General features: G+C 42.9%; 1 protein-coding gene across 7 annotated transcripts; it reads right to left on the bottom strand.

Moving 5' to 3' along the window:
• Nucleotides 1-51884: 51884 nt before the first annotated feature.
• Nucleotides 51885-143919, bottom strand: LCA5 (lebercilin LCA5). 7 transcript variants are annotated; one of them, XM_033939854.1, is made up of 8 exons: nt 143831-143919; nt 134863-135237; nt 124365-124894; nt 106969-107106; nt 100800-100896; nt 85276-85415; nt 76666-76819; nt 51885-52929 (listed from the first exon to the last, which is right to left on the bottom strand). In XM_033939854.1, exons 2-8 carry the CDS (start codon nt 135074-135076, stop codon nt 52115-52117), a joined length of 2088 nt encoding a protein of 695 aa, XP_033795745.1. In that variant the 5' UTR covers nt 135077-135237; nt 143831-143919; the 3' UTR covers nt 51885-52114. The 7 variants fall into 7 exon arrangements, with proteins under 7 accessions (XP_033795745.1, XP_033795739.1, XP_033795742.1 ...); XM_033939848.1 differs by lacking the exon at nt 143831-143919 and adding an exon at nt 143201-143677; XM_033939851.1 differs by lacking the exon at nt 143831-143919 and adding an exon at nt 143209-143677 and having other exon boundaries at nt 134863-135272.
• Nucleotides 143920-144179: the final 260 nt, after the last annotated feature.

Raw genomic sequence — 144179 nt, 5'->3', positions numbered from 1 at the left:
TTCTTATTGAATAGAATAACCTCCCCTTCCCTCCCTACTCAATAATACATAGAAGTATCATTACTATGAAACTCTGTTATATTTTTAAAATGGAACATTTCATGGCCATACAGCAGGGACGTTACAGGAATTTTATGGATGTTTTGGAGCCATTGGCTAAATTTTGTAAGGAATGATAACTGATTTTATTTCATTGACCTGAAAACATACACATCCAGGGTGGGCGGGGGGAGGGGGAAGGCAGTTGCATTGGAATTTGATTCAGGGAATTTATGGATAGTTTCTTGAAGGTTTTTATTTTATTTGAATATTAGGTGGGAGGGTGGGGGGTAAATATAATTGTACATTAATGTATGAAAAGTTTATTGTGCTTTTCTTGTAATATTATATGTATATGAATTACTTGTTGCACAACTGTAGTTTGAAAATTCAATAAAGATATAAAAAAAAAAGACCTAATTTCTCCTTAAGAGCCTAGCATGGTTTAGTAAAAGGGTCCCCAAGTCCTGTTACATTAAATTTTCTGAGATGCCTCCAGTCAGAGATATTTGCTACTCCTTTCTATCCAACGTTCAGCTGGGCTGGAAAGATTAAAAAGGTATCACAAGAACATTTGCTCCTAATAGAAAACAATTCCATATTCAGACCAGGACAACTGTATTTATCAGTTTACATTAGCAAACTGAATCTAAAGGTAACTTGCTAATTTTATTAGTTCCAGTGCTTGATTTACCACATAGGGTCTGTTAAGGCAACTATGCGGTTTAGAATAAAACAAAAAGAATAGGGTGGGGAAGACAGTTAGGTGGAGGTTGTTGAATCAAAGACTTCAGAGAACAGGCAAGTGTTGAGCAGTGACTTGAATTTTATACAGGAAGGCTCCATACGATGTGAGGAGGAAGGACATTTCAGAGAGCAGGGCCAAGGTGTTAACAGTGTTTTACGAGAAATGGCCATCTGAAAGGAAAGGGAACTGTGAGCAGGTTTGCAGCAGAAGAACGGAGAGCCCATGTGGGAATGTAGGGGATAATAACATAGGGGCAGCACCACAAAATCTGTTAAAAGAGCCCAAACGACCTTAAGTTGCCACAAATAATTTTCTTTCAATTACTTTAGCCCCAAGTACAAAAGCACCCTAGTTACTGCCATAGCAAAAAAATACATGAGAAAAGCGTCAGGTATGTAACCTATACACTACACTACATTTTTAAAGCAAAAATTTACAGAATTATTTCAAACCACACCTAAAGGCAAGCTGATATATATAACTTGAAAAAGGAGAACTAGGAGCAATAAATGTTCATGTACATAATATATACAATATGTAAAAGTTAACTACCATAGTCCTAAAAAAATTAGCATTTATAAAATACTTGATAAAAATATTTGTTTTGTTGGTTTTTTTTGTTATTTAAGTTCTTCAAGAGGTACATAAAATCAACTTATACGTTTCACGATCATTTCATTCTCTCATGTGACCCACTCAGTCAGTTTTCTGCACCTGTACATTAAAAAGAGCACAAAAGCCACTTAGAATCGTTCTTATTAAAAACAGTCACCATAGAAACCTGCTCAAAATACTAGTTTTCATTTTCCTAGGTATACAATTTTTGTAGCAGTTCAGTATATGAGGCCTGTTTTTGCATTATGTGAGACAGCTGTTAACATTAAGCACTCTCCGTTTTTCAGAATCCCAACGAACCCTTACCTGCAAACGCCCATTGTTCAAAGTGAAAAAGTGCCACACTACTAAGATTTTATCTTATTTTTTTCCTATTCACTGCACACAAGAAAGCTCTGCCGTACCCTTAACTTTTCACTGTTTCAATGTGCCCTTTTACTTATTGTGTGCTGGGCTGGGCACCTCTGGATGTGGAAACATTAACAGATGAACGAGAAATGTGAATCTGCAATATTATCACTATTAATAAAACCCTAAGCGCGCATGCGCACTCCTACCTGCGTGATCCCTGCCTCCGTGATCAGTAGCTCCGTGGCTGGCAGAGAAATGTTAGTGCAGGTTCGGTGCATTCAGCAGTTTACAATGAGTGCGTGTGTAGTGGTTTACTATATCCAGCAGTGGTTACTGTGTGCCAGTTGCCTGTGATTTAAAAAAAAAAAAAAAAAGGTAGGTGGGAGAAGAGGCACAATAAACAGACAAGCAGTGGGCAGGGACATTGATAGACAGACAGAAATATAGACACACACATTGAAAGACAGGTAGGTGGGAGTGAAAAATACCCACAGAAGGGCTATTGCTGGACAGGGGGAGCAGGGAAGGGGTGCTGCTGGACAGTGGAGAAGTAAAAGGAAGGGAGAAGGGCTGCTGCTGGACAGGAGGAGCAGGCAAGGGGTGGTGGTGGACAGCCGAGGAGAGAGACAGACAGAAAGAAAGAAAGAAAGAAAGACAGACAGAAAGCGGCCAAGGAGAGAGATAGAAAGAAAGACAGATAGACACATCTATTCTAGCACCCGTTAATGTAACTTAAAGACTTAAAGGCTTAAAGACTAGTGGGCAATAAAAGGAAGCATTATGAAAATGCAATCAAAGGTGGTCAGGCTGACGTAACTTTTTAAATGCAAAATAAAACAAAACACCGCTAATTTGACATGTTAGAAAATACCTCTTTGGCTCTAGTTTTATCATTTTCAGATGGTGCAGGACCTTCCTTTCCAGTTTCCTGGCTTTTTTCTTTTTTTCCTTTCACCCCCTTGGTGCCCTTTGCTCCACGTTCTTTCTGAAACACAGGAACATAACAACAAGATACTTTAAAGCTCTGCAAATGGAGCTTGCCAATTTGAATAAAACCAAAGATAAAATATATATTTGAGAATATACTGGACTGCAGGGAGGATATTGTAAACAAAAAAATTTAACAAAATTTAAAAAAATTAAGGATTTCTTTTACTAAGAAACACTAACAGATTAGCATGCATTATGTGCATTTTATTCCTACGGGTTTATTAGCATTTAAATCGTGCTAAATCTGTTAGCACAATTTAGTAAAAGGAGCCCTAAGACTCTAACACAAGTTTTGTATTTTTTAAATTTTATTTTAAAATATTTAATTTTCTGCTGCAATCACAATTAGGGCAGACCATAAGTTAAAGCAGTATAAAACGCTTGTTGCAGGTTTCAGGGTCTCACTGCATCTTGTCAGATAGAAACCAATGTTTCAGCCATCATGCTGTGGCTTTCTTCAGGGTATGCTGTGAGGTCTGCAGTTTGTCTTTATATACTGTGTTTCCCCGAAAATAAGACAATGTCTTATATTAATTTTGGGACCAAAAACACACTAGGGCTTATTTTCGGAGGATGTCTTTTTTTTTCATGCACAATGATCATCTCTCTTCCTCTCCTCCACCCCAATTCTTCCTCTTTCCTTTCTCTCCCCCATATGTGCAGCATCTTTCCTCCCCTCCCACCTATCCCCTTGTGCCTTCCCTCTGCAGCAACTTTCTATCTCTCCCTCCCTCCGCCACTTTGCAAGCAGAACCCTTGCATAGCATCTTTCTATCCCTCCCTCCCCCCCCGCGCAGAACCATGCTGACCTTCCCACCACAAGACCAACATACCTCACTCCAAACAGCAATGTCGGCAGTACTTTAAACAGGCTGGCTTTGCAGCCTTCTCCCGCCGGGGCCTTCCCTGTGCCGCGTCACCAATGACATCATTAGTTATGCAGCAGAGGGTAAGACCCGGCGGGAGAAGACCATGAAGCAGCCTGTTTAAAGTGCTGCCGATGCTGCTGTTTGGAGGGAGGTATGTCGGTCTCATGGTGAGAGGGTTGGCGGGGTTCGGATGGGAGGAAAATATGGAAAGATGCTGTGCAGGATGGGTAGGAGGGTCAATGGGGTTCGACTGCACGGTGTGGGGTCAGCGCTGCTGCCGGTGAATCCAAGGATGGAGTCAGGGAGTGTTGGGGACATTCAGGAGGGGGCTTCGGGGGCGATCTAACTAGGGCTTATTTTTGGGGTAGGGCTTATTTTCGGGGAAACACGGTAGTAGGTCCTCAAACCTGACTGGTTGGCGCATGAGGTGAATAAGGCACGAAAGTTTGTTGTTCACCAATTTGAATTCTGGTGGGAAAATCAGTTGGTCTCTTTTTCCCTTAGAATGGAAAAGTCTCTGGTGAGTTTAAATATGTTCTCCCTTGAGAGAACATATAACCCAGCTTCAAGCGGAGAATATTTTTAAACTCACCAGAGACTTTTAGAGACCAACTGATTTTCCCACCAGAATTCAAACTGGTAACCAACGGATGTTCCTGCCACATTCACCTCACTTTGGGAAAAACTTCCGATCACTCTGTTTTAAACTTATTTCCTAATGCAGTGTGGTATTTGTAGTCTCTGAGATCAGTGCTGTGGGACCCATATTGTACAGGGTTGTCATAAACCCAGTTCTAGAAGGCCAGTCCTGGATAAGTTGGCAACCCTGTCAGACGCCTTATTTGGCAACAGTACTAGATCTGACATTGATGGCTTTTTTTGTCAATTGGCCCACACTTGAAAAATAAGGAAGATCCGTGATCTAGCATCTCAGCCTCTGCCCAGAATAAAACAGTCGCATTTTTAAAGAGTTGCTCCAACATTTGGAAGTCTTTGGCACATCACCACAAACTCTTTTACTTCAAGTTCACTCTTTAGGCTCTTTTACATTCACAGCCCTTGTATATGAAAAAGGTTTGTGCAGTTTATTTTACTCCACAACCTAATACAATCTCTGGTTCAACAGAAGTAGCCATTCCTTAAGCTCTAATTTTGGTTCTTTGAAAAGACAGTACAACTTTAATTATTATTCAAAAGACAACCTCTTCATATAGTCTTCCCTCCACTTTTGCTCTATTAAATCTCTCCTCGGATACCTCTTCAATCTCCTAATTTGTACTTTCCTTCCTGCCATTATCCACCTGTTCAAATCACTTGCCCCAGACCTTTATATCAGAAGTTCCCAAACTAAAGCCCCTGGGCCAATTCCCATTCATGGAGCTTATCTTTCTAGTTCTCCAACCTTTTCCTATTTGTAGCCGAGTCAGCCCTACTATTACTGCGCTACCAGATGCACGCAGCACTGTACATTAAAGATGCATGAGATGGTCCCTGCTCAAAAGAGCTTTCAATCTAATGATGACAGACACACTGGCAAAAATGGTTAATATGCTGCTCAAATAGGGAAATACAAAGGTATGAAAAGATGGAGAAGGTAGAGGACTACTGAGGGAACGACAAACAAATATGGTGGTTTACAAGTTGGTAGGGTTAGGACTTAAACACAGCTTTGAAAAGTGGGCTTTCAGCATGGATTTGGATACAGCCAGATGTGTGCACAGTGTAGCTATGGAATCAATCTCTAATGGTGCTCCCAGAAGCAAGCATATACATTTTACAAAAGCATATTTACCAAGTCAGAGAGGAATGGGTACACTGATTAGTCCCCTTGTGAGGAGCCTTAGGCATCTGAGCCAATCAGGGTCTTAGGCCTGTCCCTGTGCATCACATGATGCACCAAGGAGGGGAAGGCCCACCATTTGGGTTGGCGGGCCTCAGAGCTGGAGGGACTGAGCCTCCCTCCTGCTTTCTTCACACAAAGATACAGGTGGAGCATCCAGTGGCAGGAGGGAGTGGGCATAACTCCTTAAAGTTGATTCCATCAAATACAAATTAGACATCCATCCCCTTCTGCTCCCAATCTTTTTCAACTTTAATTTCCTAGTCCCCTTCATAATGTTTTTTCCTTTTTTTGTTTTCTATCCTATTGAAAATTGTATTTCACCCCTTCTTACCTATTGGTTCTGTTTGTCTGTCTGTATTTAGTTTATGATTTTTAATCAAAATATGTTTGTTTGTCCCTACTTTTGTAACTATTTTAATTTTGTACATCGCTTAGAAGCTCGATAAGCGATTTAATCAAATTTTAAATAAACTTGAAACTTGTGCATCAATAGCTTTTTTTAGAATCGGTCAAAATCTGAGTGGAGCGGATCCAGGCGGTCTTACCGAATCCATTTAGTGCATCTGGCTCTGAATGACAGCAAATGTTCTGAACAGAATACCTGGTCCAAAGGGATGGTTTGTTTTCTACTCATGTGAAAAGTTTCTGAAGAACTGAAGAAAATCAGTTACCAGTACACTTCTATAAAGAGTGAATTAACTTCCCCAAAAGCAGCACCAACACTGGTTTCCAAAAGATTTTGTTTTCCATTTTTAAATTTATAGATTTTGCACCTAAAAAGAAAAGCCCAATGTATATATATCTTTTAAAAAAAATGAAGCTTTTCTGCTTTAGTGATCTCCTACCTCCTCTGTTCTGCTGCTTCTGAGGCCTCCGCTTTCATGCCTCACTATATTCCTTCCACATATCTAGGGTTAACCAAGAAAACACTGCAAAGACTTCACCTGGTTCAAAATGCTGCTGTACGTTTGATCTTTGGACTAGAAAAAGTTTGACCATATAAGCCCTTTTTACATGCAACTCATTCAAGTTTCAAGTTTATTCATAGCTTGCTATACCGGCCATCACAGGTATCTGTTCGGTTTACAATAATAGGAATAATTAAAAAAAAAAAAAAAAGAAGAAAATATTTAAAATTACTTAAAAAGAATAAAAATTAAAATAAGAGTAGGGGGAATATGGCCAAAACAAGGATGTAATTTGGACGGGTGGGAGAACAAGAGGAGAGAGAGGGAAGGGAGGATTTTAATTGCATTGTATAAAATAAAAATAAAAGAAAGGAGAGAGGGGAGGAATAAAACAAGAAGGGAAGGGGGGTGTCGCTTCTTAAAAGCGATTCTCCATTTATTGTTTTTTTTCATTTTTCCTTATTTTGGGTTCTCAATTGGAATTTTGATAGGCGTCTTTAAATAGAAATGTTTTAAGGTGCGTTTTGAGCTTGTTTAGGGAATTTTCAGAGCGGAGATGTGGTGGCATTGCGTTCCAAAGCGAAGGCACAACTGCAGAAAAAATGGTATTTCTAGTATAGTATAAATCTTTGATTGAGGGGACTGTCAATAAGTTCTGATTAGTGGATCTAAGGGCCCCAGCAGGGATATGTGGGATGAGATATTTGTCTAGAAAGGTAGGCAGATGGGAGGTTCTAATTTTGAAGACAAGAAGGAGGATCTTATAAGTTGTTCTATGAGAGACTGGTAGCCAGTGAGACTCTCGAAGAAGTGGGGTAACATAGTCATTCAGCTGCATTTGTTATAAAGCACTCTTTGGATTAATACCATCATACTTATCCTCCCAATTAAAACTACAGTGCTCCCCCGTGAATTCGTGGTCCACGGTCCCGGTCATTCACGGTATTTTCTGAGGAGGCAGGAGAGGGCAGCCAAAGAGGCAGGAGAGGGCAGCTGGAGAGGCAGGAGAGGGCAACTGGAGCACTGGCAAGTAAAGGAAATCACTTGCGGTATGCTCCAACCACCTCTTCCTGTACCCCTGAGCGGAGTTCCACAGGGGTCAGTGCTGGGACCGCTGGGACCGCTCCTGTTCAATATATTTATTAACGACCTGGAGACGGGGACAAAATGTGAGGTTATTAAATTTGCTGATGACACCAAACTCTGCAACAGGGTTAGAACCACGGAAGACTGTGAAGACCTGCAAAGGGACCTAACGAGACTGGAAGAGTGGGCAAAAAAGTGGCAAATGAGTTTCAACATAGAGAAATGCAAGGTCATGCATGTAGGGAAAAAGAACCGGATGTTCAGCTACAAAATGGGGGGGATCATTGCTAGGGGTGAGCAACCTTGAAAGAGACCTGGGGGTGATGGTGGACACAACATTGAAAGCATCAGCACAGTGTGCGACAGCCTCAAAGAAAGCGAACAGAATGTTGGGTATTATTAAAAAGGGTATCACAACCAGGACAAGGGAAGTCATCATGCCGCTGTATCGTGCAATGGTGCGCCCACATCTGGAATACTGTGTCCTGTACTAGTCGCCGTACCTCAATAAGGACATGGCAGTACTTGAGGGGGTCCAGAGAAGAGCGACTAAACTGATAAAAGGTATGGAAAACTTTTCATACGCTGACAAGTTGAAAATGCTGGGGCTGTTCTCCCTAGAGAAGAGGAGACCTAGAGGAGACATGATAGAAACCTTCAAAATCCTGAAGGGCATAGAGAAGGTAGACAGGGACAGATTCTTCAGACTGTGGGGAACCACAAGTACAAGGGGGCACTTGGAGAAATTGAAAGGGGACAGGTTTAGAACAAATGTTAGGAAGTTCTTTTTTACCCAGAGGGTGGTGGACACATGGAATGCGCTTCCGGAGGCTGTGATAGGCCAGAGCACAGTACAGGGGTTCAAAGAAGGTTTAGATAGGTTCCTAAAGGATAAGGGGATTGAGGGGTACGGATAGAAACAGAGGTAGGTTAGAGAAATGGTCAGGAGCCACTTCACAGGTCATAGACATGATGGGCCGCCGCGGGAGTGGACCGCTGGGCGTGATGGACCTCTGGTCTGACCCAGTGGAGGCAACTTCTTATGTTCTTAAAGTCAGGCCTCACCAATCAGGAGCTGCGTGTTAAAGCAGCTCCTGATTGGTGAGGCCCGACTTTAATACAAGAAGAGGTGGTCGGAGCATACAGTGAGTGATTTCCTTCACTCGCCGGCACTCCGGCTGCCCTCTCCTGCCTCCCTCTCCTGTCTCCCCTGCCAACAAACTGTATTCGCAGTTTTTCAACATTCACGGGAACATTCCTGGAATGGAACCCCCGCGAATATCGGGGGAGTACAAGCAAGAGCACAAGAAACTCGGGCATGTTCATGTACCCTACTCTGAAAGACAAAACTCTACCCTTTCAAGTGGGGAGAATTAACTCTTGGATGTGTACTCTGATTGCCCACTCCCAATCTTACTATGAGTTTAGAAAATCACTGAAAACCTATCTGTTTGGCAAATTTGTGCGTTGATTTTGCTTTGAATCATTCCGCATTGTATCATGTTGTGTTGTGTTCTGTTGTATTGTATTGTATTCTACTGAATTCTACTGTATTCTGCATCTTCACCGATATGCCTCAGTTCTCTTGTTGTGAACCGCCCGGAACTTCTGGTTGCGTGGTATATAAGAAAATAAATTATTATTATTATTCCTGTGAGAAAACATTCTTCCTCCTCCCCCATGTTCTTTTTTTTAACTCTGTAAATTCTTGGTAGTAGCACATTCCCCTCATGCACTGCTTCTCTGTCACTCTATACTGTTCACACATCGTACCATGCATTGCTCTATTTATAAGGTGTATGATTTTTCATCATGTACATGCACTATCTGAGCTGGGTAAAAAGCAATGACTTACCTTTACAAAGCAGGCTTCTTTGGTTTGGCTTCCGGTTTTGGTGGAGCTGGTTTCTGTAAAAACGTTTTCACAAACAAATCATGTTTTTAAGAGTTCTTTACCAGAATTAACAGAGAGAAATTTGCTTCACTGATCCACTCCAAGGTAATAAAATAAACTGACCCTATGCAAAATGCAGTCATCAAAACACTTCCAATAGTACAAGTACTTGAAGTTCATAAAAGGATACTTTAACCCCCTCAAAAGAATAAAAAAAAATGTATAATTCTTCTGGCTTTAACTTAGGCCACAGATTAGTAAAACAAGCTATTCATTTGGAGACTAATTTGTCCAGGGCATCTAGTTCAAGAAAACAGATGCTGAAGTCATTATGTTCAAACAAAACAAAACACTCCAAGTATTTTTAATTTCTTTGAATCTACCATTGACATGGCTAATAATTATATGAGGTTAATAGCAATACTTACTGCTGTTGCGATCCAAACTATTTTGAAAACATGGAAAGATGCATCTTTATTACTGTATTTTTCGATCCACAAGACGTACTTTTCTTCAAATCAAAAGTGGGTAGAAATGTTGGTGCATCTTATGCAGCGAAGATACCTTTTTTTAAAATGCCTCACCTCCACCCCGCTGTACCTTTTTAAATGCCCGCGCCCGATACGGCTCTCCCTAGCGTCGGTGGGCGCCTGGCTGTCTTCCTCAGCGTCCTCTGGATTCCCCCTTTAAAGCTAATTACAGCTGTCCAGATCCAGCGTCCTGCTGGGCCCTCTCGATAGGTGGGGCCTTACCTCCAAGCTTCTTCCTACACCCAGCGAGATAGGTCGTTTTCTGCGTTGTGACCACCGCTGAGCTAATTACGGCAGCCTGCAGAGTGAACCCAGCAGGTTGCCATCAGTCTCTGAAGCACGTTCCCTCTGCCGTGGTCCTACCCCTGACATCAGAGGCCTAATGCTGTTCTGCTGAAGACACATTCTGTCACACATGAAAGTTACCCCCCCTCTTTTGCCAACCCGTGATAGTGGTTTTTAGCGCTAGCCGGTGTGCTTAATGCTCTGCGCTGCACCTGATACTCAATGAGTGTTGGGAGCAGTGCAGAGCATTCAGCGTGCCAGTTGGCCATAAAAACCGCTATCACGGTTCAGTAAAAGTGTGCGACAAGAGTGCGTCTACAGTGTATGTGCGCTAATTTTTTTAGCGCACCTTAGTAAAAGGAGCCTATAGGCTTTACAAAATCTATAAATGGCATTTACAGTTTCGATGAGGATCACTTAAATATAAGCTAGCTGCTCGTTTTGACCTGGGATCTGTAGATCTGATTTGAGGGAGAATTATGCCACTTTTAAAATCCAAAATGTTAGAGTTGTTGTTTGTTTTTTTTAGCTTTGCTCTAATTGGGCATCCAGATTTGTAAAACTGGACATTTAAACACTTAGGTCTCCTTTTACAAAACTGCGATAGCAGTTTCTAGCGCAGGGAGCCACGCTGAATGGCCTGCGCTGCTCCCGATGCACATTGAGTTCCTATGAGTGTTGGGAGCAGCGCGGCTCCCCGCACTAGAAACTGCTATCGCAGTTTTGTAAAAGAGGGGGTTAGATATTTATGATTTTCTGGTATATCAAAAATAAAATACCTTTGACCTGTTTAAATTCGGGCACTACCACGTCAAACCCCAGACTGATGGTGCTTATCTATCGAATGTGTTTGAGCTGCTAAAACACATGTATTTCCTACACGCTTATAAATATTTTACAAAAGCATTCAGAGTCTGCAAGCCTTGGATGAAATACTTGGGGAAACTATTCATATTCAAAGTTGGACATAGATCATCTGGGCAAAAAAAAAAAAAATGGGTTTTTGCCCTCCCATATGGCATTAAGTAGAACTTGCTTGTGGAATGTTTGAAGTGCTATATTAAGACCTAGCCTAATCAGGTGGCAATTTGTGAGCAAAATCATTAAGAAATAGATGAAACAGTCACAACCAAAGTTTCAACAGTCAGATAAAATTGAATTACTGAACTATTGCCGCCTATCTTCTTTCCCAAAGGACCCTCGGTCACAAGGGGGCACCCGCTCAAACTCAGAGGAGGGAAATTTAATGGTGACACCAGGAAGTATTTCTTCACAGAAAGAGTAGTAGAGGTTTTTATTTTATTATAAAATTTATAATGAGGGAATGAATGGATATGAATTTTAAAGGTTAGGAAGATTTGGAATTTTTATTATTTTAATGTTCATTTATATTCTGGATATCTAGTAATAATCATTTTATTTAATCATTTAGTCTACATTTTTAATATTTATTAATTTTTCTAAATTTGTTACATGTTTTGGTTGAATAGGATGATAATTTTATATAATAATTTCTACTGTCTCTAATTTTAGATAATATAAATTATATAATTTAATATATTAATTTTAACATTTCATATTTCAATATTTATTATTTTAATATTTTATTGGGTATCTATTAATCATAAACATTAATTTATTTATTCATTTAGTTTTTTATATTTGGTATTTATTAATTTTTGTGATTTTTGTTTTGTTTGGATAAGTTGGAAATTTTATATAATAAGTTTTAATGTCTATAATGAAAAATGATATTAGTTATATAATATAATTTATTATTTTCAAGATTTCATTTTATGGTAATTTTAAGTAATGATTTTAATTTAATTCATTATTTTAAGATTTTATTATAGTATGAATTGATAGTTTGTTGGTTGGGGATTTCTTTCGATTTCCTGGTCTTTATGTGTGCTGTCATTCACTTATATTTGTTATGGGGGATAGGTGTGGGAGGGTATATAGGGGTTTTAAGGGAGGGTAATTGGATGTGTAATTGGGATAATTTATATATAAGAATTAAAATCTTTTCAGGTCATTTTCTTTGGTTCCTTAAAATAAATATAAATATAAATGTATTTTATAATGTATTCGTTGAATGTTAATGGACTCAATCACCCTATAAAGAAAAAGAAAGCCTTATCTTTTCTTAAAAGACAGGGGGCAGATATTTATTTCCTGCAAGAAACTCATTTATCTGCATTAGAATCAAGTAAGCTGGAAGGGGGTTGGGTTAAACAGTGTTTTTTTGCACCTGCTGTAGGCAAAAAAGCTGGTGTGGCTATCTTGATACATAAAAAATGTATGGCTACTTTTACTATGTTATTTATGGATCCTTTCGGAAGATGGGTCCAAGTAAAAATGAGCTCAGGGAAAGATACCTTGATATTGTTCAATATCTATGCACCTAATTTGAATCAATCTGAGTTTTTTAAAAACCTTCAACAAATAATTTTACTATCATCTTCCTCCAATTTAATTTTGGCAGGGGACTTTAATGCAGTAATGGACCCTATTTTAGATAAAAAGCCTAGTAAAATTTTAAAATCTTTAGGATTAGATAATTTGATAAATTCTTGTGGTTTAAAAGATATTTGGAGGATTTTTCATTTCAATGATCAGGAATTTTCATTTTATTCCCATGTTCACAAATCATTTTCTAGAATTGATTATTTCTTCGTTTCAGATAATTTAGTACAGAAAGTTAAGAAGGCGAATATAGATTCAATTATACTTTCAGATCATGGGGGTATTTGGATTGATTTTGAGATAGATGAACAAGAAAATAATAGACCTGTTTGGAGGTTTAATAATACATTGCTAGCAGATTCCAATTTTATAGAAAAATTTAAGTTAAAAATAAGTGAATTTTTTCAGTTTAATGAATCAGAAGAAATGTCTCAGGAAATTTTATGGGATGCCTTTAAAGCTACCTTGAGAGGACACATAATTTCGTACTCAGCATATGTTAGAAAACAACTAAATAAAGATTTTTTAATTTTAGAACAAAATATTAGAGAATTGGAAATTAAATTAAAGGAAAAATGGGAACAAAGTATTTATCAGAATTTACTAAAAGTAAAATTTAGATACAATGAGATATCATCACAATTGGCTAGAAAGGAGTTTGTGTCCTATAAGGCATTGTATTATGGAACCTCAAATAAGGTGGGAAGATTACTAGCTAACTATTTAAAAGCAAAAAAAAGGAAAGCTAATATAATGGCTATTTCAGATGATAATAGAATAATTCATTCTCAAATTAAAAATATTTTACAACAATTTTTGAAATTTTATGAAAGCTTGTATTCTTCTGAGCATTATTTTAATAAAGAGAAAGATGGTTTTGAATTTTTAAAGTTGATTAATGGGCCTAAAGTTCCTGATCATATGAAAGAAAATCTCGAAGCACCTATAACACAAAAAGAAATTCAGAGGGCTTTAAAGTCCCTTAGAGTTGGATCCACTCCAGGAAGTGATGGATATACGGTAGAATTTTTTAACTCTTTTCAAACTATTTTGTTACCCCATCTTTTCAAATTATATCAGTTTCAACTAAATAAAGGTTGTATTTCAGGTACTATGGCAGAAGCTTTAACAATAGTTTTGCCTAAGCCAAACAGAGATCCCATGTTGGTTTCAAACTATAGGCCTATTTCTTTGATTAATGTTGATGGGAAATTGTTAGCTAAAATATTGGCTTTGCGTTTGAATAAGGCTCTCCCTTATATTATTGGTATGCATCAAACAGGTTTTGTTGCTCAAAGACATTCTTCAAATAACACCAGATTAGCTTTTCATATTTTACATTTAACAAAGGATATGAAAGATCTGTCTTTCTCTGTTTCTTTAGATGCAGAGAAAGCATTTGATCGGGTAGAATGGACTTTTATGTATCAAGCAATGGATTGGTTTGGTATTGGTTCTCGATTTATACAAATGATTCAATCCCTGTATAGCTCCCCATCTGCTAGATTATATATAAATAATACTTTTTCAGAAAGGTTCTTTTTAGAAAGGGGAGTTAGACAGGGTTGTCCATTATCTCCTTTGTTATTTGATATTGTTTTGGAACCTCTACTTTTAGCTATTCAACAATTGAGGGAGATAGAAGGTATTCCTTATGCAGGTCGGGAATATAAAATTTCTGCTTATGCAGATGATATTTTGATTCATTTGAGAAATCCGGAGTCAACCATTCCACATTTATTGGATTTGATTGATAAATTTGGAAAATTTTCAGGTTATAAAATAAATTAGAATAAATCAGAAATTCTTCCACTAAATGTACATTGTATAAAAGGCTTATTTGATTCGTTTCAGTTTAGTTGGAAGAAAAATGGAATAAAATATTTAGGAATTTGGATAAAAAGTACATTGGAAGAAACAATGAAGGTAAATGAAAAATCCTTATTACTAAAAGTTACAGAATTGTGTGAGCAATGGAATCCTTTGCATATTTCTTGGTGGGGGAGAGTGCAAAAAGTAAAGATGATGATTTTGCCTATAGTTTGTTACCAAATGAGTATGTTACCAGTTTATTTTCAAGAGTCCTTTTACAAAAAATTAAATAATATTTTGACAAAATTTGTTTGGCTTGGGAAAAAAACCAAGAATTGCTTTAGTATCGTTGCAAAAATCAATTGTGGAGGGTGGGGTAAATTTTCCAAACTTTTATAGGTACCATCAAGCCTATATATTGCGTCAAGGTATGTATTGGATCCTCCCTGAGCTTATTGATCATCAACCAGATTGGTTATATTTGGAACGGAATTTGGTGTCCCCTATGAGACTTCCACATGTATTAAGTATCAGATTTCATAAATATGCTAAGGACAATATAATTTTATTGGATACTTGGAAAACTATTAAATTTATTGATAAATTAACAGAGGTACCAATAATGAAATCTACTTTACAGTCCTTATGGTTAAAAACTCCAAGATTCAAATAGGCGGTGCTGGAATCGCTTGGAAGAATTGGATGCAGGCAAATATTAGGACATTAGATGATCTTATTTCTAATGGTAATCTGCTTGAGTTTTCACAACTGTAGCATTCATTTGGTATTTCAAACACTCAACAATATAGGTGCTTGCAGTTGAAGCAGGCTATTCAGATGGGGTTCCCTGAATGGAAAAATTTGAAAACTTATTTTAGCTTGCAAATCCTTTGCTACCAAACAGATTTACTAGGACATCAGGCTGCCCAGTGGTATAAATTGATTTCTGGATTTTTAAATAAAAAACCAAAAAATAGTCTTAGAGATATTTGGAGTATCGAGTTAAAACAGCATATTTCTGTTTCTCGTTGGCCACGAATCTGGACTTGGAGATTAAGATGTACAATGTCAGCATCTATGAGACAAACATGGTTGTTTTTATTACATATAATTTTTTGGACTCCAGTTCGGTTGAATAAAGTAGATAGTTCTAAATCTAATAGATGTTGGCATTGTCATATTGATATTGGGACTTTGGATCATCTTTTATTTTTTTGTCCATTGATACTTGGCTTTTGGAAGTCGATTTGGGGGCAAATTAATAATATTCTTCAATCCTCTATTCCTTTGACATATGAAGCAATAATTTTTGGAACGATTCTGCATGATAAACCCACTTTGGATAGAAATAATAGTCGCCTTTTCATGATCTTATCAGGAATAGGGGTTCAAATGATCACATCTAATTGGAAAAATCATGATAGGATTAATTTTAGTTTTTGGTGGGCAACTGTATGTTGTGACAAACCCAGCACCAGTACTAGTTCAGTCCCTAATAGGATTGGGTGCAGAAGAGCTGGTCAGATTGATTCTGGCGCACAACTTGAGGCTGACCTCCCTTGCCCCTATGATCAGAGCAGTAGTGATCTGGAGCAGAGGCAGGCAGACTATCAACAGCAGCCTCCGGGCTTTAGGGCAGCTAGAGAAGCCACAAGGAATATAGCTGCATTAGATAAACCCAGGCAGAGAAAAGCTGCTTTAGAGCCAAAGCCCATCCCCCGCTACAGGCTGAAGGGGATTGGCTCTGAGCTGTTTAAACGCAAGCTGAGACAAACAGGAGGAGGAGGAGCGAGTGACCAGGGCGAGTCACTCCCACAGCCTAAGGCAGGTGAGGAGCTGTGGAGCAGAGCAGGAGAGACAACCGTGCCAGATTGGCCCATGCAGGATTTGGAAGAAATCCTTCCCACTTCAAACTTCCAGATTCCAGACCATGTGGAAAGCATGGAGGTACAAGTAGCTGGCCCTATGCTAGCGAGCCAGACAGAATGTATGGAAACTGAATGAAGAAAGTGAGTAACTGGGAAACCATTAGTGGTTTGTGGTTTTTTTTCCCTTTTGCCTATGTTTTTCTGCTGTGCAAACAAGCCTGAAGAATGTGAGATAGGTTTGGACTTTATGAGTATTTTTGAGTTTAAGAATAATACTTACCGGAATCCTAAACTATGGAAGTGATTTAAAGTCAAGTTTGGGAACAAGAAGCTCAAGAGAGAATATTTAAGTTTGTGGTTTTGAACTTTGGAAATCCTGCTGTGACTCCCGTTCCTGAAGCTAATTAGCTTATCTCTCTCAGCTGTGTGTTTTGCCTGCACGAGGGAGCTGAGGGAAAAGCTGAACTGTTGCAAGAGTGTGCTGTAGCTATATTGCCTAAAGAGTTTGGTTTAATTTGGATTTACAGCAAAGGTTTATTTCAAACTTTATTTGGCTGCTGAAATCTGCTGTTACATGCCTTTGATATTAATGCTGAGAGAAAGTTTGAATTATGAGTGAGCACCAGTGTAAAGCAATCCTGAGTCAGAGCACATGATTCCAGGAATAACCAACTACAGGAGTTTGCTGTTTTGTGATATCTTTATTTTACAATTGACTTTATTTTTGAATGAAATGCAAAAGTGATTTTTGTTTTATGCTGCATCTTTTTGACCTCTGGGTCAGAATAAACATCTTATTCTTTCTTAAAGAACTTGGTTTGGACTGGTGATATTTTGAAGCCCTTTGCTTGCCTTGTCTCTCCCAAGCCTGGGCAGTTGCCTAGTGCTACCTTGAAAAGTCCTGAAGGTACCCCTGGTTAGAGGGGACACGCCAGAATCCTTGTGTTTGTCACACGACAGCCTGCCGCTGCAGAGGGTTTGTGACAATGTGCAACATATAAATATGAAAAGATTATGGCAGAGCGTTTAGGGTTTGTTAAATCCTTTAAGGGGATTTGGGGTCCATTAACTAATTTTGTCACATTATAATTAAAGTGATTCCTTTTTCTTTATGTTAGATTCCTTTGCACATCCGGGGTGGGGGGGTGTATTATTTATTTAGAGGTATAAATTTCATAATATTCTATAATATTGATGAGTATAATATAATATCATTACTGTTATAGGTTAAGAAGGGATTTAAAATTTTTATTGTAATATTTCTGATGTTAATAGTGTATTTTCATATAGTTTTTTTTTCTTGATTTTTCAAATGTAAACATTGTCAAGTTCAAAATATCAATAAAGAAATTAAAAAAAAAAAAAAAAAAAAAAAAGTAGTAGATCACTGGAACAAGCTTCCAGTGCAGGTGATCAAGGCCACCAGCGTGCTTGACTTTAAGAATAAATGGGACATCCACGTGGGATCCCTACGAGGGTAGAGTTAAGGAACTAGGTCATTAGCACTCAGACTTAATGGGGTGGGTCAGAAGAGTGGGGAGACTTGATGGGCTATAGCCCTTTTCTGCCGTCATCTTTCTGTTTCTATGTTTCTATCTCAAACCTATATTTTTAACCTTGAATTAAATGCATTAAGTGTAATTTAAGATGATCTTTACCTCTAAAAAAAAACCCCAAACAACTTAGGGACCCTTTTATCAAGCTGCACTAGAGGTTTTTAGCGTGAGCCGGCATGGTAAACTCTCCGACGCTCACAGAATTCCTATGCGCGTTGGAGCACATACCTCGCCAGCCCGCACTAAAAACCTCTAGCACAGCTTGATAAAAACAGGGTGGGTGGGTAAGAAAGAGACAGGGTTAAAGGAATTAAAAAAAAAATACATGAGTGGAATAAGAACATAAGAATTGCCATACTGGAACATACTGAAGCTCCATCAAGCCCAGTAGCCTGTTTCTAACAGTGGCCAACTCAGGTCCCAAGTACCTAGCTAGATCCCAAGTAGTAAAACAGATTTTATGCTGCTTATCCTAGAAATAAGCAGTGGATTTCCCGAAGTCATTTCAATAATGGCTTATGCACTTCTCTTTTATGAAATTATCCAAGCCTTTTTTAAACCTCGCTAAGCTAACTGATTTCACCACATTCTCCGGCATTGACTTCCAGAGTTTAATTACACATTGTGTGAAGAAATATTTTCTCCGGTTTGTTTTAAATCTACTACTCAGTAGCTTCATCGCATATCCCCTAGTACTAGTATTTTTGGAAACAGTGAACAAGAGATGCCCATCTACCCTTTCCACTCCATTCAGTATTTTATAGACCCCTATCATATCACCCCTGAATTGTCTCTTCTCCAAGCTGAAGAGCCCAAGCCACTTTAGCCTCTCCTGTCTTCAGCTCATTTTCTTGCCATTTCTCTCAAACACTCTGTATTAGGATCACTCCTTAAAGGTTGAAGAGAAGTTGGCTTTCACATGAGCATCCAACAATCATCCTTCCATAATATCAACTCTAATAAATTTCAGAGACAAGTGTGACCCACTTATGAAGTATACTGTAGATTATCTAATGAAGCTGCAAAGAAAGTCGCACCATATTTGGATTCAGATACCATAGAGGTTGCAATCCAGAATGTGGAGAGTGTGGCACAGGGGTTAAAGCTACAGCCTCAGCACCTTGAGGCTGTAGGTTGAAATCTACTCTGCTCCTTGTGACCCTGAGCAAGTCACTTAATTCCCCCATTGCCCTAGGTGCAGTATTGTGAGCCCACCGGGACAGACAGGGAAAAATGCTCAAGTACAGTGGTGCCTCGCATAACGGACGCCTCGTACAGCGAACGCTGCGCATAACGAACTTTTTGTCTTGCTCCCTATAACGAACTTCGTTTCACACAACGAAGTCGCCCGAGGGGCCCGGGGGGGGGGCGGAACTACTCTCGCCGAAGCTGGGAACAGCAGCACCCTCCTGTCTGAATGCAGTGTTCCATCATCTCCCTCCACCTTACCTTAGATGCCGAGTTTTCCGGCTTTCTTTTTCGGCCAGCCACACACTTTCAAAGAGCAGCACATGCGCACATGCTCTGTTGTTCAATCTTCTCCTCTGACGCAACCGGAAACCGGAAGTTGCAGGAGAAGAGAACATTGATCAACTTCAGCAGCTGCGCGTGCACAGCTTTTTGAAAGCGTGCGGCTGGGTGAAAAAGAAAGCTGGCAAACTCTGCATATAAGGTGAGGTGGAGGGAGGGAAATGTAGGGCTGCAGAACGAATTATTTTCTTTTATATGTATTCTTATGGGAAAACAGGGCTGCAGAACGAATTATTTTGTTTTACATGTATTCTTATGGGAAAACGCGTTTCACACAACGAACGTTTCACATAACAAACTTGCTCCTGGAACGGATTAAGTTCGTTGTGTGAGGCACCACTGTACTTGAATAAATTCATGTAAATCGTTCTGAGCTCCTTTGGGAGAATGGTATAGAAATTTGAGTAAATTGGTACAAGCAATATTTTTGAATATATTACATGTATGATATGTTTGATTAATAATATTTGTGGAAAGGGAGGGTGGGGGAGGGGCTTAATTTATGTATCGATATTGATAATAGGAAAGAATTTCAAGTGATGTATATGAGTCAATTGTTATAATATTGTACACTTGATGTAAGATGAAAAATGAATAAAGAATTTGGCAAAAAACCCCAAAACATTTGAATAAATACATTAATGGCAATAGCTTCTTAAGCATGTATAAGGACAATTTGTTTCTTCCTTTGATTCTTATCTGCCAGCCCTTAACACCCGATTGCTCTCTGTTTACCACGTGTAGTAAATGGGCAGAATGCTTAATTATTTGGGTCAGTCTCTCTCCCTTCATTTCCTTTTTGGGTCGGTCCATGTGAACTGTACAAATGGTCCTAACCTTAACATTTTCAATTTTTAATGAAACTTGGTATGTAGGTACCCTAACTTATGGCACTAAGCCATGCAAATTTTCAACCCCTAAAACCTGAAATTCATGTAGTCAGAGGTGCATAAGTAGAGGCCCTAAAATTTTTGCGCATGTCATCTGAAATAAATGGGCAACTTCAAGGACCTCCTGTACACAGAGTATTGCTAACATCAGCCTGAAATTTAATCTATATGTACAACTTTTTGTACTTAATAAGCTTTTAGAGTTTCAAAAGTCTAGGCTAAGTGCTCTTCTAATGCCTCAATGCCAAAGTTGGCCAAAAACTCAATTTGCTAATTTCTGACTTCATCCTTGAGGTGCGATAGATTTGCATCACATTTAAACGGTTTCTTCTCGCTTGGTTCACCTGCTCAACTACTGATTGTTATCCATCTGTGAAAATTTCAAGGCCTGCTTTCATTTATTTGCAAAGATATTGCAAGTCAAACAGAGCAGCAAAATATTAATAACAAATTACCCATTTTTGAAGCTTTGTATTTCAGTTTTGACACCAGCAATCACTTTGGTTCAAAAATCATTGGATAGAGCAACTTTTTCTCTACCAGATATCAAATTTTCAAGAGGGTGTTTTTTTTTGTATAGGGAAGAAATTTGCAATCGAATTCTGATAGTCATAGAGGTGTAACTAACTATTTAAAAGTATTAATTGTATTTGTCATTGGAGGGTTCTTCAAATATTCAAGTTAAACTATGAAAGAACTTTACACCAAACATAATTTACTGTTTATTGTTTGTTTTGAAACTTAATTGTGGCACAGGGCTAAAAATTGTGGATATCCTGAAAACCTGACTGTTGAACGTGTCCCAAGGACTAAGCTGAGAACACATGTTCTAATCTAAAACAATACAGAGCAAAGAACGACTTTGATGGACTTTGTTTAAATAAAGTACTAAGCTACGATCTTCCCCTTCAACATGGTTCTTCTGCACTTTGGCGGCAGCAAAAAAACTGCAATTATGCTTCTGTATGTAAAAATCAAGACCAGACCACAACCCAAAGACACTCGTGTCAACTTCATCCATATCACCACTAGTAGGTGACCTCAGATGAATACTGACAATGCCACATTTTGAAAAGGATCGCTCAGAGTCACAGTGTTCCTGGAATGCTCTCACTGCCCCTGCCTCCCTGAAAAGCACTGCCATCCAGTGAGCAGCGATACTCTACCTGCAAAGAGAAGGGAAGTCTTCTCCAGCTCCGCCAGGCTCCAGCATTGACGTTCTCACTGTGCTATCAGCTTGCATTTAGCTGCAGTGAACACTTTAACCTCCATAGTACCCAAATAACTAGTCACTTAAGTAGCCCTGGAGAAAAATACAGAAATACATTGGTAGGTTGAAGAATCTTTTATCAGACCAACATAAATATTTTCAAAGATGATGTGATATATAAGCTTTTGAGACCATGTAGATCACATCTCATGCGACCTATGTTCTCAAAAGCTCGTATATAATATGTTTGAAACTTATGCTAGTCCAATGAAAGTCATCAGAAAGTATAAAAATATCAAACATACAAAAGCAAATTCAAAAAATAAAATAACAACAGTTATATGTTTACCAATTTTAATTATCTCTCTCTTTTACAAAAGCATAGCGCGGGTTTTAACGCCGGCAGCGGTAACTGCTCCAATGCTCATAGGAATTCTATAAGCATCAGAGCAGTTACTGCCACTGCCGGAACTAAAACCCTCACTATGCGTTCGTAAAAGAGGGGGTATAGTTTTAATACTATTAAAATTTAATAAGCAGCACACGCAGCAAATTGCCACAAGTCCAAATTCAGTGACAAATCAGAAATGTAAAACTTCCTATTAATAATCCAATGCAATCCCTGAATCTAGAGAATGCCCAGCAGATTCATAGAGTTACTGCAATGCTCAGTAAAATATGAATGCTGTAGTCTGTTCTGTTGATTCTTTGTTCTGTGTTTGCTGCTGTTTGAGCAGGATTTCCACGCAGCAGTGGCTTAATTACTGATGTGATGTGGTAATTCTCCTGTCTTAACAGGTAAATATTCTGCCTGGATATATGACACCTGTGATTCCTATTTCTTTGCAACCCTGAAGCAGGCATCATGCCAAAACATGTTGGGTGTTCAGGGATCATATTGAATAGTTAGTGGACAGATTTACCTTTGATCTGGACTTTTGGCAATCCACCAAAACTGTTTGCTCTGCATGCTGTTTACTGAATGTTGTTAAAGATATTAGAAATTGTACACAAATATATTTGACTATCTTATTTTTTGTTGTTTCCCCCCCCCCACCCCCATCCCTTCCAATTGCTTTTATGCGTTTAATGTTGTTTGATTTTGCAACTGGATATCCCTTTCCTCTTTTTGTGGTTGATCAAAAAAGTATAAAAGAGAAATATATTTTTAAAAGTGAAAACCTTCACTATCTGGAAGAAATCTGGTACAGTGAATATGAAGGAACAAACCTGCTCTTCCATGAACACGGTTCCTTAGGTAGTTTTAAATTTCATCTACAGGAGCATCACCATTAATCAAGTTCATTAAACATTTGATTAATCGCCTATCATGGTTTCTAGGCGATGTACATTAAAATATGGGAACATAAAACCCCAAAACATATGGAACAAATTACATGGTCAAGTATAGACTCACTATAAAACAAAAGGGACGGGGTAGAACTACAATAAATTCAAGAAAAGTAAACATAAAAAGAGGTAAAACACAAGAGAAAGTGAAGAAGGGGAGGGACGTTCTTATTCATCACTCTGACTTACGAAATTGGAAAAGGGGAGACATCACAGCTCAAAGGCGTCTTTGAAAGGAAACATTTTAATGCCCTTTTAAATTTGTCTAAATTCTTTTTGTCCCTAAAGAATTCCAACGAGAGGGACTGTAAGTGGGAATAGTGTCCTGCGGCGAAGGAACAAATATTAAATGTTGGGTAGTAGATCTGAGAGCTCTGTGGGGCAACTTGGGGGATGAGAAATCTGTCAATAAAGGCAGTAACCTTAGGGCTCCTTTTACCAAGCTGCGATAGCGGTTATAGCGTGCGCTAAAACCGCGCTACGTGGCTAGAACTAACGCCAGCTCAATGCTGGCGTTAGCATCTAGCGCGCACGGCAATTCTGCGCACACTAAAACCACTACCGCAGCTTAGTAAAAGGAGCTCTTAGTTGTTGGTGTTTTGAAGGTTAAACAAAGCAATTTTATAAGTTATTCTGTGCGGGACGGGAAGCCAATGGGCTTTCTTCAACAGAGGGGTGACATGATCGAATTGCTTGGATTTGGTGATGATTTTGATAGCCGTATTTTGGATCAATTGAAGTCATCTAGTCTCTTGCTGCAATATCCCTTTGTATAAAGAGTTTCACCAAGTAAAAGCCACCACATTCACAATGTAACATCACCATTGCTGACTAAAAGAACCACCCAGTAGTTAATTTACACGCAGTCCCCATTAAAAAAAAGCAACCGTACTTGCAATACCAAAGCTTCCTCAAATATCAAGACAAGACTGAGCAGAACACACTATGGCACATGGTGGGGGCAGGCCTGAAGCTTTTGGAACGTTAATTATTGCCACATTTTGTAGCTCCTTGAACAGTAGTAAATCTGCAGGTCGGAATCACCAGGAAACATAACAGTGATGTGTTTTAGAGAATGACACGGTGGCGGTTTACCCGCGGCCACCGCATTTTAGCCGCGGGTCACCGCCGAAAACGGGGAAGAAAACTAGCAGTCGCTGCGGCGACGGGGACAAGGCCATTCACCGCCCGCGGGGCGGTGAATGGGTCTTGTCCCCGCAGTGAGGCATGAAGGATCGCACGGTCCCCGCAGCTCACACCCGCCTGCCCAATCGATTCTAGTGTTTAGCCAGCTCTCTCCCTTCTCCTCACCTTAGTTTGTAGATTTTCTTTTTCGGCGACCTGCACGCTATCAGAGAGCCGCGCACCCGCTGCTGCTCAGTTTCGATCTTCTGCTCTGACGCAACCGGAAACAGGAAGTTGCAGCAGAGCAGAAGATTGAACACTGAGCAGCCGCGCGTGTGCGGCTCTTTGGGGAAAGCGTGCAGGTCGCTGAAAAAGAAAGCCTGCAAATTAAGGTGAGGAGAAGGGAGAGAGCTGGCTAAACACTAGGATCGATTGGGCAGGCGGGTGGGGGCTGCGAGGACCGTGCGATCGCTAGTGTTCCCGGCTCAGACTGTAAGGAGGGAGTGAAAGGGAAAAGGATTCTGGGCCAAGGTGATGAAAACGGAAAGAAAAACCCACAGCAGGAAAGAAAGGGAAGGACAGGCAGGTGAGCCAGATGCTAGAAGCAGGGGGGGGGAAGAAAGAGGGAAAAAAGCTAGATGGGGTTGAAAAGAAGAGACACACTGGTATGGAAGAGGAAGATAGGGGAAATCTGGACACAGGAAGGTAACAGAAAGAGGGGAAATTATGTGCATTGGGGCATAGGGACAGAGACAAAAAGGGGACATGCCATGTGGATGGAATATGGACACAGGGGGGGGCAATGACAGATACATAGGGGAGATATTAGAAAAGTATATAAAATCGTACCCGTTTGAGGCTTTTATGTATGCAGCAGTGACGGTGACGGGGCGGTGAATGGGATGGCAGTGGCGGTGACGGGGCGGTGAAGAGGATGGTGAGACGGGGACGGGGCGGTGACGGGGACCAATTTTTTCACCGTGTCATTCTCTAATGTGTTTCAGTCATCTAACAAAGTCGTCTCTGGTGCCTCACGGGAATAGCCTAAGGATGAAGACAGGCAAAAGGACAGTGTACATGCAAGCTGCTGCACTTACTTCTTGTCTTTACTATCTGCACCCTCTGGAGACTGCAAAGAGAAAAATAAAATCCCTATAAACCACTTCTTCAAAATGAATATATATATATATATATATATATATATATATATATATATATATATATATAAATTTAAAAAAAAAAACCCCAAAAGCAAAAAACAGAATTGCACTTTATTTTTTTTTAGCAGATAGCTCATGTTTGCAAATGCAAAAGAAAAGCCATACAGTCTGAAGTATTTCAGCACTGAGATTCCTTCTGGAGACAGATTTATCAACTGTCAAGCCCACAGAGATAGACTAGAAGGAAAAATACCATTCTTAACCCACGAGGTAAACAAAAATTTTTTTAAAGGGATATAGGACATGAGAGCAACTGCTAGTTCCCATTTACTTCTCAGTGACATCAACAATTCTTCAGGAGAGATTTAAAATACAGTTATGATCTGATTCACGTATTATATCACAGATGTAGGATAAAAAAAATGCATAAATAAAGCTTCAGTGGACCAGGCCCTCAGTAGAAAATGTTTTCATTTCTATCTATGCTTCATTCCAGCATGGCTCTGCATAACTCTTTGTTAAGAAGAGCTGAATACACAGTACTTACTCCACCTCAAAATCATTCTAGTTTCTTTTCTGCAAAGTATTACGAAAAACAGTGAATGAAGACAAAAGCAGATGAACCCGTACCTCAATCAAATAAATGTTTTTGCAGCACATGAATAAAATACTGCTGGCCAATTATTCCCAATTTCAGTTATGGATATGGCTCAGAGATTCTGACTGAGGCCTGAATTTAATCAGCTATAACAAGAAGCCCGGACTCTCTTCATGTGCTCAGCTACACTGCAAGCTGCCAAATATAGACCATATGCTCATTGTAACTTAAACAATCCAGTCCATGCTGACCTAGGGCTGAAAGGATCCTTTTAGTACCCTTCAAGCACGCCCATAAAAACATGAGAAATGCTATTCTGATGCACAATATCAGGATTCACCTCGGACTACCGTATATACAGTACTTGAATATAAACCGACCCAAATATAAACAGAGGTAACCTTTTTCCCTCCAAAAAAGGAGGCAAAAAGGTTGACTCTAATATAAACTGGAGGAGGGGGGGGGGTTAATATTCAAGTGCAGTGCTTGCACCCTGTTCACCCCATCCCTCCCCTGCCCGTCTCTGCACCCAGCCCCCCTCCCTCCTTGTCAAGTTCTGTAACCTTTACCCCCTCCCTCCCAATGCCCTTCAGGCCTCCACCGGGCCTGCCATGAGACCTGATGGTCCAGAAGGTGGCCGGGACAAGAGGGATCTCTCCTGCCTCCTGTCTCAGCCTGATTTGAATTATTTTTCTCTCCTTCTCGCCTCTCTCGCGTATCTTAAGTCCCTGGTGGCAGCCAATTAGCTAGCAGTCCTGCACGGGCAGGAGCAAAGGAAGGTCGCTCCTGCCACGATTCACCGCTAGACCCCCCCCCAATCCCCAGGCACCTGTCACCCTCACTACGCTACTGGGTATGAGCATTTATATTAGCCACAGGACTGGTGCAAGGTGATCCATGATGAGCCATGCTGGAATGAAGTATAGATAGATATGAAAACATATTCTACTGAGGGCCTGGTTTATTTATATATTTTTTTAAGCCTACATCTTACATGCAGGCATATTTTCTGGCACTTCTGTTAGTGTTTTGTAAAGAAAATTAGGTGCCTACTTTTCTTTTAGAATAGGCACAAAATAGGCATTTGTTTACCCTCTTATGTTAGGCACTTTTTAATAGAATTAACCTAATGATTTAGAACAGGGTAGGGAACTCCGGTCCTCGAGAGCTGTATTCCAGTCAGGTTTTCAAGATTCCTCCAATGAATAGACATTGAAAGCAGTGCATGCACATAGATCTCATGCATATTCATTGGGGAAATCCTAAAAACCCGACAGGAATACGGCTCTCGAGGACCGGAGTTCCCTACCCCTAATTTAGAAGGATATGGGGCTGGGGAATTACTACAGCAATACTCTCTCATTCATGGTGTCCTGTGCAGCCACATAGATCCTGCGTGCCAAAAGCTAGCCTTGAGCTGGGAAAGGAGTTGATCAGCTTGGCAGCAGTAGGCACAAGAAAGGAAGTCGGGGTTTAGCAGCTTAACCAAGAGGGAAACCAAACCAAGAAACATTTATAGTTTGGAAACAAACAGTGTAACCTTTGCCCCCTTCCAAACTCCACCCATCTCTCCCATCACCTCTTTCTGCTGATGCCATGCTATATTAGGCAGATGCAACATAATGAGTCCATTTGGTCCATCCCCACGGCTTGTAAGCTGTTTTTTGTTAAAAAGAGAAATAATAGCTTGGGTGGGGATGGCTAGTATTTTTGCTCTTCTCCAGCCCTATGGTTACCAGAAAAAAAAAAAAAAAGTTATTTACATGGAGGAGCAGGAGGGAGTTGTAGCTCATGAGATGTCATGGTCACAAAAATCTTTAAAAACTTGCTCCTCTGTGGTAATTCTGCAATGGAGAGAGCCAATAGTTATGGCTCAAATTGTAAGAGGAATATTATTTCTCTTTTTTTCAGTTCAATAAAGATTTATTGCCAAAATTTTGCCAAAAACAAGAAATAAACACATACAAATCAAAATATGAGTACAAAGTGGTACAGAACAGGTTATTAGCATCTGAATGAGGTACTAAAAATGGTATTCAATGGTATTCAAATGCTGTTCTGTACCACTTTGTACTCATATTTTATACTGTATGTGTTTGTTTTTTGTTTTTAGCAAAATTCAATAAAACTTTATTGAACTAAAAAAAAAAAAAGAGAAAAATGTTCCTCTTACAATCTGAGCCTTGACGTCAGAGGAGGGGCAGGACCATGACAGAGGGAACGTGCTACCGAGGTTGACAGTGGCCTGCAAGGTTCGCTACAGCCGGCCGGCGATCCTCAGCAGGGTGCTTTGAAGAGGAAACCAGGTGAAGGTAGACATGAGTGAAGAGCAGCAGCAGAAGCAGTGGTTCGTGCCGGCGGGCCAGATGAGACCAGGAAGCCAGGATGGAGGGAGGGTAGGAATGGCGGGCCAAATCTGAAGGTGAGACCAGGAAGAAGGGGGAAAACATGCAGGCCTTCGGGACTGGGGCAGGCCCTGGTGTAAAAGTACCCGGAGGGAGAGATCCAGATGGGCAAGAAATAAAACAGAGGAGAGGGAGAGAGATGGTGGGCAATGGGAGGGAGGAAGGGAAGGAACAGAAAGAGAGAGAAGTTGGACACAATGGATGGTGTGGAGGGGGGGGAAGAGAAACTGGATAGGAGGGTAGTTAGGAAGAGAAACGGAGAGATGGAAGACCCTGGGGTAGTAAAACAAAAGGTAGAAAAAAATAATTTTATTTTCTGTTTTGTGATTACAATATTTATTTTGTTTACACCACAGAGCCGGTGTGGGGTTGGAGACGTTTTAATCCTATACTTCTACTAAGACTAAGCCTTAGTTACTTAGGGGTCCTTTTATTAAGGTGCGCATTTAGCGCACGCTAAATCGGTTAGCGTACCTTAATTAAAGGACCCCTAATTATCTTAATTAAAAATTCGGCCTGCAACTTAGCCTTTTTTTCAGATTTTGGCCCCTTATGTGATTGAGTTTGACACCCCTGTCCTAGAGGCACAGAAATTGCCTCTGCTGCCCCCTGCAGATAGATCAATGGCTCCTATTGTCCAGGAAGGATTTGGGGCCACATTGGCCATGAGGTCTTCCAGCCCTTTGCCAAACAACATCTGCTCCTTGAACAACATTCTGTTTTTGGAGGCCGAGTTGCCCACCCATCTGATCCAGAGCATCCAATGTGCAAAAATGGAAAAGGCTGAAACCTTACTCAGGACTCTTGATGTCATAAAGAGCATCTACCACATAATCCACTCCCTCAAACATGTGGGGACAGGAATCCCCAAGCTCTGAGGAACTAGTCCACAATCTGGTATGGCAGGCCTGTGCCACGAAGGAGGCAGCTGCTGCAGATTTAGAGAGCTGCATGGGGACAGAAATCAAACCCGTCCCTGCCCATCCCTGCTGGAAATCAAATCCGTCCCCACAAGGAATCTTTTCTATCCCAACCGTCCCCGTCTATCCCTGCTGGAATTGAATCCGTCCTCACCTGTCCCCATAAATTTCAGAATAGAGAATGACACAGGGACAAATTTTTCCCCATCCCTGCAGGAACACAATTTCCCTGTCCCGTCCATGCGAGTTTTATCGCTGTCCCTGTCCCATTCTGGTAAGCTCTGCATTAACTGCAAGCCTCGAACACTGATGATTTTAAAGTGTTTGAGGCTTTTGCAGATGAGGATAGAGCTTGCAGAAATGGGGCAAGGAAAGGAAAAGAACTCTCTGGGATGGGTCGGGAAAATGAGTTCCCGTGGGGATGGGGAAAAATTTGTCCCTGTGTCATTTTCTACTTCAGAAGTAGTTATTTAATTAAATTATTCTACTGAATTAAAGATTCTGGTAGAGTCCCATTTACAAATAAGCAAAGACACTATTAATTTGGAAATATTAATTGGGAAGAATACATAAGAACATAAGAAACGCCTTCACCGGATCAGACCCTTGGTCCATCTAGTCCGGCGACCCGCACATGCCGGAGGCCAAGCTAGGTGCTCCCTGTTGGAGACCCTGATTCCCGTATCCCTCGATGTGATTTGCAAGAAAGTGTACATCTAACTTGCGCTTGAATCCCAGAACGGTAGTCTCCGCCACAACCTTCTCCGGGAGAGCATTCCAAGCATCCACCACTCTCTATGCGAAACTTATTACTTAAGCGAAAGTACTTTGTAATAAGTCTCTAACAGCCTCTAATGCAAATAAAATAAAATAAAAATACTCCAACTGATGAGGACTTCCCCTGAGGGTGGCCGAGAGTCCTTTTAAATAAGTTTGGCAGGCAGCAGCGTCCCTGAGTCACAGATGCTGGCACCTCAATGGCTCAGGGATGCTGCCAGCGACTGCTACGCTTGGTGGAGGGAAGTTCTGGCCGCCTATGGAGAAGATCCTCAGCTGGCGGTGCTTGCGTTAAATAATTAGAGCTGGGGGGAAGTGATGTCACCGTCATGTCCGGACGTCTCTGAATACAGCTCCATTGGAGCCGCGATAAAAAGTGCTTCTACTGCCCTGAAATCGGCTTCCCGCTGCCCCTAAACAAGCGCGGCTGGTTGCAGGACCATCGGGATGACCACCCTACGGAAGTTAGAAAATTACGGCTTCGCTGGGAAAAAGCCGGGAGGACAGAAAGTGGCGGGTGCGAGTTCACCGCTGGCGCCCAAGATGGTGGAGGTAGCGGACGCAGTGTAGAATGAAGTTCCCATTGCGAGTCACACTCACCGGAGGTCTCCCACGAGGCCCTGTACTTGATCCGAGAGCTGCTCCTAGATATCAGGGCCGAAATGTAGACTCTGCGGCATGATGTAACAAAAGTAGTCAAGGACCTCAAACAGGAGTTGGTAGAATTAACTAAACGCCAAGATGAGGTGGAGGCCCATGTGAACACAATGACAGAGGATGGGATTGAGGTAAAGCAGGCCGTAGAGGGAGTGAGGACAGAAGAGCTGGCACTATGGGACAAGCTGGAGGATTTGGAAAACAGGACCTGGCGGTGTAATTTACGGATCAGGGGGATGCCTGAAGACAGTGCCCATCAAGATGCTAGACAAAATGCCCTGGACATTTGCACGGATATCCTCACCAGTACTTTGGCAGGTGAGGGGACACGTGCCGGAAATTGATACTGAAAGGGCCCACAGGGCACTGGGGCAACCCAAAGCTAATCTGCCCTGAGACATCATATTATGCCTAGGAAGCTAACGGGTGAAAGAGGAGATATTTCATGCTGCGAGAAGCTGCGGGATACAAGTGGAATGCTCTCAAGTTGGACATTTATCAGGATGTGCGGCTGCCACTTTGCAGAAGCATAAAGATATGCAACCTGTGACGACCTATCTCCGGAGGGAAGGTCTTCGCTATCAGTGGTTCTATCCTTTTGCCTTGGCCCTGACGGTGGGGAGCACTACTAAGCAAGTCCGAACAGTGGCCGAGGCATAGTCTGGGTGCCCTAACCTTCCAGAGGGGGGCCCACCAGCAGTGCGAGCAGGGGACGGAGCAGGACTATCTGGATGGCGGCGCCAGCTCTGAGGAGCGGTTGCAAGGAGTGCAGCGAGTAGTGTGCCTGCAGAACTGCCTACATGAGCAGAGCCAGGACTGTTGTTGGACTCAATTGCTGATTTTGGTTGTCCCCTAGGGGGACTTGGGGATCCTGGTGGGGAAGTTGGAAGTGGCTGAGTGGATGGTGGATGTTCAGGGGAGGAGTGGTGACTGTGCATGGAGTGTGTGAGAGGGGTGGCGGTTAGACTGGAGTGTAATGTCTTGTGTTAAGTTTATCATGGGGTGTTTTGTGTAATTAAGGAGCGGCTGGGTTGGGGGTGGTGTTACTTCTTCTCTCAAGGAATCTCGGGGTCGTGTTGGATGGTCTCGAGATGTAGAAGCGGGTGGGGGGATTGGTGGAGGGGGCCTTTAGAGGGTTGGGTTAGGTGCTGGGAAGGGGTTGGGGGATTGGGGAGGGGGTTGTTTGGGGGATTGTACTCTCTGCCCCTCTTTGGATCTGGGTAGTCAACTGATGCTGTGGTGGGGCCTGGTCAGGGGCTGGGATGGCTGGGCCGGCTATGTATCTGTGGAGGTGTATATAGAGTGGTTGATGTTTATTGACCCTGGTTAACTTGGTAACCTGGAATGTGGGGGGGATTAATTCCCCCGTTAAGCGCTCCAAAATTTTACAGCAGTTGCAGCGTCACAAAATGCATGTGGTGTTCCTTCAGGAGACTCATTTGAATGATGTTGAGCATGCAAAACTGAAACAGTGGTGGGTGGGGGATTGTGTGGCGGCCTCAGCGCAGGTGAAACGAAGGGGGATGGCGATTTTGTTTCAAAATGGCCTTGTAGATAATCTGCAACTTTTGGCCAGGGAAGGCCGCTATGTGCTCTGTCGGGGGATGCAAGAGCAGCGAGATATGGTGTTTTGTTGTGTATATGCCCCAAATGAATGTGATCTGGCATTTTATGCCAAACTGACGTGCTTGCTGTTGCCTTTCTTTCAGAGTTCTCTCATCGTCGGAGGGGATTTTAATGCTGTTAGAGATCCCTGCCTAGATTGTACTGGGTCATTAGGGACCGCGCGTCAGGCCGGGGAGAGGGAACTCCAAAAATTTAGTGACAACTTAGATTACGTGACACCTGGAGGGTGTTGCATGGGAATGAAAATGATTTTACACATTTATCCCGGGAGCATGGTACACAATCGTGCATTGATTATATTTGGGTGACGGAGCCCGTGTTTCATGGCATTGGGGGGGGTCTTTGGTTGAGGGGAATCTCCCTAGTACAGTGAAAACTCCCGTTTTTCATTCTTCGTGACTTTTCAGTGTATTAGAGGGCCCCTCCAATAGGAGTGTGAGTACTTTTAAGTTTAGTGGGGGGGTTCCCCCCCACACCTAAAACAGAAAGTCCTTAAAGCAGAGGAAACGGTGGTGTACATCTGTCCTGCGTGCAAATGTCGCCGCAGGAGGCGGTCCAGAGGAGGGCGACGAAAATGATAGGAGGCTTGCACCAGAAGACATATGAGGAGAGACTGGAAGCCCTGAATATGTATACCCTAGAGGAAAGGAGAGACAGGGGAGATATGATTCAGACGTTCAAATACTTAAAGGGTATTAACGTAGAACAAAATCTTTTCCAGAGAAAGGAAAATGGTAAAACCAGAGGACATAATTTGAGGTTGAGGGGTGGTAGATTCAGGGGCAATGTTAGGAAATTCTACTTTACGGAGAGGGTGGTGGATGCCTGGAATGCGCTCCCGAGAGAGGTGGTGGAGAGTAAAACTGTGACTGAGTTCAAAGAAGCGTGGGATGAACACAGAAGATTTAGAATCAGAAAATAATATTAAAGATTGAACTAGGCCAGTTACTGGGCAGACTTGTACGGTCTGTGTCTGTGTATGGCCGTTTGGAGGAGGATGGGCAGGGGAGGGCTTCAATGGCTGGGAGGGTGTAGATGGGCTGGAGTAAGTCTTAACAGAGATTTCGGCAGTTGGAACCCAAGCACAGTACCGGGTAAAGCTTTGGATTCTCGCCCAGAAATAGCTAAGAAGAAAAAAAAAAAAAAAAAAAATTTTTTTAAATTGAATCAGGTTGGGCAGACTGGATGGACCATTCGGGTCTTTATCTGCCGTCATCTACTATGTTACTATGTATATGTTAGGATTGTCAGTGCACCTTTGTCCAGCACGCTTTTGATGGGTCACCCTTATAAATAGGACTTGTCTATGCAGGAGAAAGAAAGTTCTTCACAAAAGATGCCAATAGTGACCAATTCAGTTTAATTTCTCTGGGAAAACTGAAACTGAAATCTAATTGGTCATTATATCACCTAAGTAAGGCCAACACACAATCTCCACTAAAAATCTCTATGAACTAAACTTATGCAAAAAAAATCAAAACAAAAAAAACTGTATCCTTACCATTCCAGATGACAAACTAATGGATGACATAGAGACCATCACACTACGTGGAGATACAGTGCTGGTGGGTGCCTAATGTGGACTGGAACAAACCTTGCGCTACAACCAGTAGCAGCAAGAGGCTACTTACCTTCATGCAAGGAGCACATCTCAAGCAGATGGTATTGGAACCCACCAGGGGCAATCCTGGACCTGTTGCTCACCAACGGAGATAGTGTCGCAGAGATATCAGTGGGGGACATCTTGGCATCCAGCGACCACAACATGGTCTGGTTCCATCTCAAGAAAGGATCCCCTAGGCCGAACACATCAACTAAGGTCCTAAATTTTAAAGGAACTAACTTCCAGGGCATGAGGGGACTACATCTACAAAGTGCTGCAAAACCAAAGCACAACAGACAAGGTAAAGGAAACTATGGTCGACTCTAAAATCTACCCTGCAAGGAGCAACCAACATATACATCAAAATCGAGAGCAAACGACGCAGAAAAAATAGACCACAGTGGTTCTCCGCGGAGATCTCAGAACTAATAAGGCAAAAGAAAAAAGCTTTCGTAAATTACAAGCAATCACAATGACCGGAAGCTAAAGAAACCTATCTGGCCAAATCCAGAAAAGTTAAAAAGACAGTCAGAGAGGCCAAACTCCGGATGGAAGAAAACATAGCTAGGCAGGTAAAGAAAGGGGAGAAATCCTTTTTTAAATATGTTAGCGATAGGAAGAAGAACACAAGCGGTACTGGGCGACTAAAGAAATCTGACGGCAACTTTATAGACTCGGACGCAGACAAAGCTGAAATACTCAACAACTACTTCTGTTCAGTCTTCACCTGCGAAGCACCATGATCCAGTCCTCAGCTACAGACAAAGGAGAATTTGGAGGACCCATTCCGGGACATGGAATTTACTGCGAGTGAAGTCTACCAAGAATTATTAAAACTAAAAGTAAACAAAGCTATGGGCCCGGACGATCTATACCCTAGAGTACTTCGAAAACTGAGGGATGTCTTGGCAGAGCCTTTAGCTGTGCTCTTCAATCTTTCCCTAAGCGAGGGAAAAGTTCCCCTGGACTGGAAAACTGCCAATGTTATTCCGCTCCACAAAAAGGGATGCAAGTCAGAGGCTGAAAATTATAGACAGGTGAGCCTCACATCAATATTGAGTAAAATCATGGAGAAGTTGATCAAGAACAGATTGGATGATGAAAGATTAAGGGATCTCCACCAGCATGGCTTTACAAATGGAAGGTCTTGTCAATCCAACCTGATAAGCTTCTTTGACTGGGTAACAAAAAAACTGGATGAGAGTGAGTCCCTGGATATTGTGTATTTAGACTTTAGCAAGGCTTTTGATAAGTGTTCCACACCGTAGGTTATTGAACAAGACAAACTCGTTAGGACTAGGAAAAACACTGACAGCATGGGTACAAGACTGGCTTAGCGGCAGACTTCAAAGAGTAATGGTGAATGGTATCCCCTCAAAAACGTCAAAAGTGACCAGTGGAGTGCCGCAAGGTTCGGTCTTGGGCCCGATGCTATTTAATATCTTTATTAGGGATCTAACTCAGGGACTTCGAGGCAAAATTACATTATTTGCTGATGATGCTAAACTATGCAACACTGTGGGCAAAGCAACAGAACCTGATGCCGTAACCGGGCCCAGAACTATGGAGAAGGATCTGCTTTTGTTGGAGCAATGGTCCAGTACTTGGCAACTAAAGTTTAATGCCAAAAAATGTAAAGTAATGCACCTTGGGAGTGGCAACCCATGCAGAACATACACCTTAAACGGTGAAAACTTAGCAAGAACCACTGCAGAAAGGGACTTGGGAGTACTCATCTGGGAAGATATGAAAGCTGCCAATCAGGTGGAAAAAGCTTCAGCAAAGGCAAGACAGATGCTGGGTTGCATCAGAAGGAGCTTTATCAGCCAAAAGCTTGAGGTCATACTGCTGTTATATAGATCCATGGTGAGACCTCACCTGGAGTACTGTGTCCAGTTTTGGAAGCCACATTATCAAAAGGATGTGAAGAGAATGGAGTCAATCCAGAGAATGGCCACTAGGATGGTCTCAGGACTTAAAGACATCCCTTATGAAGAACGTCTGACCAGACTGCGCTTATATTCTCTCAAGGAGAGCAGAGAAAGGGGGGACATGATAGAAACATTCAAATACATCACGGGTCGCATTGAAGTGGAGGAAGAAATATTTTTTCTTGCGGGTCCCATGGCAACAAGAGGGCATTTGCTAAAGCTTAAGGGGGGAAGATTTCATGGTGACACCAAGAAATACTTCTTCACTGAACGGGTGATTGATCGATGGAATAAACTTCCACAGCAGGTGGTCGAGGCTAGTAGCATGCTCGACTTCAAAAGTCGATGGGACAAACAGGTGGGGGCGCTACAATTATGCATAAAAGATGGGTACTCCAGGGAGGGGGGGTTCTTGAGTGGGCAGACTTGTTGGGCCGCCGGCCCTCTTCTACCGTCATACTCTATGTTTCTAACTCAAAGGACTCATACAGCAACAAACATTACGAATGAAAAATAGCAATGTAAATATTACACCAGGACTGCTACAAGATCTCTAAGCAGAAATTACACGCTAGCAGACCCTCAACAAATAGTTCCACCATTCTCAGCCTCTTCCTCCCACTGTCTTTCTAGATTAGCATCTGTTCCCTCTTTCTCCCCTCCCCACCCTCATAGCCTGCAACCTTCGTGTCCCTTCTCTTTTCCCTCCTGCCCCTTCTCTCCACCCTGGTCTTACTTTCCTCCTTCTCCTGCATCTCTCCCTCAATCTCTTCTATCCCTGGAGCCATCTCTCTCTCTTTCTCCACTCTCCCATGTTCATCTCTCCCTTTCTCTCATTGTCCCCTACTGCTCTCTCTCATACCCTGAATCTAACATTTCTCCCTCTTGTCCACCCCCCCATGCACGACTCCCTCCTTCCATGTCCAATATTTATCCCTATTTTGTTCTCCCTGCATCTCCCCCTCCTTCCCACAATCATGTCCCATTTCTCCCTCTCATGTATTCCTATGCAGCAGCTCTCCCTCCCACAAACATTTCCAAAGTTGCTTCATTGTGCAGCATCTCTCCTACCCGATTTCTTTTCTCTATTTCCCCCTCTCTTCCCCTACCCCCATGCAGCATCCCTCCCTTTTCCCTGCCTGTATAACAATTCTCTTTTTTTCTTTCCTTCCTCCCCTAGTCCAGTCTGGAAGAAGAAAGCCAGGCTCAGCAAAGGAGGCTCCCATGGTTCTGCAGTTCCCTCCCTCTCTCTCTTAGCAGCAGCAGTGATTTGCTACATGCTGCCTGCACCTGACTAAAAAGTCTTTCTGCTGCATTTTGCCTAGGCCGAATAGGAAGTTGCATCACAGAGGGGTGAAATGTGGAAGAGAAAGGCTTCCAGGTCAGCCAAAGGTAGCCTATTGGAAGTGCTGCTGCTGCTAAGGAAGAGGAGGAGATGAAGGATCGCCAATGCTATGAAGTGTGTAGTGTCTAGGAGAGAGAAGGCAGGCCACCACATATTATGACAGTGGTTCGCGTACCCCTTGGGGTTCATGTACCACACGTTGGAAACCTCTGCATTATGGTACTTGACATGCTGATTTCAAGTGGTGGTATCAGGTCTACAAACAGCAGACTGAATTGGAATGCAAGTTAAAAAAAACAGGACTAGTCAAAGTGTCTCTATTCTGGAACTAGGTAGCTCTGGAGCAATGGGCAAGCCATTTTCACTTTCCATTGCCTCTGGTACAAACCAGAAATGCCAAGGCTAGTCTGCCCCAGATTTAAGGGTTTGATAATTTTGGGCCTTTTAACAAAACCGTGGTAGCAAGTCCCAGTGTGGCAAATGCTGTGAAGTTTATAGAAATTTAATGGGCTTTGCTGCGCCGAGAATCATTACACACTTATGAGTCACACACTTCTGAGGAATAACCAATTGTTCCAGAAGAGAATGACCTTCAAATATCACCATGAGGCAAACAGAAAATAAGAAAAAGGTCCAACTTGACTGAATGAACAACATAAAATGAACATGAATAAATACAGTTGTGATCATAAGTTTACTTACTCCTCCTAGCAGAATTTGTAAAATGTGCACCATTTGTGAAAAATTTGAGTTGATCTTGCAAAACACCATTCTTTAATTTAGGAAAATTGGTCAGGTGAAGGTATTTATCATCAAATAATTTACTCCTGGGAAATTCTGCACAAGAAAATGTGAAAATTCTGCAACGTTTAACTGTAGTGATTTACATAGAATTCTCCTATCATGAAGGGGTGGAGCTTGGTAAAGATGGCGGCTTGAAGCTGCACTGGGATGCCGACGCAGTCTTCTTTTGAATATTACCTGATTTCGCCATGGTGAAAAGGAAATTCTAAAGCCTGGGTGTACCCGGAAGAAACTTGTTCCTCTGACCGGGCCGATGGATTCCCTTCGTGCAGCATGGCCCATGAACGCAGCTACCGGAGAACAAAGCCTCGGCAGGAGGGAACACGCGCTTGCCTGAGGCGCAGGAGCTCCTCCCTTGAGGATGCCAAGCTTGCCTCCGGAGGAACGGGAGTCCCTCCGGCTCATCCCAAGGCGTCAGGTAGCAGGAGCAGGGGAGGTGCATCCAACTCCAAATATGGCTCGGGACGTTACCATCTTGCCTGTCCAGCACGGGCGGGGAACCCAGCTCTGAGTGGAGACAGGAAGTAGTGTGCTATGCAACATGCAGTCGGATGGTAGAAAGGAGCAGATACAAGCAGTTTCCATGATTTCTCCTGCAAATGCAAGTACTATTCTTTAGCAGAGGGGGCCAGAACTAAGTATTTGCCTCTACAGAAGCCTGAAATCTTTAATATAGAGTCAATTCTGGAGGCTATTTCTAGTCTCCAAATTTCTCTGGGACTCAGGATACAGCAACTTTCCCAACGATGTACAGTTGTACTTTCAGAAAGTCTGGAATTGAAGAATAAAGTTTCAGTCTTGTAAAATAAATCAGATGACTATGACACCAGAATAAAAAACTTTGGAAATGCAAGAACTTGGGTTAAAGATAGTGCAAGCCTTCACTTTAAGCAAGGGCAAATCGATGGAGAACTCCATTAAGAGATGTAATACCCATCTATTAAATTTAAATCAGGATCAACTGAATAATGGTTGTATACAGGTACTATAGCGGAATCATTTAACTATTGTTTTTGCCAAAGCCAAATAAAGATCCCTTGTTGGTTTGCTAATTATAGGCCGATTTCCTTTCGATTAATGTAGATGGGAAATGATTAGCTTTACGCTTGGCCAAGGCCTCTTCCTTATATTATTGGTGTCCACCAAACAGGGTTCGTGCTAGTAGACATTCTTCAAATAATACTAGATTGACCTTTCATATGCTAAATTGACAAAAAAAAATGGAATGATCCAGCCTTTTCTGTTTCTTTAGATGCAGAGAAAGCTTTTGATCGAGTAGAATGGTCCTTTTATGTATCAGGCTATGGAATGGTTTGGTTAATGGTTCTGGATTTATACAAATGATTCAAACCTTGTATTGTTCCCCTTTTGCTAGATTGTACATTAATAATACTTTTTCAGAGCGGTTTCGCTTGGAAAGGGGAGTGAGACAGGCATGTCCGTTTATCTCCTTTGGCTGTTTGATATTTTTTTTGGAACCCTTAGTGTTGGCTATTAAACAAGCAGAGATTTGTGGTATTCCTTGGGCAGGTCGGGAATACAAAGTTTCTGCATATGCAGATGATATTTTGCTTCATTTGAGAAGTTCTGAAATTACCATACCATGTTTACTGGAACTGATTAATAAATTTGAAAAATTCTCAGGTTACAAAATAAACTGTAGTAAATCAGAAATTCTTCCATTGAATGTACATTGTACGAAAGGATTATTTGATGAATTTCCTTTTATTTGGAAGGAGGATGGTATTAAATACTTAGGTATATGGATTAAAAATACTATGGAAGGAACAATGAAAATAAATGAAAAATCATTATTATTAAAGGTCACAGAGATGTGTGAGCAATGGAACCCTTTACACTTGTCTTGGTGGGGGAGAGTTCAAACGGTCAAAATGATGATCTTGCCGGTAATTTGTTACCAACTTGGTATGTTACCAATTTATTTTCAAGGGTCCTTTTACAAAAAGTTAAATATTATATTGACAAAATTTATTTGGCTAGGGAAGAAAGCAAGAATTGCTTTAGTATCTCTACAAAAACCAATTGCGGAGGGTGGGGTAAATTTTCCCAATTTTTATAGAAACATAGAGTTTGACGGCAGAAAAGGGCCGGCGGCCCAAGTCTGCCCACACAATAACCCTCCCTCTCACAAGTCTACTCAATACAAAACCCCCCACCTTAAGTATCCATCTTTTAAGCAAAACTCTGTGGCACCCCCACCTGTTGGTCCCATTGATGCTTGAAGTCAAGCACGCTACTGGCTTCAACCACCTGGCGAGGAAGACTATTCCATCGATTGATCACCCGTTCGGTGAAGAAGTATTTCCTTGTGTTGCCATGGAATCTTCCCCCTTAAGTTTTAACGGATGCCCTCGTATCGATGTGGGACCCTTCAGAAAAAAGATTTCTTCCTCCACTTCAATGCGACGCGTGATGTATTTGAATGTTTCTATCATGTCCCCCCTTTCTCTGCGCTCCTCGAGAGAATATAAGCACAGTCTGGTTAGGCGTTCTTCGTATGGGATTTTTAAAATCCTGAAACCATCCTAGTGGCCTAGGTATCATCAAGCCTATATAATGCGTCAAGGTATGTATTGGATTTTCCTTGAGCTCTTAGAACATTACCCAGACTGGCTATATCTTGAGTGGAAAAATCATTGTTCCCCGATGAGACTGTCTCATATATTAAGTATTAAAATACCTAGGTACGCTAAGGATAATGTGATTTTATTGGACACATGGAAAACAATTAAATTTATTGATAAGTTAACAGATGTTCCCATAATAAAGTCTACTTTGCAGTCCTTATGGTTAAACTCCAAGATTCAAAGAGGCGGTGCTGGGATCGCTTGGAAGAACTGGATGCAGGCAGGTATTTGGACATTATATGACGTTATGTCTAATGGAAATCTGCTTGATTTTTCACAATTGCAACAGTCATTTGGAATTTTAAAATCTCAACAATATAGGTGGTTGCAGTTGAAGCAGGCTATTTAGAGTGGCAATTTATTTTTACTGTTACGGCGCCTCAGACCTGGAATTCACTCCTGCTATACTTAAGAGAGGAGAAGAATTTGGAAAAATTTAAGAGCCAACTTAAGAGCTTTCTTTTTAAAGATGTGTTCAATACTTAATTGAAATGTTAATTTGCTCTTTCGTTAATTGCTCTTTTGTCTACTTTTATTTTACCTATTTATTTGTCCTTCGATTCCTGTTGTGTTTTACCTTTAATTGTTGATTCTTTCCTATCTAAGAATGTATTTCTATCCCACCTGTCCTATTGTATTCTTGTCTTATCTTAATTAGTTTGTTTTGTGACTTATCCACTTGTTAATTATATGATCTATTTTATGTATATTTTAGACAATTTATTTTATCAATTTGTACATCGCTTAGAATTTGGAATAGGTGATTAATCAAATAATAAATAAACTTGAAACTTGAATGGAAAAATTTTAAAACATATTTTAGCCTGCAAACCCTTTGCTACCAAACTGATTTAGTAGGTCATCAGGCTGCTCAGTGGTACAAATTGATTTCTGGATTTTTGAATAAAAAGCCAAAAAATAGTCTTAGAGACATCTGGAGCATCGAGATAAAACAGTATATTTCTGTGTCTCGGATTTGGCCACGAATTTGGACTTGGAGATTGAAATGTACAGCGTCAGCATCTATGAGACAAACATGGTTATTTTTAGTTACATAGGATTTTCTGGACCCCAGTTCGATTAAATAAAATAGATAGTTCTAAGTCTAACAGATGCTGGCATTGTCATACTGGTGTAGGGACTTTGGATCATCTGTTGTATTTTTGTCCGTTTATATTAATATATTAGAAGTCAATTTGGGGACAAATAAATTTAGTACTAGATTCAAATGTTCCAATGTCATATGAGGCCTATAATTTTGTGGAACCAATTTTACCTGTGAAACCCACTCTAGATAAATATATAGAGTCGTCTATTTTACGATCCCAACAGGTATAGCCAATTCAATTGATTACAAGTTGGAAAAACCATGATAGAATTATACATTTTGGTGGGTGAATGTGTGTATTACATACAGATATGACCGAATCAACGCAGAATGTAGGGGTTTTGGTGAGGTATTTAATAAAATTTGGAGCCCATTGACTAAATTTGTAAAAACATAATAATTTATTTTCATTATATCTCTTCTTTTCTTTGGTTTATTTATCTTTACACATCCAGGGGGTGGGGGGTTGGAGGGAGGGGAATAAATATTGATAGTGATATTTGGGTAACTTTATTCTTTATTTGTATTGTATATTAGGATATATTATGATATGATATGCAGGAAAATGAAATTATTGAATGATATTTATGTTACCTGTACAGATAAGTGTAATATGTGGAATATCTTTTGTTCTTTCATTTGTATGAAACTGTTTTTGATTAAAAATCAATAAAGAATTAAAAAAAAAGAAGTAATTTGCGGATTATAAATTTTCCAAGTGTTTTCCACGCCTCCAAAAGTTACATTTAAGTGTTATCTAAACGAGATTCTGAAAGTACCTGAGTCTTCTTACCCACCTTTCTCTAAAATATATTATGTACCTAGGAGAACTAAGTCTCAAAATCCCAACCAGCAGAATTTATCTGCTGATAGTTTGGATTTGTCCAATTTCCTGGAGAGGTTGGAATCTGAGACTCAAGCTTCTGCTACTTTATTGGTGCAATTTGCTCTTGATTCTGATAGGGAATGGATGCTAAAATTGTTTTTTTTAAATATAAAGATGTTCTCTTTTTGTCTAATAGTATAAGAATGTATCTGGATGTTTCGCATCTGACCCAGAAAAGAAGAAAACAATTTCTTATTTTGAGACCTCAGGCGATACATATAGGAGCGACTTTTGTTCTGAGGTACCCCTCCCCTGTAAATACATTTTGGTATATAAAGAGAATAGATATGTTTTCTATGAGCCGCAGCAGTTATCTAAATTCATTTCATTTCATCTCAGAATAGTAGGTAATTACTTATTCAGCTTCTTTCTAATCCATTCAGAGAGGAATTGTTCAGTCAAGCCTCCTTCTGGTTTTTCTAGTTTTCAATTTCTGATAGTTAATTTCAGCAAATATTCAGCTCCGTCTTCATTAGATTGTGTACTAACTTATACTATGTAATGTAAACTGTACCTTTGTATTATGATTTACTATCCAAATATTGTCATATTTTGTTTTACATGGTATTTTTTCCCATTGTTTTGACCGCGATTGTAAAAATTTATAAATTAATAAATAATTATAAAAAAGAATTCCCCTATCATAAGGCCTGAAATTTCTATTTGCCTTTTCTCGCTCCAACTTCCTCAATTCCCTCCCTCACTCCAACTGCAGTTTTGTCTCCCTCTAAATCCCACCCCTCTCTCTTACACCCATAGTCTGACATCTCTCTCCCCACTAGCCTAGGGTTACCAGATGTCTGGATTTACCTGGACATGTCCTCTTTTCAGAGCAATTGGCTGGCCCCGGAACTTCCTCTCTGACGTCAGAATTGACGTCGGGTGGGGAAGGTTGGTTGGCCCGGCACTTCAGCGTCCTCTTTATGAGAAAGGGAAGAAGGTTGGGCACCCCTGCTCTAGTTAGCAGAGCTGCGAGCCGCACTCAAGTGGCTAAAGAGCCACATGCAGCTCGCGAGCCACGGTTTGCTGACCACTGACCTAAGTGTTAGATTTACTAATGTGCATTAACCTTTTCCTATTGTAATAAATCTTACATTACGCTGGTTCCAATTGTAATTATTTTAGCAAAGTTTTGTATTATTCACCGTTATCATTTACGGCTATTGTAAACACAATGGCCCAATAGATGGGACATACGATGGCAACGACATTTTTTGGAATGTCCCGTCATCTGGGACACACGATAGGAAAAGGTTAATGTAAACCCCATTCATGTCAATTATTAAACCTGGCAGTGAGCGTGTTTTTGCTAAATGCCTGTCTTGGCATTAAAAATGAGAAGATGAATGAGAGGTTCTGCTGGACTGGCATGCAAGTAGTGAAATAACACATGCCAGTTTAAATACCATAGAATATGTGCTTTTACAGGTAACCAATGAAGATTGTGAAAAAAAAAAAAATCTGAAAAATTATATATAATATTGCATTACTCTCTCCTAGTGATCTTGGGCACATCATATGTACCACCATAAAAGGATTATATTTAAATTAACTTTCCCCCTTAATTGTGAACATTTTGCTGTACTTTTTAGCTTGATAGGCATTAAAGCAAATACCCATAAACAAGTGCAACAAAAGTGTTGCAGGAGAATAAGAATACACACAAACACATACATATATACACAGTGACCTGTCAAAAGCGTGCCCCACTTCACTTACAACTCCTTGTGCTCTTGCACTACACACACTGAAAACAGGAAGGAGAACGGGGGTTCCTCCCAAACTACCCCCCAACAGGAACGTGAGGAGTTTTAAGTGTAGTCCCCCCTTCAGAACAGAAACTGAAAGGCCTCAAATTGGTGGCGCGCATTTGTCCTGCATGCAAAATTCAGGGCGGGATTGTTGGCATGCCAATGTCCTGTGCGCTTTCAACAGTGTACCTACATACATACAGGGTGCCCACAAAAACACTCCTTGATTTTAAATGGTTACAAAATCAAAACTTATTGGAATATGTTTATAAATAAGATGACAGCAAATACAAGTCCCAAAAAGTATGGTTAGCAAGATCTTACACAATCGCTTGCACTTTCACCCTTATAAGCTGCAATTGATGCAGAAGTTACAACCTTCAGACTACACAATGCGACAAAATGACCAGGTGTTCCTCAAGTGGCCCCCGAGATCAGACATTACTGTTTGTGACTTTTTCCTTTGGAGGTACATGAAAGACAGAGTGTATGTACCTCCACTACCCACATCTATGGATGATCTGCAGGAACACATCACTGAAGCTTGTGCATCGGAAAGTCTGGTCTGAGCTTGATTATCGTATCGATGTTTGCCAAGTAACAGGCGGGGTGCACATCGAGTGTATGTAATCAACAGATACCATATGAAACTTTATGAGTTGATGAAACTGTAGCCTCAAAGGTGAAAGAATATTCCATTCCAATAAAGTTTGGTTTTGTAACCATTTAAAATCAAGGAGTGTTTTTGTGGGCACCCGAGGAGTCAAAGGAGCCCAACTCCAATCCCTCCATCCAAGCCAGCACCCCAGAATCGCCACCGTGGAACCAGATGGCGGGAGCAGGTAGAAAGCCCTCCTGACCGTTAGACAGGAGCCTATGGTCAAAACGATCTTAATTTTTTGAGGATCTATTTAATCCAGGGCCAAAAGAAACGGATTAAAAATGAAATAGTTAACAAAACAGAATAAAATAAACATAAAATATTGAAAAATAATATAAAGCAAGGAAAAGAAAAAAATAAAATAAACGGGGAGAGGGAGACAGCATAGCATATATTTTGGGTGAATTTTCAAAAATAATCTATGCAGCTAAATGAAAATTGCCTCCTTAATGTCCACTAGTCTCTATTATGTTATACTGCTGATATACACCTATATAGTATGCAGCATGAGAAAGCACAGTTACTTACCGTAACAGTTGTTATCCAGGGACAGCAGGCAGATATTCTCAACAGAGGGTGATGTCACCGATGGAGTCCCGCAGCGGACAGCCTGGAAAGCAGACTTGCTTGAAGATCTTTGTAAGAGCTTCCGAGTGCTGCACTGCGCATGCGCGAGTACCTTCCTGCCCGAGTTAGGATACGCATCTCCTGTGAGGAACCTCAGTTCAGGTGCCTAGCTAAGAAGCCAACCAGGGGAGGAGGGTGGGTTGTCAGAATATCTGCCTGCTGTCCCTGGATAACAACTGTTACGGTAAGTAACTGTGCTTTATTCCAGGACAAGCAGGCAGCATATTCTCAACAGTGGGTGACCTCCAAGCTAAGCATAATGGGATGGAGGAAGAGTTGGCAAGTTTAAGAAAAAAGATTTTGCAAAACAGATTGGTCAAAATGGCCATCCCTTCTGGAGAAAGTATCCAGACAGTAATGAGAGGTGATTGTATGAACCGAGGACCAAGTGGCAGCTTTGCAGATTTCCTCAATAGGAGTTGATCTGAGGAAAGCTACAGACGCCGCCATAGCTCTAACTCTGTGGCTCGTGACTTGACCCTGCAGAGGGAGACCAGCCTGAGCATAGCAGAAAGAGCAGCCATCCAGTTGGAGATGGTTCGCTTCGAGACAGGGTGCCACAACTTATTTGGATCGAAGGAGATGAAAAGTTGTGGGGATGTTCTGTGAGGTTGAGTGCGTTGCAAATAGAAAGCCAAGGCACGCTTGCAGTCCAAAGTATGGAGAGCCACTTCTCCAGGGTGAGAATGAGGCTTTGGAAAAAATACTGGAAGAACAATAGATTGATTGATGTGAAATTCTGAAACAACTTTAGGTAAGAATTTTGGATGAGTACGGAGGACCACTTTGTCATGGTGGAAAACTGTGAAAGGTGGATCCGCAACTAAAGCTTGTAACTCACTGACTCTTTGAGCAGACGTGAGGGCAATCAGGAAAACTACTTTCCAAGTAAGGTACTCAAGATCAATTGGTTCAAATGGAGGCTTCATCAATTGAGCCAAGACAACATTGAGATCCCAGACCACTGGGGGTGGTTTAAGTGGTGGATGAACATTAAAAAGTCCTTTCATAAAGCGGGAAACCATAGAACGTGCAGACAGAGATTTCCCATCAAGAGGCTGATGAAAATCATCAATCACACTGAGATGGACTCGGATAGATGTAGACTGAAGTCTAGATTGTGATAAGTTAAGTAAATAATCCAAAACAGAAGCCAAGGAGGTAGACATTGGCTCCATATGGCGAGTGGAACACCAAGCAGAAAATCTAGTCCATTTCTGGCCGTAACACTGCCGAGTGGACGGCTTTCTGGAAGCTACCAAAATATCTTGTACAGACTGAGAGAACTGTATAGAGTCTGTTAGGTTGAAAGGTACCAAGCTGTTAAGTATAGAGACTGCAGGTTGGGATGTAGCAAGGATCCTTGACTCTGAATAAGCAGAGGGAAAAATTGGTAGAAGCAGAGGCTCCCTGGTGCTGAGTTGAAGTAGAAGGGAGTACCACGGTTGTCTGGCCCACCAAGGAACTGTCAGAATCATGGTGGCATGTTCTGTCTTGAGCTTGATAAGAGTTTTGAGAATCAGAGGGAATGGAGGGAAGGCATAGAGAAAGTGACCCGTCCAATCCAGGAGAAAAGCATCTGCCTCGAGGCGCTGGGGAGAGTATATTTGAGAGCAGAACTGAGGCAGATTGTTGTTGAGGGGAGACGCAAAGAAGTCTATCTGAGGGGTCCCCCACTGAGCAAACAGCTGTCGTAGTGGCGAGGAATTGAGTGTCCATTCGTGAGGTTGCAGAAGACGACTCAATTTGTCCGCCAGACAGTTGTGCTGACCTTGAATATATGCAGTTCTGAGAAAGATGTTCTGATGGATTCCCAATTCCACAGCTTCAGAGCTTCTTGACAAAGGGAGTGAGATCCCGTACCTCCCTGTTTGTTGACATAGTACATGGCGACTTGGTTGTCCGTCCGGACAAGGACTACGGTATTGTGAAGAAGGTGTTGAAAAGCTTTGAGAGCATTGAAAATCGCTCTGAGTTCCAACAGATTGATGTGACAAAGACGGTCCCGCAGGAGTCCAGTGACCTTGGGTACGGAGTCCGTCGAGATGGGCTTCCATGCATAGGTTAACGAGTCTGTTGTGAGAACTTTCTGATGAGGGAGATTGTGGAACAGCAAACTTCTGGAAAGATTGGAAGGGAGCATCCACCAGTGGAGAGACTTATTCAACAAAGGAGTTACTGTAATTTGTTGAGAAAGCGGGTCGGTAGCTTGTTGCCACTGAGATGCCAGGTTCCACTGAGGTATGCAAAGGTGAAGTCTGGCAAAAAGAGTCACATGAACTGTAGAAGCCATGTGACCAAGGAGAACCATAATTTGTCTTGCTGAAATTGATGTGAGATGAGACACTTGATGGCAAAGGCGAATGAGGGTATCCCGACGTGGTAGAGGTAGAAACGCTCTGAGCTGGACAGTGTCTAGAGTGGCCCAAATGAACTGGAGAGACTGAGATAGGGTCAGCTGGGATTTGGGAAAGTTGACTTCGAACCCCAGACTTTGGAGGAACATAATAGTCTGTTGGGTCGCTGCAATAACCCCTTGTTGAGAGGGGGCCTTGATAAGCCAGTCGTCCAGGTATGGAAAAACTTGAAGACCCTGGGCATGGAGGGCTGTAGCTACCACCACCAGATATTTCATGAAGACTCTGGGGGATGAGGCGAGTCCGAAAGGAAGAACTCTGTATTGTAGATGAAGATTCCCCACCCTGAATCGAAGATATTTGCAAGAGGCTGGATGAATCAGGATATGAGTGTAAGCCTCTTTGAGATCCAGAGAACATAGCAAATCTCCCTGATCCACCAGAAAATATAAGGTTGGTAAAGATAGCATCTGAAATTTCTCTTTGACTAGAAATTTGTTGAGGGCTCTGAGGTCCAGAATGGGTCGCAAATCCCCCGTCTTCTTTGGGACTAGAAAATAACGGGAATAAAAGCCCATGTCCCGTTGGTTTAGAGGAATCTCCTCGACAGCTCGAAGGCGAAGAAGAGCCTGAGCTTCCTGCAGAAGGGGAAGTGGCGACAAATTGGAAGGACACTCTCTTGGAGGGCGATCTGGAGGCACCTGAAGAAAATGAAGTGAGTATCCCTCCCGAAGGATGGTGAGAACCCAGAGATCTGAGGTGATCATCTCCCACTGGTGATAAAATTGGTGAAGATGACCTCCTATGGGCAGAAGAGAACTTTGATGCAGGGAGGTTGGTATGCTTAGACTGGGAATGTCAAAAAGACTGAGCTGGTTTAGTCGCAGCAGGAGTCTGACCCTTCTGCTGTCGTTGTTGCTGTGGAGGCCTTCTAGGCGGAGGCCTGGAGAAAGCTGGTATCCCCAAAAACGACAACGACGTGGTGGTTGCTTGTATGGCCGAGCAGGAGGAGTCTTAGGCTTCGGCCGAATCAAGGAAGCAAAATAGCGCTCATGTTCAGAGGCACTTTGTAGCAGCTTCAATAGAATCATCAAAGAGTTCATTTCCCTGGCAAGGCAAGTTTGCTAGACGGTCCTGCAGATTTGGATCCATATCAACAATGCGGAGCCAGGCGAGACGGCGCATGGCTACTGCAAAGGCCAAAACTCTAGAATAGAGCTCAAAAGCATCGTATGTGGCTTGCAACATGAAGAGGCAAAGTTGAGACAGAGTTCTGATGATCTGTTTGAATTCTGGAAGACTTTGTTTCTCAAGAGCCGGGTAGAATTTAGGCCATAATTTGAGGAAATGGTTAAAATAAGCCGTGAAAATGTAGTTATAATTGAGAATTCTGTTAACCATCATGGAATTCTGGTATAATCTGCAGCCAAACTTGTCCATGGTACGGCCCTCCCTGCCTGCGTAAAGCTTGGATGGATGAGCTTTCTTTAAAGAAGATTCCACCACCAAAGACTGATGGGATAATTGACATTTCTCGAAGCCTTTGCAAGGTACTGTGCGATACCTGGATTCCAGCTTGGATGGAATGGCTGTGATGGAATAAGGAGTTTCCATATTCCTTAAGAAAGTTTGCTTCAAGACTGGAGTCATAGGAAGCCTCAAAGTCTCCTTGGGTGGATGAGGCAACTCCATGTTGGCCAAGTATTCAGGTGTATACTTGGAATCAGAGTGGAGATCAAGTTGAAGAGCTTTTCCCATTTCGAAGACGAACCTGGCAAAAGAGGCAGACTTCGAGGTCGAGGCACCTTCCAGAAATGGAGTGCGAGACCGAGGAACTACTGAGTAGGAGGGAGAAGCCTCTCTGGAATACTGAGACAGAGGCTCAGAGTCCAGGCGCACAGTTTCTATGTTTCTATGAAGCTGCACTACCTGCATGAGGAGGAGTCAGTGAGTATTTGCGCTTCAAAACCCTCGATGGTGAAGTTCCCGGGGTTCGAGGAACAGATTGGGTCGAGGCAGGAGGAGAAGGCTCCCTCGGAGGCGGTCTCGATGGAGGAGTCCTCGACCTGAATGGACTTCGAAGAGAAGCAGCCGGTGTAATAGCTTTGCGAGACTTATGTTTAGATTTGGAAGAAGTCTCAGTAGCCTTGGATAAACGAGGCATAGAAGTCTCAGTATCCAGAGAAGGCGAGGGTTTCTGTTGTAGAGCTGTCTCCTGAGGAAGCTTGGAAGCGAGATGCCTCGAGCGATGCTTCGGTCATGGTGGAGGAGACTGTGTCCGAGGAGTAGGGTGAAGAGTCACTGGATGAGAAACGGCGAGACTTCCGAGGCTTGCCTCTAGGTGCTTCCACCGGGGTCTCAGACTGCCGCTCAGGCTGGCTCACAGGAAGCAGGGTCGAGGACAGGAGGAGTTGAGCCATGACCGAGGAAATTTGTGTGGTCAGAATGGCTTTTAACATGTCCTCGAACATGGGCACCGAGACAAAGGATCAGGTCTCGAAGGTGCAGCAGTGCGCTCCAAGGAGGGTGACCTCGAGGTTGAGTATTCCCGATGCTTGGAGGCACGCTTAGCTGGAGGTCTAGTTGAGGCAGGTAGGCCGGCAGATATGGCCTGGGATGCCTGTGACTCTGGAGGCTTTTTAGGAGTAGTACCTGAAGGAGAGACAGGAGACTTACCCGTCGAGGTCTTCAGAGGAGCTGCCGCCGAGGCCTTCGAGACCGAAGGAGTCAAGGTCTTGGTGGAGGCAGAAGCTGGAGTCGAGGTTGAGGCCGTCCCCGAAGCTGAGGTCGAGACCTTGTCAGTTGGCTGGTCCATCGTGCCAAAATTTGGAGCAGCTTGGCATGGCGCCGATGAAGGGCCCGAGGTTGGAGGGTAGCACAGCGCGAACAAGCGTCGAGACAATGTTCAGGACTCAGGCAAACAATATACCGACTATAAGGATCGGTGATTGAAAGGGTCTTGTTGCACTGGCTACACTTTTTAAACCCGGTTAGAGGCTGGAACATAGAAAAAACGAAGACCGACGTACCGAAAGAGGTAAGCGGCCAGGCCTAGGCTGGAAGGCCGCTGCCGGAAGAAAAAATAAAAAAATGAAAGGTTTAAAAAAAAAAAAATTGAATAAGAAAAAAGGAACAATGAAACGCAAGCACAGCGACTAATAAAATAACAAAAGCTGCAGTGAGAGAAGGCAACGAAGGCTGCAGAGCTAAAAGAACAGGACTTCTCGGCTCCGTGGAAAACGTTGAACTAAGGTTTCTCATAGGAGACGCGCACCCTAACTCGGGCGGGAAGGCACTTGCGCATGCGCAGTGCAGCACTCAGAAGCTCTTATAAAGATCTTCAAGCAAGTCTGCTTTCGAGGTTGTCCGCTGCGGGGCTCTGTCGGTGACGTCACCCACTGTTGAGAATATGCTGCCTGCTTGTCCTGGAATAAAAGATAGATACCAAAGTATTTCCAGGTATTTAATCATTTCTGCAGCTCAGGAACTTTACGGAATAAAAGCCATGTACTAATATTAATCCAAATGTACTGCAGTAATAATGAATGTTTCCCCTCTCTTTCCTTTGAAACTTCTTTGGAATTCAGAAGAGAGGAAATATGGCATCAAATATGCTACAGTGAATTAGGAATCGTTGCTAGTTTTCCAATTACAAATTCCAGAATCTCAATCATCAATGCAGAAACTTTATCACATAGCTAAAAGGGCAGCTCCATCAGTTGAAACCATAGGGGAACACTGAATCCAGATGCTCATTGTCTTACCCATATAAATTCTATCCTTTTATGTCACACATCTATCCCAGTAATTTTTTGTGGCATCTACTGGAACGTACAATACAAATTTAAGCTGTTAAAATAGTTATTGTCCTGCTTGATCTCACCTAGTTGTATTCAAAGGAACTGTGATGCCAATTATTACAGTATAAAGATAAAAAGTAGGGAGAAATATCAAGACCAAAATAACAAATGAGGAAATAAATATCCAAGCTCATAGCTCAGAAATATCTACAAAATGTTTAAGGCAATTTCTGCATTTAACCATTATCTTAGACGGTACTTTAAAAAAGCATTTATTAAAATGATCCTTTACAAAAATCAGTACTGTACGATCAGGAGGATTCTGAAGACTATGCATTATACAAATATATATATATACTGCTACTTTTCAAAATCACTCTTTTAAAAGGGCTTTTTTTTTAATTATGAGAATTTAAACAGATGAAGTAATAAATACTGTAGTGAAACATTTCTATATATATTTGGGAAAATGAATTGTACAATTCTCACACCACCACTTCTTCTATTTCATCATCTAAAGAATTCACAACTTTTACTGATGGTCTGCTTGCATGTGGTACACGGTGCATGGAGTTTATATTTTTCCCTTCACTTGAAAAGACAGGATCATCTTTTGCTCTGACTTTGCTCCCTTTATTCCAAGGGAGGGAATGGCTAGCTTCAAAGTCAACCTTGCCTGAAGCAGAATCATTGAGTTTTGAAGAATTTGTAGTGCTGGCACTAGCACCACCTCCAAACAGTTGCTCCATTAGATTGGACTTTTTTTCTTTCTGGATATTAGCATCTATATTGCTAGCAGGTTTTTCTTCTAAAATATCACTTTTTTGATTAAAATTACTGGATCTCCCTGAACGTTTTCCAAAAGAAGGTGCATAACTGCCAAATGCCAAATCACTACTGGACTCCATGGCCATTAAGCTTCTGCGTCCCTGTCCTTCTGCCTTTGTGCTGGTTTCACTGTTGCCATATACAGGAAGACCATTAAACAGTTTTTGTGTGGACTCGGAGAACTTGTAGGTTTTATTTTTTTTTTCTGACACTGAATCTGAGAGTTGCACTTGAGAAGAAGATTTTTCATTAAACATGTCAGAGTAAGTGCCTTGATTTTCTTTGTCAATTTCATTCATCCTTGAAAGCAACATCTCTTTCATGCGCCTTTCTTCTAATTTGTCAAAGTCTAGCCTTTCATTTTCCATCTTATACACCTCTGTCTCCAACTTAACCTTTTCTTCTTTTTCCACATTTCCCAGGAAGGAAGTGTTTTCTTTTTGTATTCTTTCAAATTCTTCTTTTTCCCATTCTGAAAAAAAAGTGTGGTTTTAGTATGCACATTGACAAGAAGCAAAATAAACAAGAATTCATGTCCTTATCACTCTCCCAATTCCTACTACCATGGTTTTTTTTCCCTTATCTTCATGCCCTTCTCTCTCTGTTGGGCCACAGAATTTAAAAAATGAATGTATATAGTGTCATATAGAGCCTACACCCCTTGTTCCACTCCAGATCCATGTGTTCACTCTCCTTCTGTTCTATCATTTTACTGGAGCTTTGAGTCTTTTGATCTGAGGTAGAAAGAAACAGAGGACCACACAGGTCTTTTATCTGCTGTCATTTACTATGTTACTATGACCCTGTCTTGCTGTGCATCTCTGCACATGGTCTTTCCTTATGTGCTGAAGGCTATTACAAAATCAAATTATACAACAAAATGTGAACTTTTATATAGATTTTAACATTTACAAACAGAATTGAAAACAGCAGTTTGTAGTGTGTGGCGCAGTGGTTAGAGCTATAACCTCAGTACTTAGGATATAAGCGGTATATAAATAAATTAAAATTTAAAAAACCCTCTTCCCTACCTTTTATTCCAGCATGCTGGGACAACGACTCTGGAATCTCGCAACTTTTGCCTTGTGCCACTAGCAACATCAGAGGGCCAAAATGATTTATAGAATAGGCCCCAAGAGAGAAACATAGAAACATTATGGCAGAACAGGACAAATGGCCCATCTAGTCTGCCCATCTGCAGTAACCATTATCTCTTCCTCTCTCTCTCTAAAAGATCCCACGTGCCCATCCCATGAATTCAGACACAGTCTCTGTCTCCACTTCCTCCTCTGGAAGACCATTCCACGCATCCATCACCCTTTCTATAAAAAAGTATTTCCTTAGATTACTCCGAAGCCTATCACGTCTCAATTCATCCTATGTCCTCTCATTCCAGAGCTTCATTTCAAATGAAAAAGACTCAACTTGTGCACATTTAAGCCACGTAGGCATTTAAACGTCTATCATATCTCCCCTTTCCCGCCTTTCCTCCAACACATTGAGTCTGTCTCCATATGCCTTATGATGAAGACCATGCACCCCTTTAGTAGCCTTCCTCTGGACCAACTCCATCCTTTTTATAGCTTTTTGAAGGCGCGGTCTCCAGAATTGTCCATAATATTCTAAATGAGATCTCACCAGAGACATGGGGGAAGCCACTGCTTGCCCTGGATCGGAAGCATGGCATATTGCTATTCCTTAGGTTTTGGCCAGGTACTAGTGACCTGGATTGGCCACTGTGAGAACGGGATACTAGGCATGATGGACTATTGGTCTGACCCAGTAAGGCTATTCTTATGTTCTTATAGAGGGGCATCAATATTTCCTTTTTCCTATTGGCCATACCTCTTCCTATTCAACCTAGCATCCCTCTAGCTTTCGCCATCACCTTTTCAACCTGTTTGCCATCTTAAGATCATTACATACAATCACACCTAAGTCCCGCTCTTCTGTCGTGCACATAAGTTCTTCACCCCCTAAACTGTACCGTTCTTTCGGGTTTTTGTAGCTCAAATGCATGACTTTGCATTTCTTAGCATTAAATTTTAGCTGCCAAATTTCAGACCATTCTTCAAGCTTCACTAGGTTTTTCTTCATGTTATTCACACCATCCAGTATGTCTATTCTATTGCAGATTTTGGTATTATCCGCAAAGAGACAAATCTTACCTGAAAGCCCTTCAGCAATATCACTTATAAAAATGTTAAAAAGAACAGGCCCAAGAACAGAACCTTGAGTCATACCACTGGTAACATCCCTTTCCTCAGAGAGATCTCCATTGATCACTACTCTCTGTTGCTCTCCACTCAACCAGTTCTTGACCCAGCCTGTCACTTTGGGGCCCATCCCAAGGGCACTCAGTTTATTTATTAGATATCTGCGTGGAACACTGTCAAAACCTTTGCTAAAATCTAAATACACCACATCTAGCGCACATCCTCTATCCAATTCTCTGGTCACCCAGTCAAAGAAATTGATCAGATTTGTCTGACAAGACCTACCTCTAGTGAATCCATGTTGCCTTTGGTCCTGTAATCCACTGGATTCCAGAAACTTCATCATTCTATGTTTTAAATATGTTTCCATTAATTTGCTTACCACAGAAGTCAGACTTGCTGGTCTGTAATTCCCTGCTTCTTCCTTACTTCCACTTTTGTGGAGAGAGACCACATCCGCCCTTCTCCAGTCCTCTGGTACCATTCCCAAATCTAGAGAAGCATTGAAAAGGGCAGTCAACGGAGCAACTGGAATTTCCCTTAATTCCTTCTGCACCCTCAAATGTACACCATCCGGCCCCATCACTTTGTCTACCTTTAATTTAGCTAGCTTCTCATGAACACAATCCTCTGAAAATCGATCATGGTCTACCCTACTCCATCCCTATTTGTGTTTGTCTTCTGTGGTCCCACTCCTGGTGCTTCAACCATGAACACAGAACAGAAATACAACCAACAGATATTCTTGTCACGCTCGATGTAGTGTCCCTATATAGTAACATACCCCAGGGGAAGGCTGTTCAGATAGTTCAACAAACTCTTAAATCTAGGATAGGAGTGATCCATACTCCTACTGAATTTTTGATGTCATTGACCAACCTGATTCTTCAAAGAAATTATTTTCAATTTAATGGCAATTTTTATCTTCATTGCCAGGGGGTTGCCATGGGCACAGTGGCAGCCCCTAGTATAGCCAACTTGAATATGCCCAAATTTGAGGAACATTATCTGTACATCTCTCAATTTTTCAAGAATATCAAACTATGGACCAGGTTTATTGATAACATGTTCATGGTCTTGACAGGTCCTTCTGCTGATCTACAAATCTTCCTCTCTTGGCTGAACACCAAGGACACACACATACAATTTACTGCTTCCATCAACCAGAATCAAGTGACCTTTTTGGACACAGAAGTTGTGAAGAATGAGAATGAATTACATATTAGAGTCCATCATAAAGTCATGGAGAGAAACAACTATCTCAAATATTCCAGTTGTCATCCTCATAATCTTAGAAAGGCCTTACCTATAGGGCAGTTCTTACAAATTCGGAGAATTTGTATCTCTATTGAATATTTCTATAAGGAGGCAGAACGACGTTCCCGTAAATTATTGGAAAGGGTACCCCAGAAAGATTATTCACAAAGCATTTCTCAGAGCGAAATATGCCAATAGAGATTTACTTCTGGGGGGACCTATGACAAATGACCATTCAAAACAAGTCTGTGTGCTCTCATACTCCACCCAAGCATAAAAAATTGCATCGAGTATCCATAAGCACTGGCATGTTCTGCAACTCTATGACGTATTTCAAGAACATCCCTGCATAGCTTATTCTAGGGGGAAAATTTGGCGGACAGGCTGGTGCGGGCCAATTTCCAAGAGAGGAGGAATGCTCTTCAGGATATATCTGGTCATAAGGCATGTGGTCATTGTTTAGCATGCAAACAAACTTTGAAGGGAAATCAATGGATACATCCTAGAACCAAGCAAATATACAAGTTGCGAAGCAATACATCTTGTGACAGTATGTACGTTGTATATATTATACAATGTGCTTGTAGTTTCTTGTATGTAATGTAATTTATTTTTATTTCTTATATACCGCTACATCCGTTAGGTTCTAAGCGGTTTACAGAAAATATACATTAAGATTAGAAATAAGAAAGGTACTTGAAAAATTCCCTTACTGTCCCGAAGGCTCACAATCTAACTAAAGTACCTGGAGGGTAATAGAGAAGTGAAAAGTAGAGTTAGAGGAAAAATAAAAATAAAATAAACATTTTAACAAGACAGCATTGATCTAAATACTTTGGAAGGTAGAAGAGATGAGAGAAATGTTGCCAGCACGACTCGAGCTATTCGGGTACGGATCACTGAACACAGAAGCTGCATGAAACATCTAAGACAAAATGCTCCCATGGTAAATCATACAATTGAAACAGGCCATTTGTTCTCTGATATGCAATGGACAATTATTGAACAAGTTGCCAACACATTTCAAGGGAACAAGAAAAACTTTTTGCTTGCCAGAAACAATATTGCAGCGGCGGCGGTGAACATTCACCTAGGAACAGTGGTGAGGGAAGGGCCTTATACAACCTGGGCCAATCAGAGCCTCAGGTCCCTCCCTGGATGCACCGGGAAGTGGCCTAAGGCTCTGATTGGCCTGGCCGCCTAAGTCCCCTCATGTGGGGCGTCCGGGCCAATCAGAGCCTTAGAATCCTTCCCGGTGCATCCCTTGGGAGGGGCCTTAAACAACTTGGGACAATTAGTCTCATGTCCCTCCCTGGTGCATTCCAAGATGCACTGGGGAGGGGAAGGCCCATTTTACACGACGCAGGCCAGCTGGGAGGAGGAAGTTCACGTCCCTCCAGGCATCTATTTTGAAGGAAGGGGCATCAGAGGTGGGGGGCATTGGAGGCGAGGAAGGGGAGCGTTCTTTGGAAGGGGGTTACTTGCTAGTGGGGGAGAGTGGGCATCTCTCCCACTGCAGGGGGGGTGGGGAGGTGGCGTGTGACCGGGATTTCAGGGCAGCGGGAGAATATGGGAATCTTTCCCGCTGTTGGGTTTTTTTTTCCTTGACATTTTTTTCTGCGCATGTGCCTATTGCTATCACCAGTGATGGGCATATGCAAATTTAGCGAATCTTCGCTGCTGTCTGCTGACCTCATTTTCATGCGCAATTTCTTAAGAATGTCTTGCTTTTTTCGATTTGCTGCGTTAGCAGACCATTGTTTTTTAACACGGGTTTTTGAGAATCCTGGCCTCAGTGTGTAACAAGGCAGGATTAATTCTTCAAGGGCCCCTAGGCATCCAATCCTGCCCCATGCTCCCATTTATTTGCCTGTTTTCTTATTTACTTCTTTATTTCCACGACCACAGACTACAAAGCCTTCAAAAAAGAAACTAAAACCCTACTCCTCAAAAAACACATAAAACCTGTTTAACACGACCAGTTCCTTCCCGAACTCCACCTACCACACACTCCACCCTTATCTAATCTAAAATGTTTCTAATTACCCAACATGTTACTCCTTAAGTTCTCGACAATTATTATGTAATTCTTAAGTTCTCAACAATTCTTAAGTAATGCTTGCGACAATTCTTACGCAATGTTACAATTCTTGTAACCTCGTTAAGTTCAACAACTCTTATGTAATTCTTAAGTTCTCGACAATTGAGGGGCGTGGCTTGGTCGCGCATGAAGAAGGTTGGGTAGTGAGTGAGCTCCGCATTGAAAGACACTGAAAGTATTATAAGTCGCAGGAAATTTTTTAAATTTTGTGCGCTAAATATTGGATAAGAGTGTGTAATGGCGTCGGGGAAACAAAATAAAAGTGACTCAGTGTTTGCAATATCCGGGAGTAATAAGAGAGCAAAGACAGAGCAGGAGTCGGCTCTAAAGAATGGCGAGACGGAGGATATAAAGGAATTGAAAGAGATTAAGGAAATTGTATCGGGCATTGCAAAGAAAGTTAACGATTTAACTGAGGAAGTTTCAACCTTGAACAAGAAAATGGAAATGCTAGAATTGAAATCCAATAATATGGAAGAAAGAATGGTCACTGTGGAAACAGAAATTAGCTGTAGCAAAATGGACCGAAAGAAAATTGAGTTACTCACTCGTGAGCTGGAGGACTGCTCAAATCGTGAGAGGAGGAGTAATTTACGTTTGCTAGGGCTACCAGATGGGGTGGAGAAAGGAAATGTGATCTCCTTTCTTGAAAATATACTACCTAAAATCCTGCCGATAAAATCTAAGTTTCCTATAGAAGTTGAAAGGGCACACAGAATTCCTGCGAGAAGGTCAGAGAAGCAAAGGGGTCTTCGGCCACTAATTTTTAAATTATTAAGGCATCAACAGGTTATAGAAATCTTTCAATTGGCAAAACAGAATAAAAATTTAAAATATCAAGATGCCCATATACACTTTGTACCCGACTTTGCCAGGAACAAGGCAATAAAAAGAAAGAGCTTTTTGGATCTTAGACCCCAATTGAAAGAGATGGGGACTAAATACAGTTTAATTTATCCTGCTTTCATGAAAATTACTGTTGACAATAAAACAATCACTTTCGATGACCCAGAGAAGTTACAGAGCTTTATCCAGCAGCAGGAACAGCCAATGTCTACATCAGTGTTTTTCAACCTTTTTTGGGCAAAGGCACACTTGTTTCATGAAAAAAATCACGAGGCACACCACCATTAGAAAATGTTAAAAAATTTAACTCTGTGCCTATATTGAATATATATAAAGTAATTCTCTTGAATAGGAATCAAATAAACACAAAGAAAGTATTTTATAATTACTTTATTATGAAATATTAAGTAAACAGAATAGTGAAAAATTATAAAATACTTTATTCAGTGCGAAACCTGGGCCTGTTTGGCTGAACACAAAGCTGATATTCTGGCTGGAATCGAAGAAAGACACACACGTAGCTCTTCGTCAACAGCTCTCAGTCTCTCTCTGTATTTGGTTTTTATAGCATACAAAAATAGACAAATATACCCTCCATTCTTTTTATTAAACCACAATAGCAGTTTTTAGCGCAGGGAGCTGCGCTGAATGCCCAGCGCTGCTCTTGACGCTCATAGGCTCCCTGCGCTAAAGACCACTATTGCGGTTTAGTAAAAGGTGACCATATTGTAAAATATAGACAGCAGATATAAATTCAGAACTGTGCATAGTAAGTGAAGGGAAGTTTTCATCTCTGGGAATTTACCCAGTTAACTATTAAGTTATTTGGGCAAATTCCTTTGAAAACTGTGGTAATACTGCCTCCACTTTGCTAAATTTAAAATAAAATCATTTTTCCTACCTTGTCTGGTGATTTCTGGTTGCACTTTCTTCTTCTGACTGTGCATCCAATCTTTCTTCCCTTCTATCAGCCTGTATGCTTTCTCTCCTCCACACCTCATTCCCTCCCCCAACTTTTTCTTCCTCTCTCCCTGACCTTTCTTTCTTTTTTTCTGTTTCTCTTCTTTCCTTCCGTTTCCCTGCCTGCCCCCTTTCTTTCTTTCTCCCTGCCGTTCCCCAAGCCACTGCCACTGCCGCTGCCATCGGGGAACAGGACCCACCAATGGATAACAGGCCCCAAAGCCGACGCCGACATATGCTCTCCCTGACGTCAATTCTGCAATCGGAGAGGAAGTTCCGCCCAGCCAGGCAGCGTTTGGCTGGCCCGAACTTCCTCTCCGACTGCAGAATTGACGTCGGGGAGAAGAAGACTTATCGGCTCGTTAGATTAGATTGCCAAGACAAAGTGAGTCCTGGGTGATCGACTCACTTTGCCTTGGCGAGCTACTGGCGCCCCTGCCTCGGGCCCCCTGTCAGCTCCGGGCCCCTGAATGCAGGACTGGTAGTACTGCCCTGATGGCGGCCCTGCGGCACACCAGGCAACATCTCGCGGCACACTAGTGTGCCGCGGAACAGTGGTTGAAAAACACTGGTCTACATAACTCTTCTCAGTGAAGATTAAAGGAGGGTTGTGGATTTTAATTTTACTATTCTTTGTGGTTTGGTTTTGTTGTCCTCTCTTTCTGATGATGATAGCTTAAGGAATATTTATATGGAAATTGAAGTATTTTCATTGATTTCTAAGGGCAACGATATAGAATGTTTGCAGCTTTATTTAAATGGTCTGAGTCAACGGTCCCTGCAAAGAGCTCATCATATTAGGAGTAAACATTCTAAAATGGAGTACTGGCAACTCTAATGCTGTGGATTTACCTTTTATATTTGATATGAATGCGGGTACTGTTCTGCTGTTATGCTTAGTGATGTTCATGCAAGAATAAATGGTAGTAGGAATATGCATAAGAGGATTGGACAGAATGAATGGATGTACCCAATGTGGAAGTTTTTGGAGACATGTTACAAACTAAAAAAGAACTTAATTACTGAAATGGTGGATTTAGTAGGGTCTCCACCTTTCTGGCATCGTAAACAGTTACTGATGCTGAGGATGATCATGGAAGGTGGCTACCAGTTTCGTTCACCAGAACGAGATGACAGATCTGACAATGTTAAAGATCTGATCTTTTGCCTTCTGATAATGAACCCTGCTGATCGCCTGACAGCGGAGCAAGCCCTGCAGCACTGATTCTCCCAGAATTACGAGGGAGAGAAATTTGACACTTCAATCCACTACGCAAGATCCGGGTGGCGATATGGACTGTCCTTGCTTACATCTGCATTTAATGTAATTATCGACAGGTTCAACCAGTGACAAAGGAGGTTCTGATGCGAGACCCCTATGTTATGCGTGGGGTGCATAAGCTGATTGATCCCTGTGCTTTCTGCATCTTTGGTCATTGGTGAGGAAGGGTGAACAGCAGAATCGGGCAGCACTCTTCCAAAATGCACCCAAGGCCTTTGTTGTGATACTAGCCAGTGAGGAAGAGGAGAAGCATGAAGCAATAACACGATATTGAAGAGATGGCAAGGAGTGTCTCACAGTACCTTCTCTTGTATACACTGTGCACTGTGGATATTTGCCTTTGTATAAAAAGACCAATATTATCGCATAAGCTCATGTTGCAACATTGTCTTTGGAGGGTTATGTTGGTTCATTAAACTGGGTGTCAGCTTGCAATGAACTCAGATTTATGTTTAGATATTTATTAGACAAACTCTCATAAGTATAAATCTTGTCATATAAACACTGTAATTCCTATTCTGACTTGGAATATTAGTTTTTTTCAATAGACTGAGGGATTTTTATTCCAAACGATCTTTTTTGGTAAGATTTATGATGACAGGCTGTAACATTGCAAGTTGTGCTGAGTTCAGGTCCCTTGTCTTTTAGAGCCAGCTGTGTCATAATGATGGCAAGGAAAAAGGGCACAAATCTTTGGGCTTTTCGGGCTCTGAAGGATCTGTTATCTAAATAGGTGAAAGTCATTCAGCTTTTATTGTGAATTTCGGAATATAGATGAAGATTAGAATTCTAAAATATTGTTATTCACAGATGAGTTTTAGTTACTTTGCGAGACACAGGATGATTATTGCAATACACTCATTTCTGTGAATGTAGTTTTCATCTAATGGTCAGAGATGAAATTTCAGAGTAAAATTTTATTATGAGGTTTCATTTCCATACACTGGTTAACAAATATGTTTTTTTGATGGAACTTGGAGATGTATGCGGGAAACAGTTGAGGAGAATGAGTAGGTGCTGTAAAGAGGACAGGAGAATAAAAACAAATTGCGTTATGAGTATGCATAACACACTAATAATAAGATATATTATATTGGATTATATTTATACTTCATATAATTACAAAGGATGCAGTTCTAGAACGTAGGATGGGGAGGTTGTTTTTTGTTTCATAAAGATGATTTTTATAATGGAATGGATTATATGGATTAAGTTAATCTAGATTAATGATATTTATGGGAATCTTTTGGTTTTCTGTATCTTAAGAAACAGATTTAATTTAAGTTAAATGATTTATTTGAATGAACTATATTATATTCCTTGACTGATAGATGCTAAATCTTAATCTTATCATGATTTAATATAGTAAATATGATTTTAGATTTTAATGTATTTGAAATGGAGTATAAGAATTTGATAAATAAATCTTATGTAAGATTTAATTAAGCATAAATAAGAAATGATCAATTAATTGAGGTTATTAATGAATCTTTATTTTGTATGATATAATATAATTGATATTCAAATTAAAAGGATTTTGATTATATTATTGATTTTTCATTTTAAATACAAAAGTAAGTCAGCAATTTAAAAAAAAAAAAAGGCTTACAAAGTTATTAAATTGTTATTAATATGTGATTTATGAAATGGATTAGAATTCCTAAGAATGATTATATCTCATAAATATTTTGTGTGTGACTTAATTTAGAAAGTTGATTTTAAGAAGGTCTTTATGGAGTCTATCATTGCCTGATCTAATATGTGTGTCACCAAGTTAACACTGTTATTAAGTATTTGGGATGGGCGGGTTGGGGGTGGGTAGAGAAGGAATTATTTGGTATAGGGGTATTTTATGTGCATAATTTTAGTCTATTGGTAATAGTGTCTAATTATTTTAGATTATTTATGTCTGATTACTTAAAAAACAAATTATATAATGGAGCTTAAACTTTTTCACTAAATGTTAATGGCCTTAACCATCATATAAAGAAGGAAAATATGCTTGCTTTTCTGAAACAACAGAATGCGGATTTATATTTCATACAGGAGACTCATTTATCAGTGGTGGAATCACAGAAGGGGGATGGGTAAAACATTCTTTTTTTGCCCTGGCTCTGGAGAAGAAAGCAGGGGTAGCTATATTAATAAACAAAAATAATTCAGCTAATTTTCAATTAATTGATTCTGATCCCTTGGGAAGATGGGTACATGTACGAATGAGCATGGGAAATAATACCCTGGATTTGGTTAATGTATATGCCCCAAATACGAATCAAATGAATCAAATGAATACGAATTTTTCAAGAATTTACAACAACTATTATTCCTACTGGCTACTTCTAATTTAGTGGTGGCTGGAGATTTCAATGCTATTATAGATCCATTAATGGATAAAAAACCAAGTAAAATTATGAAATCTTTAGGGTTAGATAATCTGGTACAGTCTTGTGATTTGAAGGATATATGGCAGATACTTCATTTTGATGAGCGCAAATTTTCTTTCTGTTCACAAGTTCATAAATCTTTTTCAAGAATAGATTATATTTTTGTTTCAAATCAACTAGTATAACAAGTGATAAAAGCTTCCATAGATCCGATCATACTATCAGATCATGGAGGGGTGTGGATAGAATTTAAGTTTGGAAAACAGGAATATAGCAGGTCTGTTTGGAGATTCGATAATACATTGATTGCAGATTCAAATTTCCTTGCAGATTTTAATTTAAAAATGACTGAATTTTTTCATATCAATACCTCAGAAGATATTTCTAAGGAAATGTTATGGGATGCTTTTAAGGCTACCATGAGAGGCAATATTATCTCATATTCGGCATATATTAAAAAACAACTTAAAAAACAATTTTCTGATTTGGAGAAAGAAATTAAAATTTTGGAGAATAAATTAGCTGAGAAGTGGGAACATAATACTTTGCAGGCTCTGTTAAAAGCTAAGGGTAAATATAATAAGATATCGTCAAAATTGGTAAGGAAAGATTTGTTTTCTCAGCAAACTTTGTATTATGGAAATTCAAATAAGGCGGGAAGATTATTGGCAAATTTTCTTAAAGTGAAAAAAAGAAAAAAAAAATTGTTGCTATAAAAGATGAGAATGGATTGTCACATTCTCAAATAGAAAGCATTTTAAGTCAATTTTTAATTTTTTATAAAGACCTATATTCTTCTGTGCCTTATGCAAATAGAGAAAAAGATGGTTTAGAATTTTTAAATTTGATTGAGGGACCGAAAATTCCTGAACACATTAAAAGAAGTTTAGAAGAGCCTATATCATTAAAAGAACATAAGAACATAAGAAGTTGCCCCCGCTGAGTCAGACCAGAGGTCCATCTTGCTCAGCGGTCCGCTCCCGCGGCGGCCCATCAGGCCTAGTGCCTGAACAGTGGTCCCTGATTAATTTTGTAACTTACCTCTAATCCCATCCCTATAATCTACCTTTACTCTTATCTGTACCCCTCAATCCCTTTGTCTTCCAAGTACCTATCCAAAGCTTCTTTGAACCCCTGTAGCGTGCTCCTGTTTATCACATCCTCTGGTAGCGCGTTCCATGTATCCACCACCCTCTGTGTGAAAAATAACTTCCTGGCGTTTGTTCTAAACCTCTCCCCTTTCAATTTCTCTGAGTGCCCCCTTGTACTTATTGATCCCCTTAATTTGAAAAATCTGTCCCTGTCTATTTTTTCTATGCCCTTCATGATCTTGAAGGTTTCTATCATGTCTCCTCTAAGTCTCCGCTTTTCCAGGGAGAAAAGCCCTAGCTTTTTCAGTCTGTCAGTATATGAGAGGTCCTCCATGCCCTTTATTAGCTTAGTTGCTCTTCTCTTGACCCTCTCAAGTACCTCCATGTCCTTCTTGAGGTACGGCGACCAGAACTGAACACAGTACTCCAGGTGCGGGCGCACCATAGCACGAAACAGTGGCAGGATGACTTCCTTTGTCCTGGTCTTGATACCCTTCTTAATGATACCCAACATTCTGTTTGCTTTCCTTGAGGCCGTGGCACACTGCGCCGACGCCTTCAATGTTGTGTCTACCATCACTCTCAGGTCTCTTTCAAGGTCGCTCACCCCTAGCGCTGATCCCCCCATTTTGTAAGTGAACATCGGGTTTTTTTTCCCTATATGCATGACCTTGCATTTCCCTATGTTGAAACTCATTTGCCGCTTTTTGGTCCATTTTTCCAGTGTTGTCAGATCTTTTTGGAGATCTTCGCAGTCCTCCATGTTATTGACCTTGCGATATAGTTTGGTGTCATCCGCAAATTTAATAACCTCACATTTTGTTCCTGCTTCCAGGTCGTTAATGAACATATTGAATAGGAACGGTCCCAGCACCGACCCCTGTGGAACTCCGCTCGTGACCCATTGCCAGTCTGAGTAATGTCCCTTTACTCCAACCCTCTGTTTCCTGTCCGTCAGCCAGTTTTTGATCCATCGGTGGACCTCCCCTTGCACCCCGTGGTTCCATAGCTTCCTTAGTAGTCTTTCGTGTGGCACCTTGTCGAAGACTTTTTGGAAGTCAAGGTAAATGATATCTATGGATTCCCCTTTATCCACCTGGCTGGTTACCCCCTCAAAGAAGTATAATAAGTTCGTGAGGCATGACCTGCCCTTGCAGAAGCCATGCTGGCTCGACTTTAGCTGCCCATAGTTGTCGATGTGTTCCCAGATGCCGTCTTTAATCAGTGCTTCCATCATCTTTCCCGGGACCGAGGTCAAGCTCACCGGCCTGTAGTTTCCTGGGTCTCCCCTTGAGCCTTTCTTGAAGATGGGCGTGACATTTGCTATTTTCCAGTCTTCCGGAATCTCTCCAGTTTTTAGGGATAGGTTGCATATTTGTCGAAGTGGCTCAGCTATTTCGTTCCTTAGTTCCTTAAGTACCCTTGGGTGAATGCCATCCGGACCTGGTGATTTGTCGCTCTTTAGCCTGTCTATCTATCACCTTGCTCACCTCTAGCTGGACCAGATTTTCATCCTGCTCTCCTTTTACGATCTCCTCGGGCTCCGGAATGTTGGTTGTGTCCTCCCTCGTGAAAACTGACGTGAAGAACTTATTTAGCCTGTCAGCTATCTCCTTTTCCTCTTTTACCACTCCCTTTCTGTCCCCATCATCCAAGGGTCCCACTTCCTCCCTTGCTGGTTGCTTCCCCTTAACGTACCTGAAGAATGATTTGAAGTTTGTTGCTTCCCCTGCCAGTCTCTCTTCATATTCTTTTTTTGCTTTCCTAACCACTCGATGACACTCCTTTTGGTGTTTTTTGTGTTCCTTTTGGTTCTCCTCTGTTTTGTCCTTTTTCCATTTTTTGAATGATGCTTTCTTGTCACTTATCGCCTTTTTCACTGCATTTGTTATCCACACTGGGTTTTTTGTTCTATTTTTTTTGCACCCTTTCCTGTACTTGGGGATGCACAGGTTCTGTGCTTCGTGTACTGTGCCCTTGAGTATGGTCCAGGCATTTTCTACGGACTCTATCTTCCTTGCGCTGTCGTTGAGTTTCTTTCCCACCATTTTCCTCATGGCATCATAATTCCCTTTTTTGAAGTCGTTGTAGTTCTTTTCACCTTTGATGATCCAATTTCTAGCCTGTACTGGATCGTGTTGTGATCGCTGTTTCCTAGTGGGGCTAGTACCGCCACCTCCTTAGCGGGTCCCCTTAGTCCGTTGAGGATTAGGTCAAGAGTGGCATCACCCCGTGTTGGTTCCGTGACCAGCTGTTCCTTGAAACAATCCCTCGTGACCTCCAGGAATTTGGTCTCCCTCATGCAGTTTGAGTGCCCAATACTCCAGTTTATTCCTGGGTAGTTGAAGTCTCCCATCACCACCATACTTCCGCTTTTGCATACCTGCCTCAGTTCAGCCTCCAGATCCTGGTCGATTTCTTCCGTTTGTCCAGGTGGGCGATAGTACAGACCCAATTTTATGTCTGCTCCAGTTCCTCCTGGTAGCTTAACCTATAGTGATTCCAAGTCGTCCGCCCTTACTGTTGTTTCCATTCTGGTTGAAGGTATGGAATTTTTTATATATAGCGCTATTCCTCCACCCTTTTTGTGTGACCTATCTCTCCTGTAGAGTTTGAATCCTGGTAAAGCCACATCCCATTCATTGTCATCAGTCCACCACGTTTCTGTGACTCCAATTATGTCTAGGCCCTTTTTGCTGGCTAGGATTTCCAGCTCTCTCATTTTAGCCCTTAGGCTCCTAGCATTAGTGTATAGGCAAAGTAAGTCCCGTTTGTTCGCCTTTCTTGCTGTTTTTCCTCGTGGTTTAGCGCTCCTGGCCCCCTCGCGAGTTGCCAGACCCCAAGCCTCGTCTCGGTCATCCTCCTCCTGTGGTATGTCTGTTTCGTCCTCAGCCTGCTCCCCTGTTTTTGGTTGTCCCTCTGGATTCCGTTGTTCTCTATTAGTGCTGCTTGCCAGTTTAATTTGTGCACAAGACCCCTGCAATTCTCCCTTAGGTCTTTTTTCAAAAAGTTCTCACTCAGACCTGAGCCCTCTTTTACAGTGTCCTTGCTCAATATCTTTGGCCCGGGTCCCCTGCATTGCGTCCTTAGGTTCTTTTTCCAAAAGTTCCCTCTCAGTCCCGATCCCTTTTTTACAATGTCCTTGCTCTATGTCCATGGCCCTGGTCTCCTGTGTTGTATCCTTAGGTCCTTTTCCCAAAAGTTCCCACTCAGTCCTCAGCCCTCTTTTACAATGTCCCTGCTCAGTATCCTTACTTGATACTTTTGTCCGATGTTTCAGATCGACTGTCGACTTTCCCCTCTTCCTCAGTTTAAAGCCAAATCAATGACGCTCTGGACGTTGCGTGCCAGCATCCTTGTCCCAGTCGTGCTCAGGTGCAGTCCGTCTCTCCTGTAGAGCTTATTCTTTCCCAGGAAAGTTGTCCAGTTCCATGCAAAAAGGAAACCCTCCTCCTCGCACCATCTCCTGAGCCAACCGTTTATTGCCTGTAGTTCGCTCTGCCTCCTTACGTCTGCTCTAGGTACTGGCAGGATCTCCGAGAAGGCTATCCTCCTTGCCCTCAGTTTCAGTTTCCTCCCCAGGATCCTGAACTGATCGGTTAGTGCAGTCCTGTTGTAGTCCCTCCTGCTGAGTCATTGGTTCCAACATGGATTACTACAGCTGTCTCCTCCGTCTCGGCCCCTTCCAGGATCCTCTCGATTCTGTCGGTGACGTCCTTCGTTCTTGCCCCCGGGAGACATGTCACTAGACGGTCCTCTCTCCCTCCAGCTATGTGACTGTCCACTCCTCTCAGGATTGAGTCTCCCACCATGATAGCAGATCTCCCCTTCCTCAACTGTCTCTCTGGTCTCAAGTCTGTATCGGTGATGCAGTCCTCTATTCCCTCCTCCGGGTTCTGTCGGGTCTCCTCCTCATCTGCCTGTCCAGATTCTCCGCAAGGTCCTACTCCCATGGCGTCTGGTGGATTTTGTCATCCGTCTGTTAGTTCCCTCCTGATGTGCTTGTGGTCCTGTGCCTCCACCAACCTGCAGGCCTCCTCGATGAACTTCTCGAGTTCCCTAACTTGTTCTGTAATGTGGTCCTCTCTGGCGGTGTCTTCCGTTGCCCAGCACTGCTCCTCTATGGTGCAGAGTCCCTCCAGTTCCTGTACTCGAACCTGCAGTCTCCCAACCTCCTTCTTCAGGCTATCCAGTTCCTGGCATCGACTGCATATGTACGCCCGCCTCCCGGAGGGGAGGTAGTCATACATATGACATTCGATGCAGTATACTGGGTAGCTCTGCTGGGCTCCTACTGCCTCCATTTCTTCTATCCTGTTCCTATGTCCCACGGTGCGTATGAGTGGTGCCTGGCATGCAGCTAGCTGAAAGAGTAGAGAGAAGAGTGAGAAGAGAAGAAAAGTACCTTAGATTTTTGCTGCTGGGCTGCCTGGGCTCCTTCTCAAGGCTCCTTCGCAAAGGCGCTCTCGCTAAGGGGAGCCTTCACTGCGTGCCGAACGGCTGCGCGCCGTTGGCTCCTCCCCTTTTAAGGGGGAGCTCCGGGTCTGCTGTCGGTGATGTCAGGGAGTGGGCAGAGCTAACTCTCGCTTCAGCCCCTCACCCTCTGCCTCTCTCCTGCTCCTTCCCTTCTGCCTCCACGTGTCTCCTCTGTCCTGCCTTCTGCTTCTCTCCTCAGCCCTCTCCTCCTCTGCCTGCCCCGATCTCAGAACAAGCTGAAAGCAAGCTGATCTGCGATCCTTAGCCTCTCCCCTTTTAAGGGGGAGCTCTGGGTCTGCTGCCGGTGATGTCAGGGAGTGGGCGGAGCTAACTCTCACCTCAGCCCCTCACCCTCTGCCTCTCTCCTGCTCCTGTTAGAAACAGCGTTGAGGTCTCTTAGAGTTGGATCTGCTCCAGGTGGGGATGGCTTCACAGTGGAATTCTATGTCATTTCAAATTATCCTATTACCTCATTTATTGAAATTATATCAGGCTCAACTGAATAAGGGTTGCATTACAAGTACTATGGCAGAATCATTGACTATAGTTTTGCCAAAGCCAAACAAAGATCTCACGTTGGTTTCAAATTACAGACCTATATCATTAATTAATGTAGATGGAAAACTTTTGGCTAAAACTTTGGCTTTACGTTTAGCCAAGGCTCTCCCTTTTATTATAGATATGCACCAAACTGGATTTGTTGCAGGAAGACATTCATCTAATAACACAAGATTGGCTTTTCATATGTTAAACCTAACAAAGGATTTGAAAGATCCGGCTTTTTCAGTATCCTTGGATGCAGAGAAGGCCTTTGATCGTGTGGAATGGACCTTCATGTATCAAGCTATGGATTGGTTTGGTATAGGTTCAGAATTTATACAAATGATTCAAACATTGTATAGCTCCCTTGCTACAAAATTATATATAAATAATAATTTTTCGGAACGTTTTGAGTTGCGGAGGGGAGTTAGAAAAAGCTGTCCTCTATCTCCTTTGCTTTTTGATATCGTTTTGGAACCCTTATTGTTAGCTATTCAACAAGCACGGGGGGATACAGGGTATTCCTTATTCAGACCGGGAGTACAAAGTCTCTGCATATGCTGATGATATTTTGCTTCATTTGAGAAATCCTGAAACAACCATTCCATGCTTATTAGAATTGATTGAAAAATTTGGAAAATTTTCAGGGTATAAGATAAATTGGAGTAAGTCTGAAGTTCTTCCACTAAATGTGTATTGCGCAAAAGATTTATCCGATTCATTTTCTTTTGTATGGAAGGAAGATGGATTAAAATATTTGGGTATATGGATAAAAGGCACACTAGATGACACAATGAATGAGAATGAAAAATGTTTATTGAAGAAGGTTACAGAAATGTGCGAACAATGGAATCCATTACATTTGTCTTGGTGGGGGAGAGTTCAAACTATTAAAATGATGATATTGCCTGTGGTTTGCTATCAGATGGGAATGGTACCAGTTTTTTTTAAGGGGTCTTTTTATAGGAAATTGAACAGTATTCTTACAAAATTTGTTTGGCTGGGCAAAACCCCTAGGATTGCTTTAGTATCTCTACAAAAATCAATTGCGGAGGGTGGGGTAAATTTTCCCAATTTCTACAGGTATCATCAAGCTTATATTTTGAGACAGGGTATGTATTTGGTTCTCCCAGAGCTCATTGATAACACTCCTGATTGGTTATGGTTGGAATGGCGGCTCATGTTCCCCTTGAGATTATGTCATGTTCTTAGTATTAAAATGCCTAGGTTATATAAAGATAACAGAATATTTATGGATACATGGAAATCTCTCAGATTTGTTAATAATTTAACGCCTATTCCAATTTACAAATCAACTAATCAAACAATATGGTTAAACTCCAAGATTCAAATTGGCAGTTTTAAGGTCATCTGGAAGCATTGAATGATAGCAGGAATATGTACTTTAGAGCAGTGTTTTTCAACCTTTTTATACCTGTGGACCGGCAGAAATAAAATAATTATTTTGTGGACCGGTAAACTACTAAGACTGAAATTAAAAAACACATTTCCGCCCCGTCTCCGCAAGCTCGGTCCCCACAAACCATCTGATCCCATACCAACAAGCCTCAGTTATGATTTTATATTGAATGTATTCCAGTACCTCCCCTCTTTTCCCCATCTTAATCCAGCAGATACCTTCCATCACCCTACTTCCTACATTCCTTATTCAGCATCTTCTCCTTGTCTCCCTATTTCCCCTTCACCATGTCCAGCTTATCCCCTCTGTCTCCCTACTCCCTCTACCCATGTCCAACATATTACTTCTGTCTTCATACTCCACCCTCCTGTTCAGCATTTTCCATGTCTCTCTTCCCCCTTCAAGGTCCAGCATCTGTCTTTGTGTCCCTATTCTTCCAACTCCCACCTAGTTCCAATAACTATCCTCCCCCAAGGGGATCCACCATCTCCCTTCTGTCACACCAATCCCCCCCTTGGGGTTTACAATCCCCTTCCCACAACAAGTGGGAATCCAGCATCTCTTAATCCCTCCCTTGGCTGCTGGCCCCAGAGTGACTCCAGTGTCACAATCGCTGATCTCACCATAACTGACACTAAATTGGAAGCAGCCTGGTTCTTAACAGTTTACTTACAGTTCCCTTGCCCAGAACTCTGAACAAAGACAGAAGCTGCGGGACCTTTCCTCTTGCCTGCATTGCTATTTGCTATAAGCTCTGCCGGTCTCAATCCGGCCCCTCAAACACAGGAAGTCACTTCAGAGGGGGGCGGGATCAGGATCAGCAAAGCCTATAGCGAAGCAGGCAAGAGGAAAAGTCCCGCGGCTTCTGTGTTTCTTTTTGCTGTCAGCATCTGATCCTAAGCCCTGGAAGGGAAAGGGGAAGAGATGCCGACGGGAAATTTAATCGCGTCGATCTTGCCGGCCCTCTGCGGACCGGCAGGAATTTTCTGCGGACCAACACCGGTCCGCGGACCGGCGGTTGAAGAACAGTGCTTTAGAGGATGTTACATCTAATGGTAAGCTGCTTGACTTTTCACAGTTGCAACAGAAATATGGTCTTAATAAATCACAAAATTTCAGATGGTTGCAATTGAAGCAGGCGATTCAGAAGGGGTTCCCTGAATGGAAAAATCTCAATAATCAGTACAGTCTGGAGTTCTTATGCTTTCAGGTGGATTTCTTGGGTCACCAAGCCGCACAGTGGTATAAATTGATAAATGAATTTATAAATAAAAAACCTAAAAATGGACTCAGGGACATTTGGAGCATTGAGATTAAGCATCAAATTATGGCGTCTCAATGGCCACAAATTAGAGAATGAAATCTACAGTGTCTGCATCTATGAAACAAACTTGGTTTTTTCTTTTACATAGAGCACTTTGGACCCCAGTTAGACTACAAAAGTTAGATAGCTCTAAGTCTAATAGATGCTGGCACTGTAATTTAGAGGCAGGAACCTTAGACCATCTAATATTCTCTTGTCCTTATATCATGGCATTTTTGAAATCAATCTGGTCTCAAGTTAATTGTTTGTTAGAAAACCATGTAGCATTGTCATACCATACAATAATGTTTGGGATGTCAATGAGAACAAAATGTCAAATTTCTTCAAGTAATAATAAACTTTTATTGATCATGACAGGGGTCGCCATACAACATATTACCAGCAATTGGAAAGATTGCAGTAGATTAAGTTATACATTCTGGTGGAATTTGCTATGCCATATTTATAAAATGGAAAGAGTTATTGCCACACAAAAGGGTAGTTATAATAATTTTAAAAGGGTTTGGAGGCCGTTAAATTTTTGCAATGACTAGACACCTTTATTCATAGAAAATACATTTATGCATGGGGGGAAAGGGGTATTAAGTTATATTATGGATGATCAATTGTTAATATTGATATGAATCTTTTGATCATAATATTGGTGGGGAGGGAGGGAGGGGAGGGTATAAATGTGTTTCTAGATGTGATTTAAAGAAATGTAAGAGATGTGTATATGATATCAATGTTACTATATTGTGATCTTAATATTGGATGGAGTGATGAATAAAGATTTTCATAATTCTTGGTGGGTAGGGGGGGTGGGAATAAATTTTTCTTGTTGAGATTTTAATTGAAAGTTGTTTAAGTGACATGTATAATTTTTAAATGTTGTAATATTGTACACTTTTTATAAGATGAAAAATGAATAAAGATCTTGAAAAAAAAAAAAGGTCTCGACAATTCTTATGTAATGTTACAATTCTTGTAACCTCCTGACAACTCTTGTGTAATCCTCCTTGAACCGCAAGGTAATAACGGAATAGAAATTACTAATGTAATGTAATGATTTCTTTTTTTAAAAAATTCAAAACACACAAATATTACCATACCAGTGCACAGTTTTTCTTCTATGGAACCCCCAAACACCTCTGAACAAATCCCCCTTTCCTTCTTAAAGAAAGAGATCTTCAGTCGGCCGCACTTTGGGAAGCCCACCAATTTATATTTTGCATTTGGGTAGGAGGCATGGGGCAAGGCGGGAAGAAAATTTAGTGCCTGCCATTTTATTAGCAAATACATTTCTCAATTAGCTTTCAGAAGTTAAAAGCTCTTTCTTCAGGTCAGTAAACTATACTGCTGTTATGGCATCCCTATCCTGACCTGAGAAAAGGAGTTTTCGTCTCTTAATAAAAATGTATTATAATTAGTCCAATAAAAAGGATCACCTTATTTCTATTTTCTATTTATAAACGTTTATCAACATAGCTAAAATAATACTTTATCCTAAAGCTAAAAGAAACAGAAATTTTTTTTTCTACCATTTTCTACCATTGTTGTCTGGTTTCTACTTTCCTCATCTTCTCATCCTTCCAAATACTGTCTGCCCTCTCGCTGCCTCTTCCATATGGCATCTGCTCTCTTTCTATGCCTCTTCCAGAAACTGTCTGCCTCTCCTTGAATAGGCCTGAGTTGGCGCATACTACACAGAAGCGTTAGCAGGGCGTGACAGAGACCTTCCTAGTTCTTATCAGAGGGTCTTATATAAATGCAAATACCTTTAAAACTTTGAAAAAGTCAGGATAATAAACAAAAGATCAGGAAACCGATATATAGCATAGGAAAAGGGGAATTCACTATTTGTGTAAGGTGTTAGGTGGGCCAGAATCATAGAGGAAATCAGGTAAAGAACTCTAATGACTCCATTTTGGGGGCAATGACTTTCTGTCTGTTCTTTGTTCAGGTTTTTCCCACCTTGAGCTTCATGGGCTAATTGATACCAGATGTGTTTGGGCTGGGTAGCTTGATTTCACATTCCAATACTGGGCATAGAAGAAAAGCTTTCTTGCATTAAATATGAATGAAATATATTGTGTGGATCTATGGATGAAATGATGTATGAAAGAACGAATGAATGATGCATGAAAGATATGTGAAAGAATGGTGTGTACTTAATTTCTAATATTTTATATATTTTAAACCTGAAGGAACTCTAAGGAGAAATCCTGAGGCAACATCTGGAAATAGTTAGAATCAGAAACGCTGTATCAGTCTCCAGTATAGGAAGGGATGTGAGTCTGTGAATCAGTGAAACTTGAAACTGCCAGTTTTTCAGAGCAGGGGGAGAACAGCCCCTCCCTTTTTTCTGTGCTAACAGGGACATGAACTTTTCAACATCTGCACAATTGAAGGTAAATACAGGCTCTCTTGAAACAGATAAGCAGGTTTAGATTTAACGTTTTCTTTGGCTATAGTAATAAAATGTTTATGTATATTCAGAAATGAATGTAAACAAAAATATGATTTCTGAAACTTTTATTTCATGTTAAAAGGAAGTTCTTGTCCAAATTTAAGGACCGCCTCTGTTAATGGATTGGCTGACAAGTAATGATGTCATGCAAGAAAAAAGGTACATATTGGGGAGCAACAAATTATCAGATTGAGATCTTTGTCAGAAAGGCCAGCGTTTGGCAGCTGTAAAGATCTCCCGGTGACGCAACCAATCTTTTGAGGATCATTGTGGCAATTAATAAACGGAAATAACTATTTTAATAAAACTTGCGTCATTTTCCATGTACATTTTTACACACCTAGAGCGAAACTAGCAGCTTAATTGGCACCCACACAGGTACTGCTACTTAAAAGTGCGTTTGTGTCCAATTACCCTGCTCACCCTTCCATCTCTCCCTCCTCCCCATTGATCTGGCATCCATCTACTTCCCTCCGCTTCCCCTATGATGTGGCATCTGTCTTCTTCCCTTCCATCTCTCCCTCCCTCCCAGCAGATTTTAGCATCTCCCCTTTCCACCCCCAAATCTGGTATCTGTGTCCTCCCATTCCCCCCATGCTCTGCATCTCTCCCTTCCTCCTTTTCTTCCCTGGTCTTTCTTCTCAATTTATTTTCTGCATCTATCTAAATTCTCTCTTACTATTCAGTCAATTTCCCTCTTCCATTGTTTCTACCTAGAGCTTGCCACCTCTTTCCTGCACTCTTTCCAGTATCTAACTCTATCCCCCCAATCCAGCATGTGCCCTTTTTTCTCTCTCCTCCTCACTTCCTTCCAGTGTGTGCTCCCCTCTCTCACCCCCCTTTCATTCAGCATCTGTCCCTCTCTCTCACCGGTCTCCCACTTCCATTCAGTATCTGTCCACCTCTCTCAACCCCCCCACTTCCATTCAGTGTCATCCCCCTCTTTCTTAACACAATAAACCTAAAGCTTCACTCAACCTCTTCCCCTTATTGGGCATCTCCCTCCCTTTCCCTCACCTTCGCAGACAATTTTCAAAACCAAAGTTCTCTTTCTCAGAAAGGCCCTGATGGGGAAGCTGTTCTCACTAGTTGCACGCGACTGCTCCAAAGCTTCTCCTCTGATGCAACTTCTGGTTTCTGCTGGATGGCATCAGAGGACAAGCTTTGGGGCAGCCGCATGCGTGCAACAGAGAGAAAACTGGTTTGGATAAGTGCCATGAAGGTGAGGGGAAGGGTGAGAGATGACCCGACAAGGGAAAGAGATGCCCAGACAGCAGGGCCCAAGGCAGCTGCCCTGTGTGCCCTCCCCTAACTCCGGCCCTGGTCATAGCACCACACTGGCAGGCCCCCCTGATGTTTTTGGGCCCGAGGCTCATGCTTACTGGGCCTACCCTTTAATCCGGCCCTGTGTGTAACAGAAAATAGTAGTACCAAGGTAAATTTCATGTGCTGCTGAGACTATTTATTTAAAAATTGATATCCCACATATCCAACAATTCTATGCAGGTAACAAAAAATATACATAATAAAAGCAGAAGAAAAAATACAATTTAAAAACATAACAAAAAAAACACTACACATTCATCATACGAACTCTTAAAAGACAAGCATCAAATTCCAATATATTAAAATCTTATGATACAAACAACCCCCCAAAAGAAAAAAAAGCCATAACCAAATAACTTATCACATTATTAAAAATAACAGATATCAGTTGCCCAAGCTCATTTCACAAAAGTACGTTCAAACAGTACAGTTTTCAACATCTTCCTGAACAACAATTACTTGATGCTTGCCTCACTTCCAATTTTATTTTACTCTCATTTACGTTTTATGCATGCTAATAGTGTTGACTCACTTACCATCTCGCAGTTTCTGCGCTTTTTCCTCCAAAGTCTGCTGTTCTTGATCTCTCTTCAGCTTTTCTTCTCTTTCTCTTTTCCGTTCTAGCCATTCTCTCTCTTGTCTTAAGTGATCTGCCTCTTCTTTCAGTACTCTCTCTACATTTTCTTGCTCCTTAAGAAATTTGATAAAAGAAAAAGAAACAAAGGTTTTATTTTTTCCTTGCATGCTAAAAGCTATATGGGCAATTTTAAAAAAAAAATTCTTTATTCATTTTATCTCTTACATCAAGTGCACAGCAAATACCAAACACTTAAAAATACATCACTTGAAAATCTGCAACAACATGCAACAAGAAGATTTAACCCTTATCTCCACCCATATCATATATAACTAAAATGCATCACAAAAATACAATAATTAATACCATTCATACATATATTATTAGTGAAAATCCACCCCCCCCCGATCCACATGTAAACATTAAAATTGGGAAAAGTGTAAATTAATTATTATAATAATTTAGTAATGGTCCCCACAAATCCTTGAATTTATTATAGTATCCTTTTTGAACTGCCAACGCTCTTTCCATTTTAAACACATGACAAACTGAATTCCACCAAAAAAAATAATTCAGTCTTTTACAATCCTTCCAATTATAAGTTATTTGTTGAATGGCAACTCCTGTCAATATCATCAAAAGCTTGTTATTATTAGCAGATATTTGAGATTTAGCTCTCATAGACATGCCAAATAAAATTGTGTCGTATGACAATACTACATAATTTTCTAACAAGCAATTTATTTGATCCTAAATACACATCCAAAAGGCTTTAATGAATGGACAGGAAAACAATAAATGATCTAAAGTTCCAGCCTCAAGGTGACAATGCCAACATCTATTAGACTTAGAGCAATCCAATTTTTGTAAACAAACAGGGGTCCAGAGTGCTCTATGCAACAGGAAAAACCATGTTTGCCTCATAGAAGCAGACATTGTACACTTCATCCTCCAGGACCAAATACGTGGCCATTGAGATGCATTAATTTGATGCTTAATCTCAATGCTCCAAATATCTCTAAGTCCAGATAATAATTTATACCACTGCGCAGCTTGGTGACCCAAGAAGTCTGCCTGAAAGCATAGGAAATCTAAACTAAATTGATTAGTAAGAGATTTCCATTCAGGGAACCCTGCCTGAATAGCCTGCTTCAGTTGCAACCATTTATAACTTTGTTTTTTATTAAGGCCAAATTTAAGTTGCAACTATGAAAAATCCAGCAGTTTACCATTAGATATAACATCATTTAAGGTTATATATATATATATATATATATATGGTCAATTTTATAATCTAGATGCTTGTATTTACACACACATTACATGCGTAAATGTCGGGGGGTCACGTGATGCTGAGCTACAGAGCAGATGTGTTTGCCTCAAGCACCTGAGCCCCTCTTTATAAATTGGTGAATTTATTTTTCTCTGGTAGCTTTTTTTTTCTATAACAAACATTTGCCTGCAGAACTGAATCTTTATAAGAACATAAGAATTGCTGGGTCAGACCAGTGGTCTATTGTGCCCAGTATTCCGCTCCCACAGCGGCTCTTAGGTTAAGGACCAGAGCCCTAACTGAGTCAAGCCTTACCTGCGTACGTTCTGGTCTAGCAGGAACTTGTCTAACTTTGTCTTGAATCCCTGCAGGGTGTTTTCCCCTACAACAGCCTCCGGAAGAGCATTCCAGTTTCACTCTCTGGGTGAAAAAGAACTTCCTTATGTAATCTATCCCCTTTTAACTTTAGAGAGTGTCCTCTCGTTATCCCTATCTTGGAGAGGGTGAACAACCTGTCTTTATGTACTGTCAATTCCCTTCATTATCTTGAACGTTTCAATCGTGTCCCCTTTCAGTCTCCTCTTTACAAGGGAGAAGAGGCCCAGTTTCTCTAATCTCTCGCAGTACAACTCCTCCAGCCCCTTAACCATTTTAGTCGCTCTTCTCTGGACCGTTTCGAGTAGTAACGTGTCCTTCTTCAAGTATGGTGACCAGTGCTGGACACAGTATTCCAGGTGGGGTTGCACCATGGCTGGTACAGCGGCATGATAACCTTCTCTGATCTGTTCGTGATCCCCTTCTTAATCATTCCAAGCATTCTGTTCGCCCTTTTCGCCGCCGCTGCGCACTGCGCAGACGGCTTCATTGACTTGTTGACCAGTACTCTCAAGTCTCTTTCCTGGGGGTCTCTCCAAGTACTGCACCAGACATCCTGTATTCGTGTACATGATTTCTGTTACCGACATGCATCACCTTACACTTATCCATGTTAAACTTCATTTGCCATATCGCGGCCCATTTCTCGAGTGTGTTTATGTCCTGTTGCAGGTCTTCGCAATCCTCATGCGTCTTCACTACTCTGAATAACTTTGTATCGTCTGCAAATTTAATCACCTCGCTTGTCGTTCCGATTTCCAGGTCGTTTATAAATATGTTGAAGAGCACAGGCCCAAGCACCGAACCCTGCAGCCCTCCACCGGTGATGTTTTTCCAGTAAGAGTATCATCCATTTACCCCCACTCTCTGTTTTCTATCTGCCAACCAGCTTTTGATCCACGAGAGTATTTCACCCTCAATCCCATGGCTCGCAATTTTTTGAAGTAGTCGTTCGTGCGGGACCTTGTCAAACGCTTTCTGAAAATCCAGATATACAATGTCGACCTGGTCACCTTTGTCTATCTGCCTGTTAACTCCCTCGAAGAAGTGCAGCAAGTTTGTCAAGCAAGATCTTCCTTTACTGAAGCCGTGATGGCTGGTTCTCATCAGATTGTGTCCGTCAATGTGGTCAATGATGTGGTCCTTTATCAGCGCCTCTACCATCTTTCCCGTAACGAGGTCAGACTCACCAGCTTGTAGTTTCCCGGATCTCCCCTCGAACCTTTACTGAAGATCAGCGTAACATTCGCCACTTTCCAGTCTTCCGGAATCCTTCCCAATTTGATCGACACATTGGTTATTAGTTGAAGCAATTCAGCTATAACCCTTTTCAGTCCCTTGATTACCCTCGGATGGATGCCATCCAGTCCAGGGGATTTAAGAACATAAGAACATAAGCATTGCCTCCGCTGGGTCAGACCCGAGGTCCATCGCGCCCAGCAGTCCGTTCACGCAGCAGCCCAACAGGTCCAGGACCTGCATAGTACTCTTCTATCTATACCCTTCTATCCCCTTTTCTAGTAGGAAAATGTCCAATCCTTTCTTAAACCCCAATACCGTACTCTGCCCTATTACGTCCTCTGGAAGCGCATTCCAGGTGTCTACCACACGTTGAGTAAAGAAGAACTTCCTAGCATTTGTTTTGAATCTGTCCCCTTTCAACTTCTCTGAATGCCCTCTTGTTCTTTTATTTTTCGAAAGTTTGAAGAATCTGTCCCTCTCTACTCTCTCTATGCCCTTCAAGATCTTGTAAGTCTCTATCATATCCCCTCTAAGTCTCCTCTTCTCCAGGGAAAAGAGTCCCAGTTTCTCCAATCTTTCAGCGTATGAAAGATTTTCCATCCCTTTTATCAGACGTGTCGTCCTCCTCTGAACCCTCTCTAGTAACGCCATGTCTTTCTTAAGGTACGGCGACCAATATTGGACGCAGTACTCCAGATGCGGGCGCACCATCGCCCGATACAACGGCAGAATAACTTCTTTCGTTCTGGTAGTAATACCCTTCTTGATTATACCTAGCATTCTATTCGCTCTCTTAGCGGCCGCTGCGCACTGTGCCGTTGGCTTCATTGTCATGTCTACCATTACCCCCAAGTCCCTTTCTTGGGTACTCTCTTTCACTAACATCCCTCCCATCGTATAGTTGTACCTCGGATTTCTAGTTCCCACATGTAATACTTTACATTTCTCAACATTGAACTTCATCTGCCATCTCGTCGCCCATTCTCCTAGTTTGTTCAAATCTCTTTGCAATTCTTCGCAGTCCTCTTTAGTCCGAGCTCGACTAAATAGTTTGGTGTCGTCTGCAAATTTTATTATCTCACACTTCGTCCCTGATTCTAGATCGTTTATGAATATATTAAATAGCAGCGGCCCGAGCACCGAGCCCTGCGGGACCCCACTCGTTACCCTCCTCCAGTCCGAGTAGTGGCCCTGCACTCCTACCCTCTGTGTCCTACCCGCCAACCAATTTCTGATCCATCTATGTACGTCTCCTTCCACCCCATGGTTCTTCAGTTTCCGGAGTAGGCGTTCATGGGGCACCTTGTCAAAGGCTTTTTGGAAATCTAGATATATGATGTCTATGGGGTCTCCTTTGTCCATCCGTTTGTTAATTCCTTTGAAGAAGTGCAATAAGTTTGTTAGGCACGATCTCCCCTTGCAGAAACCATTTGTCATTTTTAAGCCTGTCAATCTGCCTGCATATCTCTTCTAGACTGACCGTCAATCCACTCAGTTTCCCATCTTCGTTTCCTAAGTATAGCCTGTCAGCTTCCGGTATGTTGCGTATATCCTTTTCTGTAAACACAGACGCAAAAAACGTGTTCATTTTGTCGGTGATGGCTTTGTCCTCTTTTAGCACTCCCTTTATTCCATGGTTGTCCAATGGCCCCCACCGCTTCCTTCGTGGGTCGTTTCCTCTTAAAAAGAACGGCGTGAAGTTTTTTGCCTCCTTGGCAATTTTTTCCTCGTAGTCCCTTTTGGCCCTTCTTACCGCCTTATGGCCCCTGCGTTGATGTTGCTTGTGCTTTTTCCAGTTTTTGTCCGTTTTTGACCTTTTCCATACTTTAAAAGAAATCTTCTTGTGTCTGATCACTTCTTTCACCGCTACAGTGAGCCACGCTGGTTCCTTGTTCTTTTTCCTCTTGGATCCCTTGTTGATATGCGGTATATATAGATTTTGTGCCTCGGTGACTGTGTCCTTAAAAAGGGACCATGCTTGCTATAGTGTTTTAACAGTGCTTATCCTCTTCTTAATGTACTTCCCCACCATGATTCTCATCCCTTCGTAATTCCCTTTTCGGAAGTTCAGTGCTGTGGTTGTCGTTCTGGATCGATGTTTTGCCCAAGTGTCCAGGCTGAAGTGGATCATATTGTGATCACTGTTTCCCAGCGTCCCTTCTACTTCTACACCTTGCGCCGGTCCTCGTAGTCCATTTAGAATTAAGTCCAGAATTGCATTTCCTCTTGTATTTGCCTTGACAGGTTGTTCCAGGAAACAATCACCTACAGCATCCAGAAACTTGGTCTCCCTACTGCAGTCGGAGGTGCCTAGGTACCAATCTATCCCCGGATAATTGAAGTCGCCCATGATAACTGCATTGCCTCCCTTGCAGTTGACATTTAATCACATCGTCATTTCTCCATCAGTTTCTTTGGACTGCCCTGGGAGGTCGGTAGTAGATTCCGATCTTCGTTTCCGTTCCATTTGTTCCTGTTCGTGATCCCCTTCTTAATCATTCCAAGCATTCTGTTCGCCCTTTTCGCCGCTGCCGCGCATTGCGCAGACGGCTTCATTGATTTGTCGACCAGTACTCCCAAGTCTCTTTCCTGGGGGTCTCTCCAAGTACTGCACCAGACATCCTGTATTCGTGTACATGATTTCTGTTACCGACATGCATTACCTTACACTTATCCATTTTGGCCCATAGAGACTCTACCTTATTTTTCATTTTTGGCGTGTTCTCTCCAGTAGACTCGATTCCCTCTTTGATGTATAGGGCAATACCCCTACCTTTTTGTCCTACTCTGTCTCTGCGGTATAGCTTATATCCTGGTAGCACAGCGTCTCAGACATTTTCCTTGTTCCACCATGTTTCCGTGATGCCGATGATGTCAAGGTTACCTTTTTGTTTCATAGCTTCCAATTCCCCTATCTTATTCCTTAGGCTTCTTGCGTTCATGTACATACACTTGAGTTTATGGCCTGTTACTTTCTTGCATTTCCTTCCCTCTTGTGTTGCTTTCGATCCGCCAGGATTTCTATCTTGTCAATGTTCCAGTGAGTCTTCCCCGCAATCTTCCTACATGGGTATACCGTTTCCCGAACCATCGACTCTTGATCGACTGTTGGCTTTCACCTTCTTCCTAGTTTAAAAACTTCTCAATTTCTCGCTTGATATTGCTTGCAAGTAGCCTCATTTCATCTCCCAGATGGCTGTCCTTTCAATGAGCAGCACGCCTCCCTGAACTATGATGGTATGACTTGTTTCCTTCATTTGCTAGGCCCTTTAGTCTTTGAGATAGGGGCTAGATTTTTGTTTTTCCGTTTACTGAGTTTTAATACCCTGAAGGGATTGCCCTTACTGGACGGATTTGCCTGGATTGCTTGCTTTATGCTGGCCACCTAGATTGTTGGATTACTGAGTCAATCACTATTGAAAACTAGCTGTGATGCGCCTAACTTCGAGAAGGCTAGTCTGGCCTCAGCGGACTGTAATTAATCTGGATGCTCTGCTGGTATATCTTTTAATGGTTTCAGGGCTGTTGAGCAGGAGCCTTTTGGTGGTTCCAACCTGCTGGGACTAAGCTATTTCCATGAGTGCCATTTTGACAGCACTCTGCTGCAATGGTTTCGCCTTGCTATCCCTTCTTGGGGTTGCAGCGGGCACCTGAATTGGAGGAGCATTACAGGCTAGTTTGCCACACGAGGCTAGCATATTAGAGTGAGAGAATTAAATTTGCTGATGACACAAAGTTGTTCAAAGTTGTTAAATCGCAAGAGGATTGAGAAAAATTGTAAGAGGACCTTGTGAGACTGGGCATCAAAATGGCAGATGACGTTTAATGTGAGCAAGTGCAAAGTGATGCATGTTGGAAAGAGGAACCTGAACTATAGCACATTATGAGTCACTGCACAGGAAAAGGATCTAGGTGTCAATGTTGAAGATACATTGAAACCCTCAGCTCAATGTGTGGCGGCGGCTAAGAAAGCAAATAGAATGTTAGAAATTATCAGGAATGGAATAGAAAACAAAGATGAAAATGTTATCTATAATAATAAAACCCTAGCCATGCACTTGAAACTCCGTGCCTCTGCAAGTGCAGAAGAACCACTGAGCATGGAGGAACCATCGAGCAGGAAAGCATTTCAGTGCAGTGGCAGCAGTCCTCATCCGCCAAACCCCCATTCCTTACACAAAGCAGCAGTGGCAGCGCTGTAAACAGGCTGTTCGCAGCAAGCCCTAGCAAGGCCTTTCCTCTGCTGTCACTGCTGCTTTGGGTAAGGAATGGGGGACTGGTGGGTCAGGACTGCTGCTACTGCTACTACTTTGGGGCACAGAGGGAGGGAAGAGGGGTTGGTAGTTCAGGACCACTGCTGCCGCCTCCTCAGGTAAGTAATGGGGGTCTAGGAGGCCAGACCCACACGGAGGGAGGGAGGGCAGACCTGTGGGGGCGGTGGACCAGGTGTGTGTGTGTGTGGAGGGTCCATCAGGGTGAAGGGCTGAGGAGGGGCAGCCTGCCCAAAGGTTCAGTGCAGTAGCCAGGGAGGAGGTAGGTGGGGGAGGGGGGTGGGGTTTGAATTGGTGCAGGCTCTGGTGTTGAGGTGCGGTTGGGTGAAGAGGGTTAAAGTACTGGGGAGGGAGAGAGTTACAGTACTGTGAGGAGGGGCAGGGGAGAGACAAGAGAGAAATTGGTCCTTGGGTGGGGTACAAGAGAAAGGGTAAAAAAGGAAGAGAAGCTGGGTGGGGGTGGAATATAGGGACAGGAAGAATGGCCTTGGAGGCAATGGAAGGAAGGATAGATAGTAATGGAGCTGGGACTGAAAGGGTGATAAATGCAGTGGGGAATCAATGAGGGCCAAAAGGGTACAGAGGACTAAGGAAATGGTGATGGATAGCGCTGGGAGCCAATAGAAGAAAGAAAGAAAGACATAAAGACAGACAGGGGGCAGGGAGATTGACAGAAAGAAAGATAGATGGGGCAGAGAGAGACAAAGAAAGAAAGAAAGAAAGACAGGGGCAGGGAGAGAGACAAAGAAAGAAAGAAAGAAAGACGGGGGCAGGGAGAGAGACAAAGAAAGAACGATGGGGGCAGGGAGAGAGACAAAGAAAGAAAGAAAGAAAGATGGGGGCAGGGAGAGAGACAAAGAAAGATAGAAATTCTACACATCTATTCTAGCACCCGTTAATGTAACAGGCTTAAACACTAGTAATGCTATAAATCCCTTGTATCGGTCTATGGTACGGCCACACCTCAAATACTGTGTGCAGTTCTGATTGCTGTATCTCAAAAAAGATATAGCGGAATTAGAAAAGGTACAGGAAAGGGTGACAAAAATGATAAAAAGGATGAGACAACTTCTCCATGAGGAGAGGTTACAGCGGCTAGGGCTCTTCAGCTTGGAGAAGAGACGATTCAGGGGTGATATGATGGCGATCTATAAAATAATGAGTGGCGAGGAAAGGGTTAATTGCTTCAAATGAAGCAGACCCTGTGATTTAAGACTATTTCATGCCTAATTTAACAAACCTACTATTACATAATTATACAATTAGAAAAACTTTTTTTTTAAAAATGTTCAACAGTATTATAATTCCTTTTATGAACACAAAAAATGAAACAGTTGAGAGAATACAATTAATAAAATATTTGACAGCAAAAGAACTGTATCTACAATAACTCAAATAACTTTCTCACCTTTCTTACAACTGTCTCATGTTCTTTTTGCTCTGTTTCAACATTAAGTGCAAATGGAAGCAATGGTGATGGCAACAGCTCTGCTGGCAAGATGTACTCATTAGTTTGCACACTTGTTGTAGTCACATTCTGACTTGAAGCTGTAATAAAATTATAATAGGACAAGGAGCCAATGTAAATAAAGTGTTACTAGTTAATTTATACTAGGGAGTTTTACTTTTATCATCTTCACTGTGCTGGTTTCCTCTCAAGAAAACTTTATTTTGTTATTAACCTACTGGAAATGTTGTTACACTTTCTAAACATAAACTTAGTGGTTCATGAAATCAGGTCTGGCAGGCTGTTCAGGGGGATCCAGAAAGATGGAAGTTAAGGCAAAGGCCATGCTGGTCTAGATTATAACAGAGCATTCAGGCTAGAAACAGGAAGCAAAGTATGATATGTATGAGCTCAGTAGAGGATGCATGTTCATCTTCCTAATATGGTATAGAACAATTTAAGATGGCGACAAAATCTATCCTAGGTAAAGAGAGGCAGTAATGTTCCATGACGAACAGCTGGAAGATAACTTCAGTAAGACCTTGAACAACTGGGGACACTGAATGAACCAGCTGGAGATTTTATGTTATCATATGCTACTTTACTAATACACTATCATCAAATATTTTGGTCCTGGAGAAAACTAGATTCTTTGGAGGTTGATATTGGAGCAGCAGAAATAAAGTTCATACATAAGTTTAAGACCACACAATTCTAAGCATATATCTGAAGGATAGACCAGTTTGGTCTAAAAAAGCTCATGTACAGTCATGTGAAAAAATTAGGACACCCCATGAAATATTCAGTTCTTTCTAAAGAAATGTTCACATATCAATATCAAATCTTTTTAAAAAATTCATCTCTGGAAAAGAAAGTGATGTAATTGCAGGTAAACAACAAAAAATTTCCTTGATTTATTCATGAACAAAAGATATCCACAAAAATGTGCATTCTAACTCAGGAATAAATTAGGACACCCCCAAATATTCTCCCCCTTAAAGTGGCTCAAATCACACACAGGTGTATCACATCAGGTACACATGATTAAAACATTGTTACTCAGCATTTTGAAGGAGGTTTGCCCTATTTAAACCTCAGAATTTAGTTTGGTGTGCTCATGACTGCTGCAGTGAGAATGAACACCATGGTGAGATCAAAAGAGCTGGGGTTGTTTTCCACAGCTAACTATGAAACTTTACAATTGGTGCACTTTCAGTGGAGCTTTATTCTTCTTGCTTACCTGCTGTTTGGCTCTGTTTTCTGTTACTGTATAGGAAATATTCTGGGAGAGGCTGGGCTCTAAGTATATCTTTTTATTCAATACTCTTGGGTGACATATCTTTTTTCTCCTCCTCACTTGTGATTACTACTTTTAGAATAGACTCCTGGAATGTTAGAGGCATAAGAACATAAGAATTGTCACTGCTGGGTCAGACCAGTGGTCCATTGTGCCCAGCAGTCCGCTCACGCAGCAGCCCCCAGGTCAAAGACCAGTGCTCTAAATGAGCCCAGCCTCACCTGCGTACGTTCCAGTTTAGCAAGAACTTGTCCAACTTTGTCTTGAATCCCTGGAGGGTGTTTTCCCCTATAACAGCCTCCGGAAGAGCGTTCCAGTTTTCCACCACTCTCTGGGTGAAGAAGAACTTCCTTACGTTTGTACGGAATCTATCCCCTTTCAACTTTAGAGAGTGCCCTCTCGTTCTCCCTACTTTGGAAAGGGTGAACAATCTGTCTTTATCTGCTAAGTCTATTCACTTCAGTATTTTGAATGTTTCGATCATATCCCCTCTCAGTCTCCTCTTTTCAAGGGAGAAGAGGCCCAGTTTCTCCAATCTCTCACTGTACAGCAACTCCTCCTGCCCCTGAACTATTTTAGTTGCTCTTCTCTGGACCCTTTCGAGTAGTACCGTGGCCTTCTTCATGTATGGCGACCAGTGTTGGACGCAGTACTCCAGGTGAGGGTGCACCATGGCCTGGTATTTTATAACCTTCTCCGATCTGTTCATGATCCCCTTCTTTGTCATTCCTAGCATCACCTCACCAATAAAGAGATCAAAAATCTTGGCAGCCTTACAGAGATACAAAATTGATACAGCATGCCTCTAAGAGACCCGCCTCATGGCTGACGAACATTTAAAATTGGCTCAGGTAAGTGAGGTACATTTTGCCTCTTCTCCTGGTTGTCATGGGGACATTGCTGTCTTAATTAAGAAAGCTTCACCTTTGGGAGTACAGATACTAGAGAAAGCTTCTGATGGCTGTCACTTGCTATTAAGACTTACTTTGAGGGAGAAAGCCTACTTGTTAATGGTTGTCTATGGCCCTGTTACAGCGGAATGTTCCTTTCTCCAGAGGCTCCTTCAACTTTGTACTCGCTATCTGACTGACCCCTTGTTTTTATTGGGCGACTTCAGTTTAGTTTTTGATCCAGATGTTGATAAACCTTCTAGGCCAGCCACTTCTCTGGGAGCAAAGGGGCAACTTCTTTCTGACTTTTGTACATCTTTTCCAGTGGTAGATCCTTGGCGTCTTCTTCATCCAGAAGTTAGAGATTACACACACCTTTATAGAGCTCACAATACTTGACCCAGGATTGATTACCTGTTTCTCTCCCCTGAGCTGTTTCCTCACGAGGCTCAGGCTTAGATTGGTCTGCTGAGCATTTCAGATCACGCTCTCATCTGGCTTGACATTCACTTGGATGTCTCATACACTAAGGCTATGTCTTGGAAGTTCCCTCAGTACACACATTTCCGAGTCTGGGATAGGAACACACTGTAGTTCTGGATCTGGGGAGTCCGGGATAGGTGCACGTTGTAACTCTGGGTCTAGGGAAAGTACAAAACATGCGAATAATGCTAAAGGTGTCCAAGTAGCTCAAGCGGGAACATCCCCACTGAGATGTAACAAACATACAACATGGAGGGCTATGTACGTAAACGCCCACAGTCTGGGAAACAAGATCCTGGAATTAGAAACAGAAATGCCGACCTGGATGTGGTGGCGATATCTGAGACCTGGCTCACGGACTCCCACGGGTGGGACATGGTCATACCGGGTTACAACTTGCTTCGCCAGGACAGGGAGGGCAAAATGGGAGGAGGTGTAGCATTATATACTAAAGATGACATTAAGGTCACCAGAATCACAGATGTCCACTACACTGGGGAATCCCTTTGGGTAAATTTGGCCAGAGGGAAGGACAAATGCCTGTATCTTGGCATAGTTTACAGACCCCCAAGACAACAGGATGACCTAGATATGGAATTAATCGGAGATATAGAGAATATCACCTTGCGTGGGGACACAGTATTGTTAGGTGACTTCAACATGCCTGATGTGGATTGGGACATGCTTTCCTCTGCTTCCGGCAGCAGCAGGAGGCTATTAAACTCTATGAAGGGAGCAAGACTCAGGCAACTGGTGTTGGAACCAACAAGGGATCAGGCAATACTGGACCTGATATTTACCAATGGAGAAAGTGTCACAGAGGTCTCGGTGGGCGACACATTGGCCTCCAGTGACCACAACATGGTATGGTTCAATCTCAGGAAAGGTTTCACTAAATCTACCACACTGACCAAGGTCCTCAAATTCAAGGAAATGGGAGAATTCGTTCACCAGGCGTTACAAAGCCAAACAGAAACCGATAACGTGGAAGAAATGTGGTCGACTTTGAAAGCCACCATACAAGAGGCAACAAACCGCTATGTTAAATCAGTAAGTAAACGGCGAAGAAACAATAAACCACAGTGGTTCTCGGCGGAGATTTCGGACCTCATAAAGGAGAAGAAAAAAGCATTCATCTCTTACAAACAATCAGGGAAACAGGACTCTAGGGAAATCTATCTGGCCAAGTCAAAAACCGTCAAAACAGCAGTTAGGGAGGCAAAATTCCGCATGGAGGAGTCTCTAGTGAAGAACATCCAGAAAGGAGATAAATCCTTCTTCAGTTATATCAGTGACAGAAATAAGAACTCAGGTGGGATAGTACGTCTTAGGAAACCAGACGGAGACTATGTAGAAGCGGACTCGGAAAAAGCCCAACTGTTAAATTAATACTTCTGCTCAGTCAACAGCTACAGTCTACGGCCCTCAGCTAAAGACAAGGGTTGACGCAGATGACCCGTTTAGTAATTTCGAGTTTACACCCAGCGGTGTCTACTGCGAGCTGTCAAAGCTTAAGGTTAACAAGGCAATGGGGCCTGACAACCTACACCCCAAGGTGCTCAGGGAGTTGTGTGATGTCTTGGCGAAACCGCTATCCGCGCTCTTCAATCTTTCCCTTAGTACGGGTAACGTTCCGTTGGACTGGAAGACAGCTAACATCATTCCACTCCACAAGAAAGGCTATCCGCGCTCTTCAATCTCTCCCTTAGTACGGGTAACGTCCCGTTGGACTGGAAGACAGCTAACATCATTCCACTCCACAAGAAAGGCTCCAAGATGGAGACAGCAAACTACAGACCAGTGAGTAACACATCAATAGTGTGCAAACTAATGGAAACTCTAATCAAGCGCCAATTGGATACGATTCTGAACGAGGAGAATCTACAGGATCCCCGTCAACATGGATTAACTAAGGGGAGATCCTGCCAATCCAACCTGATCAGCTTCTTTGACTGGGTGACGAGGAAGCTGGATGCTGGGGAGTCCCTGGACATCGTATACCTGGACTTCAGTAAAGCATTGATAGCATACCACACCGCAGGTTGCTGAGCAAGATGAGTTCTATAGGATTGGGATGTCTCTGCTTCAAGGTATTATCCGGTCTAGCCCCTAAATATATAACAGACCTCTTCTCATTCCCAACCAACAGACATGAGAGAAGAGCACACCAGAAATTCGTTTCCCCACCAGCCAGAGGATGCAAATATAAGAGACACCATCAACAACTTCTATCATACCATCCGCCATCCGCCTCCTACACAACCTCAACTACCACGATTCCATCTCCCCGGCACTCCATGCTGAACACTGGCTCCCAATTAGCCAACGCTGTACTTTCAAAGCCCTGGCAATTGCCCACAAGATAATCTATTCCACCACCCCCTCCTACATAAAATCCAAGCTTCCCATCTACAACCCCACTCGCACCCTCCGCTCAAAGTCAGAGATACGCCTATGCACCTCCCCCCCCGGAAGATCCCTGCTCACAGAAACTGCCCACAAACGATCCTACAGCCACTTCATTCCACACCTCTGGAACCAACTCCCCCCCCAACTTAGACAACAGAACTCATTATTAACATTCCGTAAATCGGTAAAGACCCTCCTCTTCAACTAAAGATCTCCTCTGCCTTCTCCCCCCCTTACGCCCCACCCCTCCACTCTCCTATCACCTTCCCAAACTCCAGTATAACCCTCTTTTACTCTCTCCACTAACAAATTGTACCTAAACGCATATAACTTTCCTTAAACTAAACTACTGTATTTCCCCCTTCTCTCTTTCTGCTATACTCTCCCTGTATTAAATTCTCTCCAAAATCTATAAATCCAATCACTAAACCTGTTGTATTACTTATATGTCTAGTTACTCTCCACTGCGTATGTTCATTTGTAGACCGTTCTGAGCTACTGGGAGGACGGGATAAAAATCCAAATAAATAAATAAATAAATACCAAGCAGCCTTATGGGGCAAAGACTTGGAAAAACTAATTACACACACAAACAATTATAGTGAATTTAGGAAACACCTAAAAACATACCTGTTCTCGAAATACCTAGGTAACGAATCAGAACAATAGCCCCCATCGCAACCCCTCCCCAAATTAGATCTTGTAAACTGTTAACCTCTAATCTCTAACTATGAATGTTCCTTTCAATTTATGGAATTTTTCTAATTCATTGTAAACCGCATGGAACTTCACGGTCCTGCAATATATAAACTGTTGTTATTATTTTTATTGTTGCTACTATCAGATATTCACTGCTACACTCTGTAATTCGATGTCTGTGCAATTTATCTTCATTGTAAACCGCCTAGAAGTCGCAAGATTGTTGGCGGTATATAAGAATAAAGTTATTATTATTATTATTATATGATGGCACTCCCTTGTTTTTTGTACTTATTTCAGGTCCTTCCAGTTTATGTTGTTCCTAAATGTTTTCAGAAGTAACAGGTGAGGCTCAGTCAATTTATCTGGGGGGGTCAGGAGATCCAGGATAGCCCAGATGATCCTGTGTTGAGGTAAAGTAGAGGGGGGGGGCAAGGGGTGCCTATTTTGGAATCTTACTATAGAGCAGCTCAACTGAAAGCTATTGTGGAATGGCATGTAGTTACTTCAAAATTGTGGGTGCAAGTGGAACAAGGGGGGGGGCCTCCTAACTATCGGGATATTAGGGAGTTGCGGGATCTACCTTGGGTGGGGGTCCGGGGAGGAGAGGTGGGGACCTCATAATCTTTTAAGTTCTGATTTATGTACTGCTTTTGTTGTTTCTGCATGTTTGCAATGGATATTCTCTTCACTTATGTGCTGTTTGGAGGGGGGATTGTTTGAATTATTTGTAAACCTTGTGTGGAGTTATGGCTGTTTATCCTTATTGATGTATTTCTCTGTTGTACTTCACTTTAAATAAACAATTAAAAAAAAATTAGTACAGTACTGAAGCTGCACTTGCTCTCTAGCCTCTGTGAAAAGCCAGAGTCAGAATTCAATGCCAAACTGCCGGGAAAGCTGATACCAAGCAGATTCTTCAGGCTACTGGTCAGACTGACTGTCTGACTATGCCTCCACCTTGGTGGACCACCGACTGCGCACCAGGACATGCGGATGCGCGAAACACAGCCTGCATGTTGGAACACAGCTGAGCCCCCTAAGCGTGCTAAACTGTCTGCGGCCAGCCCCCCAGCTTAACAGGGAGCGAGACCAGGTCAGGGACGGCCCTGAGCTCCAAGGACGACTAGCATACCGGCTAACAGGTACCCCGAAGGAATCGGCCTGTCAGCTACAGACCGAAGTCTGTGAATTCCAAGCAGAAAGCTTTTAAAAGTGTTGAAATGCAAAAGAACCGCAAAAGGGAACAAAACTTCACCAAATTAAAAATAATAAATGTGGGAGAGCTGAACTCTTAACACCTGCAGCCATGCATGCAGTAGAGAAAGACTGATGGGAGGAGCTCAGCTATCCTGTGAAATACTCTAGAGGTGGAGTGGAAAACCTGGAATGATTCTCTTCTGCAGTCCATGCAGGTAAAGAGAAATAACCATATGGTCTAGAATGCCTCACCTATTGCACTGGAAATGGAATTCTCTTCCACCCTAAGTCAAGAATTCAGTTTTCCTGTGTTTTATGAATTGCTGCAAACATATTTATTTATGAAATTTGTGCTCTGAGTAGAAAGATATGGTAGAATTCCTGATGGTTTTTCAGTCTTTCTTTTGTTAACCGCTTTAAACTCCAGTTGGCATTATGTGGTTTACAAATTTCCTTTAATGTAATGTATCGTCCCAGAATGGTAGCTCTTATGTCTTATGTTTTACTTCAGACTCCATACTCCCCTCAAGTCACTCCTCCCACTTTCTAGCAGCTGTACAGCAGCTGCAACTATCCCGCCCTTTTACTAAGCCACAGTAGAGGTTTCTACCACGGCACAGAGCGCTAAATGCTCTGATGCTCATAGAATTCATGAGTGTCGAAACAGCATCAGAGCATTTATCACTCTGGACTGCAGCAGAAACCTGTATCGTGGCTTAGTAAAATAGGACAAGTAAAAAACCCTAAATGGATAGTAGCCAATAATATCCAAAACATAAAAGAAATAAGGAATTGGCTGACACACCTGATCCTTGGGAAGAAAAGTCTAAGGAGATGGGGCAAATCTACAGATTAGTGAATAAATAATGGACATCAGTATGAACCCTTCATAAGTGCATGAACATAAACCTCTGGCTCAGGCAATATCTCAAAAGGTGACCAGCACCAGACCACAGTCTAAATGAGAATAGCCTCATACATCATATAGTCCATATATGTCTGGAAATGCAAACTGCATTCCACAACCTCCCAAAACTGATTAGACTTTTGTACACCAAGGAAAAGGGGTTAAGTGGGCGACACATACATACTATCCCTAAAAACACACCTTGTGAAGAGAATATAGTTTTCTAATGCATGCAGCAATGAATATAATAAATATGCATGTAAGGAGAGTCACGTGATGATATGAGCGAGTGAGGACGTCTCCTCGTTCGCTCCGGGGCAGCCCTGTACAATCGTGCCTGAAATACTGCTCACCCGAAATTAAACGCAGCTTGTGCAGTATCCGACGCGAATCGCCGTTGCATGGACCGTTATCTCGCCAGGTCGCCCGACTCTATGCCGCCGAAAACAGCGAAAAAAGACAAAGAACGTGCCAGACCTGTAGACCTTAAAATGGCGGCGAGCCCCGCGACGGCGGTCTCTGGCCTGACTGAATCGGCCCTGAGAGACATAAAAACTGCTTTAGAACAGGTCCTGGGGCCCCAAATGGAGACGCTTGCTGCCCAGATCACTAACATTGAAACTTTACTTGCCACGGCTGCAGCCCGCACGTCGGAGCTTGAAAAGAGGGTGTCGGACCTAGAAGACTCCACTACGGCGCGGGACACTGATATTGGCACGCTGCAGGCACAGGTTAGAGCTCAGGCAGACAAACTCGATGACCTGGAAAACAGGTCTCGTCGCTCTAACCTGCGTCTGATGGGCATTCCCGAGACGCTGCCGGACCGATCACTGCCGGAACAATTGGAGAGCTGGTTTAAGGCGGAATTTGATCTGCGCCCTTCGATGGGTCCCCTGCACATCGAGCGGGCCCATCGTCTAGGCCTTAGACCTGGCCTGGAGGCGCGCCCGCGTGTGGTGATCTTAAAACTCCTGAATTACCAGCATAAGATTGAATTGCTGCGACAATACAGACTAATGAAAGATACTCTGAAATTTGACGGAAATCCGGTCCGCATTAGCCAGGACTTTTCTGTGGCCCTGCAGGAAAGGCGGAGACCATATTATCCTCTGTGCTCCCGCCTGGTGGATTTGAAGCAGCGTTTCCAGTTTACTTACCCGGCTCATCTGAAGATTCAATGTAATGGACTTTGGAAATCATTCCAGACCCCGGAGGCCGCAGACGACTACATCAAACAGCTAGCGGCCCCGAATGAGTGACATGCATGATTGGTTTGGCTGCGAGTTGTGGCTGACATGGCTACTTGGGCTACGTTGCATTTGAAGACTGCACGCTTCAGGACTGTTATCTTTGGGGCTGACAATTTTCTGTCGGGGCTGTCCCGGGGAGGTCATTTTCTGTGACTCTAGATCTCCTAAATGGGAGGTTTTGGGTGTGTAAACAGGGATGTGGGGGTTGGGAATTGTTTTGGGGCAGCAGCGGTGTGGTATATTTTTATTTATAGTTCTATTTTTTCTGTTTGCAAGGTACAAATACAGATCAATAGAGGGACTGATTGGGGATTGAGTGTTGGTCCTCGGGGTGAGGCTGGGCGCCCTGGGACATGTAGTTATAGTGGGCATAGCTATCTTTCCAGGCAACCTATCATATATTATGGGTGATCGGAAATTACGCATACTTTCTTGGAATGTGTCGGGGATATCTTCACCTGTTAAGCGTACTAAAATATTGAATCAACTGAAACATCACTCTGCAGATATAGCTTGCTTACAGGAGACCAGGCTGACTGATACTATCTAAGACAAGAATCTAACCTAGAAAAATTTAAAAGTAATCTGAAATCTTTTTTATTTATTGATGCCTTTACAAGTCAACAATAATTTCACGATAAAATAACTTCAAGAATAGGTTTTCCCCCCAGCCTTATGTACTTTCCCTAAATGTTTTACCCCTCTTTTTATGAAAATGTAACTTCATTCCCTCCCTTACCATAATTGTTTCTAGTATTGTTAAATAAGTTTTGTCTGTTTTGTCCACATTCTTAATCTGTATTATTTTAATTTGTAATTTTACTTTGTACATCGCTTTGAATTTAGATAAAGCGATTAAACAAATCCAAATAAACTTGAAATAAACTTGATAGTGAACACTTGAAACTTAGGAGAGGCTGGGTTGGAGAGATATTCTTTGCCTCCTCCCCGGGGAAAAAAGCTGGGGTGGCAATATTATTTCGTAAGGGCTTTTTAGGGGTCATACGGGTCCTACGACGCGACCCCCTGGGCAGGTATTTACTAGTGAAAGTGGAGGGGCCTAGTGGGACATTTAGAATATTGGTGGGCTATGGTCCTAATAACTATCAGCATGCATTTTTCCAGAATTTGGTGAATATTTGTGTGCAGGATCAGGATGGCCCTTTAATATTGGTGGGAGATATGAATCAAGTACATAACTCGGCTATGGATCGCTCAGGGTTGGCCGGTGGGATGGGGGGGAGCCAGGCCAGGGGCATTCCCTACCTGTGTCGAACTCTGGGGTTGGTGGATCCCTGGAGATTGCTCCATCCGACTGAACGGGATTATACACACCAATCCAGAGCACATGGCTCCTTTTCCAGAATTGACTACATATTACTTTCAGAGGCGCTGTTTCCTAAAGTCACTGAGGCCACAATAGGTCCCCTAGAAATATCTGATCATAATATGATTTGGCTTGACGTGACATTGGGGGGTCCTCCAGGTCCTGGGCCGGGTTGGCGTTTTCCCTCTTACTTACATACTGATACACACTTCATCTCTTATTTGCTGGAAAAGTGGGAGACCTACTGCACACATAATGCCCAACACATAAACCAGCCAACTTTGTTTTGGGATGCGGCTAAGGCGGTATTGCGTGGCGATATTATTGCGTATGTTGCGACTAGAACCCGTCGAATAGCATGTCGCATAGTACACCTAGAAAGACAGCTAACAGCGTTGAAACAAGCCTTATTGCAAGACCCCTCAGACGCCAATCATGAAGAGTATAGGGTGGTGCTCACGACCCTAAATGCGTTAATTCATGAACGTACTAAGAAACTCTTGTTCTACCGTAAATTTCACTTTTATAAACATGGTAATAAGGCCGGGAAGTTATTGGCTTCCATAACTAAGAGTTGGAAGGGATCTCGTTATGTCCCCACAATACGAGATGGATCTGGGAAAATTTTAACTGCTCCAGGTGATATCTCGGCGGGTTTCCAGAAATATTTTGAGCAATTCTATGCGTCCCCTGGCCCCTATGCAGGTCCGGATGTCTGTGACTATCTTGCAGATGCGGGGTTACCTCGCCTGACAGCTGCTCAGATATCTAGGTTAGATCGTCCGCTACATGCCCTTGAAGTGACCCAGGCCATAAAAAATTTAAAATCCTGTACTGCACCAGGACCGGATGGATATTCCCCTGAATTTTACAAAATTTTGTCCCCGGTTATAAACACCTCTCTTTTAAATTATTATGTTTCTATTCAGGACAGTGGGGCTTTCCCAAGACACTGTAATGTAGCTCTGATTACATTAATCCCAAAGCCCTCTAAACCACCGGACAGTATGGATTCATATCGCCCCATCTCACTACTGAATGTAGATGTCAAATTACTGGCTCGAATATTGGCTGACCGACTAGCCCATATTTTGCCCTCCATTATTGTACCTGAACAAGTGGGTTTTGTTAGAGGCCGACAATCTACGGTTAATGTTCGCCGTATACTTTTAGCTTATTCTCGTGCGCAACTGGAACAACGCCCGGGTTTGTTAGCTGGCCTTGATGCAGCTAAGGCCTTTGATAAAGTTCATTGGCATTATCTGTTCCGGGTCCTTCACTATGTAGGGCTCCCTCCTGGATTTATGTCCTGCATACAAGCTCTATATACTAATCCGACGGCCTCGGTGTTGGTCAACGGGATACGTTCCTCCCCGTTTGAAATAGGTAGGGGGACCCGACAGGGATGCCCATTATCTCCCTTATTATTTTTGTTATACTTAGACCCATTGTTGCGTACCATTCTCAGAGATGATGTCCTCACAGGTCTTTCGGAAGGTGAGTCACAATTGCGAGTGCTAGCCTTCGCGGATGACCTCTTGCTTGCACTGGGGGACCCACATACTTCCTTGCCACGAGCGTTGGAAATATTAGATGAATTTCACCTCTATTCGGGCCTGGAATTAAATAGGCAGAAATCTCTAGCTCTCCCTACACTATTGGAGGTACAGCAGACTTGGCCGGGTGAATTTCCTTTGCAGTGGGCCTCCTCTTCCCTGACATACTTAGGGGTGATTATTCCCAGGAATCTAAATAAACTATACATTGCTAATGTCTTGCCCTTACTTCGTAAATCCTCTAATACCTTGCAGGGTTGGCGGCAACTCCCCCTTTCACTGTCCGGCCGTAATAGCCCTTTATAACATGATGGTGCTACCTCAATGGACTTATATACTACAAATGTTACCAGTCATGCTGTCTACAAAACACTTAGCGCTCCATAGGTCTCATTTATCAAAATTCTTGTGGCAGGGTAAACGAGCGAGGATAGCCTTGACCAAACTAACGCTGCCGCTCACTAAAGGGGGGTTAGGGTTATTATGTATAGCTAGACTAAATCTGGCTTGTCAGCTACGTCACATACATGATTGGTTTTGTAATACTACAGATTTCTCTTTGCCTGTGATTGAATGTTTCTTTTTTCAGCCCTTCCATTTTAGCTATCTCCTACATACATCTAGGTTGCCAGATATACCTCAGTTGCTGTCTCACCCGCTTCTACCTGCAATGCGTAAAGCCTGGAAATTGTTCTGCAAGACACTTGGGACTACCTCGCACATTACACCTTACCTGCCCATAGTGGGTAATGGGGACTTTCTACCTGGTTTGGACTCTACAGTGATTAGACGTTGGTCCCGTGCAGGCCTTACCTATGTGTTTCAGGCCATTCAACCTACTGGTTCTCCATTATCCTTTGGCGACCTACAAGAGAAATATCACCTCCTATCCACGGATTGGTTGGCCTACCGGCAGCTCCAACATTACTTGCACGCTTTGACTCCAGTGGGGCTCTGTGAGGAGATTCAGGATAACTTTCAAGAAGCACTTTCTCTTACAGCACAAGAGTCCGTGCCGCTTCGTTTCTATCATAAGTGGTTACAGGGGCGTGCTGGTGAATTGGACTTTTCTTCTTTGGCACGGAAATGGACTGAGGATCTTCAACTACCTATATCGGCTGATGTACTCAGAAAAGGCTTGCGTGCTGGTAAGACCACTACCATCTCTGCTGTTGAGAGAGATCGGAATTATAAGTTCCTCCTACGAGCCTTCTATACACCGAAAAGAACACATACCATGGGACTTAGTGTGGGACATTGTTGTGGTAAATGCGCCTGTCCTATGGCCTCGTTTGGACACATGTTCTGGTCCTGCCCCATGATATCTTCTTTTTGGATACAAGTGGTGACTTGGGTGGCACGACTCTGGAATTGCTCTTGGAGACTACACCCCAGTTTTCTTTTTACTATGCAGATTAGATTTCATCCGCCCATACCAGGCTGTGCAGCCTTTATCCGAAAAACAGTGCTGCTGGGACGGAAATGTATATTATTACAATGGCTATCGCCTCAACCCCCTAATATCTCACAATGGAGAGCCTTAATGCTACAACAAATGCTGTTGGAACGCCGCGAGATACTGGACTTGTCGTCCAAACCTGGACGTCTATATTATCAATGCTGGTACCTATTTAGTTTGACTTTTACTGCTTATGTTCAATCCCAACTTTGGACTGTTTGAATTCCTTAGTTCCTTTTGTTTTTGATTCCGCCGCTGCTGCCGGGGTGGGGGGGGGGGGGTGGGAGGGTGGGGGGTTTGGTTGGGTGGGTGGGGATTGGCTTTCTGGTATGTTTTGAAAAACATTTTGCTGTGACTGTTGTTCTTCAAATACTGTTTAATAAAAATGATTCAAACATAAATATGCATGTAAAAAAAAATATATATATATAATATGGCAGTGTTTGTGTGTAAAATGCAAATGAGAAAAATAAATACATAAATACTTAATAAATAATCATACTTAATAAATAACCATACAAAAGTGCAGGGTGCTTCGTAGAGTACAAAATGTGTGGCTGGAATAAAACATAAAGTGCAAATGCAACATATAGCACCATAAATGAATAAATACCTGATCAATAAATGTCAAGGAAATACAAGGTGCAAGAAAATATATGGCAGGAATGAAACATAAAGTGCAAATGCAATCTATAGCACCAAAAACACTTCTAAATATAAATGTAAATACAAATATAAGGTGCAAATGCGAATCCTTCCGTTTAAAGTGCAAGTGCAATTTCAAACTAACCATAAGTTGTAAGCACCACAAACACACACACACACACACACCGAGCAAAAATAATGAATAATAAATGCGTAACTAGCAACTGCTAAACACTCACACACATACACTGACTCATACACCGACTCAAATAGAGCCCAATCAAACATCCAAGTAAATCACAGCTTCAAAAATCACTAAAAGATATCACCACTCGACAGAGCTCCGTTTCGCCACTTCGTCAGGAGCGGAGATTGATTTAGAAGAATGTATATATATAAAGTAGATAAGAGCCCGACATAAACTGCTTAGTTTGTCGGTGGAGAAAATCCCACGGTTCCCAAGCGTGGTGCAATCAAAAACTATATTCTCTTCACAAGATGTGTTTTTAGGGATAGTATGTATGTGTCGCCCACTTAACCCCTTTTCCTTGGTGTACAAAAGTCTAATCAGTTTTGGGAGGTTGTGGAATGCAGTTTGCATTTCCAGACATATATGGACTATATGATGTATGAGGCTATTCTCATTTAGACTGTGGTCTGGTGCTGGTCACCTTTTGAGATATTGCCTGAGCCAGAGGTTTATGTTCATGCACTTATGAAGGGCTCATACTGATGTCCATTATTTATTCACTAATCTGTAGATTTGCCCCATCTCCTTAGACTTTTCTTCCCAAGGATCAGGTGTGTCAGTCAATTCCTTATTTCTTTTAGTAAAATAGGGCCTATGGAGGTAGTGCAAGAATCAAGGAACAGGAAGGTAGTAAAGGACATCTGGGTATTGGCATTCTGGAGAATCCAATTATGTGTATAGTGGACTGTGTGAGGATAGGATTGAAGAGAAAGAAGATAGTTTGACCACCCATCAGAAGAAAAAGGAAGAGGTAGGGATGGGGAGTCCAGAAGGGAAAGGGTCATAAAAGAGTAAGTTTTGTGGCAAGAGAAGGGCAAGAACAGGTAGCATCGTAGAGTTGGCCGACAGTAATGGGAAAGGATGTGGTATGGAAAAACAAAGCAACCAATAAACAGTGGGACAGTACTGATGGTCTTCTCTGATTCTGCAGGCAATATCGAATTCTGCAGCACTTGCCATGGCATCACTGGAAACCAAAGGTCTTGGGCAAGGCAAATCTGAAGAAATAATAACTTGTTTTGTCTTGCAATAATTATAGTAAAAGTAGAACATTTCTTTAGCTATCAGAATCACAATCACATTTGGCAGCGATATGATTTTTTTTTAAATCACCTTTTTTCCTAGGTGTAACATCTGCTCCTTTCTTGGGGGATGACTTTGACATTCGAAAGGCATATATATTTTTTGCATCAAGTTCTTTTTCTTTTTCCTAGACATGAACATATAGATAAATAGAATATTTCAGGATTATATTAATGTTTACTGATGCACACAAAATGATCTGCAGTCGATAGACCAGAATGCATGTGACAGCCATTTATACTTCTTATATAAAGTAAACATTCTGCTTAATACACTTGGTTACAGTAAAAACACTAAAGACATACCAGGCAATTCTACAACTTGGCACCCAAAATAAATGTTAGGTGTCAAGTGCTGCATATGTTTTTAAAATAACAGCATGTGAGGCCAAATTAATAGGATGTTAGAAAATCTGGTAGCCTTGACATATGATACTATTTTATTTGGACAACTATGAGAGTAAGGAGTCAAATCTCGTCACATAACAACAAACTTTTATTTATTTTAACTGGAGTAGCAATACAACAAATAACATACAATTGGAAAAAGTATGACAGGTTAAATTACAATTTCTGGTGGAATTCTGTGTGTCATATATACAAAATGGAACTCACAATAGCAACGCAAAAAGGTTATATTAGTAAATTTCAGAAAGTCTGGGGACCATTAACAGATTTTTGTAATGAATGATTAACTTTTCCCATGATAAGATATTTGATTAGGGGGGAAAAGGGGTGGGTTTTACTTGTTGTTATTATATAATACATGAGTATTTGAATAGTTTTCACAGTAAGGATGATTTTATTTATTATTGAATAGGGAGGGAGGGGTGGGGGATTATTATATTCAATTAGAATGATTTAAATTTTAGATTTTTTACATAATATTTAAAATATTATAGAATATTAATTTGTAATGAAATGTTAAACTTTATGCTTATATGAGAGATAATCAAGTGTGTATCCTTAAGTTCATATGAGTTTAATTGCTACACTTGTTGTAACATAAAAAAATGAATAAAGAATTAAAAAAAATAAAAATAAAATAACAGCATGTGAATCAAAGGAATCAATAACTGGCAACTACACATAACATATGCACCAAAGTCACTTACGTGGAAATTCTATCACCAGCACCAAAACTTAGGCACAGGTAGCCACCCTATCAGTGCTTAAATTAATTGACAAACACTGTTAGAAATGGTGAAAACCCCCGATGTTCTAGCGCCTACTGGTGCCTAAATAAAAGGTACCAGAATCACGTCTAACCCCATTATGGGCGTAACTAACACCCAAAATGGCATTAGGTACTGGAAAGAGCCTATGTAAGCACGATTTGTGGCATAGATAGGCACAGGAAAAATAGGCCCGGAAAGCCCTGGCCTACATTTCCAGCACCTATCTTGCCCAGAGGCACGATTCTGTATACGGCACCATTGTGTTATTGACACGCGATTGGCAGATGTTTTTTAGGTGACTGATAGCAGTGACGTATACAGAATCTGTCCGTTAGCATTGAACAGTCAAGGGAGGCATAAATATGTTTGCCGATGAGGGTGCATACGTTGCTCCATGTCCCCTAACATTGCTGATAAAAAGTTCATTGAAATTCAAAGTAGGGTAAACGTATATGCCCCTAATGAGGGTCAGGGGACCTTCTTTCGTGAGTTGGTCCCTCGGATCCTCAAGTTTAAGGGGGGAGCCCTGGTTTTTGGTGGGGATTTCAATCTTACAGTGACCCCTCATTTAGATAACTCAGGGAGGGCAGATCATTATGGGAGAAGGGATCGTAAACTGTTGCGGGAGGCATTGGCCAATCTGAATGTGGTGGACTGCTGGAGGTGGCTGCATCCTTCGGTTAAGGACTATACTTACTTTTCGGGAATACACTCCTCATATCTAGAATTGATTATGATTTTGTGGAGCGGGGACTACTCCGGAGGGTGGAGTCCGCGGGGATTGAGTCCCTCACGTGGTCGGACCATGCCCCGGTGTGGTTGCGATTCCAGGGGGTGGGTGGAGGCTCGGGACGGAAATTTTGGCGTTTTAATGATAGTCTTTTAGATGACCCAGAGGTGGGAACACAGATTGAAGGGTGGATACAAGAATATCTAGATGTAAATGTGGAGTGTGGAGCTTCGTTGGAAGCGGTTTGGGAGGGGTTAAAGGCTACCCTTAGGGGCAGATTAATAGCCCTGTCGTCGGCCCGACAGCGTAAGCGGCGGGAGGATGCAGCGGGCCTGTTGACTGTGATTGGTAGGTTGGAGAGTTTGCATAAGCGTTCTCCTTGGGATGTGAAACTGCGGGAGCACTTGTTTCAGGCCTGTCGGGATCTCCAGGCTTTAGACTTGGACAGATTGCACCATAACTTACAGCTCCTCCAACAGAGATATTTTGAGTTTTCTAATAAAGCTAGTCGACTGGTTGCATACCGTCTTAAGGTGCGACAGACGCGCAACCAGATCTTTTCACTCCGGGCGGCTTCTGGGGAAGTGTTACAGACTGAGGATGCTATCCGTGCCCGTTTTGTGGAATATTATTCCCAACTCTATACTCCGGAAGATCCAGGGCCCTTGCGGGACCAGGATGCTTATTTAACTTCAGCAGAGTTGCCCCGGATTGCACAGGCTGATGTGGCGCGGTTGGACCGCCCTCTTACATTGCTTGAGGCTCGTAGTGCGCTGCGCTCTATGAAGCTTGGTAAGTCGCCTGGGTTGGACGGTTTCACCGTTCGGTACTACAAATGTTTTCAAGATCTGCTACTGCCTCCTTTGTTGCGTTTTCTTAACTCTTTACAAGGGAATAGTACCCTCCCCTACTTCATGCACTTGGCGGGAGTGACGGTGTTGGCTAAGGAGGGGAAGGATCCCCTCCAATGTGCTTCCTACAGGCCGATATCCTTGCTGGGGGTTGATATTAAGATCTTCACGCGAATTTTGGCGGACCGATTGATGAGTTGGATCCCTCGGCTGATCCATCCAGATCAGTCGGGCTTTGTGGTAGGCAGACAGGTGGGTGATAATAATCGTAGGGTCTATAACTTGTATGATCGGGCCGGGGGGGGGGCGAGAAACGGTGTTTTTGTCTATCGATGCTGAGAAGGCATTTGATAGGGTAGCTTGGCCTTTTTTATTTCAGGTCCTGGAGTCTGTGGGTTTGGGTCCACGAATGCGGGACTGGATTCGGGTCCTATATAGTGGACCTTTGAGTTGCATCAAGGTGAATGGTGGTTATTCGGAGACTTTCTCTCTGGCAAGGGGAACACGTCAGGGGTGTCCGCTTTCCCCGCTCCTTTTCGCTTTGACGGTGGAACCCCTGGCGCAGCGAGTGCGGATGAATCAGGATATTAAGGGGGTTACGGTGCCGGGAGGGGATTTTAAGTTGGCCTTGTTTGCGGATGATATTTTGTTCACGGTGGAAGAACCTGCGACCTCCTTGCCGGCTATATTGCGGGAGTTGGATATTTATGGTGCGGTGTCGGGATTTCGGGTTAATGTTGGCAAATCGGAGCTCCTCAACATTAACTTGCCTGCTGACCGGGTATCCTATCTCCGAGACCGGTATCCGTTTCGGTGGGTTCAGCGTTCATTGCGATATCTTGGAGTTTATTTTGGACCACCGGGAGTGGATTTATATGACCTTAACTTTCCTCCACTCTTTCGTCGTATCCGCCAAGATTTGCTTAATTGGAAAGATCTGTATTTCTCTTGGTTGGGCCGGGTGGCCATCGTGAAGATGATGATTCTGCCTCGTTTGTTGTTCCTATTCCAAGTATTGCCTCTTTGGGTGGGTAGAAAAACGTTAGAGGGGGTTCAAAGGCATATCTTTAATTTTATTTGGGCTGGTCAGCGGCCAAGGGTGAGTAGGAAGGTCTTATGTATGGGGAGAGGGGATGGGAGGTTGGGGGTCCCAGATGTGGTGAAATATTATCAGGCTGCTCAGCTGCGCGCCCTTTTAGAATGGCAGACGCAGACGCCGAAACCGTGGGTGGTAATTGAGCAAAATTTAAGTGATGGGGTGCCTTTGTTACATAGGCCGTGGGTGCCTGGTAGGGCGCGACTGGTAGGGGGGGGTATCCTCAGTAGTGACTTCCTTGAGGGTATGGAATCAGACCCGAGCTTGTTTATTGGGGAGTAGGCGACATTCCTGGTATACTACGTTGAGACACAACCCTGACTTTCCACCGGGAAGGGATGGGGGAGTGTTTGCAGACTGGGAGACACGGGGTTTAGTTTGTGTGGGACAGTTGTGGGACCCGGTCCAGGGCGGTGTTAGACCCTTTACAGAACTCAGGGGTAAGTTTGGGTTTGGGATAAGGGATTTGTTCCCCTACCTACAGGTTCTCCATTATATTAGGACCTCAGGTCTTCTGGGAGACTTGAGGGGTGGTAAGATGCCCTTTGAGCTGCTATTGGGTCCAGTGCTTCGGAAGGGAGCTCTCTCTGCGGTATTTAGGTGCCTTAACTGTCGGGGGGCACCCCTTCCCTACATGAGGGCCTGGGAAGATGATTGTGGTTCGGCTATTTCCTGGGACACTTGGGGTGACATATGGTCGGAGATCTCCTCGGCGGGTATTGCTGCTTTGCTGATCGAGCCCCTCAGGTTGTGGCTCGTTGGCGGGGAGGTGCGAGTGTTCTATGTTGGAGGGGCTGTGGGGAAGTGGGCACCTACTTTCACATGTGGTGGCAGTGTGGACAGGTGTGTGGATTCTGGACTGAGGTCTTTGTTCGGGTGTCCCGGATCCTAGATGTCCAGATACCGGCCGATTGGCGACACGCCTTGTTGTTTTGGCATCAATTGGATCTGGCTGGGGGTGACTCTTTGTTTTGTAAGTTGGCATTCACTGCTGCTCGATTGGCCATTGCCTCTTTGTGGAAACGGGCGCTCCCTCCCACGTGGGCCCTGGTGGAGCAACGTTTGCTTAATTGGCAGAACCTTTATCACTTAACGGCCTTGCGGCATGGTAAACTACATGGCTATGCTCATGTGTGGTGCAATTTTCGGGCTTCTGTGGGGGTTTGTGGTAGGGGTGGTCAGGGGCTTTGAGTTGGCCTTGGAGTTGGAATGGATGGGCGATGCTTGGGGGGATCCCATAACCATATTCCTTTCCAATTTTTGGTATCTGTTTGGAAGTGACTATCTCTCAACCATATTGAGAGCTGTAGGTATTGTGTTTTGTCCCTGGGGGGTGGGGGGGGGGTATTGGCTGTGTTTTGGTGGGCATTCTAGATTGTTCTTATTAGTTTGTAGGACTTTCACATGTCTATGTTGATGACTTTAATTATGTGTGCTATTCTGGAATGTGGTATTTTGCTCTATGTATTTTTGTTCTTGCATTACATGTGCAATTGTTATGTACTGTTTGGAGTGTTTTTCAATAAAAGCTTTTCAATTAAAAAAAAAAGAAATTCAAAGTAGTTTTTCTTCAAGGAAATCTTCAATAAGTCAATCAAAAAACTCAAAAGGACAGGATGAGAACGTGCAAAGTCTTATCTTGAGGAATGTTTGTATAAATAGACTATACATCCAAGGTCACTAATGTTGTAGAATTCGAAGGACAATGCTGTTGCAAAATTCTCAAGAAATGAGTTGTATCCTGTATGAATGATTTAGTAGTAGAGATCCAAGGATTAAAAAAATAATCTACATATTGGTTAACTCTTTCCAATAAGGAACTTTGTGCCGACACTATTGGTTGACCTGGGGGCAGTGACTCATGTTTATGTATTTTAGGAAATGTATAAAAAAATGGAATACATGAATATGCTGTATCAAAAATTTAAATTCATTCTGTGTCAAAAAACCTTATTGGAGAGCCAGAGCTGCTACCTCTTTAATTTCTTCTCAAAGCTCTTCTGTAGGATCACCATGAAGAGGAAGCTATAAAGACACATCAAATAACTGATGTAGAATTTCAGAAGTGTATTGATCCCTATCTTGAATCACTATGGCCCCATCTTTATCGGAATGGCGAATGATATTTTCCAAACTTCTTAGATGTACCAACGCTTCTCTCTCTGGTTTAGACATGTTCCATAAGTGAAAAAACACATGTCATGATTGATGCCATTTTTCTAATATTTCTCCATGATGTTAGTTACTATCCCTGACAGAGCTTTTCTAGCTATTTCTTTTGTACTATCATCTCAGCTTCCATTATAAGAGCTACTTGTGTGTGCCTTAGAAGTTAGAGATTTTACCTTTAACTTCTGGGTTAGTCGATGGAGCTCCTCTTGCAGAGTTTTATTTTCTTCCATAATCTCATATGCCTTCTTCCTCTCTCCAAGCAGATGCCTCTGGAAACTGCTATTACTGAGCTCCAGGTTTCTTTTCAGATCCTGGATTTAGAAAATGGTCAAAACATGTAGACAGACAACATAGCTGTTAGAACAGAGTAGTATTACAAAGTGGGTAGACACAATTCAGTGATCAAACAGGGAAAATGCTTGCGTACCTGATTGTAAAAACCGCTTAGATAACCTTGATAGGCGGTATATAAAAATCCTAATAAGCTTGATTTTAAAAACATAAATTTACTCCCTCCACCACCCACCCTTCCCACAGATATTCTAATCAAAAATATCATATAAACATTACATTCATAATTATTGATTAAACCTTCTTTTAAAAGACGCTATTATCCATCACGGATTACATATACTTTTCATAACAGAAGCTTGGCTTTCGGATGGTGAGGAAGCTTATCTTTCTTACTGTTGTCCCCCGAACTATGATTATGTTTTTAACCATCGCCTAAATAGTAAAGGCGGTGGTCTTGCCGTGATATTCCAATCTAATCTAATTAATCTTAGTGATCAATCTAATGGAAATGCCACTATTGAATACCTTCACCTCAAACTCAATTTAAAGATTAACCTTAACTTCTTATTACTATATGTTCCACCACCAGTAGGGCAAAACAAAATAACTTTACTTCAAGATCTCATTTTTGATTTTTGCTCGGCTTCACTATTCCCTCTGGTCTTAGGCGACTTCAACATCCATTTTGATAATGCTTCTGATACCAATAATCAGGACATATTACATATGTTTCATTCGTTAAATTTGTATCCAACTATTGTAGGTCCAACTCATTCAGCAAATCATATCTTAGATATGATTTTCTCTCCTAAATCTCAATATATCGATTGTTCTGTTCCATTAGTTACCCCAGTACCCTGGTCTGATCATTATTTCATATCTACTACTCTTTCCTTTCCTAGTCTAATAACACACATAACTCAAACTGAATCCAAGCTAATCTCATATCGTGATCTTGCCAGTTTAGAAGAAACCGATATCTTACCTTTCTTTGATGTATCCACTATCAATGACACGTCTAACTCAATAGAAGATCAACTTTCATGCTGGAACTCCTCCTTACAACTGCTTTTAGACACTAAAGCACCAATAACTTTTAAATCCATATCGCCACGAAAATTGTCTAATCCATGGTATACGGCCGAACTACATCTTCTAAAAAAACAACTTCGAGCACTGGAAAGAAAATGGGGTCATACTAAATCCCAAAAAAATCTTCTAAATTTTAAAGAAAAGGCAGCCATATATAAAATTAAAATCAATCAGGCAAAAAATAAATTTTATTCAGAAAAAATTCATAAAGCAAAAAACTCTGCTACCTTATTTAACATTTTAAAATCTATTACATCACTCAATACAAAACATACTACAACTCAGATATCCCTTTTGAAAGCACAAGATATTGCCGATGCATTGAACCAGAAAATCAATAACATCCGAAATGCATTTTTTCCAAATAAAAGTAACAGCCCGTCTAGCAAACATACTAGAGAACACCTTCCAACGGCTAAATGTTCAAACTTTAGACTTCCTTCTCTTAACGATATCAAAGCACTTTTCTCTCAAATAAACTTAAAAAGTTCTGGGTCCGAAATCCTTCATCCATACTATTTAAAAAAAATTTTTCATCTCCTTGGCCCTTTCATTCACACGATTATCTTAAAAAGCCTACATACTGCTTCAGTTCTTGATCTTTGGAAAACCTCTACTATCATTCCTCTACTTAAAGACCAAAAAATCAGTAAAAATGACCCTTCTAACTACCGTCCAATTGCAAATATCCCCTTCTTAGCTAAATTGACTGAAAAATTGATATTCAATCAGGTTTCTGACTTCATTGAATCAACCAATGTTATGCATCCCAATCAAACAGGTTTTCGCAAATATCATAATATGGAACATTCACTGATTGGCCTAACGAATAATATTCATTATTTCCTGGATATAGAAACATAGAAAGATGACGGCAGAAAAGGGCTACAGCCCATCAAGTCTGCCCACTCTACTGACCCACCCCATTAAGTCTGGGTGCTAATGACTTACCGTATTTTCGCGGATATAACGCGCACCATTGTAAAACGCGCACAGGGGTATAGCGCGCAGAAATCACGATGATATGTACAAAAACTTTTCTATACCGCGCTCAGGCATATAACGCGCATGCTGCCCGACTCTCCTCTGGCCACCCCGACTCTCCTTTCGCTCTCCCCGACTCTCCTCTGGCCACCCCGACTCTCCTTTCGCCCTCCCCGACTCTCATCTGGTTGCCCCGACTCACCCTGACTTTCGGTGCACTGCCCCGACTCTCCTCTGGTTGCCCCGACTCACCGTTCACCCGCCCTGACTTTCGGTGCACTGCCCCGCCTCTCCGTGCCTGTCCCCCTTGAAGTCCTGTCCCCCCTTGAAGGTCTGCCTGTCCCCCCTTGAAGATCTGCCTGTCCCCCCTTGAAGTCCTGTCCCCATCCTGAAAGCCTGATGCCCCCCCTCGACGTCCGATTCTTCTCCCCCCTCGGCAGGACCACTCGCACCCCCACCCCGAAGGACCGCCGACTCCCCGACAATATTGGGCCAGGAGGGAGCCCAAATCCTCCTGGCCACGGCGACCCCCTAACCCCACCCCGCACTACATTACGGGCAGGAGGGATCCCAGGCCCTCCTGCCCTCGACGCAAACCCCCCCCCCCCAACGACCGCCCCCCCCCAAGAACCTCCGCCCGTCCCCCAGCCGACCCGCGACCCCCCTGGCCGACCCCCACGACACCCCCACCCGCCTTCCCCGTACTTTGTGTAGTTGGGCCAGAAAGGAGCCCAAACCCTCCTGGCCACGGCGACCCCCTAACCCCACCCCGCACTACATTACGGGCAGGAGGGATCCCAGGCCCTCCTGCCCTCGACGCAAACCCCCCTCCCTCCAACGACCGCCCCCCCCCAAGAACCTCCGACCGACCCGCGACCCCCCTGGCCGACCCCCCCCCCCCCCTTCCCCGTACCTTTGGAAGTTGGCCGGACAGACGGGAGCCAAACCCGCCTGTCCGGCAGGCAGCCAACGAAGGAATGAGGCCGGATTGGCCCATCCGTCCTAAAGCTCCGCCTACTGGTGGGGCCTAAGGCGCGTGGGCCAATCAGAATAGGCCCTGGAGCCTTAGGTCCCACCTGGGGGCGCGGCCTGAGGCACATGGGCCAAACCCGACCATGTGTCTCAGGCCGCGCCCCCAGGTGGGACCTAAGGCTCCAGGGCCTATTCTGATTGGCCCTCGCGCCTTAGGCCCCACCAGTAGGCGGAGCTTTAGGACGGATGGGCCAATCCGGCCTCATTCCTTCGTTGGCTGCCTGCCGGACAGGCGGGTTTGGCTCCCGTCTGTCCGGCCAACTTCCAAAGGTACGGGGAAGGGGGGTGGGGGGGTCGGCCAGGGGGGTCGCGGGTCGGTCGGAGGTTCTTGGGGGGGGGCGGTCGTTGGAGGGAGGGGGGTTTGCGTCGAGGGCAGGAGGGCCTGGGATCCCTCCTGCCCGTAATGTAGTGCGGGGTGGGGTTAGGGGGTCGCCGTGGCCAGGAGGGTTTGGGCTCCCTTCTGGCCCAACTACACAAAGTACGGGGAAGGCGGGTGGGGGTGTCGTGGGGGTCGGCCAGGGGGGTCGCGGGTCGGCTGGGGGACGGGCGGAGGTTCTTGGGGGGGCGGTCGTTGGGGGGAGGGGGTTTGCGTCGAGGGCAGGAGGGCCTGGGATCCCTCCTGCCCGCAATGTAGTGCGGGGTGGGGTTAGGGGGTCGCCGTGGCCAGGAGGGTTTGGGCTCCCTCCTGGCCCGATATTGTTGGGGAGTCGGCGGTCCTTCGGGGTGAGGGTGCGAGTGGTCCTGCCGGGGGGGGGATGTATCGGACGTCGGGGAGTCGGCCGGGCAAGAGGGCTTGGGCTCCCTCTTGCTCCGATCGTGGATGCGGGTGCGGGTGGGAGCGCGTGCGAGCGGTCGTTCGGAGTGGGGGTGCGAGCGGTCCTGCTGGGGGGGTGAATCGGGCGTCGGGCGGGGTGGGAACTATGTTTAAAAACTTTTGTATACCGCGCTCAGGCATATACCGCGCGAGGGGTATGCGCGGTACGTAAAATCACGTATAACGCGCGCGTTATATCCGCGAAAATACGGTAGTTCTTTAGCTCGACCCTCGTAGTGATCCTACGTGGATGTCCCATTTATTCTTAAAGTCGAGCACGCTGGTGGCCTTGATCACCTGCATCGGAAGTTTGTTCCAGTGATCCACCACCCTTTCTGTGAAGAAGTACTTCCTGGTGTCACCATTAAAGTTCCCTCCTCTGAGTTTGAGTTCGTGCCCTCTTGTGACCGATGGTCCTTTGAGAAGGAAGATGTCGTTTTCCACCTCGACACGTCCTGTGACATATTTAAATGTCTCAATCATGTCCCCCCTTTCCCTGCGCTCCTCTAGAGTATAGAGCTGCAATTTGCCCAGTCTTTCTTCGTATGAGAGACCCTTGAGTCCGGAGACCATTCTAGTGGCCATCCGCTGGACCGACTCGGCTCGAAGCACATCTTTACGGTAATGTGGCCTCCAGAATTGCACACAGTACTCCAGATGAGGTCTCACCATGGCTCTGTAAAGTGGCATTATGACATCAGGCTTGCGGCTGACAAAGCTTCTCTTGATACATCCCATCATTTGCCTTGCCTTAGATGAGGCCTTCTCCACTTGTTTGGCAGCCTTCATGTCTGCACTGATGATTACTCCCAAATCCCGTTCTTCTGAAGTCCTAGCTAGTGCTTCTCCATTCAAGGTGTATGTTCTGCATGGATTTCTGCTGCCGAGATGCATGACTTTACACTTCTTAGCGTTGAAGCCCAGCTGCCATGTTGAGGACCAGTTTTCCAACATGATCAGATCCTGCGTCATACTACCCTTGAGACTGCTTTCACTTACTATGTTACACAGTTTGGCGTCGTCGGCGAACAGTGCTACCTTACCCTGAAGCCCCCGGGTTAAATCCCTTATGAATATGTTGAAAAGAGATGGTCCCAGGACTGATCCTTGCGGCACTCCGCTAGTCACCTCCGATGTCTCAGAGAGGGTGCCGTTGACCACCACCCTCTGAAGTCTTCCACTCAGCCAATCATTGACCCATGCAGTTAGTTTCTCACCTAACCCCATCGATTTCATCTTGTTTAATAGTCTACGGCAGTGTTTTTCAACCGCTGTTCCGCGGCACACTAGTGTGCCGCGAGATGTTGCCTGGTGTGCCGCAGGGCCGCCGGGCCCGGAGCTGACAGGGGGCCCGAGGCAGGGGCGCCAGTAGCTCGCCAAGGCAAAGTGAGTCGATCACCCAGGACTCACTTTGTCTTGGCGATCTAATCTATCGAGCCGATAAGTCTTCTTCTCCCCGACGTCAATTCTGTAGTTGGAGAGGAAGTTCGGGCCAGCCAATCGCTGCCTGGCTGGGCGGAACTTCCTCTCCGATTGCACAATTGACGTCAGGGAGAGCATGCGTCCGCGTCGGCTTTGGGGCCTGTTATCCATTGGTGGGTCCTGTTCCCCGATGGCAGCGGCAGTGGCAGTGGCTTGGGGAACGGCAGGGAGAAAGAAAGAAAGGGGGCAGGCAGGGAAACGGAAGGAAAGAAGAGAAACAGAAAAAAAAGAAAGAAAGGTCAGGGAGAGAGGAAGAAAAAGTTGGGGGAGGGAATGAGGTGTGGAGGAGAGAAAGCACACAGGCTGATAGAAGGGAAGAAAGATTGGATGCACAGTCAGAAGAAGAAAGTGCAACCAGAAATCACCAGACAAGGTAGGAAAAATGATTTGATTTTAAATTTAGCAAAGTGGAGGCAGTATTACCACAGTTTTCAAAGGAATTTGCCCAAATAACTTAATAGTTAACTGGGTAAATTCCCAGAGATGAAAACTTCCCTTCACTTACTATGCACAGTTCTGAATTTATATCTGCTGTCTATATTTTACAATATGGTCCCCTTTTACTAAACCGCAATAGTGGTTTTTAGCGCAGGGAGCCTATGAGCGTCAAGAGCAGCGCTGGACATTCAGCGAGCTCCCTGCGCTAAAAACTGCTATTGTGGTTTAATAAAAAGGATGGAGGGTATATTTGTCTATTTTTGTATGCTATAAAAACCAAATACAGAGAGAGACTGAGAGCTGTTGACGAAGAGCTACGTGTGTGTCTTTCTTCGATTCCAGCCAGAATATCAGCTTTGTGTTCAGCCAAACAGGCCCAGGTTTCGCACTGAATAAAGTATTTTATAATTTTTATAATTTTTATTTCGTAATAAAGTAATTATAAAATACTTTCTTTGTGTTTATTTGATTCCTATTCAAGAGAATTACTTTATATATAGTCAATATAAGCAGAGAGTTAAATTTTTTAACATTTTCTAATGGTGGTGTGCCTCGTGATTTTTTTCATGAAACAAGTGTGCCTTTGCCCAAAAAAGGTTGAAAAACACTGGTCTACGGTGCGGGACACTGTCAAAAGCTTTACTGAAATCCAAGTATACCACGTCCAGAGACTCTCCCGAGTCTAGCTTTCCTGTCACCCAGTCAAAGAAGCTGATAAGATTGGATTGGCATGACCTGCCCCTAGTGAATCCATGTTGACAGGGATCCCTCAGATTTTCCTCATCCAATATCATGTCCAATTTACCTTTAAGTAAAGTTTCCATAAGTTTACACACTATTGATGTGAGACTCACCGGTCTGTAATTCGCAGCCTCCGCTCTGCAACCCTTTTTGTGCAGAGGGACAACGTTGGCTGTTTTCCAGTCCAGGGGGACTCTCCCCGTACTTAGAGAGAGATTGAAGAGCATGGCTAACGGTTCTGCCAGAACATCGCATAGCTCTCTGAGCACTCTTGGGTGCAAATTGTCCGGTCCCATGGCTTTGTTCACCTTGAGTTTTGACAGTTCTCTGTAAACATCAGCTGGTGTGAACTCAAAATTCTGAAATGGGTCTTCCATGCTTTGCTTTGCTTCCAGACGTGGCCCGTGCCCTGGTGCCTCGCATGTAAAGACTGAACAGAAGTAATCATTTAGTAGTTTGGCCTTATCAGAATCTGTTTCCACATAGTTCCCTTCTGGCGTTCTAAGATGTACTATCCCTTTTGCGTTCTTTTTTCTGTCGCTAATGTATCTGAAGAAAGACTTGTCTCCTTTCTTAATGTTCTTCGCTAGAGTTTCTTCCATTTGAAGTTTGGCCTCCCTGACTGCTGTTTTGACCGCTGCAGACTTTGTCCTGTATTCAATGTTTGCTTCTTTTTCCCCCATGCATTTGTATGAGAGAAATGCTCTTTTCTTCTCTTTGACGAGGTGCGAGATCTCATCAGTGAACCATTGGGGTTTCTTTTTTCTTTGCTGTTTGGTTACTGATTTAATGTAGCGTTTAGTTGCCTCATGAAGGGTTGATTTCAAGGTTGACCACATAGCTTCCACATTATCAGTTACTTCTTGAACCTGGAGCGTCTGATGGACGAAATTTCCCATGCGTGTGAAGTCGGTGCCCCGGAAATTGAGTACCTTTGTTTTTGTTTGTGACCTAGGGAAGCCTTTCTTAAGGTTAAACCATACCATGTTATGGTCACTGGTGGACCATCATAAATCTGTTGCTCTTTTTTCCTTAGATATTTCCGCTGCATTTGATACAATTGACCATGACCTCCTTCTCAATCGACTAGAATCAATCGGCATTTGTGACCAAGTTCTTAATTGGTTCACATCATATCTCACTAATCGTACTTCTTGTGTTAAATTTAATAATGAATACTCCAATGCATACTCAACGTCTTTTGGGATTCCTCAAGGATCTATCTTATCACCCCTCTTGTTTAACATCTTTCTCTCACCACTACTGAATCTTTGCCAGTCTGTTGGCTTTACTGCTTTCTCATACGCAGATGATATTCAACTGATTCATCCATTTAATCCTGAAAATCATGAAGACATTAAATCATTAAATAAAAAACTTGAATTAGTTCAAAATTGGCTCAACAAAAATAAATTAGCTTTAAACATTAATAAAACAAAGGCAATGATCTTTACCTGGAAAAAAGACATCGGCCTGAAGTCACCATTTATTCTTAACAATACTCCATTGAAATCGTTCCCAAACTAAAAATCTTAGGAGTTATAATCGATGACAAACTAGAATTCAAAGACCATATTAACAATATAATTAAAATATGCTTCTATAAACTACGCTTAATACGATCCATTTCCAAATTTCTTGAGCCCAAATCACGCAATATTTTAATTCATTCATTAGTAATAGCCAAAATGGATTATTGTAATTCTTTACTGCTTAACATTACTCAAAAAGAAAAACGACGTTTGCAAATTATTCAAAACACTGCTATCAAATTGATTTATAACGCCAGGAAATATGATCACGTAACACCATTATTTATTGACGCTCATTGGCTCCCTATTAGCCATCGCATAATGTTTAAGGTCTTGTTACTTATATTTAAAACCTTGGTTAACAATGAACCTCAGTTTATATAAAAAATGCTAATTCCCCATAGTTCCGCGCGTGCACTCAGGTCATCTTCTCAAAATTTACTAGTTGTTCCCTCTTTAAAAATAATAGGCACACGAAGATCAGACATGTTCTCTGTAATTGGTCCCCAGTGGTGGAACTCTTTGCCCCAACATATCAAAAACGAAAAAGATATCCCTTCTTTTAAAAAATCCCTGAAAACATACCTTTTTAAAGATGCTTTTAACATTTAAACTTTCTTGATTTTATGATTTTTCCTTTTAATATTACCTAGTTTCCTTTTGTTTTTCCCCTATATGTTTTCTTGATATAACAGTTGTAACTTTTTACCCTCCTTCCCCTCCAACTAATGTCTGTCCTGTCTTAATCTTAATGTTTATTTATTTTGTATTTATTTTTAATTCTATCCAATTTTATTATTATGTACATCGCTTTGTAATCAGATTTAGCGATTCATCAAATATTTAATAAACCTTGAACCTTGAAACCTTTAATATAATTATATACCACCCCCTTCCCCTAATTATAAATGTACTTTCAGTGTAAAAAGGCGTCTAATCAAATCTGCCGCACCGCACATGTGCGAGTGCCTTCCCGCCCAGCACAGGATGAGTCTCCTCAGTTCAGATAGCTAGCAGAGAAACCAACCAGGGGAGGTGGGTTGTGAGAATAGCTGACTGCTGTCTCTGGATAACAACTATTACGGTAAGTAACTGTGCTTTATCCCAGGACAAGCAGGCAGCCTATTCTCACATATGGGTGACCTCCAAGCTAACCAGAATGGGATGGTGGGAGTGTTGGCAACTTAGGAGAATAAATTTTGTAATACTCTCTGGCCAAAATGGGCATCCCATCTGGAGAAAACATCCAGACAATAATGAGAGGTGAAAGTATGAACTGAGGACCAGGTGGCAGTTCTGCAAATTTCCTCAATAGGAGTAGATCTTAGGAAAGCTACTGAAGCCGCCATGGCTCTGACTTTGTGGGCTGTGACTCGACTCTGAAGATGCAGTCCAGCCTGGGCTTTATTTTCCCCTGAGCTTCTCTCAGGTCAGATACCTAAGCAGAAGGTTCCTGCGGTGGTCCTCAAGTTGTCCAGGCATCAATCTTTTGCTTCAATTGTCAGACCAAAGCCAAAACCAGCTCCTGCTAAACCTTCTCAACCTCTTCCATCCTTCCAGAGGCGTTATCCTCCAAGGGCAGCTCCCTACACTTGAGCATCTCCCAAGAAACAACAGCAGCAGAAGCAACAGAAACCTCAGCCTTCTGCTGATCCTAAGGCTGCGCAGCCTTTTTGACTGTCTCAAACAGAGCATAACCTCCATCATCCTGCCTCTGTCCTCCCTTCACCCCATAGGAGGTCATCTCCATCATTTTTACCACTAATGGGAGTCCATTATATCCGACCTTTGGGTGCTGTCAATAATCAGGGAAGGATACTCTCTTCATTTCACTCAGATTCCACCAGAGCTTCCTCCAAGAGAGTATCCTTCCAATCCATCCCAGACTGCCTTTCTTCTTCAGGAAGCTCAAGCTCTGCTTCATTTCCGTGCCATCAAGGAAGTTCCTTTGGAACAGCAGAGAAGGGGTTTTTACTCCCGTTACTTCCTAATTCCGAAGAAGACGAGCGATGTGCGACCCATTTCGGATCTTGGGGCTCTCAACAAATTTTTAGTCAAAGAAAAAATTTGCATGCTGTCCCTGGCATCCCTCTATTCCCTTCTAGAACAGAATGATTGATTATGTTCTCTAGATCTCAAGAAGGCTTATACTCACATTCCCATTCATCAGATTTTGGGTGAGGAATCTGCATTATCAATACAGAGTGCTACCCTTTGGCCTGGCATCCTCTCCCAGAGTGTTCACCAAGTGCCTAGTGGTGGTAGCAGCAGCTCTAAGGAACCATGGTCTTCAGGTGTTTCCCTACCTAGAAAACTGGCTCATCAAAGATTCAACATCTCAGGGGGTTATTATAGCGACCCAACGGACTATATGGTTCCTACAAAGCTTGGGATTCAAAATCAACTTTCCCAAATCCCAACTTCAGCCCTCTCATAATCTATAGTTCATCAGAGCTGTTCTGGACACTGTTCAACTTGGAGCATTCCTTCTTCAACAAAGTCTGGATGCTTTTCAGCTCTGTCACACAGTGTCTTCCTGCTCTTCACTCTCAGCAAGACACATGATGGTGCTGCTCAGTCACATGGCCTCGACGGTTCACGTGACTCATTTTGCCAGACTTCACCTCAGAATTCCTCAGTGGACCCTGGCTTCTCAGTGGATACAGGCTTGTGAACCACTCTCTCAACACATTACAGTCACTCCTTCGTTGAGACAGTCTCTCTGCTGGTGGATGCTCTCCTACAATCTCTCCAGAGGTTTATTGTTTCAGATGCCACCTCATCAGAAAGTCTTCACGACAGATTCCTCGACCTATGCTTGGGGGGCTCACTCGACGGTCTCCGTACTCAAGGCCACTGTCCAGCACGGATCATCAGTATCACATCAATCTGTTGGAACTCAGAGCGATCTTCAATGCTCTCAAAGCTTTTCAACATCTTCTTCATGACCAGGTAGTCCTCATTCGGATGGGCAACCAAGTCGCCATGTACTATGTCAACAAGCAGGGAGGAACGGGATCTCTCTTCCTTTGCCAAGAAACTCTGAAGGTTTGGGACTGGGCAATCCTTCACAACTCCTTCCTGAAAGCTATCTACATCCAAGGGGTGAAAAAATGTTTGACGGACAAATTGAGTCATCTTCTGCAACCTCACAAATGGAAACTCAATTCCTTGCCTCTTCTTCACATTTTTTCTCAGTGGGGAACTCCTCAGATAGATCTCTTTGCATTTCCTCACAACCACAAACTGCCTCGGTTCTGCTCCAGGATATACTCTTCTCATTGCCTCGAGGCAGATACTTTTCTATTGGAATGGACGAATCTTTTCCTGTATGCATTCCCTCTTATCCTCGAGACTCTTGTCAAGCTGAAGAACGATCATGTCACCATGATTCTGATAGCTCCTCGGTGGCAGAGACAACCTTCTACTTCAACTCAGCAGCAGGGAGCCATATCTTCTACCAGTTTTTACGTCTCTGCTTACACAGAGTCAAGAGTCTCTACTTCATCCCAACCTGCAGTCTCTACACCTGACAGCTTGATACCTCTCAACAAAACTCCCCTTCAGTTTTCTCAACCTGTACGAGACATTTTAGAGGCTTCTAGAAAGCCTGCCACTAGACAATGCTATCATCAAAAATGGACTAGATTTTCTACGTAGTGCATTTCGTGACAAGGAGACTCAAGATTCCTCCTTATCTTCTGTTCTGGATTATCTTTTGCACTTATCTCTGCACTCAAGTCTACATGTATCCGAGTCCATCTTAGTGCAATTGCTGCTTTCCATCAGACTATTGGAGGGAAACCCCTCTCTGCTCATCCAGTGGTTTCCAAATTTATGAAAGGACTTTTTAATGTCAAACCTACTCTCAAACCACCTTCAGTGGTTTGGGATCTCAATGTTCTTGCTCAGTTAATGAAGCCTCCATTTGAACCAATGTCTACGACTCATCTGATATATCTCACTTGGAAAATGGTGTTTCTTACTGCCCTCACATCTGCTCGAAGAGTCAGTGAGCTGCAAGCTTTAGTTGCTGATCCACCTTTCACAGTTTTCCATCATGACAAGGTGGTCCTACGTACTCATCCAAAATTCTTACCTAAAGTGGTTTCACTCTTCCCTTTTGTATCGCTAATTACTTGTGTACATACATTGTATGTTTATTGTATAAATTGTTTTATTTTTGTCTCCTAATTTTAAATTGTTATACGTATTGAAGTACTGTATTTTATATTGCGTGTACAACAAACTTTTAATAAACTTGAAACTTTCAGAATTTCATCTCAACCAATCTATTGTACTTCCAGTGTTTTTTGCCAAGGCCTCATTCTCATCCTGGAGAATCAGCTCTTCATACTCTGGACTATAAGCGTGCTTTGGTGGCTATTTGCAGAACTATGCTGTGCCATATGTTTCATCTAGGTTACTGCATTCTGCAGGTCATTTTGACCTGGTTATTCCATCTTTTAAAATTTTACACAGCATGAAACTAAGTAGAAGTGTTCTCCTGTGATGGGCCGATGGAATACGCTTTTAGTGTATCTTTGACAGCAAAAAGATCTGTGTGAATTTAAGAAACTGCTGAAGCGACATCTTTTTTGTCAGATGAAATATGCCTCTTAATGATGTGGACTTTTGTGGATTTGATTGGTAATCAGTTCATCTTCCTTTCTGAAAAATTAATGTGATAAAGTTCTTATTTATGTATGTCACACTGCCAGTACTGCAGTATGCATTTCTGTATTGTTCTAATAAATTATACACTATAGCTTCTGATTATGTCTTATTGGGAAAAGGACGCAAATTATATGCATATAAGGTGCATTTTTTAAGAAGAGTACACTATTATTAAACTAAACTAATCCTTAAGTTTATATATCGCATCCTCTCCATAATTATAGAGCTCGGCATGGTTTATAAGGGTTTAATAAAGAAAGGGGTAGCATAAGGGAATGGAGGTTGAGTATAGGGGGGAAGAGAACATTACATTTTTATGAAGAGCTTAGTTTTCAGGTGCTTACGGGATAGTTGGAAGGAGCCCAGATTCTGTAGTGGGACAGTAAGATTATTCCAGAGCCCTGTGAGTCTGAAAAAGAGATTTGCCCAATTTTCCCGCATAGAGGATATCTTTTAGCGAGGGGAAGGATAGTTTAAGTTTTTGGGTGGGCCTGGGTGTGTCAGGGCTCAAGGAGTTCCAAGATAGAGGGATTAGGGGAGGGAGGATGCCGTGTAGGATCTTTAAAGCTAGGCAGGCGCATTTGAAATGAACCCTGGAAATTATTGGGAGCCAGTGAAGTTTGGACAGAAGTGGGGAAACATGGTTGAATTTGCGTTTTGCGAAGATCAACTTGGCCGCAGTGTTCTGAATTAGCTGAAGTCTTTGAAGACTTTTTTTTAGTTAGGCTTAGATAGATGAAATTACAATAGTCTAGTCTAGAGAAGATGATAGATTGAATAAGTATGGCAAAATGTTGTTGGCGGAAGCAGGATCTCACTTTCCTCAGTATGTGGAGGTTAAAGAAGCATGATTTTACCAAGGAGTTGAGATGGTCGTTAAAGGAAAGAGAAGAGTCAATAATGATGCCTAGAACTTTGCTTGAGAACTCGAGTCGCAGTGTGGCTCCAGAGGGTAGGTAGCTGTTCTAATTTTGGGCCGAACCAGAGTAGTTTTGTTTTGGACTCATTCAGTTTCAATTGAACTGAGAGGGACCAGCAGACAACACTTGTTTCAAACGACAGCCCATCTCTAGTACATATATAGCCATTCCTGCATGCATTTTAGAACAGGCTCTATATTGCCCAATTCTGTTCCAAAATAACTGAACATGTCCCAGCCTAATACTTTCAGATTTCTAAGTTCAGATTTCTAAGTTCTATCTAAAACAGAGCTCCACATGTATACTCAGACCTCCCAGGAACTACAGGAACTATTTATGCAGAACATTTCTCACACCTCCACAAGTCTTTTTGTGGGGTCTATATTAACTCCCTCCCTCTACTTTCCAACTCTTTTGCCATAGCTTTCATTTGAGCTTTTTAAAAGCACACATTTTTATTTCAATAATACCAATTTTTATGTGCATAGTTATCTCTCTTTTAACCCCAAGCTACCTATTGTGTGGAAAGCTGCTTCCACCTGTGTAACATCAGTAATGTCATTTCATCTTTGTATTAGGGAAATGGGACAATTCTGACAATACCTATCACAACAGGATTCTTTCTATTTGACTAGGTAAGGAGTAGCTTCTTCCCTGTTCCTCTGTAGTTTTAACAACCATCCAAATGAACTTTATTTTTTTCTAACTTAAAAACTGGGGACAGGTAATGCTGACTAGGTTCATACCAAGAATTTCAGTCACATTATCCAGATAGAGGTGCTGAAAATCTCTACATAGACCAAATAGCATCAGTGTAGTCCAAGGGAGGAGGCAGAAGTTACCTAGAGATTGGCAAAAGTCAGTGTTATTATCAAGATAGCCAACCAAAAAAAACTTAGGACAGCTTTCTTTGCCATCCTAAGGGTTCCTTTTCCAAAGCAGTGCTACTGACCAGCAATATGCTGAATGCAAAGAAGGTCTTTCAATTCCCATGGGCTTCTTCACATTCAGTGCATGTTAATCAGTAGCACCACTTTATAAAAGGAGTCTTAAGTTATTTAGGTGGCTGTCTGGGTGACATCACTGAATATTGCCGATACCCGAGTAATTCCTGACGCTGCCCGTTATGCCCACATATTCAAAGCTGATGAATACCCAGATACCGGTACTGAATATCAAGTTATAATGATTGTGGTGCTACAAAATATGGTTAGACCCACCAAAGATAATGTGACTAAATACTGGGCCAATAAAGATTTACATGCAAATATGAATACCAATTATCTACGAAAACATTTGTTTCTTTATCAGAACACTTCTAATTTACAGGTAAATAGCTATTGGGCTAAAGTAACATAAAAGCCAAATGATTATTAAATTACTAGTACAGTGGTACCTTGGATTACGAGCATAATCCGTTCCAGGAGCATGCTCGTAATCCAAAATGCTCGTTTATCAAAGCGAGTTTCCTCATAGGAAATAATGGAAACTCGCTTTGATAGGTTCCCATCCCCCACCCTCTCCCCCCCGAGGCCACAAGCGCTGCTGCACCCACCAAACGAGAACCGGCATTGCTCCCCCCGAAGGCCCCCCCGTGAACCGGCACCCTCCCCCCCGCCATCGGGCACTCCCCCACACCGCGACCTGAGGTCCCCCCAACCCACCCGAACCCTCTTCTTACTTTGCTGTAGCCTCCACAGCGGCACCGGCACCAGCATGTCCTGTGCGTGGTGCCGGTGCCTGAAGATCTGCTTCCTGTGCTGGGCCTTGAGAGTTCACATTCGACGTGAGAGTTCACGTTCGACGTGAACTCTCAGGCCTTGAGCATGCGCACAGGAAGCAGATCTTCAGGCACCGGCACCACGCACAGGACATGCTGGTGCCGGTGCCGGTGCGGAGGCTACAGCAAAGTAAGAAGAGGGTTCGGGTGGGTTGGGGGACCTCAGGTGGCTGCAGGGGGGCCCGATGGCGGCAGGGGGGGTGTTGGATCGCAGGGGGGGGTGCCGGTTCACGGGGGGGGGGGGGGGCACTCGCAAATTGAAGCGTGCTCGGTTTCCGAGGCGCCAATTTTGCAAATGTTTTGCTCATCTTGCAAAACACTCGCAAACCGGTGCACTCGTAAACCAAGGTACCACTGTATTTAAGCCCGTTACATTAACGGGTGCTAGAATAGATGTGTAGACTTTTAGCACAATGGGTCGCTGAGGCTTTCTTTCTTTCTTACTTTATGTTTTTTATCTCTCTCCCTGCCCCCCTTTCTTTCTGTCTCTGTCCCCCTGTGTGTCTCTGTCTCTTCCCTGGCCCCCTGTCTTACTGTCTCTCTCCCTGGCTGTCTGTCAGTCTTTCTTTGTTTCTGTATCTTCTCCCTTCGCGAGTGTGGGGCAGTTGTAGGCGCGCAAGCGCAATCCTTCCGGCCACGGATATACGGAACAGGCAGGTTGGAGTGCGCATGCACCGCCTAGAGTTTTATTAAGTAGTCATTAAGCCAGTTACATTAACGGGTGCTAGAATATATGTCTGTCTGTCTCCCTCCCGCTGACTCTCTCTCTCTTCCTAGCCCCCTTTATCTGTCTGTCTCTCTCCCTGCCCCTGTGTCTTTCTTTCTTTCTGTCTCCCTCCCTCCCGCTGTCTGTCTGTCATTTTTCCCCATTTCCCTGTGCAGCAGCATTGTCATCCCACTTCCCTATGCAGCATTTCCATCCCACTTCCCTCCTATCCCCCCCCCTTTCCTGTGCAGAAGCAGCAGCGGTATTTCCCTTCCCCTCCAAGTCCCTGTATAGCAGTAGCAGCATTTTCCTCCACCCCCCTTTCCCTTCTCTTACCGCGATCTGCTCTTCTCTTACCTGCTCCGTTCGGCCCCTTCCCCTTCTTTTACTAACGTTGTTCTGCTGATCTGGCCTGCTCCTGACCCTCCCACCGCCGACAAACCTCCGGGCTCCAGCCGCATAGGCAGCACTTTAAACAGGCTGCTTCGCGGCCTTCTACTGCCGATTTCCTCTCCCGCGTCTGTCTCCGATGATGTCATCAGAGACGCGGCAGAGGAAATCGGCAGTAGAAGGGCACGAAGCAGCGTGTTTACAGGGCTGCCTACGCCGCTGGAGCTGGGAGGTTTGTGGAGGGTCAACGGACGGAGCTGCTCTCCACCACTCGGTTGCTGCCACTGCCCCACAGGGCTGCGAGTGTGGGGCAGTTGTAGTCGCGCATGCGCACACTTCTTCAGGCCACGGACATACGGAACACGCAAGTGAAAGTGCGCATGCGCGTCTTAGGGTTTTATTATAGAGATATTTGAAAAAGTAAAGGCCAACTCAACTGTGCTGCCATGCAAGAGATTCCAGTTCAATTCTCAGCCCCAGCTTCTAAACCCCATACCAGAAGAGACTATGAACACTGTAGTGGCAGTCAGTGTTCAGAGTCCCAGCCATTACACAGCAGTAATACTTGCTTACTGGTTCCAGAACACCCAAGAACAGGGTTCCAGAGGAATCTGCATAGTGTACTCCACAAATCACATTACATATCTTCCTTTTAAATTTTAAAAAGCACATAAATTAGAGCTTCACCTTCATTCTCCTCTCACTGTCATCCAGTTGGCCCTCTGCCTGCACCAATTTTCTTGCCAGATCGTCCCGCTCAGCTAAGTGCTTGTCTTCAGAAAGTTTTTTTAGCCTTTGTAAAATGCTCTTTGTCCGGTATAGCTCGTCTTCTGTGTCCTTCAGTTTTGCTGCAGTGATCCTCTCCCGCTCCTGAGATTTCCTCAAGCGATCCCTCAAGGTCCGAATCTCGTTGCTGTGCCGAGAAAGCAGTAGAGAAATCTCATTCTCAGTGTCTTCAAATTTATTGAGGGCTTTCTCCTGCCTGAACTGCAATCTTTTCAGTGTTTTATTCTCCTTTTGCAGATCCTCAAGTTTGATCTGGACTTCAGTTAACTCATTGCGAAGCTCGTTGATTTTCAGCAGCCGAGCTGATAGAACCCTTTTTGTAACAAAATCCATGTCCTTTGCAGGAGGATCCTTGTTGAGGCTCTGGGTCCGAAATCCCCATCGTGTTCCTCTTTTATTCGATGGATGCGTAGGGCCTACTTTCCTAATGCCTAAAAAAAGGATGAGGGTAGGAAAAGAATAAAACCTTTTATTGCACCTACAAATCTGAAAAGTATTTCATTACATACCAAAGATTTGATTTTTAGAAATTAAAGATAGAAGGCGGCTAGCTTTCTTCAATATTGCTTTCAAGTGTACACTGGGTCTCTCTTAACTGGCATAAAAGAAACATACAAGGACCGCTTACAATTTAGAAAGATATTGAAGACAAAACTGTTTGTGGAGGCATTTAAAAAAAAACAAAAAAACAACTACCTGGTAGATTTATTTTAAGAATTCTAAGCTGTGGTTACTGCATTTTATTTAATGCAGTGTCTCTCAAACTTTCTCGAGCCAGGGCACACGGCTTGATGCACCCAGATGTAAGTGGACGCCGCCGTGATGACATCACACATATGCATGACATCATCACGTTGACATCCGTGCATGTGCAGAGGCCCCCCAGATGGGCCCTGAGACGCCAGTAGGGGGTGCCAGCAGGGAAGAGGGTCGGAGAGAAGGAGAGGCATTGACGCCAGCTGATTGCCTACAGCAGTATTTTTTATCAACTACTTCAAGCAAAGTACCCCCTAAGTCTAACAAATATCAACTGAGTGCCCCAACCACAGACCTCCCTAGGCCCACCCAAGCTCTGCCACAGATCCCATCCCCTTTATTAATTATAATGCAATTTTCTCCATTCATTTTTCATATACACACAATATACACAGCAGATATAAATTCTCAAAACTGACACATTTCAATTACTATATTGAAAATAAAATCATTTTACCTACCAGCGATCCTCTGCAGGCTGCTTTAATTAGCTTTAAAGGTGAGACCAGGAGGGAAGCTGGAGGACGCAAGAGAGAAGGGGGTAACATGCAAGCCTTCAGCGAATCGGGCGACGCAGGTGCTGTACCGCGTAGGGAAGTCAGCTGGCAGGGGCCTCTCTTCCTCCTCAGTGTGCAGCGGCACACTTGGAATCTCAGGAGGCACATTACATTACATTACATTAGTGACTTTTATTCCGCTCGTACCTTGCAGTTCTAGGTGGATTACAGAGAAGCTAACTGGACATTTCCAGGAATATTACAGTTTAGGAATTGGGAAGCTAACTGTACATTTCCAGAAGATTTGCAAGTTAGGTAGTGGTATACATGGTTGATACTTTGGAGAGAAAAAAATTACAAGAGGGTGAGACTGTTTGGGGGGGGGGTTACAAGGGAGGGGAAAGGACAAGGGGAAGAGTTAGGATGTCTGGATAAATTTTTTGAATAGCAGAGTTTTGATTCCTTTTCGAAATGATTTGAAGTCGTTCGTTGTTGTCAGTAAGTTGGAGATGGAGTGGTCAAGTTTCACTGCCTGCGTCACTAGGAGGTTGTCAAACATCTTGTACCGAGTACCTTTGAATGGGGGTAAGTAAATGGGGTCTGAGTTCTTCTTTGCCTAGTAGTAAGATTCTGATTTAGGCAATTGGTTAGGTAAGTGGGGGCAGTACCATTTAAAGCTTTGAATAATAGACAGTATAGTTTGAATTGAATCCGTGCTTGTATTGGTAGCCAGTGAGAGTCCAGGTAGGCAGCGGTGATGTGGTCATATTTACTCAGCGAGCAGATCAATCTGAGAGCTGTGTTTTGTAAAGTCTGTAGTTGTTTTATCATGAATGCAGGGCATGGTAAATAGAAGATATTGCAATAGTCCACTAGACCTAGGACTAGGGATTGGACTATGAGCCTATATTGCTCTATGTCGAAGAATTTTCTTATTTTTCGTATATTTCTCATGGTTAAAAATGCTTTCTGGGTAGTCTTGTTAATTTGGACCTGCATTGTGCAGCATCTATCTATCATCACTCCTAGGAGTTTAAGATCGGACTGTATAGGGTATTTGGTGGCATCAATTTCTAATTCTGAAATAGAAGGGGTTTTGGCCTTTTCTAGCAAAAAAAAATTTGTTTTGTCTGAGCTTAGTTTCAGTTTCTGGTCTATCATTCATTTTTCCACTGCTTCTAGTGTTTTTTTTCTGTTTTTCTGTTGAGGTGGGGTCTGGAGAATCAAAGGGGAGGAGTATGGTAATTTCGTCTGCGTAGCTGAAAGATGTAACATTTAAGTTATCTAGAGTGGTCCCAAGGGAGGATACAAAGAGGTTGAAGAGTGTAGGTGACAGTGGGGACCCTTGAGGAACTCCACAGGGTTTAGACCATGGTTCTGATTTAAGATTGCTTGATTTAACTCTGTAAGAAATCCTTGGAACCAGTTGTATACCCTGCCTGATATCCCTATGGCTTCAAGTATCTGTAGTAGTATGGAGTGGTCAACCAGGTCGAATGCAGCAGAGAGATCAAGTTGAATTATCAGCATCCTTCTGCCTTTGCTAAGGTGCTGTCGGGCTGTGTCTAGTATGGTTGCTAGTAGTGACTCTGTGCTATGGTTGGATCTGAAACCTGATTGTGAGGGATGAAGTAGGTTGTGATCTTCCAGGTAGTTAGTGAGGTATTGAGCAACTAGACCTTCTATTAGTTTAACGTAGATTGGTATTGAAGCGATGGGTCTGTAGTTGGAGGGGATATCTATTGGGCCTTCTGTTAGCGTGGTTTGTATCCATTGCATGAGGCTAGCTTTAAATTTGGGGGAAGCATTTGTTATCAGATATGTGGGACAGTTGTTCAGGTCGCATGATGCATGACTATATTTTTTGTAGAGTCGGTTCATGTCAGACCAATGTACTACTGGGAAGTCGGTCCAGTGTCTGTCAGCTGCTATGGCTTTTCCTATTGTGGGGTTTGTTATTATCTCGTCGAGATGGATGTGTGTGTGTTGATGAAGGTGGTCCTGATCTTAGTAATCTTGTTTTTGAAGTGGTCTGCAAGTTGGGTTGCTGTTGGTGGATGGTTTCCTTGTGTGGCTAGGAAAGGTTTGGTATCAGTGAGGTTTTTTACTAATTTGAATAGTTTTTTTGTGTCTAGGGCCTCCATGCTGACCAGTGTGGAGTAGTAAGCTTTTCATTTTTCCTTGAGTTTGACCTTATATTGTTTTATTAGGCTTCTCCATGCTATTTTAGTATGTTCTTGGTTGTTTTTTTTCCAGTCTCTTTCCAGTTGTCTGCAATGCTTTTTGAGTTGGAGAAGTTCGGTGTTGAACCATTTGTCAGACGGTCTGCAGATTCTGTATTTTAATTTTACAGGTGCTAGGTCATTCAGGATTGTTTCACTTGAGGTTCGCCATTGGGATATGAATTCTTTGGGGTCTATGGTATCGATTGCGAGGTCTGCTTTGTCCCAGAATGTGGTGGGTTCGATTTTTTGGCGGGTTTTGAAGGGAGTTTTTTGGCGTTGATGTATGTTATTGGATTGTGCCCAGTTGATGTTGAAGGTGTATTATAATGGTCTGACCAGAGGGAAGGGTGCCAGGCCCCGTTTGAGATGTGGATTTCAGGTGTGTGAGGGTGTTGGGTCATGTATGCATCAATATCTAATTGGTGGCCTTTATCATGTGTGGGTTGGGGGTTAAGAATCAGTTTGAGATACACTGATTTAATGTGATGGCTAATGTGTTAATTCTTTGAGCTCTAAAAAATTATTTTTAAGGGATGCTATGTAATTGCAATGCAATTTGAATGTATTTTGTAAATGTATTGTGTATGAATTATTCTGAATGTTTTTCAATTGTTAACCGCTTAGTTTTAGACGGTCTAGAAATAAATAAAATAAATAAATACCGTACTTCATATTTCTGTTTAAGAACATAAGATTTGCTGCTACTGGGTCAGACCAGTGGTCCATCGTGCCCAGCAGTCCGCTCACATGGCAGCCCCTAGGTCAAAGACCAGTGCCCTACTATAGTCTAGCCTTACCTGCTTATGTTCTGGTCCAGCAGGAACTTATCTAACCTTTTCTTGAATCCCTGAAGGGTGCTTTCCCCTATAACAGCGTCTGGAAGAGTGTTCCAGATTTCTACCACTCTCTGTGTAAAGAAGAACTTCCCTAACTTTAAAGAGTGCCCTCTCATTCTCTTCCTTGGAGAGGGTGAACAATCTCTCTTTCTCTACTGTCAATTCCCTTTAATATCTTGAATGTTTCGATCATGTCCCCTCTCAGTCTCCTCTTCTCAAAGGAGAAGAGGCCCAGTTTCTCTAGCCTCTCATTGTACAGCAACACCTCCAGTCCCTTAACCATTTTTGTCGTTCTTCTCTGGACCCTTTCAAGTATGTCCTTTTTCATGTACGGTGACCAGTGTTGGATGCAGTACTCCAGGTGGGGGCACACCATGGCCCGGTACAGGGCATGATAACCTTCTCTGATCTGTTTGTTAATAATTCCTAGCATTCTGTTCACCCTTTTCACCGCTGCCGTGCATTGCACGGATGGTTTCATTGACTTGTCTACAAGTACTCCCAAGTCTCTTTCCTGGGGGCTCTCTCCGAGTACAGCACCTTACATCCTGTATTTTTGTTACCGACATGCATCACCTTGCACTTATCCACGTGGAATCTCATTTGACATTTTGCGGCCCATTCCTCGAGTGTGTTTATGTCTCGTTGTAGCTCTTCGCAATCCTTCTGTGTCCTCACTACTCTGAATAGCTTTGTATCATCCACAAATTTAATCACCTCGCTCGTTGTAACAATTTCTAGGTTGTTTATAAATACGTTGAAGAGCACGGGTCCAAGCACCGAACCCTGCGGCACTCCACTCGTGATGCTTTTCCAGTCTGAGTATTGTCCATTTACCCCCATTCTCTGTTTTCTATCCTTCCAAGATTCTAGAACACTGCTTTTCAACACTCTCTTTGAAACACACCTAGCAGCTGGGTTTTCAGGATTCCTAAAGTGGATAAACATGTGTATGTATACTGAACACAGATTGCATGCAAATCTATCTCATGCATATTCATTGTGGTAATCCTGTAATCCCAACCGGCCAGGTGTTTCTCCAGAACAGGGTTGAGAAATTCTGATCTAGAGACCTGTGCACATCCTTTTTCAGCAGCCCTTGGAAAATCATCCTATGGTCCAGACAGCCAAAACGCTCTTGACGACACCATCCATGTAGCCATAAATTCATCTCCAGAATATGAGCTTTTCTGCCCTGGTCTTTACCCTCAACAGTGAGGATGGACAAGAATGCCACCTGCGCACCTGACTACTTCATCTTCTTTCCCAGAGCCACAAAGTCACTTTTGACACGTTTGCAGGGGTACCTGGCAGTATCATTAGTGCCAATGTGGATGAGCATCATCGGATAGTAGTCATCAGGCTTGATGAGTCTCAGCAAGCTCTCCGTAATATCTTGGAGTTTGGCACCAGGTAGATAGCATACCTCTTGCGACATCATGTCTGGTCTGCAGATGGACGCTTCTGTACCTCTCAGAAGGGAGTCGCCAACTATCACTACCTTACGCCTCCTAGTGGTCACAGAGCCAGTAATTTTTGTGATCTCAAGCTTTGGTCCTTCCTCTCGTTAGGATGCTCTATCTCCTCCACTTCCAGGACAACATACCGGTTCTTCAGTTCAAGGGCTGGGGGAGTCACAGTACCAATCTTGCAGTGTTCCGTAATCTGAGTCCAGCTGCCTTCCCTAAGCACAGCCTCTTCTTCTCCACTGCTGGAAATCTTTGACGCCTTATGAACCATTTCATCGATGCATCTCTCATTCTCATGGATGCTTCTTAGTCTTGCCACTTCCTCTCTCAGTTCATTTACTCCCTTCAGGAGGGATTCAAGCTGAAGATAGCTTGTACATGGAACTACTCCCTCTGCCTCGGTAACATTTTCTGTCTGCACAGAGACAGAAGTTGTAATGTGAGAAGCAGTTTTGGTGATACGATGTTTCCCAGCCATACTGTGGTGCAGAAGTACTTACACCTGGAAGAAAAAAAAGAAAGGGCAGAAAAATCCTACCAAAGTAATTTCCTGTTCCTGGTTGGCTACAGCCTATAAATCAAAAACCTCTGCCTTGGGGTGGGTGGGATGGAATTAAATTAACACCACAGTCTTTCCGCAACAGCTATTTGTGCCTTAATCTGATGATATGCCCTGAAATGCAACCTAAATCATCAATCTAAGCTAAAACTCTTGTTTTGTATTAAACCTTAACAGACTCTAAAGGTTACACTATTGCCTAACTGATTTTGCTGAGCTAAAAAGAGAGAATTACAAAAATATAACCTATTAAATCTAAGTTTACCTTTCCCAAATTTGAATACCACCAGCATTAAGTTCCAATGGATGACTGTTGTTTTTTTTTTTCTCTCAGCAGATCCTCTAAGTACCTCTTCAGGTGTGAGAAAAAGGGTGAGTTACCCAATCTGGTGAAAGGGTTTGGGGGTTAGGTGTTTCAGGTTTGTGCAGATTGTCCTTGTTAAGATCAGCTGGAGAATTGTGAAGGGTAATTTAAGAGTAGTATAAGAGTAATTTGAGCCTAGGGATGGGTGGGCTGTGGGGAGGGAAGATGGGCAGAGGCAGAAAGTAGTTCACAGGTTGCTGTGTAAACTATCTTTAATGCAGATCCTCTACAACAGTGGTTTCAAACTCAAACCCTTTGCAGGGCCGCATTTTGGAAAACCTTCTTTTAAAGGGCTCTGACGGCATTGGACTCTGGGGGGGGGAAGGGATGGGAGGGGTGGGGGGAGAGGGTGTGAGCTTGCACTGTTTTCTATGGATATATATGTAACCTCTATTTGTATGTTCTTGTTGACATAATAAAAAATCATTTGAACATAAAGGGCTCCGACGGGGTGTGTGTGGGGGGAATCCCCCACTCTACTTAATAGGGATCACGCTACCGTGTTGGGGGAGTGTAGGGGGTGTAACCCCCCACATTATACTGAAAACTTAACTTTTTCCCTAAAAAATAGGGAAAAAGTTAAGTTTTCAGTATAATGTAGGGTTACAACCCCCTAAACCCCCCCCCCAATGCCAGCGCAATCCCTATTAAGTAAAGTGGGGGGTTCCCTACCTACACCCCGTCGGAGCCCTTTAAAAGAAGGTTTTCCTGTGGCGCGCTGTTCAAAGTCTTGCGCTGAATGGTCGGCGCTTGTTTGTTGGCACGCATTTGTCTCATGCGCTTAAGACTATGAACCGTACAGATGCAGGAAAACACTTGTGTGAGGTTACAGCAATGAGGAAGGCAACGTTCCAGAACAATGGTAACATACCGAGGGCCTCAAAATAGTACCTGGCGGGCCGCATGTGGCCCCCGGGCCGCGAGTTTGAGACCACCGCTCTACAACCTCTCTCTTAGAACCAGGCTTACTGAGGGTTAGGCACTAGGCCAGCATTCCACCCCCTCAAGGGTCAACTGTGGAAATCTGATCTCTTAAGAAAGTCCTCAGGAGGATCGGAAAAGACCACAATAAGCCATTTTGAAAATCAGCCGATAAAAAATATTGCTAGAGCCAGTTTAGCAACCATCGTTAAAGGAATGGTAAATTTTGAAAATCTGCTCCCAAGTCACTGTTCAAGGGCTTCGGTGGGGGGGTTTCCCCAAATAACAAGTCACCTGCAACTCCATTGCCCTAGAACAGGGGTGTCAAACTCAATCATATTAAGGGGCCGAAATCCAAAACCCAGGCTAAGTCATGGGCCAGACCACACCCATCTCTGCCCAATCTCCGCCCCAGACACCACCCCTATAATAGTACTAATTGTAACACTAATTTTTCCATTCATTTTTCATATATACACACAATATAATCTTATTAACAACACATAATGGTTAACCACAAAATTAAACTACACAAAGCACACTGTATGCTTCTCAACATTCATTCCTATCAGAATACATATAACCTCTATGCAAATACAGGACCAAAAATTAAAAGTACTGCGCTAATATATACAAAAAACCCCTAAGATTCAAGACTCTGTATGCTGTACAACCTCAGAGAAAAAGAAACAAATGCATTTCTTCCTGAACAGTGCAAAATATAGACAGCAGATGTAAATTCTCAAAATTAACACAGTTCAATCACTAAACATAAGAACATAAGAATTGCCGCTGCTGGGTCAGACCAGTGGTCCATCATGCCCAGCAGTCCATTCATGCGGTAGCCCTCTGGTCAATGAACAGCGCCCTAACTGAGACTAGCCCTACCTGTGTTTGCTCTTGAATCCCTGGAGGGTGTTATCCCCATAACAGGCTCTGGAAGAGCATTCTAGTTTTCCACCACTCTCTGGGTGAAGAAGAACTTCCTTACGTTCTTATGGAATCTATCCCCTTTCAACTTTAGAGTACCCTCTCGTTCTCCCTACCTTGGAGAGGGTGAACAACCTATCCTTATCTACTAAGTCATAGAAAATGACGGCAGAAAAGGGCCATAGCCCATCAAGTCTGCCCACTCCATTAACCCTCCCCTAACTACCCTCCTAGGGGTCATGCTCTGATGGCATCACCTCTACACTACCCTCGTAGAGATCCGATGTGGGCATCCCACTTTTTCTTAAAATCTTGCACACTGCTGGCCACGATCACCTGCACTGGGAGCCCGTTCCAGTGGTCAACCACTCTTTCTGTGAAGAAGTTCTTCCTGGTGTCACCATGAAATTTCCCGCCCCTGATTTTCAGCGGATGCCCTCTTGTGGCCGAGGGGCCTTTGAGAAAGAAAATATCATCCTCTACCTCGATACGGCCAGTGATATACTTAAATGTCTCAATCATGTCTCCCCTCTCCCTACGTTCTTCGAGAGAGTATAGCCGCAATTTGTCCAGCCTATCCTCCTGAAGTCTATCCCCTTCAGTACCTTGAATGTTTCGATCATGTACCCTCTCAATCTCCTCTGTTCGAGGGAGAAGAGGCCCAGATTCTCTAACCTTTCACTGTACGGCAGCTCCTCCAACCCCAACTGAAAGTCTTTGTCTTCCCCCAGGTAGAGCTACCCCAGGCAACCTGGGGACCTCTGTAGCACCAAGCCTCTAAAAGTGGACCAAAAAGCTAGAAAATAAACCAAAAGCAGAGCAGATCAGAAAGACACCTTCAACATATGTGTAGAAGGGGAAATAGAAGCAGGAGCACAGACCAGAGATAGAGGAGGCGAAGCCATAAAAGGTAGATGATGCCTTCTACACAACTCACAATTAGAGGTGAATAACCAACCCACTGGTTCAAGATTCATGCTTTTTTCACTAGAAATTGAAGTTTTCCTGACACCACAAGTGATTTCATGCAGGGGTTCTCAGCTGTCATGAAGCTATCTGTAACCTCTTTCAAACAAATGAATTTTCAGCAAAAATGTATTTATGTCCTTTAAGTCTCAAGCAGGAGATGAATAAAACCCTTTACTCCAATTCAAGGTAAGATAACAAAAAAAAAAAAATGAACTTCCAAGTTTCCAATTTCTCTACAATTATAAGGAGTAGGTTCAAGTCACCAATGGTTTTCTTAGTAGAAGCACCAAGCATAAACTACTACAAACAACTGATCTTGTGCATTGTAGTCATGGAACATACTGGAAATGTGCAGGCTTTTTCATAACTTCTAAATGAATTAGAACATTTAAATGAATTTAATGTTAAATCTCTTCATTAACACACCAGTCAGTATACAATATTATACAGCCAAGTAGGTCACAACTACATGTTTTACACATTAACTGGAACATTAAAGGAGGATATCACCACTGTTTCTGTAACCTTCATTCTTCCTAATAACTCCCCATCACTACCTAACCTCCCTTAGACAGCAGCCAAACTACATTATCACATATAGGGGTTCTTTTATTAAGGTGCGCTAACTGGCACCTATTATATTCTATGGGCACCTTGGCATTTAGTGCACGCTAAATCGGTTAGCGCCTTAATAAAAGGAGCCCATAGTACAAAATAATGTTTTTAACTACTGCACTGGGTTCTTTCACCTTTACTCAGAAAATAATAGATCTCTGAACAATTAAAACAAGTCCTAAGCTTCATTCAAGCAGTAAAAGGAACAAAGCCAGGAAATAAGTGTCTGAGACAGCACTAAAACTGTGAAATACTTACTGTGGTTATGAAGAGGGGTACTGGAGGCCTGGGACTTGTTGCCTTTTCTTCGTCTTGTCGTAAGCTGAGACTTGGAGCTGGGGGTTGGTGACTGGTCAGAAGCATTTGTCGCATCCTCATAGTCCTCAGAATAAGAAAAGTTGCTAATTTTATCATTGTTGGAGTTTCTGTCACAGTCAAGCTCCTGGCTCCTTGTTCGTCCTCTGACCTCCATTCCTCTTATCACCCTTTTCCTTCAGACTGTTTTTCTAGGGCTCTATGGGAGGTTTATCATCATTGAATTACTTCTACATAGACTTCTGGAACCAACAGCTTCTTGCAGAAAATCAGTTATCCTATGCTCAAAGAATGGCCTTCGAGAGTTCATACTGGCAGCTGCTGACACACAAAAACAGTATAACTCACCACAACTGCAAAAAAAGAAGAGACTCCATTTCTCAGCCAAGTATTGCCAGCTTAAACCCTACTTTCCCCTTTACAGTGGACATCGTTAAAAAACCTGAAACTATACATCTCCCTCGCTCTAAATGTTCAAAATTTTCCCTACCCACTCTTCAAGAACTAGAGAACTTTAAATACATTAAATATAAAGGGTTCCAATTCAGAGATCATTCCACCAATTTTTCTAAAATGTTTTTTTTTTTTTTTCATTTTTTGGACCCGATATTTTAAATCTGATCTGTACTAGTTTAAGTACAGGTATCCTTCCAAAAGAATGGAAAGAAGCAGTTATTCATCCCATTATCAAAGACTATACAATCTGTTCACAAGAGGTTTCAAATTATCGACCTATTTCAAACATCCCTTTCTTGGCAAAGCTTACAGAAAAGATAGTTTTCCGCCAAATCTCAGATTTTGTAGAACAAACAGAAGTTCTCCATCCAAACGAAACCGGATTCCGTCAACATCATTCCACAGAACTTTCATTTATTGAGTTGACTACTAAAATTCTCTTATCACCTCGACCACCACCAGTCTGTCTTACTTATCTCTTTAGATCTATTATCAGCATTTGACACGATTGATTATAAGCTTCTTCTGTCTCGTCAGAGTGAAATTGGTATTAAAGACTAGGTCTTGGACTGGTTTTTATCTTTTTTTACAGATCGTTCTTCCAAGGTAGTGTTTAATTCTACATCGTCGGATCATTTACTACCGATTATGGGATTCCTCAGGGTTCTATTTTATCTCCCTTACTTTTCAATATTTTTCTGGCCCCCCTTTTAACATTAGGGCAATCTATCGGGTTTACAATGTTTGCTTATGCATATGACGTCCAACTAATACACCCGATAGATCTAAATAATCCTTCAGAAATAAAATTTATAAACCAAAAATTGGAAAAGATTAACTCCTGGTTGGACGTACATATGCTATCGTTGAACATTGAAAAATCCAAAGTAATGATTTTTCCCAACAAGGAAGGACTTTCCTTGCAGACCCCTCTTACATTCAAATCTCAGTCTATTAAAACCGTACCTTCACTTAAATTACTTGGAGTAACTTTTGATAACAAATTTAATTATCATCTTCATATCAATACAGTGGTCCAACATTGCTTTTATCGGCTCCATATGATCAGATCATTATCGAAACTATTAGATGCCACATCTTTGAACATTTTGATTCACTCTCTCGTGATATCGTACATTGACTATTGTAATGCCCTTTATAAAGGTATAACCAAAAAAAAAAAAATACAAAGACTTCAGATAATACAAAACACTGCCTTAAAAATCATATTCAATGCAAATAAATCTGACCATGTCACCCCCTTGTTGCAAGAAGTTCATTGGTTGCCAGTGGAACACAGAATTATTCTGTTAACATTTAAGACTAGACAAAACAATCAACCTGAATTTATAAATAATCTTCTTACCCCATATATTCCTTCTAGGTCCCTAAGATCAACAGCTAATAACCTTTTATCTATACCGTCACTGAAGTTTATATATACAATGAGGTCTACTATCTTCTCTGTCTCTTTGGAATAGTATTCCAAATTATTTACGCGAAGAATCAAATCTTAATAACTTTAAGATGAAGCTAAAGATATTTCTCTTCCTTGAAGCCTTTGAAATCCAACTGTCCTTTTAAGGGCAATTGAGCAAAAATACTATTGAGCTTAACAGCAGCCCTCCCTAGTGTTTTTTCCCTAATTGTTCTCTTTTACTTTGCCTAATGTTGTTCTTGCCTTTTACCTTTTGTTCTTGTTTGTCTTTGTTTTTAATAGCTTTTAAAAGTTTTTTATAGTTACAGTTTGGGGACGTATTGTCACCTCAAACTTGTATTTTAGTTAATGTTTGTTTTCTGTTTTTACAAATTTGTATACCGCCTAGAAGGCTGATTGGGCGGTATAAGAAATTTTAAATAAACTTGAAACTTTAACCTTTATGTAATGAAAATACATATTTTAACTAGAAGCATGGAGGGGCATAATCAAAAAAAGCGTCTAAGTCCCCTTTTGGCCTAAGTCCCTAAACGTTCAACCCAGAAGCAGGGAAAGTGTCCATAACCAAAACAAACGTCTATGTTTTGATTATGGCCTTCCTCTGCCTAAACGCCCAATCTCCACTACGTCTACAAGTACCCCCACAGCACATCTACACTTTTTAGCCATAATGAAACAAAAACACGCCTAGGCCACAAACGTCCAACAGAAGGGCTTTTAGGCGAAGGAGGAGCCAGTCCTTCGCCTAAAAGCTGGATTCTGTAACCGGTGCCTGTCAAAAACAACACCGGTTACAGAATCCCCCCCCCAACAATCCAGGCAGGAGGGTGCCGAAGCCCTCCTGCCATGTCAAACCGCGACCCCTCCCCCCTCCCGACAACATTGGAGCAAAAGGAAGCTCAAGCCCTCTTGCTCCCCCGACTCCCCGACACAATCGGGGCAAGAGGGAGCCCAAGCCCTCTTGCCCCGCCGACTCCCCAACAATATCGGGCCAGGAGGGAGCCCAAGCCCTCCTGGCCCTGGCAACCCCCCCCCCCAGCTAGTTGTTCGGGCCAGGAGGGAGCCCAAACCCTCCTGGCCCAGCCGATCCTGCCCCCCCCCCCCCCCCCGACAACATCGGGCCAGGAGGGAGCCCAAACCCTCCTGACAACGGCGACCCCCTACCCCGCACAATACGGGCAGGAGAGATCCCAGACCCTCCTGCCCTCGACGCAAACCCCCCTCCCCCCAACGACCGCCCCCCCCAAGAGCCTCCGACCACCCCCCCAGCCGACCCGCACGACACCCCCACTCCCCTTCCCCGTACCTTTGGTTTAGTTGGCCGGACAGACGGGAGCCAAACCCACCTGTCCGGCAGGCAGCCAACGACGGAATGAGGCCGGATTGGCCCATCCGTCCCAAAGCCCCGCCTACTGGTGGGGCCTAAGGCGCCTGGGCCAATCAGAATAGGCCCGGGAGCCTTAGGCCCTTCCTGGGGGGCAGGGCCTGAGGCACATGGGCCTAACAAGCCGCCTCATCCACCCAGAAAAAAACGGGTAAAGGTAGGAAGAGAGGACCAAGAAGCCACCCTGAAAATTTAATCTTGAGAAAATACACAAGACGCCACTCACGAAGCAGCAACACTTCTAGTGGAGTGGGCCTGAAAGGAAACCAGCGGCAGCTTGCCGCAGGTGACATAAGCTGCGGAAATGGCCATACGAATCCATCAGGCGATAGAGGTTATAGATGCCAGCCGACTATGCTGAGGTAGAGCTGTCAGGACAAAGGGGAGATCAGATATCCAAAAATCATTAGTCCTCTCCAAAAGTGGAACTCTCCTGACATCTAACTTGCATAAGATCTGATCCTTTCGTTCAGAGCCTGGCAATGAACCTTCTGGGTGACATGGAAAGCAGAAACTACCATTAGTAGAAAGTAACATAGTAGATGACGGCAGATAAAGACCCGAATGGCCCATCCAGTCTGCCCAACCTGATTCAATTTAAATTTTTTCTTCTTAGCTATTTCTAGGCAAGAATTAAAAGCTTTACCCGGTACTGTGCTTGGGTTCCAACTGCCGAAATCTCCGTTAAAACCTACTACAGCCCATCTATACCTTCCCAGTCATTGAAGCCCTCCCCAGCCCATCCTCCACCAAACGGCCATATACAGACACAGACCGTGCAAGTCTGCCCAGTACTGGCCTTAGTTCAATTTTTAATATTATTTTCTGATTCTAGATCCTCTGTGTTCATCCTACGCTTCTTTGAACTCAGTCACAGTTTCACTCTCTACCACCTCTCTCGGGAGCGCATTCCAAGCATCCACCACCCTCTCCGTAAAGTAGAATTTCCTAACATTGCCTTTGGTACAGTAGAGAACAACTCCGGTGTCTGTAATACGGAGAAAGGGTCTACGCACGAAAAAGTTTGAAGCGCCAAAATATGCCATGCCAAGACAAAGTGACCAGAAAGACAGTCTGATATCAGATCCAGAAGAGTAACAGCCTTCAGTGGCTCGATGGGGCTTCCACAAGGCCCTGTAGGACGATGGTAAGATTCCACAAAAGGAAAGGATGATGCAAGGGAGGTCACAAATGAAGCGCCCTCTCAAAAACCTGGTCACATCCAGATGAGCAGGAAGCAAACGAGAACTCCTGCGTGTCCTGAAGCACAAAATTCTTGCTATCAAAACTTTAAGGGTGGCCAACACTAAACCCCTATCTAAGACTTCCTGAAAAAAATCCAGGATCACCGAAATGGGAGCCTGCTCAGGCACCACCCAATACTTAGAACACCATTGTTGGGAAGCCTTCCAGGCTGAGGAAAAAGAAGCCATAGTTTAGGGCAGGAGTAGGGAACTCCGGTCCTCGAGAGCCGTATTTCAGTCGGGTTTTCAGGATTTCCCCAATGAATATGCATTGAAAGCAGTGCATGCAAATAGATCTCATGCATATTCATTGGGGAAATCCTGAAAACCCGACTGGAATACGGCTCTTGAGGACCGGAGTTCCCTATCCCTGATTTAGGGTTTCTTGGACTTCAAGAGCATCAAGAGGACCTCCTCTGAATAACTGTGCCTTATCAAGGCTGAGCACTCAAGAGTTATGTCAGAAGACCAGAGCGCTGTGGGTCTCCATGGACACCGGATCCTGACGAAGAAGGTTGCGAGGATGAGGGAGGTTGAGCTTCCTATCCCACTGAAGACTGACGAGATCCACAAACCATGGACAATCAGGCCAGTCCAAAGCAACTAGAATCAAGAATCTGGGATAAGAACTTAAGAATTGCCGTTGCTGGGTCAGACCAGTGGTCCATCATGCCCAGCAGTCTACTCCTGCGGAGGCCCCCAGGTCAAGGACCTGAGCCCTAACTATCTGCATACGTTCTGGTCTAGCAGGAACTTGTCTAACTTTGTCTTGAATCCCTGGAGTGTTTTCCCCTATGACAGCCTCCAGAAGAGCGTTCCAGTTTTCCACTACTCTCTGGGTGAAAACGAACTTCCTTATGTTTGTACGGAATCTATCCCCTTTTAACTTTAGAGAGTGCCCTCTCATTCTCTCTACCTTGGAGAGGGTGAACAACCTGTCTTTATCTAAGTCTATTCCCTTCATTATCTTGAACTTTTCAATCGTGTCCCCTCTTAGTCTCCTATTTTCAAGGGAGAAGAGGCCCAGTTTCTCTAATCTCTCGCGGTACAACAACTCCTCCAGCCCCTTAACCATTTTAGTCGTTCTTCTCTGGACTCTTTTGAGTAGTACCGTGTCCTTCTTCAAGTACGGTGACCAGTGCTGGACGCAGTATTCCAGGTGGGGTTGCACCATGGCCCGGTACAGCAGCACGATAACCTTCTCCAATCTGTTCGTGATTTTCTTCTTAATCATTCCTAGCATTGTTTGCCCTTTTCGCAGCCACTACGCATTGCACAGACGACTTCGACTTGTCGACCAGTACTCCCAAGTCTCTTTCCTGGCTGGGGGGGAGGGGTTCTCTTCGAGTACTACACAAGACATCCTGTATTCATGTACAAGATTTTTGTTACTAACATGCATCACCTTACACTTATCCACGTTAAACCTCATTTGCCATATCGCAGCCCATTTCTCGAGTGTGTTTATGTCACGTTGCAATCCTCCTGCGACTTCACTACTCTGAATAACTTCGTATCATCTGCAAATTTAATCACCTCACTCGTCGTACCAATTTCCAGGTTTGCAGAAAGTGAAACTACAGGGGGCTCTACTCTCTCACTAAGGTGGAAGGAGCATGTGCTCAAAATAGTGTTTGGATTTCTGCAATCTCCTGAAGAGATTGAACACCTAGCATACTGAATCCGGAATGGACACTGCCCCGGGCGCTGTTTCGGTGGGAATGCCAGCACTTCTCCTCCTCTCTGCTCACCTACCTCTTCAAAGTCTTTACTGGCAGCGAGCAACATCTCCAAGCTGTTGCTCACACCGGCCTCAGCTCTCTTTCCAAAGTCACTTCTTGTTCACGAGACCAGAAAGTGATGTCAGAGGGTGAGCTGAGCTCGGTGTAAGTAGCAGCTAGGAGATGCTACTTGCTCCTGGCAAAGATTTTGAAAAGGAATGTGGAGGATGCACGTGACGGGGAAGAGTGCAGGGGGTGCATGGTGCAGTGAGGCCAGGCTTTTCCCTCCTTTGCTATGCTACTGCAGTCAGGTAGCATAACTAGACGCAGAAACACTAGCTGACAGAACTGGCTAAAAGAATCACAGAATGCCCCTTCAGAAATTACTGGAAAGAAACTCAGGGCAGAGAAGTAATGTCAGCCATAGGAGAAAGAGGCACAGCAAGCTGTGCAGACATTTAAATTAGCTGGCAGTGAGAGCTCCCACCTGTAGAGCTTGAACATGGATTTTCAAAATGGCTATGGGTGCCAATGACCAAGCTATAAGACTGCACGAGAACATGGTGGCTCTACCACTACCATATCTGAAGGCTCTGCCATGAGTGACATCCCAAACTGGGCCCTGCCGCTGCTGTTCACTTCCCAGCATGACAGCAGCGCTTAATATTCTCAACTGAGACAGAAAGAAAAAGAAACTTAAATGTGTAGCCATCACTGTAAATGGTTGACAGATCTGAAGCAGTTTTCAGTGGCTCAGAACTAATTCAGCTCCCTCCAAACTGTGGCGCCAGCAATTAGATGTCAAAAGATGCCCTTTGTTTGTGAGGAAGGAAAATGGGACCATGGCACAGAGGAGTATTGGGTGGGGGGAAACACCAAGTGTACCCTCTAATGTAGGCAACACAACCTAAACACCCCCAGCTCAACACAACTAAGAAACTCCGAAGCAAAGATGGCCAGGCGTTTAAGAGAGATCATGCATCTGCCTGCTAAAGACAGAGAATACTGGCTGACCAAGGAGCATGACATCCTGTATGACAGAGCTCAGTTTAATGCTCTCTTATCTCCACCTGCTGTTAGATGATCATAACCCACAAGTGCATGGTGACATGCTGTTAAGAGGTCAGTCTACCAAAAAGACAAATATGGCTCTTGCCTGTCTACTTTTTGAGATGTGTTAGCAAATGGGGGTGGGGGGCTTGGTAAAGAAGGGAATACACTAGAGACTATCAGGATGTTTGTGTCTGTGGCAGTGGAATGGGCAGGGAGATGCTAGACTACCAGGCATTTATGGGTTGGAGGAACATAAGAACACCACACCATAGAGGTATCCCAGCAGAGCAATGAGGCACCTTAAGGGGCACTGCAGTGAGCCGCACATAAAAGGTCCCAGGTACTACTGTTTAAGCCCGTTACATTAACGGGTGCTAGAATAGATGTGTAGACTTTTAGCACAATGGGTTGCCGAGGCGTTTCTTTCTTTCTTTATCTGTCATTTTTTCTTCTCTCCCTGCCCCCCTTTCTTTCTTTGTCTCTGTCCCCCTGTATGTCTCTGTCTCTTCCCTGCCCCCCCCCCCTGTCTTACTGTCTTCTCTCCCTGGCTGTCTGTCAGTCTTTCTGTCTCTTCTCCCTTCCTTTTACCTCCCATGTCCCCTGTCCAGTAGTAGCCCTTCTCCCTTTTACCTCCCCCCTGTCCAGTAGTAGTCCTTCCCTGCTCCCCCTGTCCAGCAGTAGCCCTTCTCCCTTCTTACCTCCCCCTGTCAGTTCCTTCAGGAGTACTGCTCCCTCCAGCACACACACTTCTCCCAAATTTAAGCAAAATATTCACACCCCCTCCCCCCCCCAAAGCAAAGCAAGATTGCACCCTGATCCCAAACAATCACACCCCTCCCCCCCAAGAAAACCAAGACAGTTTATTGTTCTCAACCAATTAACCCCCCCCCCAAATCAAACCAAGGTCGTTTCCTATCCCCAACAAATCACACCCCTCTCCCCAAATGGAAGCAAGATTGTTCCCTTCCCTTTTCCCAACACATACCCCTTTACCTAAAGTAATGTAAGATCGTTCACTGATTCCCCAGCACACACTTCACCCAAATTAAAGCAAAATATTTCCCTTCGCCAAACAGGCTTATTTGAGAAGTTTAGCTTGTAATCGGAAGCAGCTCTGGCAGGGCTCACGCAGGCTCTTTTCTTCAGATTTGGAAACCGCCGCGGCCAGTGGGTTACCTCGATTACCGAGGTCGGGCCCCTCAGTGAGGCAGTAGGTTGGTACGGCGGCGTTGGGGTATTGCAGTTTGTCGCTGCCTTTCTTTAAAATTGAAAGCGGAGGTGGAGAGGCCGACTGGCTACCGAGGTTTTCTTCCCGCAGTAATCTTTTCTCTGAGGCAGGGACGTTGCTGGGGAAACATGCGCAGGCTCCTACTGCGCATGTGGGGACACGGGACCACGGGGGAGGGGATTGAAGTGCGCATGCGCGCTAAAGACAGTATTCTAGCGAATTGATTGATCGGTGCAGGGACCAGATTTACTTGATGAAAACAGTGCCTATTGGTTGCAGTCTTCCTTTCCTTCCTGCCACTCTCTCAACTGCTGGGTCACTGCTTTCCCCAATCTGTGGTGGCAAGAACTAGAAACCACAACTTTCTCTTCTCCGCCGTTCACTCACTGCTTGGCCATCGCTTCCCTGAATCGAAGGCTTCAAACACATAGAAACTCTGCATGGGGCCATATTCCTGTGTGTATTGCCAGCCGCAGGCTTCTGACTTTTCACAAGGGAAGTTACATCATAGAGGCGGGATCAACGTAGCTGGCATGGCAATGGTGTGTATGGGGATATGGCCCCTGCACAGGGTTTCTGTTTGCAGTCTTCGATTTGGGTAGGTAGCAAACAAGTGAACGGCAGGGAAGGAAAGGCCAAGGTTTCTGTTACTTGTTGCTTTCACAAACTTGCGAGGGCAGTAGTCCAGCGATCCGCCCCCCCCCCTAACTACACCACGGCTTATGAGAGAGTTTTG

The sequence above is a fragment of the Geotrypetes seraphini genome, chromosome 3 (assembly GCF_902459505.1).
Source record: "Geotrypetes seraphini chromosome 3, aGeoSer1.1, whole genome shotgun sequence".
Taxonomy (NCBI): Eukaryota; Metazoa; Chordata; class Amphibia; order Gymnophiona; family Dermophiidae; genus Geotrypetes; species Geotrypetes seraphini.
The sequence above is the reverse complement of the archived record's forward strand: the minus strand, read 5'-3'. Positions and strand labels throughout refer to the sequence as shown.

Bases quoted from the DNA above. Each gene is read 5' to 3' on its own strand.
- LCA5 (XM_033939854.1), bottom strand. From the start codon at position 135,076: ATGGAGGTCAGAGGACGAACAAGGAGCCAGGAGCTTGACTGTGACAGA. The intron at 124,895-134,862 runs GTAAGTATTTCA...TCCTTTTTTTAG, and splicing joins TACCCCTCTTCATAACCACA to GCATTAGGAAAGTAGGCCCT. The intron at 100,897-106,968 runs GTAAAATCTCTA...GTTCATGTCTAG, and splicing joins GACTAACCCAGAAGTTAAAG to GAAAAAGAAAAAGAACTTGA.